Source organism: Misgurnus anguillicaudatus, chromosome 10 (genome assembly GCF_027580225.2).
Source record: "Misgurnus anguillicaudatus chromosome 10, ASM2758022v2, whole genome shotgun sequence".
NCBI classification, from domain to species: Eukaryota; Metazoa; Chordata; class Actinopteri; order Cypriniformes; family Cobitidae; genus Misgurnus; species Misgurnus anguillicaudatus.
In genome coordinates, this window is record NC_073346.2 from 13,885,388 (window position 1) to 14,007,283 (window position 121,896).

The 121,896-nt window shown below is 36.8% G+C and overlaps 6 protein-coding genes and 1 long non-coding RNA gene across 12 annotated transcripts; 3 read left to right on the forward strand and 4 right to left on the reverse strand.

Annotated features, from left to right (window-relative positions):
* Positions 1-10,929: 10,929 nt before the first annotated feature.
* Positions 10,930-64,390, forward strand: ncalda (neurocalcin delta a). 3 transcript variants are annotated; one of them, XM_073871911.1, is made up of 5 exons: positions 10,932-11,111; positions 12,597-12,684; positions 58,175-58,574; positions 61,558-61,662; positions 62,268-64,390. In XM_073871911.1, the coding sequence occupies exons 3-5, from the start codon at positions 58,197-58,199 to the stop codon at positions 62,364-62,366; spliced, it is 582 nt and encodes a 193-aa protein (XP_073728012.1). In that variant the 5' UTR covers positions 10,932-11,111; positions 12,597-12,684; positions 58,175-58,196; the 3' UTR covers positions 62,367-64,390. The 3 variants fall into 3 exon arrangements, with proteins under 3 accessions (XP_073728014.1, XP_073728012.1, XP_073728013.1); XM_073871913.1 differs by lacking the exon at positions 12,597-12,684 and having other exon boundaries at positions 10,930-11,111; XM_073871912.1 differs by lacking the exons at positions 10,932-11,111; positions 12,597-12,684 and adding an exon at positions 39,021-39,196.
* Positions 34,021-35,721, reverse strand: LOC129423560 (uncharacterized). The gene is made up of 2 exons (XR_008637780.2): positions 34,740-35,721; positions 34,021-34,237 (listed from the first exon to the last, which is right to left on the reverse strand). It is a non-coding gene; the product is annotated as an uncharacterized lncRNA (long non-coding RNA).
* A 696-nt stretch (positions 64,391-65,086) lies between the features above and the next one.
* On the forward strand, positions 65,087-80,640 carry grhl2a (grainyhead-like transcription factor 2a). Of its 2 annotated transcripts, none has more exons than XM_073871914.1 (16): positions 65,087-65,136; positions 70,111-70,297; positions 70,382-70,440; positions 70,526-70,865; positions 70,997-71,055; positions 72,317-72,473; positions 72,590-72,701; positions 73,500-73,594; positions 76,684-76,842; positions 77,058-77,139; positions 77,375-77,511; positions 78,466-78,518; positions 78,852-78,934; positions 79,469-79,554; positions 79,684-79,748; positions 79,933-80,640. In XM_073871914.1, the coding sequence occupies exons 1-16, from the start codon at positions 65,132-65,134 to the stop codon at positions 80,045-80,047; spliced, it is 1,794 nt and encodes a 597-aa protein (XP_073728015.1). In that variant the 5' UTR covers positions 65,087-65,131; the 3' UTR covers positions 80,048-80,640. The 2 variants fall into 2 exon arrangements, with proteins under 2 accessions (XP_073728015.1, XP_055067694.2); XM_055211719.2 differs by lacking the exon at positions 65,087-65,136 and adding an exon at positions 68,506-68,745.
* Positions 80,641-83,119: 2,479 nt separating this feature from the next.
* Positions 83,120-88,450, forward strand: tapbpl (TAP binding protein like). 2 transcript variants are annotated; one of them, XM_055211803.2, is made up of 9 exons: positions 83,120-83,352; positions 83,731-83,943; positions 84,021-84,290; positions 84,521-84,721; positions 84,821-84,988; positions 87,333-87,436; positions 87,541-87,769; positions 88,001-88,069; positions 88,186-88,450. In XM_055211803.2, exons 1-9 carry the CDS (start codon positions 83,304-83,306, stop codon positions 88,191-88,193), a joined length of 1,311 nt encoding a protein of 436 aa, XP_055067778.2. In that variant the 5' UTR covers positions 83,120-83,303; the 3' UTR covers positions 88,194-88,450. The 2 variants fall into 2 exon arrangements, with proteins under 2 accessions (XP_055067778.2, XP_055067776.2); XM_055211801.2 differs by having other exon boundaries at positions 83,121-83,352; positions 88,001-88,075.
* On the reverse strand, positions 88,448-95,088 carry vamp1b (vesicle associated membrane protein 1b). Its single transcript, XM_073871915.1, has 5 exons — positions 94,882-95,088; positions 94,134-94,263; positions 93,195-93,362; positions 92,629-92,671; positions 88,448-90,884 (listed from the first exon to the last, which is right to left on the reverse strand). Coding segments are annotated over exons 1-5 (360 nt in total). The 5' UTR covers positions 94,884-95,088; the 3' UTR covers positions 88,448-90,867.
* A 566-nt stretch (positions 95,089-95,654) lies between these two features.
* psmd4b (proteasome 26S subunit ubiquitin receptor, non-ATPase 4b) lies at positions 95,655-103,017 on the reverse strand. The gene is made up of 10 exons (XM_055209586.2): positions 102,899-103,017; positions 102,203-102,343; positions 102,000-102,114; positions 99,862-99,948; positions 99,611-99,679; positions 99,293-99,508; positions 99,103-99,211; positions 98,846-98,959; positions 98,452-98,516; positions 95,655-96,286 (listed from the first exon to the last, which is right to left on the reverse strand). Exons 1-10 carry the CDS (start codon positions 102,922-102,924, stop codon positions 96,116-96,118), a joined length of 1,113 nt encoding a protein of 370 aa, XP_055065561.2. The 5' UTR covers positions 102,925-103,017; the 3' UTR covers positions 95,655-96,115.
* A 120-nt stretch (positions 103,018-103,137) lies between these two features.
* Positions 103,138-120,126, reverse strand: pip5k1ab (phosphatidylinositol-4-phosphate 5-kinase, type I, alpha, b). 2 transcript variants are annotated; one of them, XM_055209584.2, is made up of 17 exons: positions 120,003-120,078; positions 117,149-117,190; positions 115,398-115,432; positions 112,509-112,589; positions 112,269-112,399; positions 111,827-111,944; positions 110,854-111,006; positions 110,400-110,699; positions 110,083-110,306; positions 109,249-109,332; positions 109,117-109,165; positions 108,228-108,309; positions 107,978-108,139; positions 107,622-107,754; positions 107,413-107,475; positions 107,238-107,322; positions 103,138-107,152 (listed from the first exon to the last, which is right to left on the reverse strand). In XM_055209584.2, the coding sequence occupies exons 1-17, from the start codon at positions 120,046-120,048 to the stop codon at positions 107,150-107,152; spliced, it is 1,791 nt and encodes a 596-aa protein (XP_055065559.1). In that variant the 5' UTR covers positions 120,049-120,078; the 3' UTR covers positions 103,138-107,149. The 2 variants fall into 2 exon arrangements, with proteins under 2 accessions (XP_055065559.1, XP_055065560.1); XM_055209585.2 differs by lacking the exon at positions 117,149-117,190 and having other exon boundaries at positions 120,003-120,126.
* Between the last annotated feature and the right edge of the window lie 1,770 nt (positions 120,127-121,896).

Below are 121,896 nucleotides of genomic sequence, written 5' to 3' on the forward strand. Positions count from 1 at the left end.
TGCAGGTACAGTATAGACATATTGCATTTGCTGATCATTTACTTGCACTTTTATGCCTTGCAAGGTTTTTATTTGATTTTAGTTTAGAGATTAGGATTTTTGGGTCATATTAAAAAGATGTTGTTGGATAACAAGAAAATTATCAGGTGCCAAAATTGCACAGATTATGTTAGTTGTGATCCATCAGGGTTAAAGGGATAGTTCCCCCATTAATGAAAATTCTGTCATTATTTACTCATCCTTATGTTGTTACGAACCTTTATAAATTTCTTTTTTTTAAAGATATTTTAAGAAATGTTTGTAACCAAACCATTCGTGGACCCCATATACATCCATAGATTTCTTTTTTCCTACTATGGAAGTGAATGGGGTTCACAATGTTTGTTTTTGGTAACACAAAATATCTTGCTTCATGTTCGTTAAAAACAAAGAAATTTATGCGGGTTTGCAACAACACGAGAGTGAGCAAATGATGACAGGACCTCCTCTTTTGGGTGAACTATCCCTTTAAATATGACTACATTAGCTTACTGCTGTGTTTCTAAGCAAAGGTGTGTTGAATTTATATTATATTACGAATTTAGCATTCAAGCTTATCAATTATGTGCAAATTATGTTTTTATTTTTTTAGGGGAAAAATGTTCCCGAAGGTGAAATTCATTATACTTTATGGTGGGGCCAGTCAAAATGTTAAAGGAATATTCAATTTTCTCAAAAGAAAAATACAGATAATTTACTCACCACCATGTCATCCAAAATGTTGATGTCTTTCTTTGTTCAGTCCAGAAGAAATTATGTTTTTTTGAGGAAAACATTGCAGGATTTTTCTAATTTTAATGGACTTTAATGGACACCAACACTTAACACTTAACTCAACAGATAGGGCTCTATCTTACACCCGGCGCAATGCAGCGCAATGCGCGACGCAAGTGTCTTTTGCTAGTTTCCACCCTAATTTTCACGTTTAGCGCCGCGTTGTTTAAATAGCAAATGCATTTGCGCCCCCTTTGCGCCCATGGGCGTTCTGGTCTGAAAAACGAGGTGTGTTCAGGCGCATTGTTGGCGCGTTGCTATTTTGAGGCAACTAAAATAGACTACGCCATTGACCAACAAAAACCTGGTCTTAAGTCTAAAGTCAATGGCGCAATATGTTTTATGTTATTTTAAGAGCGCATTAGTAATATGCGCCTATAAACGGGAGGACAACGCGGGTTTGCTTATCACAAAGTACATAAATGCGCAGCAGCACAAAAATGCTTTTAAATATGAAAGACTAAAGGATTGAATTTAAGAGATTATTATTGAGTCTCTTGGACATATTTATAAATGAGGACTGATTATGAGACGTTAGAAGGCGCAAAGAGCTGCTTTACCTGCAGCCTGATAAATAAATGCTTTGCTTTAAACAAATGCGTCTGTTTTTAAATGTTTTTTTAATGCTACCTCACGGATTTATTGTATATGATGACTCTGTACCTGTGGATATGGCGAGATGAGAAACATTTGTAAGTAATGCTTAAAAAAACTCTTTGCTAAAAAAACCGCTGTCCAAAGTGCTGAAACGTGAGGAGAGCCGTTTGTAATTTCTTTATCTCCTGTTTGTTACAAATAAAGTATTTTTAGAGTACAAACCTTATCTTACATACTTGTAAATTATTTTTTGATGATATTGGATAGCCATACATTTAAAGCAATTGCAAGCCTGCTTTTTACTTCCATGACTAAAAGAAAACAGGTTTTAAAGGTTTTAATAAAAAAATAACAATTTCAATATAAGGGAAAAACAACACAATTATTTAACATTAATCTTAAACTGGAGATCTTCTACCTCCGCTTAGTTTTTCAGTTTACAAAGTCCGTCATCTAAATAGGGATTAGACATAGCGCCAGCGCAACTTGCTTTTAAAGGGAATGAGAGCTGTGACTCTCATTGGTTTACTGCACGTTACGCCCAAAATACTCCCATTACAATAGGACCAACCCTTTTCGACCATGCGCTCGGCGCAAAAACACGCCCATTTAGACGTTGCGCTGTGCGCTTTAGACAATGCGCTTAGATCGTTAAAATAGGGCCCATAAGAGTTTACTGTTAAAGGAATATTCCATCTTCTTAAAAGAAAAATCCAGATAATTTACTCACCACATGTCATCCAAAATGTTGATGTCTTTCTTTGTTCAGTCCAGAAGAAAATGTGTTTTTTTGAGGAAAACATTGCAGGATTTTTCTCATTTTAATGGATTTTAATGGACACCAACACTTAACACTTAACTCAACACATAACAGAGTTTCAAAGGACTCTAAACGATCCCAAACGAGGCATAAGGGTCTTGTCTGGCGAAGCGATTGTCATTTTTGACGGGAAAAGTAAAAATATGCTCTTTTGGACCACAGCTTCTCGTCTAGATCCGGTCCAGCGCGACCTAAAGTAAATGCGTAGTGACGTAGGGAGGTCACGTGTTACATATATAAAACGCACATTTGCGGACCATTGTTACCAATAAACAGACACAAAGACATTAATTAGTATCATTCCACATACAACAACGTCGGAACGGTCCTCTTTCAACACACTTGTAAACACTGGGGCGGAGTTTCGCGTTCGTCTTCTGTGACCTCTTGACGTATTGCGTGGGGTCACGCTGACGCATCACGACCAGATCTAGACAAGAAGTTGTCCTTTAGAGGTGTATATTTGTTATTTTTATTGTCAAAAATAACAATCGTTTCGCTATATAAGACCCTTATGCCTTGTTTGGGATCATTTAGAGTCCTTTGAAACTCCGTTGAAAAAAACTGTTATGTGCTGAGTTAAGTGTTAAGTGTTGGTGTCCATTAGAGTCCCTTAAAATTAGAAAAATCCTGCAATGAAAAGACATCAACATTTTGGATGACATGGTGGTGAGTAAATTATCTGGATTTTTCTTTTAAGAAAATTGACTATTCCTTTAAGACAAGTAAACATTCAGACCAGCGGACAAAATCCTTACTATTCATATATAAGGTATAAGGTTTTATAAAAATATATGTGACCCTGGAAGACGAAAGCAGTCATAAGGGTTAATTTTGAAATCTGAAAGCTGAATAAATAAGCTTACCATTGATGTATGGTTTGTTAGGATAAGATAATATTTGGGATACTAATGTATTTTAAAATGTGGAATCTAAATGGTGCAAAAATATAAAAATAAAGTCCTTAGTAACTGTATGCACTCACAAAAATACATTTTTATATATATTTAGGGTAAGAAATTTACAAAATATCTTTATAAAACATAATCCTTACATAATATACAAATGATTTTTGGCATAAAAGAAAAATCTATCATTTTGACCCATACGATATATTATGGCTATTGCTACAAATAGTTTTGTGGTCCAGGGTCACATATCTATTTTTAAATAAAATTTAAATCTACTCAAAGTGCTCTCAGTTTGCGTCTTTGCCAGCAATCTTTGTATTCCTCTTTCTCTCTGTGTATCAACTCCTTGTAGTGTTTGCGTTTCTCTTTATTCACGTAACTGTTGCAGAGAAAATGAAAAAATAAAAGAATCACTGATCCTCATATCCTGATTTCCTGTAGCATATTTACCCAGGCTCTCCGCTGCGTGTTTAGAGCAGATGGTGTGGGACTAAAGCTCCATGGTGGAGGCAAGGCGTCTAATTGCTTTAAGTAAATCGATACGGGACTGCAGCAAGCAGCAATCCCTCACTTTCCATCAACCTCTCACTGCAATTACCACATTGATTGGCTACTGCTAATTGAAGGCCTCATTATTTCAGCTCTATGCGGATGTGGAGACACAAGGTCCAGACCTTTGTTGAAATTAGTTTTTTTTTTGTTTAGAGATTTCATGTTATGACTATTATTAAATTGTAATATTTGGTGTCAAAGATAAGGCTGTATTCACATAATGTATTAATATTAATGTATTTTTATTTTCTGCGTATTCAAGTCTTAATATTTGCAGGTTATTATATACACAATGCCTCTAGACAGAAACCAACACTTTTAATAGGTGCTAATAAGGCTACAAATGACAGAATTAACATATTTTACTATAAATATGTTATTTGTATGCCTACAATAGGTCAATTTAATATGTATGCCTGTCTGTGAAAATCTAGGTAACGTCATTTTGTGGATATACTGTTTTTATAAAATCATCCTACATAATGTAAAGAACATTCAGTTAAAATATAACTTTGATATCTTTAATATTGACTGAGTAAACTCATGTCAAAGATTAAAATCTGTGATTAAAATCATACTTTGATGCTCCAAATCTCATAGATTATGAGACTATAGAGATTTTACAGGCAGGGTCAGATATTCTGCTATAATTATTTTGATTTTACTTTAACTATTTTATGCATGATCATATTTTTTCATTAGAATGACAAATGTCAATACATATTTGTGACCTTGGACCACAAATCCAGGCATATGGGTCAATTCTTTTAATAGAATAAATAAAATAAATAAACACGCTTTTCATTGACATATGGTTTGTTATAGGTACACTGTCAGACAAAATGGTCAGAATATGTACCCCAGCTGTCACTGGGGCTGTACCCTTTCAAAAAGTAAAGCTTTGCACCTAAGGATTCATTTTAGTGTCTATATGAGGTAAATATTGGTACCAAAGAGAGCTTACACTGTAAAAATCATCATCAACCTTTTTCTGTTTTTACTTCAGATTTTGTTTTCCAGAATGTTTTTATTGATGCTGTTTTAGTTGTACTATGTAAAGACAAAGACTTGTAAATGTTTAATGTTCATTTAACTTTGAAAAAATTTTGCCAGTAAAAAAACATAAATTTAAATCTACGGTAAGTTACCGGCAACCCAGCTGCAATTTCTACTGAATTTTTTACAGTGTATCTCAAAGGTCCATAAATGTTTACATATCTGTACCTAATGGTCCATATTAGGACCTTTTTAATGGGTTCTGCCCCAGTGACAGCTAGGGTACATATTTTGACCATTTTTTCTAACAATGTAGGTCCTTAAGGTACCGTAATCTACCCAAAAATTTATTCTGTTTTGCATTCTGGTAAAGGTACAAAACGTAAACTTAGAGTACAACCCCCGTGATAGAAAAGGTACAGTTACAAACCTTTTTTTCTAACAGTGTAGGACAATTTTTGGCAGAGATACAACTATGTGAAAATCTGGAATCTGATGGTGCAAAATATCTAAGTATTGAGAAAATCGCCTTTGAAGTCCTTAGCAACTGCACCCACTCACAAAAATAAAGTTTTGATATATTTATGGTTGGAAATGTACAAAATATCTTCATCGAACATGATCTTTAATATCCTAATGATTTTTGTCATAAACAAAAAATTTATAATTTTGACCCATACAATGTATTTTTTTAGACTATTGCTACAAAAACACCCGTGCTGACATGGGTCTCATATTTTAATGACAAGCACAAGTCTCTCATGAACATGTTTTGAAGATTCATCGAGTCCCTTCACAGCGGTTGTCTATTTTCAACAGGTTAGGAGAGAAGATCCAGTGGCCCACCACCCGATGACCCATCTCTTACGGTTCTCTTCATTTCCCATGAGTCCTGGTTAAAAATGACCTTCCATGTCTCTCCTCTCTCTGCTTCAAACCCCCTGAAAGAATAATAAGGGTGCCAGACACATTAATTAGACGCTCTATTTAGATAAATGTCTGCGAGCGAACGTGAGGTAGTTATTAATATTTCATATTAAAATAATTAAATTCAATTTTTCATTTGGGCAAAGTAGAAAGTCTACATTAGTGTGCATTGCTTTTTGCTTACCTCCTTCCCTGTACGTGCGTTTTTACTGCAGGCTTTTTTTTCACTTACACACGTTTTCTCGCTCTTGTACTCGCAATGTTCTCTGAGCCCCACCGATTGGGTCAAAGTGCCACATGGAGTGAAGATACAGGAAATGACTGTTAATTAAAGAGCTGACAGCTCGCATGGTGCAAGTTGTGTGTGTGTGAGCATGTACGTGTGTGTAAGACTTTATGCATGCGTGCTTCTGAACTGAATACACGGACCGTCCTTGATCAACTATGTGATGTCAAAAGACATTGGCCATGGTAAAATTCTAATTTAGCCTATAATATTTCCTTCGACTCCAGTTTATGCCCCCTTTTCCCATTCTGACGTTCCTCGCCCTTTCCCATCTCATCTCATCTACGCCGCCATCGGTCTGTAGAGCACTTTTGTGCCCCGATCTCTTCGAGGTTCAAATCCATCAGCAAAAATCTTAAATGCTTCCATTGTCTCTTGTATGGGAGGTCAGTTCTCTGTTACACCTGACCAGAAAAGGGCTAAATGGTTGCCAGGGAGACTGGCGATCATTTGTGCGTATGTGTGTGTGTATATGTGTGCATGCGTGTGCACTTGTGTCTGTGCTCCTTGTTCCTTGTGTGTAGTGCTTCTATCAGCCTTTAGTCATGTTGGTGATATTTATATCCAGCCCGACAGTCTGTTTCTCCTCTGTCCAATACTCAATAACATAAAGGCACCTCTGACCTTTAAAGAAAGCGCTAATAGATGAATGAAAGCGAAGGCGGAAAGTACGAATAGCAACGGCAACCTCCTGTGAAGCTATTCCGATACAGAAAGTACAGTGTATTCAGAGATGCCGCACATATATGTTTATTATTGATTGAATAGCTACTATAAAATATTAATTTAAGAACATTTACAAAAGATACGCCTATATCCATATATGGTTACATTTATATGGCTAAAGTCATGGGGGTCAAGAAGCCAGAGATCAATAGAGAAATGCTCCTGTTTTGCATTCTTCTAACTGAATACCTTTTTTCTCATTAAAGATATTATTAGCATATCATCTTATGTATTCATATTTGGTTTGCACTCATTTTTCTTTAATAAAAGCATGCATTGGGCCATTTGTGCAAAAGCATGCATCTTGTGCGCTTCGATGGAGGACATCTATTGTACAATAAAGTTAAAGGAATAGTCAATTTTCCCAAAAGAAAAATCCAGATAATTTACTCACCACCATGTCATCCAAAATGCCGATGTCTTTCTTTGTTCAGTTGAGAAGAAATTATGTTTTTTGAGAAAAACGTTGCAGGATTTTTCTCATTTTAATGGACTTTAATGGACACCAACACTTAACACTTAACTAAACACGTAACAGTTTTTATCAACGGAGGTTCAAAGGACTATAAAAGATCTCAAGCGAGGCATAAGGGTCTCATGTAGCGAAACGATTGTCATTTTTGACAATAAAAATAACAAATATGCACTTTTAAACCACAACTTTTCGTCTAGGTCCAGTCCAGCGCGACCTAACGTAAATGCGTAGTGAATAGTGATGTAGGGAGGTCACGTGTTACATATATAAAACGCACATTTGCGGACCATTTTACAAACAAAGACATTAATTAGTATCATTCAACACAACAACGGTCCTCTTTCTCCACACTTGTAAACACTGGGGCGGAGTTTCGTGTTCGTCCTCTGTGACCTCTTGACATCATGACGTATTGCGTGAGGTCACGCTGACGCTTTCAGGTCAGGACCTAGACGAGAATTTGTGTTTTAAAAGTGTATATTTGTTATTTTTATTGTCAAAAATGGCAATCGTTTCGCTAGATAAGACCCTTACTGTATGCCTCGTTTGGGATCGTTTATAGTCCTTTGAAACTCCGTTGAAAAAAACTGTTAAGTGTTGAGTTAAGTGTTAATTGTTGGTGTCCATTAAAGTCCATTAAAATGAGAAAAATCCTGCAATGTTTTCCTCAAAAAACATAATTTCTTCTGGACTGAACAAAAAAAGACATCAACTTTTTGGATGACATGGTGGTGAGTAAATTATCTGGATTTTTCTTTTAAGAAAATGGACTATTCCTTTAACATGATAAACATTGCTTATTTGATTAGTCAACCCCCTCAAAAAAAAACATAAGTGCATATCAATGTTTATTTCATATTTTTCAAAATCACAATAACCCAGATTGGTGGTCTTAGATTTTTGTCCCCTCTTTATAATTGAATAAAAGAAAGACGAACAAATTCATTCAATTTATATTTATACAGCGATCCATTTTATTCGTCTACAGCAAACACCTGCTTATGCAAAGACAGACACACGATAGTACACCTACAGTTCTTCACAAAAGAGCTCTATCAACAACTAAAACAGCATTTAAACATTTTGGCCTGTCAGTCTAGCATCCTCTCAACGTGATAAATAATGTGTGTTTGTTCATGAGTTTGCAGTTTCTCTACCCTAAAAAGCCAGCTGATGATTAGGCAGATATGGGGAGTATTTAGCATGTTATTCTCTATCCCCCTGCTCTCTTTTGGACTCTTCCTTGGCTCTGTGCCTAGTGAGTGTAATTTGGATGAGTACTGCTCGCTTGCCTTTGGGCTCATTAACAACAATATAAACAGTAATTACAGTGATCGCCTAATTAATTCATTGAAAAAACGGGCGAAAAAAGGAAAACGCTGAATGGATAAGAAGTAAGCGCAAATCTTTTGCCAAGATAACAATTTTATGGCAACATTGTTGACATAATTAGCAATTTCACATGCCACAATACAACTTTAATTATTACGAGGCTTTCATTTTTCTGGAATTCATTTATGTGCATTCTTTTATCGTCCAAGATATCTGCAAAGCCCATCATTTGCACAATTGTTCCTTCTCTAATATGCTTTTGCAACAGGGCTCCTTTGATGAAGCGATAAATTAATCAATCTACTTCTTTTGTTCCAGACTCATAATTGCCTTGTTCAGTCTTGGCAACTGTGATGGCTCTCTGCGGCTAGACTGGGAAGAGGAAAAATGTTCACGTGACTCTCAACTATTCATTATTGGTCTTAATTAGTTTAATTACTTAATTGCAGTTAGTTCAAAAATGATAAATACCTATGGTAAAAGATGAATCACTTGTAAGAGAAAATTAATGATCTTAAATTATATTAAGTAAATATGACTAATGTTTCTTCTTAAAAACTTAACTCATCTTTTTTTTATGTGTTGGTTTTCATCAGCATGCATCAAAAATAAGTTTTCTCCTGATTTCGGGATAAAAGTTGATAATTTTAACAGTCCACCACTTGCAAATGCATAATATAATGTTAAAATTGGCAGATTCCTTCTTTAATCCATTAAAAGGACATCACACTCCAGTTAATGTGACTGGGCATTTAACGGCTTTGCATTGGCAGCATAACAACAGGTTTCTCAGCTGTTGATCTAAGGGCCGTTTTAAGCCGTGTTTAAGGCCCTGTCATTGATAAGCGGTGAAAGCAGGCAGGCAGAAACCATGAATGAGCTACTGGGATACACAGAGACCGAGCTGTAGTGGTGCCAGCTGACTGGGCGCCAGCAATGGAAACTTCCCACAATTAACACAAATTACTGACAGTCTGCCAGCTATCAGCGCCTGGCATCAGCCTCAGGCCTGGCAGTCATGCTGAAAGAGGAGGTGGGGTCATACAACAATGATAATGTGTGTGTTTCTGTGTCTGTTTATGAATTCCTTTAACACCAGTGTCACTGCCATGTGTGTAAACTATGTCGTTTCTGAGTGGCACACGGGTGTGTATGTGCATGTTTACAAAATAAATGTTTGTAGGTGTTAATCATTTTGTAATTTACGTTTTTAAGTATATGGCCAATTTTATGAATAGCCTACATTTACATATTTTCTGCAATCCAGCTATTTTAAAAAAGTATGGGAGTGGTGATTTATCCTTTTTAGGCTTCTTTGTTTTTAATTTCTTCATTTTCATTTTATTATTTTGTGATTTCATCCATATTCTCCTATTAAAACTGGTATTTTTATGGTTAATTCAACGTGGAAATGTACAAAGCAGGCACAACTAAAGTCAACTAGAGCTGCTGCAGAAGTCAACTAGTTTAATAGTGTTATAGCCCCATCTACTGTTTGAAAACAGTACAACATGAGCTCTATGTACGTATACAGACCGCAACATTTGGAATAAAATGTTTTATGGAAAATTTCGGGTGTTTCTTACATGCAATAGTCATTCAAACATTATACAATATAGCTTAAATGTGAAATTAGATGATCATTCCATTGTTCTTTAATTCCACACTAAACAAAAGTAGCAAATATGCAAAACAAATAGATAAATACATTTCATTCGATTAAGCAAATTATAATACACGACCAAGTCATTGGTGTCAATTTGTTACATTTTTAATGTATTTTTAATACAAAAGCCAAAATAAACCGCACACAACAAGATGTTTATAAAACATTGACGTTTCTCAATGCCAAACAAGTTTGTTATTATTTATATTGCACTACGTTAATTAAGCTAATTTGTTTCATAATAGATTTATAAAATGCATTTATAAAATGTATAGGTTTGTTTGTATTTATGTTAGGTACAGTTATGTATTGTTACATTACCATTAGGAACCACTAGATGTCAGTACGCTCATATTTCAGACATGTTGCCCGTCCACTAAATATTAATTTTAACTACATATTTAATGGTTGCTATGTAACAAGCGAAATGTAACATGGAGCACTAAATTTCAATATTAATATGTGTTATAAAATTAAAACATTTATTTGAAATGAAGACAATGCAGATATATGACGTTATATACAAGCAAAACAACGATATTAACAATTGACCAAAATAATGTTCCAGTTTGGTTCCAAAATTATTATTCTAGTTAAATTAAAATCTAGGTTTTTTGATTGTGCATTTCAGTTAATATCAATGAAACTGCAGTTGGGTTGTTTTGATTTAAGCCTTCATAAGATTAAAAAAATTACAGCTAAGTAGCACAATAAAACAATAAAAATTGACAAAAAAAAATAAAAACGCCGTTATCTCGTTTTGTAACCAAACTCTTCATATATTTATCCCAAGTGAGCTGCCGCAATGGAAGGCGTGCCGCGTGCGGCGCTTGGGTGACGTCATCAAACCTTTCTCGAATCGTGCCACAATCTCCAAACGGCGCGAGAAGTCACATTTGTCTTATCTTTAATTTTGTGAGACTTATCACTTTATTCTTCGTTGTTGAGCTGGAGACACCGCCTTTCCTGTCCCTCGGCTTCCTCCAGCCGTCTGCAGAAAGTTTGGCACCGTGAGTTTGTTTATCCTCCTTTTCTAAACTTTCTCGTAAAGTTTGCGTTGTTTGCGTCATCCAGTTTCTGAACTTCGTGTGTTTGGTTTTGTTGACTAACGTGTTTCCCTCCAGTGAAACGACTTCCAGAGTCTGACGAACGAAAAACACAAGTTTCTTGTCATTATTAACCAATAACATCGTGTCGTATCTTCACTCAACTCGTCCTGTGTTGCCCTGTCAGCGTGTTTTTAGCCAGTTAGCTTAATAGCAGGAAGTTATTCAGTCTATCAACTGTTCTGTTTAGTGAACACGAAACTGACAAATCTAATCATATAAACTCGCTATTTTCAACGCTTTGTTCTTGTAACATCGATGTGTGGATGTGAAGGGACGAATGATTGCTCCAATTAAGTTACCGTTAGTTAGCAATTTCATCTGACGTCAGTCTTGTCTAACGTACTACAACGTCGCAGTTTCACGCAACATCAACTCTGAGACGCAAGAAGAAATGCACTGTGTCTTGTTATGAGACTTTTTTGTTTCATTTTACTCCAGTATTTTCATAGTAGACATACATATTTATGACCCTGTCTGTGAAACTCTTTGGTAAAGTCTCATAATCAAAGTTTGATTTTATTCATCGATTTCAGTCTTTGACATGGCCTTACTCAGTCAATATTAATCAAGGTTAAGTTTTTTACAGTATGTTCTTTACATTATGTAGGAAGATTTACAAAGAAAACAGAAATCCAGTCATGACTGTCTGTGGTGAAGGACCCTTTCGCTGCCTCCTCCCTCATTCTCCCTCTAATGCAGACCAGATGGAAATTAGAGCCACTGATGCAAGCCCAGTGATAACACTCACAACCGTGTGTTCCCATGCCAAATACCCTCTCCCAAACGCGCACACACACGTCTGTGCTATCTGTTGGCCAATTTTACTAATGCATATAATTTGCTGTGAAAGAGGCATTTGGCAGAGAAGCTGAGCTGGACGATCATCTTACCGTCACTTTATGTGAGGAATAGCCACTTATAACATGTATAGCATCTTGGCATCCTCCTAGATTAACTTCTGTTTTTGATAGCTATGGGTCATGGCCCTATCCAGCCAGACAGTTTGTATGATTGCAGAGGACGTGCGTGCATGTGGTATCAATGCATGTCAGCGATATCCCTATTTTAATATGAAATCAGCTGTGATTGTAGTTGTGGTTCATAGCCTGTGATTCAAGAGTTTATTAAACTAGGTTCAGTAAACATGAACGGCTGATGAGGCACTGATGGCAGATAAGTGCAGTCTAGAGCCGTAGGTTCGGTTTTATTATTTTGTAGCTGTTGAACAACACACGATCAATGATGGGTTGAATCAAGGTTTTAGTTGCTTGGAAACAAGAGCATCCACCCAGACATTTCCTGTTTTCTGTCTTTATTAGTTTGTCTCTTTATGATTTCCAGTATAAATGATATGTATTCATTAGGAATTCTTCTATTGCCTTCCAGTTCAAGGGTTCACCAACATTATTTTGTGGACGACAGCTAGAGAAAGCGGTCTGTTCACCCGTAGCGTGTGGATTTCTTCGGCCACCAGGTAAGGATCTTTCTGCTGTTTCTTTAAGGGGTATATTTACATCTGTAAATCTATTACAAGACATTTCATGGATTTTCAACCAGCAACGGCCATCATACATTCACTTAGTAGTTGTGGTGATTGTTAAAAGGGAAGGAAATGACCTTGAGGTTTATGTTGTTGAATTTCCTAATCGATTGCAGTCGTTTTAAAACTCTTTGACGCTGTCATGAATATAACTTATAACTTTATATAAGCTGCTGTTGCCTAGTAACAGAGAAGAAATAAAAGCCCACCTGTCTCGCCTAAATCAGTACAAGTTCAAGTCATTTAAAGCATAGCAGGCAGCTGTATATAGACTGCATTTGAATGGTAGATTTAAGTCCTGACAAACCTGTAAATGTGTAGTAGTCTGGATTGAGTTCAACTAGGTCTCAACACAAAGAATTTCTCTATGCCAAACAGATTTTGGATTAAAAACACTTACTGTACTAATCTATATGCAAATGAATTAGGAAGCGTCTCATTGCTTGCCCTCAAAACCAGGGTGGATCAGCTGACATTCACAGAATTTTTTTTTTACTGAAAACCACTGTAGTGTCACCTGCGGTGAAATTCTGACGCTATGCCTGAATGATCACCACCTACTAGCTCTCATATCCGTAATTATAAACGCCTAGAGAGCTTTAAGTCTCACGTCTACTGTATTTTCCCTGGGTGAATGACTATACACAGTTCTGCATACTGTATAGGCAGGTCTGTCTGTTCTTTTTCCCACTACTCGGCATTAGATTCTTTGTATGACCTTTTATAGTCCTGGCTATTATTGTAAAAGCAGTTTTCTGTGCCTGTGTGGCATGAATAAAGAAGCTTTAATAACCGGTTTTGCAGAGTCATCCAAATGTGAAAAGTGCACAATTATTACATCTAAACAGATTCATGGGTCTCTCACCATTTTACACAAATTTACGTTTATGCATTTGCTTTTATCCAAACGGCTTAAAGTGCATTACAAGCATGCATGTTCCCTTGGATTGAACCAACAACTTCTTGCACTGCTTATGCAATGCTCTACCACTGGGCTTTAGGGACACACATATTACTTTAAGACAGACTTATACAAAACATGACTTGACTGACATAGCCCACACAACACAATCTCCACTTAATGGGCCAGCTTTTTTGTTGTTGGAAGACTTGGCTCGTTTGGCATGCCTCAGGTTATTTCAAATTTAGACGGATAAAGCAACACCTTTTGTAATGTGGGTACATAGTTTTCTTTAATCTGCTGTTGGCCAGCTCCCATCATAGTGCTAATGACCATGCTGCTAGGGCTAGATTGGTCTTTAATGCATTGGTTGTATGGTCGGTGGTTAAAAGCAAATGGAGCCTCTCTTGATTGCATGTTTATTGATGGGTGTACTTAGAATATTAACATCCATTATGCAATTATTACTTTGGGATAAAGGCTTTTATAATTCTTTATTTATTTATTATTTTAATTGTGCTTTACTTTTAAGTCTCATTTATTGTTATTCCCAATACCAAGAAATGAGGCAGCAAAAAAGTTTTTCATTGAAAATAACAATTATAATGCAGGAATATTAAAATGTATACAAATAATATCATACAAAACTACTCATATCTGGCAAAATGTTTGTAGGTTAGACATGACATGGTAATAATCTGTGGTTACCTTGTTTAGCTTGGAATAATTCCCAGGTGTATTTGCATAATGAAGATGTTGTTCTGTGTCTGTTTTTCAGGTTTTACATTTTGACTTTCATAATTTGCAGTATTTCTAATTGCATCTTTGCAACTGCACTTAAGAGATTCATTCAGCAAAAGATTCATTAAATACCAATGAAATAACGACTTAAATGACATTTATGACTGTGTCTGAGCACCTTTCATGGATTTCCACTTTTTAACTCTAGTTTGAGCATACAAGGGATGTGCAGAGTTACAAAGCTCTGAGTCCAATTTAAAGGAAGATATTCCCTTTAACCGAATGCATTTTTAATGTACTACAGTAAATGCCTGAGATGTTGTTCTACAGTTATTTCCATGAACTGATTATGTGGACGTGTTGATTTGAATAATGCCTGCCCACTAGCTGCTTATACCCGCACACTTGCTGTTGCCAAGGAGACCTAATTTGTTAACTAGCCCAAGTCTGTTTGCTAACGATATTGCAGAGTTAAGGGCTCGTTATAGTTGTGCGTAGGTCTTACGGTGTAGCCGCGATGTCGTAGGTTCCGCGTTGGCAAGTTAACTCACAAACGAAGACGAAACAGCAACTTGTTGTGTAAGATTTGAGAAGACCAGCAATGATGGAAGTAAATAAACAGCAACTTTTGTTGCAGCTTGAGTTAAATCACTCTTCAACTTGTCTCATTTTTGTTTTCATGGTCGCACACGGAAATACCTGATGAAGCAGTCTTTTTTTACCTGACGGGAGGGGTTCTGGTGGACCAATCACCGTGCTATCAGTCCGCGTAGAATTGACGTGTTGTTAAAAATTTTGCGAGGCTACACACAGGCTACGGATAACCTACGGCGTAGCTACGCCGTACAGTTTACGCACGACTATAAATTGGGGTTTAAGAGCCGTTTACATATCACGTCTCTTGCACGTTCAAGTTCGTTATTTCAAATGTAGGTGTGCGGTATGCACGCTCATAATGAAAGCGATGCACACGTGGTGCTCGGTTTTTTCAAGCGTCCGCACCGCATAGTTAAAACACATAAACTTTTTAGAATGCCGCAAAGCACCGCAGGTCATGTGACAAGAACCTATGCAGCTAGCATTTCCAACGCGTTTTTAGGCGCAACATCTGAACAGCCCCATATTGATGTCTAGAAAAAGCAGGGGGGTTTTTTTAGATGTGAGGGTAAAATAATATTGTACAGCAGGGCTCCAGACTGCCACCAAATGGTGGCATTTTGCCACCAAAATTTTAGAGTGTGCCACTGAATTTTACATGCAGTCGCACATGTGCGACCTGTAAATTTGACCTTTTATATTTTGTGATGTGACACTGAATTTGAAACAGCACATTGTACTTTCTGCATCTATCATCAAAGTATTTATTAGTAATACAGTGGAAATTAGTAGAAATGTGAATATTTGGTTAACATGTTGATTTACGGTGCATGCCCCTAATTTTTCTGGTTGTGCCCCTAAAATTTTCAGTTGGGGGCCACTGTGCTCCTAGTAAAAAAAGGTAGTCTGGAGCCCAGTACAGTATGTAGAGGAAGTGAAAAATAGTGGTTAATGTATATGCCATAAACGGTTGCAGTGAAATTCCCTCTGCACTGTAACCAAAAACTATATGTCTGCTCTCATCATTTTTGTGATGACTCCTTCCTTAAGGGCGCACTCACATTATCCAAACCAAACCATGCCCCAGCGCGATTGTCACCACTCCCTACTCCCCCAGGTGCACGCACTCACACTGTACTTTTTATCGATCCGAGTCCGGGCACGCTTTCGTCATTAAAATGCGATTGTTTTGAAAAAAGCAGGAAGTAAAGCTCTCTCTTAACACTGGAACCCACCGTAATGATAAGTCTGTGTTTTTTATTCGTTTAGTCGTTTGGTGCGCGTTACAGACATACATACAACATTCACGTAACCCTGCTGCGCGCATCAAAAGGTTTTTACGGCGGCAGATGAAGGTGAGTGGTCGCGCAGCTGACGTCTTCACCTTTTGAATCGCGCTCAGGCGAGAATGCGCTCACACCACAGCCTTCCGCGCCTGAGCCCAAGTGAACCAATCCGCGCCCGGGTGCAGAACAGAACGATCACACTTGTCAAACAAACCAGGCTTTGGGGGTCAAACGCGCCCGAGCGCGGTTTGGTTTGGATAGTGTGAGTGCGCCCTAAAGCATGCATTGAGAGGTCAAGGCTGGATGTTCCTAATTTGTTGAAACCTAGCGCTTTCACGATCAATAGATTCCTAGAGTTCTGTACGATCGTGATGCTTTGGATAACATAAAAAATGAATGTAATGGTTTAAATCATGCAGTATAGTGTTACATTGTAAACTTTTCAAAGGACTGTAAAATAGTCTCTCGCTCTTGCAGTTCGTGCGCACGTGTTAAATTAAGCCTGTTCACGTATGTCTCAACTGAACCACTGTTTAAAACCTGTGTAGCTCCAATTTGACCAGCAAATGTCAGCATAAACAACGACAATGCTATTGTTTGTGTGTAAATCTAATGCAGTTCTCGCTTAAACAAACAAATTTGACAGAAGCTGCCGCAACAGTAAAAGTGCAATTCTAAGTGGTAAGTGGAGAGAGAGAGACAGGAGAGACGTCCCCAACGTGTCACTGCAGTGCACAAGCTCCCTCGAAAGGGAACTGTAACAATGTATCTTAAAAGGTAACCTTGCTCTCACTTGAAATGTGTCCCCAAATTTAGTCCTTAAATTTGAGGGTATTGGACCTGGAAAGTCTTTGAAAGGTCCTTGAATTTGAAGTTAACTAAGGTGTGGGAGCCCTGACAAACTAACTAGTTAGGACTTATCAGTCTTACTTTCCAGCTTCAAATTAGACCAATCTACCTTTTTATAACTGACTTTAAAATTTTATGACCAGTCTTGTAGAAAAGATTTGATGACTTCCTTTGTAAGACTAAGCAGTTTATGCAACCGGACACAAAGCACTATTCACCAAAACCAACCAATCACAGCCATTTGCTTTTGGTTATAATGTGGGTGAAAAAGTACTTACGTTTATGTGATGAAATAACTAATATGGACATATGAATGTTGGCATCTGTGAAAATTTTCATTATTTGTTAGTTTAGTTTACAGAATGGCTACTCGAGTGAGATGCTGCTTTGGGTCAAATTATTCTCAAGTTTTATTGGTTTTAGTAATTCTTGACGAAACCGAAATAGGGCTGATTTTATATGATCTGTGAAAAGAAATGTGAATGCTCTTTGTGATGCTCTTTAAGTGTTTAAGTACATTTATTTTTGAACAGTTACTTCGTCAAGCACATTTAGGGTTCTGCTTTTTTATAGGAAGTAATTTATCAGTTGCATTATTGTTGTTGTTATATGCTACATTTTTGTTGGGTTTATATTATCTTATGTCCTTTTATATCGTTGTAACTATATGTATCACAGGTTTTTATGTTATTAAAATCTTTAATCTCTTAGTTTACAAAAACTTATACAAACATAAAAAAAACGCAAGCTCACTAAAGATAAACAGTCAGTGATAAAATAAGGATGATAAATAATTATGTATATAGATATCTTATTAAAGGTAGGAAAGTGATTTAGTCAAGAGCAGTGAGAGATTTTCTCTCAATGTGTATTTAAGGCCAGTAAAGCAGCAAAAATGCTTATGGGATCAATGAGCAGCGGGTTCGCAGCTTGTGCGCTCCTCTCACACAGAAACGGTGTGACTGAGCACAGCACTGTTGTTTTGTGTTTCAAACCGATTGACCGTTATGGTTATATGTTGGTTTTTCTCTGGCCATATTCGATATTTAGCAATGAGAGCAGCTGATGAAACGGATTTTCTTGGACGATATGGTTGGATGGTTTTCTGTTTGTACATAAACATAATAATTAAAATGTCCAATGCATTTAAAAAGGCACCTCATGAGCGCACCACTGCTTGACACGTGTAGTCTACTGCAACAGCACTAAACCAATGCATTGAATTGTTGTATGTGCGCGCACGTGTGTGTGCGTGCGCAGATGCATGTTATTACAGTTATTAAGTAATCATGATAGGGTTTTAATGACGCGCTCGCATTAATGGCATCAGGTTTAAGAAGGTTGCGGTCATGACGGTGTTGCTCTTGTTTTTTTTGTCCACCCATCAATTGACTTGTTATAATGAGTAAAAAAATTAACAAATAAAAAAATGACTAAATTACTGCCCCGCCCCCGATAATATCGTGTATCGCCGATCTCACAGGCTGACGATAGGACGATCTGAAAATAGGGCCTATCGCCCAACACTAGTTTGTAGTGATAGATTAAAATTTACATCAACAATATTAACGCAAACTTAGGTGTCCCGTATTCGGGACGGCGACGCTAAACAGTTTAAATGTAAAAATTTTACTATTTAAGCCAATGTATTTAAAACAAAACAAAAATGATGACTGGTCTTCATGATGACTGAAAAATGATGACTGGTCTACAGCCTTTCCATACCATGCATTTATCAGACACAGATGTTACCTGACACTCTCTGGTTGTCATTTCTTGCTCTTTGCTCTTTTTTTATGACTTTAATTGCTTTGTAGGATAAAATCCTTCTTTGGTAGACATCATTTTTTTGTTTACACTGTTATTTAGGGCAAATCTTTCTAAACCCTCTCAAAGCACTTATACAATGTCATTTCTGAAGTGCTGTGTGAGTGATGTGTTGTGCTGACAGTGACATCTTGTGAGTTAAGATCTGTTGTTTCAACTGTTCATTCAAACAAATCAGTTTAAAGGAGTCAGTTTGCGAATTGGACGCATTGTATGCTAATCCTGGCTGGACATCGCAAAACTGTAACAAAGTGATACTGTAACAACACGCTGGATATGATTTGGTCTTCCGAATTTTTGCCAACATGTCAGTTTTGTTTTGAGGAATATGCGCGAGGGAGAGTGTGTGCGGCTCTCTGCTCATTTTCTGTCCCGCAAACATCAAGATCATCACTCATTGATTACATTAAATAAACCCAATCGCAAGGAAAGATCTGCTTGCAGCAAGAGGCAGCGTCACTTGTTTTACAACAACACTTAGGTGCCCGCAGATACGCCGGCCTATTAATCGTCCTAATTCGCAGCACAAAGCCAAGCTTTTTAAATATGCCAAATTATCGGCCTGGCCGATCAGTCGGTCTACTTCTACATAGAATCACTTGTTTTAAAGCAGCGGTGCTTAAATACGTGTACAAATGTTACTTTTTCGTGCCTTTCGCGCTTGGCAACGTGATTTGGCCCTGTAACCGTAAAAGAGACCAAAGTTCAAAATCTCTACCGGTTTATCATAACTACCAGTTTATCATACTTACTAGTTTATTGTCATTTTCACTATTAATTTGGATAGTGGGATAAACAAGATTTTGGTGACTGTGAGTGGCGACGGTGCTGAAAAGTGTCACTACTGTAAATGGCACTGGCTTCACACTCCTTATCTAACAGGTTTTTGCTTCACACTCCTAAACTGTCAAATGGACCCTGTCTGAGAACAGAAGCATGTTGTTGGCAAAGGAAAAGCTACATTTTCTAACCTACAGTAGTTACCTCAGCTTAACTCCACTGAAGTTTTAAAATTCTTGCTTTGCTTGTACACCACAGGCTTTTGTCCAAACTGCTTGCAGTACAAGCCAATGCCAGAAAACATAAAAGCTCTATATATCAGATTACTGTGTTAAATGAACCTGTTAAACCAGTTAGGTTAGTTGGCATCAAAGATCTGGAAAAAAGGGCTTTGCGTTTTTTTATTTTTTTTTATTTAGGAGGGGATCTGAATCTATAAAGCTGTTATACAAGATGTATCAGACAAAGACGCTACCTACAGCATATAAGCACTGACCAGAAAAACCATAAACCTTGTATGTATGGCAAAACACTGTGAATTTCTTTTCCCCCACACTTACTGGATGATTTTCCTCTGATCGAGCCAAACATATTAGTGTTATATAAATAGCCAACTATTACACACATTCCTAATTCTTACATCATAAATTCCTTCATGTTGAGTTTAGTCAATCTAATCATCTTTTAAATGTAGAGAAAAAAAACTGTATAAACAAGCAATTGCCAAGAGAGGTTAAGAAAATATTTCATTTACAGCATAGGCCTATGTCAAACTGTGATTAAAATCGGGTTGTGCTTCACTTTTAGCTTGTTTTATTTATAAAGTGTGTAGTTGGAGACACTACCATTGGTCGCCAGTTTTTCTGGTTAATGTGTTTTCTTGTGGGTGTGGGGGGAAACTGGTTTCATTTTGTATTTCTTAGGAATCTTATAGACATATTTTTTAATAAGAACTGTACTACTATCATGTGCAGGATTCACAAACCACCTTGAGGCTCAAATGAAGGAGCCAACCAGCAGTGTTTAACAAGCATGTTTATCCAAACCGAACAGTAAGAGCCATTACCGAACTGAACCACTGCATGGAGATGAATTACTCATTCTCGTATTGCTTCGTGACCAGCTGTGCTCTGTGTAAGGTATGGTGATGCTTGGGGAGGGGTGGTTGGTTAAACAGATGGTTAACAGTGATGGTGTAATCAATACATCCATTGCTCCTCTCTCTCCCTCTCTGCCTGTCAATATGACATGGGAGGTTTCGCTGTGTGAGTGGGCTTCGAGTCGTGACAGTCGTCTCTGCCATGAGGAAGAAAACTAAAACAGTCGTAGGAGTGCTGCTGCCCACATGCATTCATATAAACCTGCATGCATCCACGACTGCGCTACCTGCGCACCAATGTCTTCTACATCATATTAATATTTTTACTTGTACATTGAAGGTACATTCACATCTTGTTTCACACCTTTTTCAGTTTTGCTCATTGTTTGGAACAAAAGATGTATTTATGACAAGAAACACAATATTTTTTTGTGTTTACATGGGTGGCCACAACGGCACACTGATAGAACTTGAACAGACATGAAGTGATAATAGACATGACTTGAAAGATCCAAGTTGGTACATATGGGAATATGAATTAAGCAAAATATAACATTGTAATTTTTGTTGTTGTAGCCTGTTTGTGTGGTGCATCCTAGTAATGATTGCAAATACTTGCAGTTCTCTGTGACAGGGCATGGTCAAGTGTTCATTATAGTTGTGCATAGGTCCTATGGCATAGCTTCTACGGTGTAGGCAAAGCAATGGTTTTCATTCATACTTTATTTGCTGAGTGCATTAATGCTGGAGCTGATGCATTAGATCATGTCTAAAGGGTTATTTACACAACAGCATTTTCAACCAAAAATGGGGAAAAGTAAAAACTCTGTGTTGGTTTAACCCTGTTAACTGGCGCTGTCCCGTAAGGGGGACACTTAAGTTTACTTCAATATTTTTTATGTAAATGTTAATCTATCACAACAAACTATATATTCTTGAAAGAATGTAGTTTTCATATTTCAAAAACCTTTTAGCAGTAATATTAATGCAGTAACTGTAATTTATTCATTTGTGACAAGAGTATGCAGCAAACCTCACAGCCCACCAACACAAACCTCAGTTTTTCCTGCTATAACTGCTATAAAAAAAATTATATTTTCACCTCCAGGAACTTTCCTAAAATTTTTAAAGTGTCTTCTTTAAAACAAGACCAAATTGGGCTTCTAGACCCAAAAATGTCAAAAAATGTATTAATTTGAAGGTGTACATCATCTTTTCACCCCCTACTCAAAAATGGCTGCGCCGGTTAAAGGGTTAAGGTGTTTAAATAGAGCCAAGGTAAAGTTTGAGTAAGACATGAATGATAAACCAGTTCTCTACTGTTTTTTTATGAAAATGATTTTTCCTTTAGCCACCATCTTTCTTGTATTATATAACACAGGGCTTTATCTCACCGGAGTGTGTGTGGCGTGCAGCAGTAGTTCTGTTGTTTTTTATTCAGTAAGTGCTCCTGTATCTTTGTGGCTGCCTTATCTAATGTGCTGCCTTGACATTAGAGCTAAAATTCAGACAGACATTCTTGGATTATCTTGACGGGCAAATGTAGAGAGCCTGTGTTTTGCCGCACAGAAATTCATTCATGGTTGTACAGTCAGAAGAGTAAGCCATTGACATTACTTTATAAAAAGGTTTTGTATAATTGTACTTGATTGATTCCAAAACTGTAGATTGGATGCAAAAGCCTCTAAACACTAGTGCTGTGTTCAAAAAATTGTCGTGGATGCCTGACGATGCGCGCATCGATACAGCACCTTCCGTATCGATTCGGATACACTTTTGAAAGTAACATGACGAATCGCTGTTGATCCGTGATCCATATGGAGGCTACGTAGAGTTAAAGGTAGCGGGGTATACTTTCACTTTGTGTGTCTGTCTCGCTGGCGCACGTGTTTGCATAGCGAGCCGCGTACCTGCGCTCTCTCGCGCGCACGCGCATATTTAAAATCATTGGCCCTCATTTATCAAAAGTGCGTACACCAAATTTCCAGCGTACACCTGGCGTACACCCAAAACCACGGTGACTTTGAGATTTATCAATATGGACGTTGGCGTACGGCACGCTCAAATCCTACGCCTGCTCAGGAGGTGGTGTACGCACATTTTGAGTTAGTGCAGAAATGCGCAAACACTTCCTAACACCACAAAACGCACTGACAAACTAAAATATATGATATATTATGACCCACTGTAAAAAACTGAAACATGGTAATTATAAACTTCAGTGTTTATTTTTATGCAACATGAACTTCAATGTTTAATTTGTGTGACTTTACCAAAGCATTTGATTTGTATGCATATGTATTCCTTAAGTTGCGAGCCGTTTCAGGACAGAGCACGTGAGCGGATCGGAGCGTTAAGCGGTGCGGTATACTATCAGAGCGCCTTTTTCCGAAAATTCCGCGCTCAGCACAGCTCGTTGAACCCAGAACGCCCTTTGATAATTTGCTAGTTCGAGAATCTGTAGAAACGTCTAGCAATAAGTTATGGAATTCAAGCCTTATACATAGGGTGAAGTCAGGTAAAGTGGGACACTTTTTGGTAAATTGCATTTTAAACAACCTAAATCAGTTAGAATGTATTAAAAGTGTATTTGTTTTGTTTAAATAGATTGTAATGAAGGCCACTATGGTGAAATTTTTCCTATTTATGAATTTATTAACAAACTGTTAATCTTTAAACTCATCTGACACCCTCTACAGCAAACTGGAAGCAATCAGGTTGAGTGGGACACTTTGTTAGGGAAAGTGGGACACTATTTTTTGGCCCTGGCTAAAAACCTTAATTTTGGTTTGTGTCCTTCAGTCACCCTCTGCTCATATTCTTCAATTGCCCCTTCCCTTCTCTCTTCACTCCACTGGTTTAATTTTCTTCCTTTCCTATTTTACTGTCTTTTTCTTTTCTGTATTGCCCTGTCACTTTTTCCTCCCTGCTAAAAAACAGCATACCAGCAAGACCAGAATATGTTGTGTTTTGGTGCTGGTTTGCTAGTGAACACCAGCTAAACCAGCATCAGCACCAGCATTAGCACTAGCTAAACCAGCACCAAACCAGCATTAGCACCAGCTAAACCAGCACCAAACCAGCATTAGCACCAGCATCACATGCTGGTCATACCAGCAAGACCAGCATATGTTTTGTTTTGGTGCTGGTATGCTGGTGACCACCGGCTAAACCAGCATCAAACCAGCAACCCAGCATAGACCAGCATAATTCCCATGCTGGTCCGATGCAGTTTTTTTCAGCAGGGGTTCTCTCTCTCTCTCTCTCTCTCTCTCTCTCTCTCTCTCTCTCTCTCTCTCTCTCTTTCCCTCTCCTCTCTGTAAGGTTGCCATCTTGTGTATATTGAAAAATATACATTTTATAAAAATGTTACACATTATTATTACTTATAACTTAAAAATTGTATTTTCTTGTTCATGAAATGGCTGCACTGTGTTTGCTAGCATTACCTCTAAAACTGTCCCACTCAACCTGAAATGCACTGTCCCACTCAACCTAACACTGTCAGGTTGAGTGGGACAGTGCTGTGAATCTAATTTTCACAAATATTTTATACAGTTAGATTCTCATTGTTATTAATCTTTAATGCACAGACAGTATAAATGTAAGTGTAAGCAAAAGTTTTTTTGTTATATCATAAGTGACAGAATTATCAACCTTATTATTCTACAATAGATTTCCACTTGCCGGATGGCTTACGGTGAGGTCCCAGGGGTGAAGCAATTTGACAAATAACAACCAGCCCACATCTGTGATGTCACACCAATCACAACCTTTATTTCATATTCAATAGACATTCAGCCACAACATAGTAACAATTATTGTGATTGGCTTACAAAATTAACCCCTTACAGTACCCAAAAGCTTAAGTGTCCCACTCAACCTGATGTCCCACTCTACCTGAATTCACCCTAAATGTAAAGTAAAAATCAAAGTTAATATTGGACAGGAAGAAAACATTAACAGGGAGTGCGGAAAGACTGTAAAAGTTAGCAAATATTCATCCTGGAATCTGAAGCGGCTTATTACAAGAAAGCACAAGGATCTGCTACGAAAACATGGTAATAATGCATCAAAAGGTAAGCTAGTTACATACCATTCCATGATAAATAAATAGCTACACATGAATAGGTAAGGTAAAATGCTTGTGTTGAATGGAGCCATAAATCCGATCATGATGACATGCGGACAAAATCATGGCCACGAATTATCTTTTATGCTACATTAGGGACACTTCCTTTTCTTATTTAGTCTAAAGTATGGCCATAAATATAAAATTCGTTCCCAATATTCAACAGTTTGTTCCTTGTAATTAATTACTATAATATTTTGTAAATACTATTACAAGTATTATTAATTCAAATTATGAATTAGCCTAGTAAAACATGTGGATGTCGTGGAAACAAATTGTTAATTTGAATTATATCCGGAGCTCCGTATCAAACTGGATCTTAGCTAACAAACAACTGTATGTAAATACAGAAAAACACACTACAAAAGTTACTACATAATTTAAAAATATTATTTAAAAAAAAAGTTAACCGAACCATTAAGCAGACATATAATTTAGATGTAGGCAACAGAAAATAATAATGATAATAACAATAATAATAATAATAATAATACATAATTATTCTTCTAAATATCAATTAAGCCTCATTAATAATAAAAATAATAATTCAAATATTACAAAATGTCATGCAATTATTAATGTGTCTTTAATCCCGCTCTTTAAACTCCCAAATAAAACAATTTTGTTTCTTTCCACTTCCCCGGTTTGTCTTCTTGCCGTCTTCCATGTGTCAATGTCGTAAAATGAGGGCGTGGGGGAGGTGGAGACTTGAATTTATATGGGTGTGTTATTCTAATGACGATCGTTTTCAGCCGCGGCATTTATGAAGGGCAGATATTGCGTACACCTGAATATCAACGGTACGCACAGTTTCATAAATCAGGCGGTGAGAGGAGTGTAAGCATAATCTTACGCCAACATATACGCCCGTTTCTACGCAAGAATGATAAATGAGGGCCAATGAGTTCAGTATGAAAGCGCTGATATCTTAGCCTATACTTCTGCAAAGGGCTTTATTAGCCACTCTCTTACCAAACAGTACTAACGCATTTGAGAAGAAACACAACAAAGATTTGCATGTGAAAAGTGTATGTCTAGAAAAGAGATACAGAGCTACTTTAAACTATAACTGTCACATTAATAATCTGATTTCTATTAAATAGTATTAAGTCTGATTGCATGTTTATAGATATACACATAGATATAGAATAATGAGAGACAAATATAATGCCTAGAGTAAGACACTATCTTTGTAAAACTGCTTTTAAAAAAACATAAGTTAAGTACTAACTCTCTTAAGTATTTCTACGAGTTACCCCAGAAGCTAATAAATGAATGGCTAAAACACAACTGTAACAACACTGCTTATTCAATGTACAATAAACATATGATAATAATAATAATAATGTTACTAAATTCTGAACAAAAATGTAATTCAAAATAGTCTTGTATCGTGATGCGTATCGTATCGGGACCATTGTATCGGGATATGTATCGTATCGGGAAATTGTTGGCGATACACAGCCCTACTAAACACCACCTCAATCAAAAATTAGATAACGGCATGAATTATACATCAAAACTTTTCTCTTCAAATCCACTTATGACCCAGCCTCAGGTTATTCAGAAATACTGGTTTGTTGGAAGAATCCATTAAAGGGGATCGCACACCGGCCGCGCAGCCCAGCGTCGAGTCGCGTCTAGGACAACTCGGAGGTATTGTAAACCGGAAGTGCACATTAAATAGCGCGAGCTTCGTCAGATAGCGTCTACTTTAAAATGCAAAATATACGTTAGCAGCCAATGTTAATCGTTAATGATTTGGGACAAATATGATGTTGTTTAATGTTAAACTGTGTGAGTGGCGCTGTGTGGTGCGACAGGGATTTGAGCAACTTCCTGAGTCACAGCTGGCAGCGCCAGTGTGCGTATACTCATAGAAAACAATGTGTTCAGGTTTTTTTAATTATTATTTTTTAGAACGGCGCGGCGCTGAGCTGCACAGCCGGTGTATGATCCCCTTTAGAGTCCGAATAAAAAAATGCTAATTTGCAAGAAAACATATCAGATGCACTTAGAAGGTTTTGCATTTGAGCTCTTCAATTGTATATTATTAATAAAGCCTTTTGCTATACACTTTGTTCAAGGCAGTTTTGTGCTTGGCATTTCAGTCTATTTCACTCTGCTAATGCGATCTCTCTGATGTCATCAAATAGGTCACTTCCGCCCTACTTTTGTTTCTGTTCTGTGTGATTCATTTTAAAATTGAACACATGGTTTATAAAGAGAATGTCACCGTCTGTTGATTAAACCATGATTTAGTATGACACCGGATGGAGCACAAAGGATTCATCAGCTATTTTTAGGTACTTTCCAGGACTTCTTCCTACTGTCCCATTTTTTTTTCTATGTAGCACAGTTTGTGATATTTTACCTTTTTTTGTAAATCTGTGCAGAATTCATTATTGTCTATAGTTGATCATTGAATATGACCTTTTATTTAGGAGGGTTGAACTACACAGCTGGAACAAAGATTGTTTTTGTAACATAAATTAAGTTTGCTCATTCCTTTACAAGCACTTATCTGATGTTACAGTTAAATAAATGTATGAACTTAAGAACTTAATTTTATACTTTAATTTGAGAGAACACTGTTGTGTTTTTATCATTCATTCTTTACAATGCGCAGTTTCATTTCTTTGACAGTGTAAATAATTTACACACTCACTTACTGTATGACAGTCCACCCCACCCAAAACAAGTTCTTCAGTTTGCTTACCACAAGCATTTGAGTGCATGTTTTCATTTTTCTGGCAAATTATTTGTTCTTGTTTGGACTTAAATATCCGTCTTTCTCACAAGCGTCCTCTCCCCCTACTCTACCCATCATCAACCCTTTTGGGGGGATGCTTCCCCTTTCTCCCTCTGTGCCAGAGCTTCCCCGTGGTGCTCTTATTTCCTGACCTTGCCCTTCTTCTGTTGTATTCAATTCTTTGCCTCATTTTAGAGGCTTGGATACCTCTATTCAACTAGCCACCAGATGGTATTCAAATTAGACCCCTTGCATGGAAGCAGATAATTTTTCCACGCTCATGGGCTGAAGAGTGGGAGGGTTCACTCTGAAACATTGACCCAGAGACCTAAGTGCTTCTCTTTCCGTTGTCTGTAAAGGAATTCAGAGACCAGTGCTTGCCCCGTGGGTCGCCTGCGCACTGCTGAACCAAACAGACGAATGTTATGCATTTTAAAAGGAGCTAGTGTTGAAAGGGTAACCTAACAACTTGCAATGCTGAAAATCAGTTGGGTATTTTTAGAAATTTCATGGTTTCATCAATCTTGAAAAGCAATTTTTTTGGTTGTCTCAAAGCTTATATTCTCCTAAAGCATTCCCTGGCATTGGCTCAACCACTGAGTTTGTTCATACAGTGAAAGAAATGGTCATTTTTAGGAAACTTGTTTGAAGAGTGTATCAGATTTGTCGCGATTCAATTATTTAAAAAAAAAAATGGGGACAGTGGGGCACAACCTAACGCTTTTTGGTTTTGGCTCAATCAAAAAATATTTGAGTTTGATTTAATTATATTTTTACACAAGCAACACGCATATCTCTGCTACAAATGAACATTTGAAGTTTGTTTCTTGTACCTACCATAATTGGACAATTACACCAAACGTGACAGAAGTGCAAACGTTACAACTTACCCCATAGGTGGGGTTAATTATAACAGGCAGGGGGTTAGTTGTAACACTTGCTAAAAATTAAGTTTGCAGGCAAATATTTCAATACTATTTTGTCTATATACTTGAAGTGGATATTGTTTATATTAGGGTTGGGCGATGTCCCCATAAATTGGCAGTTGACGATGGTTACGTAAACCATCGCGATGGACGAGGATATCGTTAGGTGGGGGGGTATTTTAATTTTTCTTTATTATTCTTTATTATATAATTATTATTCGTTATTTTACTTTATTACTTCCACTTAAGAAGAGTTGTGCACTTTTTATTTTAATATATATTTTACATAAATACTATTCTGTACTTAAAATCTATAATTTTGTTATTTTACTATCCCAACTAATGTCTCTTTCCTATAGGTTGCACATAAGGGGAAAAGGTAGCTTTAATCCACTGAAGAAGAGTTGTGCACTTTTAAGCACTTTTTAATCTCTTTACATAAATATTTTTTTCTATTTAAAAGCTATAATTTCGTTATTTTACTAACCCAACGACTCCTCCGCGCTAGGGCTGCAACGATGTCGACAAAAATCGATAATAGAAATAGTCGACAATGAATTTTATTGTCGACGTTGTCGCCAGACATGTTTTTTTTTTCGACCGAGTGAGGCATCTCTCTTCAGTACAATCTCTGCCGAGAGTCGCACATGCGCATTAGCTTCTCTGCTCAGCGATAACACACAGAAATGGCAGCGTCCAACGTAGCAGCTGCGCGTACCAAAACATCTGAGGTTTGGGAGCATTTTAGCCTGGATACGGCGAATAAAAAGATTACCTGCATGGTTTTCAGAGCAGTCTTTGCATTTCACGGCAGCACCTCGGTCATGCACGAACATTTAAAGAGAAAGCACGTCGGACAGTTGAATGAAACAGAGTTTGACTCGCCTCTGTAAGATTTAAATAACATGGAAGCCAATACGTTTTGTTTTGGATGTACATTGTACATTTTATATGCATATTTTCGCTTTAAAATAAATAAATAAAGGATTTAACGTTATGCCCGACTGTGCCTGACAAAATTTTAAATTAAATGCATGCAGTCTGAAGAAGAGAGCCACGGACACCTTTCTTGCAAAAGAAGCAGACGTGCACCCCACAACAGGCGAATGCCCTCACTGAGTATATATATATAAATCTCGTTTTTTGGTTGTACATTCAAATTAATATCAATTCAACTGCAGTTGGTTTGTTTTGATTTAAACCTTCAAAACTTAAAAAATACAGCATATATATATATATATATATATATATATATATATATATATATATATATATATATATATATATATATATATATATATATATATATATATATATATATATATATATATATATATATATATATATATATATAAATATTAGGGCTGTCAAAATAAACGCGTTAATGCAAATTCATTTTAACGGCACTAATTTTATTAACGGGCGATTAACGCAACACGCAATTTCTGTTTGACCCACAGCTGGATGAATTGAGAAGCAGCAAGTAACCGGCGCTGTCTAGAGTCGGAGCTTTTCATAAAAATAAGAACATTAAGCTCTCGTCTAGCGAATCCAATGCTCTAAATGGTCATTAAACATCTAAAATTATCTTTATCTGCACGTTTCCTGAGAGGTGTACCATCCCAAATCAACCCATCCTCACCCCATTGACCATTCGTCAATATGTGACGGGGAGGGTATACCTTTCGCGTCATTTTTTGACGAACTGGGGACTTCGGTGCTGTTGCGTCCGTTGCGTTCTCTTTCCTGTTTTCTTGCCATTTTCGCGTCGGTTTAGGGTTGGATTTACATAATGACATCCCTACCCAAACCTAACTCTAACCCCAACGCCAGGTGACAACTGTTTAATTTCGCGTACACCGTTTAATTTTGCGTAATCTAACCCTAAACCGACGCGAAAATGGTAAGAAAATAGGAAAGAGAATGCAACGGACGTAATAGTATTGAAGTCCCCAGTTCGTCAAAAAATGACGCGAAAGGTATACCCTCCCCGTCACATATTGACGAATGGTCAAGTGTCGTCAAATATTGACGACATGGGGTGAGGATGTGTTGCCCAAATCCATATAAAGCAAAGATGCGTCTTCTTTCACTTTTTAGTTTCGTTTTTAAAGCATGCAGAAATGATAGAAAATAGACTGCAGGACTTGCTTGATGTTAAAATAATTATTAAGAGAGATAAAGTTCAGGACCTGATTGATGTTAAAAGAGTTATTAAGAGTGACAAGGCTCAAAAGCGATGTCTGACGCAGACGTCTGAAGCGCATGCACACAAACATGCGAGTGCGCGACCCAGACATATATAGACATCTTACACAAAATTACAGTTTTAAAAATATCTGTTTTGACAAGAATTCACGCAGGTATGACCTATAATCTGTTATATCTGAAGTGAATGTTTGGTTAACTGTTAAGGAAAAGTATCTGTTGATTCATTATATTAAACCCTTGCATTAGCCTACAGGATCTTAAAGCGGTCTGTCTCAATGTCAAAATTACACAATAAAAGAAAAACATATATGTAACATATATTGATATTGTTTTTGCTCTGCGTAAACAGGTGTAGTTATGTCATGCTTTATCAGATTCCAACAATTGTTCCAATGGTTTTGAAGTTTTTAAATAGAGAATGTTAAAATATAAATGACAAATTTTTGAAAAACAGGCTGTTGTAGACATACATTTTCATATAGCATATATATTGACCAAATCCATGCTGATTAGAGCATTAAAAACTTGAAAAGTGTTACATTTAGGTAAATTTAGAACAGGTAAAAATAATTTATTGACAGCCCCAATAAATATATATTAAAATAGCTGAAATACATAACTTCGTTTTGGTAAAATCATAGTAGCTGCAATTATTAAAAATGTAAAACTTGTTTTCATTAAATGTAAAAAAATGTTCATTGAACTACCCCCCTTCTTTCTTGTTTACTATCATTTTCCACAGAATTAAAGCAATCTCATGCTAAATTTTAGAAAAAAATAATTATTATACGATTAGTCGACTAATCGTTTCAATAGTCGGTGACTAGTCGACTATTAAAATAGTCGTTAGTTGCAGCCCTACTCCGCGCTTTCCAAATTTTGCACGTAAATATCTGTGCATATGTGCCACCAGTACTCCGTCAGAGAGCGGGTCTTCAGCACCGCGGGGAGCAGCCAGCACTTCAATCCGCAGCTTATTAAAACTAGACAAAGTGAACAGGGCCAGACACATCGAAATTTAAACATGGTCTGTGTATGTAAATCCCGCGTTTCGGTCGGAGTGTTGTTCCCGTTTTCTTGTTCTTGACGTTCGCTGAATTCTGGGTTTATATCCTAATCTGCCGCTTCAGTGCAGTATAGCCTCAATGTAACAATGAGCACGATCTCCCGAGACACTACAATAGGCTACTAATAAATGATTAATATGGGCTGTTTTCTTGTACAAAATTAATTATTTTAAGATAAATGTACAACATGTAAAAAGACAAGATTCTAGCAATGTCAAGATGAGGGATGGGCATTTTCCAGTAACTTACTATTACCAGTAATTTACTATTACTTTTAATATTTAATTTTTCGAATATTTAAGCTCTTAAAGAACGAATATTCGTTTATTTAAATTATGTTAATTAAGACATGCGTGTTTTGTATTTTTCATTTTGTCATAATTTCACAGAAGGCTTATAATTAGGAAATATCCACAACAAGCTATACTTATATTCTGTATGTATATATTTATGTATGTATTTTTAAGTTGAAAACATTGTAAAAAATATATATATATATATATATATATATATTTTTTTTTTTTAATTCTTCTTAAAAAATATCCTACAGAAAAAAATGCGTTAAAACTTAATTCGGAGCGAAGTCTAGTCAAATCCTTACACTGTAAAAAATAAATTGTTGGCTCAATGAATTATTTTTTATTTTAAAACGGCCAGTTCTGGTTCTTCATTCTGATTGGTTGAAACGCGTTCTCAGCTGTGATAAAACTCACCGGTAAACCCACGGCTCAAACCGTATTACATAGCTTGTATCACTGCGCCACTGTTGTTGTGTACTGTAGAAAATAACTGTCAAAATGTTGGATTTTGTTGTCAATTTTGATTTATTGGGTGGGCTAATTATATTATATTGTATTAATTATAATCCTCAACAATTGAACAATTAATGGCGATATCCAGATAAGTGTCAATAAATATTGTTGAGTTTTCTTGTTGATTATGCTTCCGTGAGGAGTAGTTGTACCGTATATTATCCACTGGGTGGCGATCTTACACAAACACTGATGCTTTCACTCAACACTTTAAAACTCAAGTGTATTTTTTGATCAGCGATCTGAATCGGATCTCTAACAAAAGTCATTCACAGAAATGGAATTATCCCAACATTTTGCTCGAAATTTGAGAGGATAAAAGAACAATTGAAGGTAGGGTGAAACGTTTTTATTTTGTTGTTTGAAAGCAGAGGGTCTGTTCTTTCATTTGATATATTGTATGTTTATATATCTAAAGAAGAACATTTTTCTGGAAGGCATTCATGTTTAACTAAAGCTGGGTGGCAACTCTTTTAAAAAACGCTGGCAGGGAAAGTGTTAAGCATGCTTCCAAGCATATTTGATCCACACGTCAACAGTTGCACGGTATAAATGTTAATGTATAAATTAGATGAATGTTAATTTATGAAAATAAACACCACAGTCTTAATGAATCATATTTTCATTGTGTCTTTGCTCCGTCTGTTTTGCTTGGGAACCGCTCTGTTGCAGACACACTTGAGTCTGAGGAACTACTTTGTTTGGCGGAAGACTAATATCTGTACTAATATAATTACAACTTATTTGCTGTGTTTTATTATATGAAATCCTGCTATACATAATTTGAAGCAACCGTTTTATAAACGCAATAAGCCCCGCGAAGCAGTGGGTTACCAGTGCATTTTATAACGGCTAAGGGGGTTTTAGGCACTCCGCTTCTCGTCGTGCCTAACAACGCCCCTTGGCCGTTTTAGAGTGCACTGGTTACCCGCTGCTTCTTGGGTCTTATTGCTTTAGTAACTAGTTCCACAGAAATTTTACGTTCACTCAATTTCTGTCTCCATAGTGTTACCTGGATTGATGTTTTTTAGTTGGCCCAAATTTGACTCAAATATAAAAAAGTATGTTGGCTCAATTAGCTTTATAGTTCATTCAACTAAAATGTTTTAATCAGTTGAATCTTTAAAAACTTACAGCAAAGACTCTGTCAATTAAAATTTAAGTATTCACTCAATGCTTTATGTGTTACTTCAATTAATATTTATTATTTGGGATTTTTTTTTAATAACATTTTTAAATTATTTATCAAATAATTTATGCTGGTGTTGTAAACAAAATAATTAACTTCAGTCACATAAAAACAAAAGCTTTTTATTCACTTATTCACTTATCATACAGACTGAACATACAGAATTAAGTCTTCTTTAAATAGAGGGCATAAAACAGTCCAAAAAGCCTCCAAAGTCAGTCAGAACATCTCCAGGGCCATTTAGGAGACTTTCCTCAGCCAGTCCAAGCGGAGACTGTCTCGCTATGTCTCGGGTCTGCCTCTCACATCATCTCCGCTCTGGTTTGATAAACAGAGGAATATAAACACACACACATACATAAATAACATGTTTAATATAATAAAGTTTGACGGTGAAAGACTTTATTCCCTAAATAACGTTAATATTAGGCCAAACTTCCCTCAGACATCACACATAATTAAACACTATTGGGCGGTTTTCTCGGACAGGGCTTTTCACTGACTAAAATAACTTACTGACATCTCTTAACATATGAGTGCTATTGTTTTGTCTCAAAATGCACGCCAGTATTGTATTATATAAGGTTTGTTTGTAAAAATGTCCCAATAATAATAAAGACCAAGTTCTAAACTCTGTCCGGTAAACCAACCCTATATCCAGGCTTTTTATCTTAACTAAAATAGCTCCACTTTACTTCGGTCACATAACATAACACACTTCTAATATATCTTTACAAAAATATAATTACAAAAACGTCGAGTATTTGCGTCTTTGCCAATTAATATATTCTAAAATTAACATTTAACTACAAACACTTACCTGACGTGAACTTGAGGAAACGGCTGACTTGTGTCCTTCCTTGTGTGAATCAGTAAGTGATTCCAGCTGTTGCGTGCGGATTGATCTCAAATGAAATGACCTGTGATCCAGATCCTTCCGAGTTAAAACATTTTAAATTAAAAATACACAGACGCACGCGCATACATACATACATGCACACGCGTGAGCGCGCGCGCGCACACACGCACGCACACGGGTACACACACGGGTATATTTAGAAGTTTTAAGATTGTTATGATATTGGGACTATTTCTCCACTCGCACCTTCAGCTCTGAAGTTCAAATTCGCAGGCAGTACGCAGCCCAGTTATAACAAATGTGAAAGATATGAAATATCATTCAACAGCGATATCATTTAAGTGCAAACCTAAAATATGATTTAAAACATACCGGTAAACCTTTTATTATTAAGTATAAGAAATTAAAATGAATTAAATCGCATGTTTAAACGCCACAGAGATATCAGAGCCAGCAGTCGATTTCTTATGGGCTTGCCGAGGCGAGGCTGCGCTGGGCGGGGTGTGAGCGCTTAAGTGTCTGTGATTTTCTGGAGCTCATCTGGAGCTCTTCTCCGTCCGAAAGTGTCTGAGCACATTTTTAAATAGACGCTATCTATATTAACCGACCGCATATTTAAACTTAAAGCTCATACATTCACGCCTGAACAACTCCTAAAATTACATTTTGTTACCAAATAACAGTAATATTATGAGCATTTTGTTGTCAGGAAACATAGCTGTCATAAGTCCACATATTGACCAGATTTGTCTTAATTAGTTCAGTCAACACTAGCCATTCTGAATGTTGACTGAATTTGGAAATAACCATTCACTTAATGTTTTAAACACAGATTTATCTAGACTTAAAATAATATATCTACTCAACTAAGCCCCAACAAGAAAATTGGTTTAACTTATATATTTTTGCCCTTCCAACATTTCATTAATTGGATTTTTTACAGTGTAGTTTCAAGTCGGTCGTTAGTATTAATTCATTACTGTTTGATCTTACATACGTTATATTATACCAAATATTATACACTAACCCCAAATCTAAGCGAAGTTTGAGGACTTGCGAAGTTTAAAGTTTGAGGACTTGACAAAGTAGGCTATCATCATTTAAACAGACTCAAAACACCAAGAGCCCGGAGCAAATGAAAAAACACATCTACATAACCGACTGCTCAGTCGCCATATAAATATCTTCTCAGTTTAGTTTGACATGTATTTGTGAATAAAGAAAACCGTATTTATCCTACCTGCTTCGGTGAAAGCCCGTTCTTCATAATGCCGGTGCTGCGGAGAAAACTCTTCCTGATGATGGTTATCCGAAATAAACAACAGACGGATTGAACAAGATTGAATATCTGTATTTAACATTATTTTACAAATAACGTAAGCTTGCTCGATACCTTATTGTTGACTGTGCAAAGTTACTAACGTTAGCTTAATTTAACAACATTTCACAAAGACGGTGCTTTGCTTTAAACTGCCATGTGCAGTTATCCGGTTCATTTTCAAAAGAGCACCGCATATAATAAATGTTCTCCGTTTCATTTCGTTCTCCGTGTCTGTCTCCTTATTAACAAAATAAAGTAGACTTTATAACCGAAAGCTTACAAATCTCTCATGATGTGTTGAGTCGGGCGGCGGAGAAGCACGTTTAATAACACGTGAGCCCTCACTGAGCCAGTGGCCAAATACGGCGCGGCGCGGACAAACCCGGAGATAATAGGAACAACTTAAATTCGTCTGCAATCTGCATTGCCAAACAATCAGAAATACATACAAATTAATGTTCATGTATATTTTACATTTAAGTCTGTAAAAGACAGTATAGATGAAGTGAAAAGCATTAAATAAGTTGTTACCCTTTGGTGGCACATTAAAAACAAACAAACATTCGAATAGCATTTTTTAAATTCGAATTATTATTGCCATTCGAATATTCGAATATCCGTGCCCATCCCTAGTCAAGATCAAATGCCTGACAGGATATTTTCACAGACTAACACACGTCACGTCTCAGGCATAGACTACAGTATTTAAAATAGCATATATGCATTAGTTATATTTTCTATTTAATTTATAGAGCAATTCACGCACAGATATTAGGTTAACTATAGTCTATATAGAAGAGAGTAAGTGTAGGTCGACTCGCAGCGGAGTGGGGAGGGGGCGTGGCATCACGATGGTGTCTCTCCATCGTGATGTCAGTCAACCATCACGATGGACGATGATATCGTCTATCGGCACAACCCTAGTTTATATATCTGTCTATAATAGGCAGGTATCCACACTGTATTCATTCATCCAGCCCTTTTCTAACAATAGTTCAATTATAAATGGATACAAATGTCTAAATATGTGAGAAAAAGCAGCATAATTGACAAAAAATTTTTTTTATATGTGACCCAGTCTGTAACAACCATACTACAGTTTCAAAATCAAATTCTGAGATAATGAGTCTGATTTTAGCCATTCATTTCATTATGATTTCAATCTTTGACGTGACCTTATTCAATCAATATTAAAGATATGAACAAAAATACATTTGACACACAAATTTTTGATAAAGGTCGGCACATTTATTTTGTTGGCACAATCATTCGTGTGTAGCTTATTTAATACAACGACAAGAATTATGCTAATGTTGGCAGTTTTCATATCGTAAGTGCTAAAGGGTTAGTTGTAACACAGCGTTACAATTAACACCACTGGGTCAAAATATTTTCTGTCCCACCAAATAAGTTGCTAAGAGCTGCAGACATATTTCAAAACGATGCTATCTTTTCGTCAACAAGACACTGATTAATATGACACAGCATTGGGTTTGGTATCTACACACCCAACTTAGAAACTGAAAAAAAACATATGATGAAAAAAATTACTTGCATGCCACCAAAACACTCGTTCATCAATATCTCTATGGAAAAACATTATACATTTCCAATAATTTGCAGGTGATCGTCTTTTGGCAGTGTGAAAAAATACCACCGGAAAACCAAAACGCTCAACCTTGTGCAACAATGTAAACAGTCTGTGTTACAACTAACCCCGCATTAATTTTTGCCCAGCGCACCCCTATGAATTTAATTTAAAAATGTTTATTTTCTTTTTTTGCAGGCATAAAATATCTTTGGTGTGCTTCATGTAATCCACCGCTTCAAAATACTGTTAGACATGCATTTTTCTTTCACATTTACACAACTATGTTTAAGCTAGAAGTATAGTTCCGTTTTTACCCATACACGAGGGTCCGTGCACCGCAGTTTTTAGGTAACCGTTGTAGGTTATGTATGTGGGTCCAGGAGAATGTTGTATGTAGGAGATGCATTGCATTTTGTCGCAATGCACATGCATTGAATGTCTGTGTACACGTACTAGTCAAATAAACGATGCTTCGTGTATGCGACATTCCTGTACACATAAAAAAAACAATCTATACCATGGCATTTTGACATAATTTTGTGTAAATATGTCTGTTCAAGCCAAAAAAGTGAACCCATTATTTGCACGCTGTCTTAAGCTTTTAGATGCTTCAGAGGTGCGCTCACACAAAACTTCTTATATGGCATGCGAGTAGTGCATTGAGATCTGATGCACTGAATATTTTCCTATTTCCTCTTTATTTGAGCTAAATGGCTCCCTGTTTTAATGTACTCAATGACATTGCATGACATTCTACAGCCATTTGTTTTAGTCCAATTAAGCAATTGGATAACCCACTGTTTCTTTTCAGAGTAATGTTGACATCGTAAATCTGAGGTCTGTTTATTTTCTGCCTTCCTCTGTGGTTCTAATTGCCAAGGAATGTTTATAATCTGGGTCCGTAGTCTCTTGGGAACCATTGACTCAGCACCCGACTGCCTCTTATCCTGTTATTATTGAGGGAGTACTGTCTGATAAAACTAAAAACTCAATGCAACACTGCTGTTCGAATAGATGCTTCTTTGTGCGTTGCATTATGCCGATAGTCACACAAATTGTTTTGCATTCATATGTTGCCTGTTGCTGCCGGTCACTTCATCCGATTTCCTTTCACTGCCGACCACAACACTGAAGCTTTTCTTCTGACACTCTCTCTCTTGCTCGTTCGTCTGAAGATTAGACTGTGGTTTTGTGAGGGTCTCATTCAGCGCAGCTTCTGACAGATGACCTATTGAAATCACTACAGAACTGTCTGCCTGTTGCCAGGGCAACACTAGCTCGCTTCTGCTTTTTATGCGGTCACATGACCGGCCGTTGACGTCACTGGAGGCGGGACGTTGCTTGAGTTTGCTTCATTCTTGGCTGCACAGGGCTTCGAAGAATCTTAAAGACTTGTTGATCTCTACACGCTGTCTGTTATCGCCATCATTATCCTCGGGTGAAAAGAGGAGGGTTATGGGCTGTTGAAGGCAGAGGTTCGTGGGGGGTTAAATAAAACGAAAAGAGGTGAGTCTTGCAGCGTGTTTTTTGTTTGAATCAATATCCAATTGGTTTTTGATGGTGCATCAGGCCCCTTAGCCGTTTCTGAGCGTGCATGATGGATGAAGAGTGAAGATCTGTTCGGTTGCGAGAGAAATGTCTGTGTGATTATTCTTGCACAGCTGTTGCATGCTCTCACTCTCTGAAAGTCCAAGGAGGGTCTATGAATGGGGAAGAGGATGTAGATATGGCTTTTCCTTTGGATCCTTCTATTGATAATCTCCTCTACATGAAGAAGTGTATTTATTCATATTTTTTGTCTGTGAATTTGTTAAATATGAATGAATGTGTCCAGTCTAGTATCACTTCTGCACCAGCTCAAATGTTGTCAGGCTGTCATAGCGGAAAAATGGTCTTGCAGAGAGTCATAGGAAAGATAAAGGAGGGAGCTGGTTTAATCTTTTCAAATGTATCCTCTCCTCATTTCCTAACTTTTCATTTTCACCTTCCCCCACGCTTTCATTCCTCACTTAACTCATGCATGTGGGTGAGCGTGTGTGTGTTGTCTAAAGAGATGCATTGGCGCTGAATACCAGAATAGCCCCATCCCCCTGTCGCATTAAATGTGGGTGGAGGGTGATCATGTCAGGAAGAAAACATTTAGTGCTAATTGCCATAGTTTTTACAGCTCAAAGCTGCACTTAAAATAGTTGTATAATCTGGTTGTATAATCTTAAATTAAAATCAGTATTCACTTTCGTGTGGCATCCTTGTGACATTTTTCTGTGGAAACTTTGATTTGACTAAAAATCCTGGATTATATTTTGCATTCAATAAAAGTGAATGAAGACCATGACTGTCAAATTAACATAAAAGTAATCTAACTTGATCTGTACTTTTGTTATCTTGTACAACCTTACAGTAGCTTTGTGTGTGCAACAAAATTTGTTGTTGTCTTTTTTCTTATTTTTCACTAGCTCTTCCTAGATGCATTTTTAAATGAATGATTAATCGAAGGGCTCAGATGCAAAACCCTCCAAGTGCGTCTGCCTTTTTTTGTAAGTAGCATTTTATACCAGACTCTTAATGGATTTCCCAAAAAAAATCTGCATTTCTGAATGGCCTAAGGGCCGAGATAAGTGAATTTAAAGCGAAGGTATTTGATGAGGTATAATGCGTGCTGAGAACATTTGGTTAATATCATTCTTTTATTTTTGATGTAGGTGATGTTTTTAGTGGCTTTTACATCTGAGCGCCTCAATTTTTGTTAGAATTTTTTCAATTAATTGGTTGATGTACTTCTTAATTTAATAATTATTCACAACATTATCGACTTGATTCGGTCACAGGCCACTGGAGGGAAAATTATGTAAGGAAGAATCTATATTTAAACTAGTTTTTAAAAAATTCAGCCCAGGGTGATTTGTAATCTGATGAAGTGCAAACTCTGTGGTTAGGAGTGGTTCACATTTCACGTCTTTTGTGCACACTAATACGTTATTTTGAATGTAGACACGTGGCAAGTGGGCTCAAGTAGAGGGCGATGTGGTTGCGACGCGCACGTGGTGCAACATGGTTTTTTTTGGCAGCGAAAAAAGTTGCCAGTTGAAAATGCTTCAACTTTTCAGAATGCCGCTTCGAAAATGCATTGGAAAAGGAGGAAAGCGATGTGGTCGCGTTTTCCTTGCGTTTTTCGATGCAAAATGTGAACCACTCTTTAACTCATTCCCTGCCTGCCTTTTTTTAAATGCCTATCAGCATTTTTTTGTCATTTTCACAAGTTTGAAAAAATGCCTTCCAGGAAAATGTTCTTCTATAAATATATGAACATACAAATATATCAAATGAAAGAACAGGCCCTCTGCTCTCAAACAAACAAAACTCTTTTTATATCATTTTAAATATGGGTAGGTTTCTTCAAAATTACAACATTTTGAGCAAAAAGCTGAAATTTTATATTCATAAAGGAATTTTGTTAGAGATCAGAATCAAAGCGATTATCATGTTTTTGTCGTTTTAACTGTTGTAAAATTGTTTTTTGTTTCAGTCTTTTATAAATTGGGTAAGAGCACCATCTAGTGGATAATGCCGGAATTACAGATTGCCATAAAAACTCATTAGGAGAGTGTCGAGATAACTCATCAATGGCGGGGAAAGAGTTAATGTGGTGAATTAGCCTAGAGGATCGGTCCAATATAACCTAATTCTCAAATGTGCTGTAATTTGCTTTCAAATCTTAAGATTTGCTTTTTCCATCTTTACTAACGCGGGAGATAAGACTTGCATAGTGTTGTTATATTTGTGCTGCCTACTGCTGTGACATCATACAAGTGAGAGTATTATTGGAATGCTATGCATTCCCATACATTCATTTATTTCTCTAAAATTGACCACCACAAATAGGTGTTTGCACATCGTGTTTATCACCTCTGTCTCACATGACAGTTTCTGTACAAAGACCGGTGGCATCAGTCGATGCGCTCCAATAAGCGTCATTTAAGTTGCATTTAAGCATATATGCGGACGTGCGTGTCGCAAATGTGCTGCAACAAACTGCAAATCTGGAAAAAACTGGTATGGTGTTCCTGATTCTTAACCTGTGGATGTTTTTGTTGCGAAAATGACAACAGATTTACTCGAGACAGCGCAAGCTAGCACGAAGGTAAAGCTAATCTTTTACATTATAGTGATGAGAGAATTGTCACTACCATCGTCAGACCAATCAGTAATCTACAGTTTTTTCATATCACGTTTTGGTATCAGCTCGGGTCATTTGAAAACCCAACCGAGGTGGTACTAAAAACAATTATCGGGTTCTATGTACTGCAGTGGAAAAGCCCCCAAAAGTAAGCTATGCAATGGAAAAGCGCCATTTGTGTCCATATACAGTACTCATCAGCATGTTGAAGCTCTTTGCAAATACATCCATCATAAAAGTAATCCAGACAACTCTAGTGGGTCTTCAGAACCAAACTGAAAGATGTCTGTAAAAAAATTAATTTTTTTGACTTTAGCAAAGTTGAAACCAAAACAAACACACTGTGCTAAAATCAGGATTGTGTTACTACAGTCTGATTCTTGCATGTCTGGTGGCTAGTATTGAGATGCACCGGTAAGATTTGAATTAATTGGGTGAGGGTAAACAAATTGAGAGTTCATGTTTGGGTAAACCATGTCTTTAAGCTAATTTTACCCAAGGATGATCCTCGGACTAATCTAAAATGGCTTAATGTTGGGCTTGACTCCTAGAGTGAGACATATTACTTAGACTATTAAATGTTATCGCGTTCCTGTAGAGCCATGGCAGTATTCCCTATACACGCGTATGCACGCAGGGTCTACTGGTAGTTCAGAAACACATGGCACCAAAGACAAACACACTTCTGCGTTGGAGGCCTGCTGGCAACAGGGATGAGAGACACTGCTGGCAGCTTGTTCGGCACAACCCACGTGTGTAGGAGGAGATTATCCTCACCGAAACCACTGCTATTGTGTGTTATCAGCCCTGTCTGTTATTACAGAGTCTGTCTGCTTGTATGTATGGGTATATGGGCATTGTGTAGGAGGCGCTTGTGTGTTGTGTATCTATTAAACAGCTTAAATGCACGGAGTGCTAAATGAACATGATTTTTTTCCTATAATCAAACTCTTCTGAGTCTTGTTTTAATAGCAGCTATCATCACAAGACTGATAAACTGTATTAGTTTTTGCCAAAGCAGTCTTTTCTTACTCTTTATTACTCTTTACATTGTTTTACGGATTAAAGCTGTTGAGACATTTTACAATCTTTCTCAAAATCTGTTTATTTCCTCTTGCTTAAATTCCCACAGCTCTTACTTAAAGATGGCATTTATGTGCTCAATACTGGTAAAAAAGAAAAACTCCTTGCAAACCCATGTTATACATGAAAACTGATCTAAACCCAACATTTAATTGCAAGGGCTTAAAAAAAGTTTCTTAAAAAAAAAAACGGGTCATTGCGACAGGCTCGAAACGTACTTGAATTTACAAGGAAGTTTTGGCTAAGTTTAGATCGTTCACAGGCTTTTAAAGGGACTGATTACATAACAGCTTGTAGTTTAATCTTACAGCGTTCTCACGGACAGTTGTTAAATCCTGACAGGTTGCTGTGTTAGGAGGTATTCTCACTGCAATGCAATATCAGGTGATGTTACAGTCTCAAGGCAGTTGTGAATTATTTTTTACTTATATATAACATATTTTATTTACTTTACATGTTTTACTCATTTGGTAGCTTTTAACCGAAGTGACTTATTCAGTCTATACGGTCAGTCTATAAATAGGATATTCAATGAGGTATTTTTTACGAGAATTTGTGTTTCCTGGGAATCAAACTCTTGACCTCTACAACACTGGCAACTGCAACTACATAAACGGAAGGACTGATGTGGTAAACCTTGTGAGAATATTGTATATTTATTATCGGTTTGCTCCCATTATGACATTCTTACAAAATAATTGTGTTATATTGTGCCCTGACAGGGCTTTACTAGTACATTATTAGGATTACAATTATTTTTAGGTTATACATGTGGCTATGCTTTTGCTTGTCTTTAAAGTCATAATGAAATAGAAATTTTGGAATATTGTGGTATTCTTTACAAATGACTTCATTGAACGAAAGTTCATGAACTCGTTCATATTTTGGGCGAACGTGAACTGAATGTACTATATTACTGCCTGATGAACGTTACTGTGAACTCCTTCATTCTGCTGTTTGTGAATGGCAGGCTCTCTCAGTTTAACGTCGTTCAATAGGGTGCCAGATTTCTATAGAGTCTTCCAGGTGAAAACCCGGCTAAAGCACACTCCGCCTTAATGTGTTGCGGAAAAAACACCCAATCTGGCAACACCAGCCACCAGTGTTTCGTCACTGCATGCGTCATCAAAACAAAATGCAGCATGTATGCGACAAAGCAATTGTTTAACATTTAAATAACATCATATTTCTCCCAAATCGTTAACGATAAACATAGGCTGCTAACGCATGTTTTGGATCTTGAAATTGACTCTGACTAAGCTCACGCTATTTAACGTGCACGTTTGGTGTGCGATATGCGAGTTGTCTTACATGTGACACCGTGCAGCACTTTTCGCCCAGTGTGCGACCCCCTTGAAGCACCCGGCTAGCCTTTCAAGCAAATACAAAAATTTAAAGACAGTCAATAGTAATGTAAATACTGGTTGGATAAGGATTTTAGGTTGGATATAAAGATTAAATCTGTCACATTTAGCTTCAGTAAACTGAAATAATTGCTGTCTGTGGTTCTATATGGGCTATAATATAATGACTTTTTAAATAATATGGCAAAAAATAACTATAAATTAGTTCATTTTTGGAACTGTGAACTAGTTCAAAATTTTGAAGTATGAACTGAACTAGTTCACTTTAAAATTTGTGAACTGAACTTTGAACTAGTTCATGTAGAAAGTGAACTTTCCCAACACTGGTATGTGCCCTCATGATCTTTAATCAAAAATACAAAACTCTTCCTTTTCTCGAAACAGTAGTAGTAGTAGTAGTAGTAGTAGTAGTAGCCCTTTATTGTCACAATCTTTCTTTACTTCCAGTCACAGGCCCAGGTAAAGGTTGCAGCGTTTAGCAAATAGCAATGTGACCAAACTCCCAACGATCCAAACAATTCTCGATGGAAAATTTCAATTTTGGGAAATTTTAAAATTATCTCATTTTCCAGCTCCCCTAGAGTTAAATATTTGATTTTTAGTTTTGGAATCCATTCAGACCATCTCCGAGTCTGGTGCTACTACTTTTAGCATAGCTTAGCACAATCCATTGAATCTGATTAGACCATTAGCATCGCACTCAAAAATAACCTGAGTTTTGATATTTGTTACGCCATGTTACGGCGCAAAGTCCAATACCAGAATGTAGAGATGCTCCGATCAGCATTTTTGGGGCCGATCACCGATTACCGATCACTAGGACATGATCTGCCGATCGCCGATCACAGAATGGCAGTGGAATGGGAATCTTTTATCTATAATCTAGCAGAGTTTGCACCATGTGTAGAAATGAAACTAACTATAAATTAGGTATATTATTGTTTTAATAGAGAATCAAATAAATAAGCACAACAAATATTTCTTTTTGCAAAGGGAAATGTAATATGCCTTTTAAAAAGGTTTATGTCTGTTAAAAGTAATTAAAATAAAACAATTCACAACCTTTACTGTATGAATTAAATATACACACATTCGTATGAAGTACAACAGTTCTTCAAAGATGAGCAGAGAGTAATTTTATTGAGTGATGAATTAGGTTACTGCAGCTTTAAGACGTGGGATAGATCATTCTCTTCACGTGCACTGATGACAGGCTGCTGTGTATGCGTGCGGCGGGTGTCCGCAAACAAGAGCAGCTGTGAGGAAAATGGAAGTTTAAACCTTCATAACTTTAAAAACAAATGCAAGTAATAAACTTTCGTCATGAGGATGCAATAGATATGTGTTGTATACGCTGTTTGATAGGGATGTGAAGACGCATCGCGCTGAGGACCGGCGCTCGTCCTCATAGAAAATACGCATATCTCTGTAAAGGCAGAGAGAGAGATCCAAATCTGCACGTCACACATGAGCAACGGGTTACAAAATGCTCGCACTGTTTAAAATGGTCTCTAATTGCAGCCGCATCAGGAACGCTATGATGACAAAAGTAAACAGAAAGATCGGCTCTTGAGATCGGCAAATTTAGCGAGTGCCGATCGCGTCATTTAATGCCGTTATCGGCCGATCACGATCGGCGGCCTATCGATCGGAGCATCCCTACCAGAATGAGAGTATAGTTCTTAGCCATATCTGCCTAGAAAATTGCAACTTTTAATTTTTCATCGGTCTATGTAACTACAGAAGAGTCAAGTTTTAAATAGAAAAAAATCGAAACTCTTTGGTTATTTTTGAGCGCGATGCTAAATGGTCTAATCAGATTCAATGGATTATGCTAAGCTATACTAAAAGTGGTAACGCCAGACCTGGAGATCGGCTGAATGGATTCCAAAATGGTAAAAATCAAATGTTTAACTCTAGGGGAGCTGGAAAATGAATCTATTTTCAAAAATATTGGAGTGTCCCTTTTAACCCAATCTGTTTAGCTTTTCAATTGTCCATTAATCAGTTCGAACATACATGCATTTGGTCGTCATGCAGGCAGTTTTATTGGAAAACCAACCTAATTTGATGCTGAAGTGCACACTAGAGCTTGCATGATGCGTGCATTCTATGTTGCCTTTATAAACATCCACCCTTGGCTTGCTTGAAAAACTAATGTACTCTTGCCATTTTATCAAGCAGTTTCTTAAGGTCTTACCCCTGAGATGATTTTAAAACCGTATTGAACGAGTTTCCCCATACTTGATTTAAGTCCTTGTAAAAACATTTATTTTAAAGTTTTTGTTTTGTACTTCAGTCAAACATATGACTCCAGATTAAAATGTTTTTAAGATCATAAAAAACGTTTGTCAAGTGACCTTAAACTTCTTAATGGTATTGTACATCATATGTTGTTGCACCCATTGCTGCTATGTGTGACTAGTCTACATTTGACTAAATTTTAATCGTGTGATAATATTTATGAACAATTGCATCTCTAAACAGGACGTTTTCAGTATGGATTCTGTACTAAAAGCTGGACACAGTGAATCAGACTTGAATTTGGTCTCAGTTTGAAACAAATAAGAGTCCGTTTTTGCCCTGTTTATGTCAGGCTCATTCTCCACAGGGCACCTCATGCCAGAAAATATTCTCTCCCATGCTGTGAGCTGAACACAGCTGTTGTTCTTTTGTTATGCTCTGAAGCTTTGCACACTGCTTATTCTCATTTCATATGTTTCCTACAGAGATGCTAAAACACATAGAATTCTGCCTATAGGATTTAGGCACATAAAAATCAACTTCAGCCAATTCAATAGGACTTTATTTTTTACACAAAAACTATTTGTTGAAAAAATCTTGGTCATCTTATTTATATAATGAAAGTGAATGAGAACGAGTTGTCGTTTTACAAAATTACATGAAAAACAACAGTATGGTCATCAAAATGTGTGTAGACATTGCCATTAATTACTGATAATGTTGGGATCCCCCTAGCTCTTTTTGGCAGGTTCATGAGAGCAATAGTATTTTCCAGAATGATCAGACTGATCTGAGTTTGATCTAAACTCATTGGGTTAGATTGATCACAGTGGTTCATTAGTAGATAATGACTTAAACTTCATTCTGTTCCTATCATATTACTTGAAAAAAATTCAGAATGTGGTGTGACTTTAATGTGATTAGCATTTTTTTTCTTTAAGACTGTATAACTACATAAAATTGAATTTAAAGAGCTCTGATTCAAGACTCTTAATTGATTCTGCCAACAAACCAATATTTCTAAATGGCCTGAGGCCGGGATTAAGCAAAAGTATTTAATAAACGTTTAATACATTTTGCATCTCATTTTTGATGGAGTTGGTGGTTAGCTGCTTTTGCTTTAGAACTCTATTATTATCTAGTATTTCTCACATCAAACACGTATACTAAAAATACTGTTCTAAAGGCTTGGAAATGGATACGGTTTCTGTTCCTACTTGGTTTGCTCTATTTATGAAGTGTTACATGGAAGTGTTAATAGTCATTCTGTTTGTTTTCTTGGCTCGTCTCGCTTTTTTCTCATGTGCTGTTGTTAGTTTGTTGGCACTGCAACACAAAATGTGTGTTATATTTTTCATACTTGTGTTCTTTTGTTTCACTTCCCTCTTTTATTTATTTCTATTTTATATAAGTTTTTCCTCCTCAACTCTGGAAAACAAAAGTCACGTTACCTTCACCGATTGTATAAATAGGAATGAAAGGAAATACAGCCAGGCACCTGTACAATGGGCAAAGCCTGCAGTGTTTAGGACAGCACTGACAGAGTAGTACATGGTTCTTCCTTCATTTGATTTGATTGATATGATTTTGTAGATGCCTCTGTTTCCACTAAGCTGAGGTGATGGCATATTTTGCCATAAAATGCATTTGCATTGAAGCACTTGAAGGTAGATAGATGGTAGTTTGCTTTAAGTTTTATGAATGACTATTTTTCCTTTGTATGACTTGATCATTCATCTACAACATATGACTTATTGTAGTTTCATTTTGGGTGTGAATAAACGTTAAGTGGGTGTACTCTTATGAAAAACCGTAAGATGCACTGAACAAAAACATTTTTGTGTTATCCATTCAGGGTTATTTTTTTTTCAGGGTAGACTGGTGTTCGACCAGAGCACTTAATCTGGACACTCAGTCCAACCACATGCATTTTGCTCTAATCACAGTACTCAGTTCCCATTTTCTATGTTTGAAATGAGGATTTCTTCCCTCTCTCTCTTTCTCCATCTCTCTCTGCCTTTATGAAGAATGAACACAGTAAAACATTTGAAAGGTTAGGAAAGGAATAATGACAACAACAGCAAGGTAATCGCAGCAAACCATCACTCGTCCTGGGTCGTGTCACCCAAACCGTTTGGGAGGAAATCAAAATATAACATAATCAGGAGGACATCTTTGCTGTCATGCCAGAATAGGTTACGATATGCTGTGGAACAAGTTATTGTTTCCTTTTAGGACATGATGGTTTTCTTCACTATAACCCCTCAAGAATTAAACATTTTACTGATTACATATCAGACTGCATTGTTTTAGGGTAGCCCTTCTATTCATAACATCAACAGTTTGGAAAAATTTGCAAGCTCTTAAGGTCAACCTGAAAAATGTTTAAACAACAATTTAAACCGTGCTGTTTATGCGCTTTGGCAGTTTGTTGGGTAGTACGACGACACCAGCGTTTTGGGCCTTGAAAAAGCAAACTTAAAACAAAGACGTGTTTCAAAGTGCATGTTTTTATAACAATGCCTCGTTGTATGTAAACGTAAATCTGTTATAATGATGTCGTCATGCGCATGTGTTCATTTAGTGATACACTGTAAAAAATATTGTTTTACTTTTATTTAATCAATTTTCTTGACTAGTAAGGAGTTGCTATAAATGTAAAAAATAAGTTGCATTGGCTTAAAGGGGTCATATTATGCGGGGTGGGGGGTAGGGCTGGCGATAAATCGATTTTATCGATTAACTCGAATGTGTAGTTTAACATCGTTTTGTTTGAATTAAATCGGTTTCCTCTTTAACATCCGCCAATGCTCTCCTCTGGGCTCTCGCAGTTCCTCCCCCCGCGCATTTGCCATAGAGATACACAAACAACATGGCAGCAAGCAGGGAAGTACGCGTTCCCAAGAAAGGAACAGTGTCGTCTGTAATTTGGAATTGATTTGGTTTTGCGGCGTCAGACACATCACAAACAACACCCCGCTGCAAAGTGTGTTAGAAGTCTGTTGCTAGCAAAGGTACGAACAATTTACTGCAGCACCTTAAACAGAGGCATGCTGTTGAGTGGAAGAGATGTTGCACCCTGCGAAATGAAAAAGACAGCGGGAGCACAAGCACACACCCCAAATAACAGTTTACTAGAAACATTTACAACCCCTATCGAGTAACATTAGTGATGCGGGTTGTCTCGTAACTCACTTTATTGCGGAGCGGGTCATTAAAAACAAAATTAAAAAAGTGTATGTTGCTTGCAATACCCCATAGTCTTTATTAAATATTTGGGAATGTTTATTTTCATATTTTATTAGGTTCGTTGATAAGATTAAATTACGTAGGCCTACGTAGCAACGTAACTGTCACAAAAGCGCCAAGTTGCTCCCGCTGTCAGCCACAAAAATAAAATAAACGTGAAGATTAAAGATTTATTTTAGGTCTGAATTGTGGATAGATAATACAAACTTTGCAACTGTAATTATATGACATTTCTGGTTTCTATGGTTCATAACTTAAGCATATTGTTGCAGTTTACTGAGGGCGTTGTAATGTAATGGCTGTTTCCAAGCACTTTTAGGCTGAAATATAGCGTTAACATAACAAATGCCTAGTATGTCTATTTTAATAGTCGCATGGCGGGTTGTAAAAATAGATACAGTGGTGCGTGGCGGGCCAAATTTTTCATAAAAGTGGGACCTGCGGCTTGAAAAAAAAGCCTGACCCGCACATCACCAGTATCCAGTATGATAAGAAGGGGGCAGTTGGAAAATGATCACGGATGCAGTCGCAATGTACAATGCTAAAGAATATGTATATTGTGGAAATAAAGTTAAAACTTGTTTTGAACAATTTCTTTGCAATCTGCAGATTGATTTTTCAGTAAGGGGAAAAAATCGATTTAAATCGTAAATCTGTTTTTTTTGTGTGAAAAAATCTTGGAATTTTATTTTGGGCCAAATCGCCCAGCCCTAGTGAGGGGGGGGGGGTGTTCCCAGAGTGTGTATGTTATCATTTATTATAGCAAATTAAAATTACCACTTTGTAGGCCTAAGCAAAAATGTGTCATTTTTGTGCCAATTTTTGGGTGTGTCCTTAAAAATGCAAATGCAAATACTGATCGCAATGATGGTGGTTTGTTGAAATTGAAACTCAATTGTGCTGTAAATAATTTTTTTTCTCTCTCTGCACTAAATGCCAGTGCCGTGGTTGGATGGTGCAGATTAAGGGGTGGCATTATAGTGATTGGCTGGGTTGTTGTTTTTCGGATTACTTTATACAAAGTCTGATGGAATATCAATATTTCTCATATGTAATACGTTTGTGGACACAAACTGCAAATTGATGTTATATTGTAAACGCTTGGCATGGAGATTGCCTTAATTGCGTAACGTTATGCCTTCTCTATAGTAGATTTCCGCTGCGTGCACAATTATTGAAAAACAATATGAATTGAGGATTATTTTATGAGAAATATTGATATTACATCGGATTTTGTATATGTAATATGTTTGTGGACAAAAACCGCAAGTGGATGTTATATTGTGAACGTTTGGCATGGAGGATCGAACATGGAGTTACTATGGACGTGCTGTTTTATAATAAAGGTATGATAAAATGAATGATTTTATGAATGAACAATTCAGATATGACCTTGTTGCATTAAATGTATTGTTAATTTTGCTAGAGCATTTATTTTATGAAACAGCACTCGAAATGACATCTAAACCCTTTGGCATGACAATAATACCCTTCTTCATCAATATGATACATTGTAAACTTAATAGTTTGTAAACAAAGACTTGTCGGGCCCCCCCAGCGTGGCCAGGTCAGCTTAAAAGGTCTAAAAGAAAAAAAACTGAATGTGTAGGACCGTCAATTGCCATTGGAAGCTTCTTGTAGCAACCAGTACGTTCCTGTTCGATCCTGCAGCCTATCCTATATGGCAACCTCGAGTTAGGGGGAGGGGAATGGGATATACCGCTCTACAGTAATTTGAAAGTGATTGCAGTACCATTTTTGGCCACCATCGTACATACGGTTCCTTTAAAAATTGAAATGCAGCAAGGGTTTTTTACAGTGTAGCAATGCGCGGGTACAACCGAGACAGCCTGTAGGAATGTGTTTGTAAACTCTGTATCTTGGGAAGCACAGTTTACAAAATTTTATCGCTTTATAGTCTAGGGTCACTTGCAGTAATAAACCTACCTTATTGTCAGTCTTAACAAAACTGCTTGATGCTTTGCGGATGTGATTGAATGCATTTATCGCTCTGTATATGAATGTGAGTGTGTGCAGGTGTGTAGTGTTTCTTTGCAAGGCAACAGTTTAATTTCTATGTGATTGATTAAATGTGTACATTTGCTACTTTAAAAATTCATATTAAACTTGTAAACCATTCGTTTAGTTTTTTTTTCTTTTTAGATTTAAGGGGCTGTTTACACTTTGTATTGTGTTTTCATCGATCAGATCACAAGTGGACGAGAGAGACACATTATGTTTACACCTGGTATTTAAATCCGTCTCTTTTGTCCACTTTTGACCGCTTCTGTCCTGAATACTGTGAGGGGACGGTCCGTGAGACGGTGGGCGAGTCTCCCTGCTGTTATTCAAACGCGAGCGGGAGTAATTATGAGTTTATATGGACGTAAACTAATATTATGTCGGAGTCCACTGCTTGTTTAGCAAGTAAACATGCTGCACAGTGTTTTGTATGTGTGTATGTATTGAGCTTTCTCTGAATTTTCAGCGCAATTGATGAAATAGGATCGTGCAACTTTCACACGCTTTCAAAACAAAACTACGGAGATCAGCCGCTTCAGTTTTATCAATGAAAACCTAAAAATAGCGCTGTTCACCGTATGTTCACGCCAGAAGTCAGAAAAGACATAAAACTTGTGTTTAATACCTCAGATTAGATAAATGGGCGGATGGAAGGCGGTTGCGTGTGGCTGTTCGAACACATTCAACCACATGTGCGTTCCGCAACTCCAAAGCGATCCGATCGAAACTGGTTTCGACTAGCTCTGGATGTGGTTGAAAGTGGTCGAAAGTGGACAAGCTCAAAACGTTTTGAACACCGTTTACACCTGGCATTAACGTCGTCCACTTGTGATTCGATCGACGAAAACGCATGTTAATGCCAAGTGTAAACAGCCTCTAAGAGTATTCCTGGTCTGAAAATAAAACAAGTTATTTAAAAATGTCCTCTGTGACCCTGTAGCCATCACACTTAGGTATTATGAACAGCTACTTCATGTAACGTTACTACGGCTTTTGATCAGTAAGTCCTTATCAATCTGAAATCACTGTTGGTTTGAGTTGTTTAAAACATGCATTTGAAAAAGCAACACTCGTCAAACATAATCATTAAACATTTAATATCATGAAAATACCTGAAAAGGTTTAAAGAACAGCAATATAAATATATCCTTAAGCCATTTCCTGGAGCTGCATGTGTAAATGGTTCGATCGTCTGCAGCGCATATTGAGTTTCTGCACGAGAGCATCTGGCTTTTGGATGTAGCTGCATTTCATCGTAATTCATTGAGAAGCATAGCAAGCATCTTCAGACAATTTATAGGTGCTCCCCTAATTTAGGTCAGTGTCTCCATCTACCAACTGCACCTATTTTGTCACGTTTTATGCATCTGATGGAAAACAAACTGTGCCATTTCTCTAATTCTGTTGCTCTGTATTTTGCACCTGGTTACTTTTGTCATACTACTTGTGTTTCATGTTTACATTTTTTTTCTTTAAATGCAAAAATACACTTGAATGTACTTTAATAGAAAATACTTTTTTTCCAAACTATTTGTGTTGATTTGTTATATAAACAAATGATTTACATAATTTTTATTACAAAAATTGTCAAGCATGGTAATAACTTTATGATAATTCAGATTTGGACCTTTAAATGTTAACTTTGAGAACCCCTGTTCTACAGTTTATTAGTTTTTGTTAAAGGGCCAAATATTATGCCCATTTTTACAAGATGTAATAAGTATTCGGTGTGCCTAGAATGTGTTTGTAAAGTTTAAGAGCAAAATACCCAGCCGATCATTTGTTATTGCATGTCCAAAATGCCCTAATGTGGGAGGGAGCAAAAAGTGCTGTTCATGTGTGTACCTTTAAATGCAAATGAGCTACTGCTTTCGGTAGTAAATAAATCTGATTCCTGTGATCACAGTCTGGGACAGTAGTATCTTTAGCAGCTTTAATGCTACAATGTTCTAGACACATTTAGAAAAGCTTTTAGGTAAAACTAACCACTCAGTCAGTGGCTGTGGCCAGGGTTTTGTTAGTGTGACATCACATTAACAAGAGAACAAAACAGCATGTCTAATGAGACGGTGAAGGAGTGGATGGATTTTTTTTCATTGTAGGGTGGTTGTGTTTACACACTGCCAACACACATTTATGTCCAAACACAAAAAAGGTGGATTTTGCATAATAATATAAGCCCTTTAATCTTTGTTCAGTAACCAAAATTGATTGATTACAAGAATCTCTGATAGTTTGTTATTGGTATAGGCTGTGTGATACGAGGCTGAGAGCAGCAGTGTGTGGACATCAAAGATCAGCCTGATACGTGTTGTTCTGCAGGAGCTTAATCAGATTCATTTCTACACCATTAGCAAATTACCACAGAAATTAAGGGCCTTATTTTTTATGTTTTGCTTTCAAGTTGCCGATATGAATGGGTATGGCAGTGGTACACTGCTTCAAGGATGTTAACAGGATGTTTTTCACTTCTCTGCTTGATATTCTTGCCTGCTCTTGTCTAATCAACCTTCTTAAATCTTAACACGCTTATCTTTTGCAAACCCAGTGAAACTGATTTAGCAGCCTCAGTTTGTAGAACTGTAATGAATTACCTTTGCAACACTATCTATGTACATTACTGACATCTCTTTGCATGGCTGCAATCCAGTTTGGATAGGGTAATCTTGTTTAGTGCACCAGTGTGCCATCTAGAGATGCAAACATCTGTAGTCTCATTGATTTTATTGTTTTCTTTCCACTGCATGGATTGTCTGTTTCCATAGCAACATGGCGAGAGGTCACAATGATTCATTATTGTATACGAGGACAGCATTGCTGACTGCATTGTAATTAAGTCTCATTCTGTCCTCTGCGTTTTAATTGAGGTTCAATTTAATCAGGAGGGTTAATGCTGGATACTTACATCCCTGTCAGCCATGACACCTTTTAGCTTAAAACCATTTCTCAACACGTGGTAGCCAATACAAGAAGTACTTACATGTAGCTAACAGCTAATGCAATGTAACTTTAAAACTTCACCATCTGCTGTCATCATGTCAATTTGCAGTTAAGATATTGTTAATATATTAAATGACTATAAAAATGTATTTTCAGAAAAACGTCAATCTTCATCCACAATCCGCTGGTAGAGTCCAAACCCAAAGCTCTTGAGTTGTTCTCATGTTAAAGGATTATTCCACTTTCATAAAAAAAATCCAGATAATTTACTCACCCCCATGTCATCCAAGATGTTTGTCTTTTTTTGTTCAGTCGAGAAGAAATGAAGTTTTTTGACGAAAACATTCAAAGATTTTGCTTAATTTAATAGACTTTATTGGACCTCAACAGTTTACATTTTCAATGCAGTTTAAAATTGCAGTTTCATTGCAGCTTCAAATGACTCTAAACGATCCCAACAGGATGCATGAGGGCTTTATTTAGCAAATGTACTTTTTAACCACAATACTCGTCTTGCATTAGCTTTGTGATGCACCAGTGTAACCTTGCGTATTACGTAATCACGTCGAAAGGTCATGCATGATGTATGCAAAACTACCGCTCCAGTGTTTACAAGTGTGGAAAAAGAGGACTGTTTCGACGTTGTTGTATGTGAAATAATACTGATTAATGACTTAGTGTCCATTTATTGATTAAAATGGTCCGCAAATGTGCGTTTCACATATGTAACTTGTGACATTTCGATGATGATTTATGATTACGCAAAACGTAAAGTAGCGCTGGCTCGTCACACAGCTAGTGCAAGATGAGAAGTTGTGGTTTAAATGTGCTTTTCTTGCAAAAATGACGATTGTTCAGTTATGGGTTGGGATCATTTAGAGCCCTTTAAAACTGCAATTTTAAAATGCATTGAATCTTTAGACTGTTGAATTAATGTCAACTATGGAAAAAAGTCCTGGAATGTTTTCCTCAAAAGTAATTTCTTTTCGACTAAAGAAAGAAAGACATAAACATCTTGGATGACATGGAGGGGTGAATAAATTATCTGAATTGTTTTTAAGAAAGTGGAATATTTCTTTTAAGCACAAAGAGCCTCTATCATTAGATCGAATGGCCAAGATCTTGGACAGATATGCAGTGGTTCAGTAGTGAATCTGGGTCTTGTCTGGTGTTAGATGTGATTAAAAAAAACACATTAATTGTCTTTCTCTGATTTCAGTTCTCTCTGTCTTTACGTGTGTGTTAAATGTTTAATATGATGTGAACTTCATGAGTTTCACAAAAATGAGCTCTAGAGTGCAACCAATTTTGTCGCACATGCAACCTAATTTCTCAATGGTGCGACTTAAAAAAATCTCAGGTGGCATCGGTACGACCAGCCGTTTGTAAACACTGTAAAAAGCATAATTTCTTTAATACTATGTGTCATTATTAAAAACAAAATTTAATCTCTCTATTGTTAAAACTACTCTAAAATACAAAAAAAGCATTATCCACAACAGGTCATGTGTTACTAAAATTTCCCATAAGGTTAGGCATTAGGTTTTATAGGCACAACACAAAGCAGATATTTGAATGGCTGGATTTCTCATACTGTAGTTCATAGTCTAAATGTGCAATTCACAGACCATATTCTACACAAGTCTTTCATTCAGTGTGTGTGAACTGTCTGTGACAGCATCGAGGTGCTTCCTCCTCACACTTTCAGTAGATTCTCTGTACTGTAATTCAAGTGACTCATTCCCACAGAGAGTTTTTCTGCTTTTGGGATGGTCATAAAAATCATATGAAGCAAACTAGACTATAATGGATTTTAAAAAAATGCCTTGAATGACCACACTTATAATCTTTATAAAAAATCAAGTTTAAGTGTTGATTCATTTCTTCAACGATCAAAAGGATCTGATGTTTGATCACATTTTATAATCCTGTTTACTGTATGTTGCATGTCACTTTTTCTATTCTGAAATTGCTGCATCATTAAGCTCTTTTTTGTCTGTTTTGTGTGTTTTGGTTTTATGAAAGCATTTTTTAGTTGTCACATGAAACCAAGCAGTTAGGACTGCATGTAGTGTACTTATGGGAGTAATTCAGAAAAGCAGTTGAAGAACCAAACATTCTTATCAAACAAGGTGCGCTGTATCTTATTTCTGCCCTAACTGTCACCTCAAAACTAGTAAACACATGATGCATTTGGCATTGCACTAAATTGTGCATTGTTTATTGTGTGTTGTCTGGTTAGACCGACAAAAGGCTGTGTTTACACCTGGTATTAAGATGCGCTTCGGTCAATCAGTGGCCGGTTGCATAAAACTTTAAGACTAGCTTTAAAAGTTAGTCATGATTTTTTTTCTTCAAGACTGATCATAACTGTTTTAAGTATGTTACATAGAAAGGTAGATTGGTCTAATTTAAATCCAAATAATAAGACTGATTAGCCCTAACTAATTGCTAGTTAGTCAGAATCATACTTAAGACGCAGTCTTAACTTCACGGCTATGTTTATGCAACCGGCCGCTGTGATCACAAGTGCACAATGCTAAATGCAGGTGTGTGAAACGTTTCGACCTCGTCCACTTTTGACCAAATTCAGAGGTAGTCGAAAATGCACTCGACCGGATTGCGGATTGCTCGTGGTCAAATGTCGACAAAAGACCCTCCGCTCTTGATCAGTTGATCTAATGTGTGATGTCCAAAGCACAATGTTTTTACTTCTGCCCTGACTTCTAGCTCGAACCCACAGTCTTTAGCGTGATCTTTAGGCTTTCATTGATAAAACTAAAACTAACTTCTCTACATCTTGTGTTTGAAAGTTGCATAAGCTTATTTCATCAATTTCTCTGAAATATAAGAGAAAGCACTTACATATACATGCACAAACATGCAGCATGTTTACTAACAATGCAAGCAATGGATTTCTGACATAATATTAGTCCTTGTTAATTTAAACCCATAATTTTTCTCGATTGTGTTTTAACAACCCCCCATAGACCAGCGGGACAGAACAGCAGTCGAAATTGGACAAAAGAGACGGATTAAGGTGAGAATGGGAATTCGTCTCTCTTGTCCACTTGTGATCTGATCGACCAAAGCATATCTTAATACCATGTGTAAATAAGCTCCAAGAGTTACTTCCTGCATAAAAACGCATCACGTATCCGCTAAAGCTGAATGGTGGGTCTGCAGATGGGGAGTGTGAATGACATTTGCTGAATGTACTGTATTTATCGATAAATATAATTGCTTTGTAAGATTGTTTTTGGTTGGTTTGGTTTTCGCATATCTAGCATGTTTATTCCTATTCTGAGGCACTTTGCTCCTTCACAACAGCACTCATTGTTAAAGATTGAGTTTCCACCGTAGATCCGTCCATACTCAATATTTCTCTTGTTTTTGTTTTACCAGTGCTGTCTTGTGAAACTAAACCATGGGGAAGCAGAACAGTAAGCTCCGCCCTGAGGTGATGCAGGACCTGCTGGAAAGCACGGACTTCACAGAGCACGAGATCCAGGAATGGTACAAGGGCTTTCTTAGGGACTGTCCCAGCGGCAACCTATCCATGGAGGAGTTTAAGAAAATCTACGGAAACTTCTTCCCCTACGGAGACGCCTCTAAGTTCGCAGAGCACGTGTTTCGCACTTTCGATGCGAACGGCGACGGCACGATAGACTTTCGGGAGTTCATCATTGCGCTGAGCGTCACGTCACGAGGAAAGCTGGAACAAAAGCTCAAGTGGGCGTTCAGCATGTATGATTTGGATGGTAACGGTTACATCAGCAAGTCGGAGATGCTTGAGATTGTGCAGGTATGTCAGGCCACTTCCTAAACCTTATGACCAGCGATGTGGTCAGTACTCTTATAATCCTTATCAATGTCTTACAGATACAGTCTAATCTTAGCAACCAGCATAACTTAAAGCAAAGAAACAATAGAGAACGCAGTCCCGCCACCCAATGTTCACGTTACATATGTTGTTTTTTCTCACTTGCTGTTTCTCACTTGTTCAATGTTGTGTTTTAGCTGCAAGAATAGCCGAGGTGTTAGACTTTGAGGAAGCTCCCCGCTATAAAGAGGGAGCCTAAGGCTTATTTCTGTGTCTGATAAACAGGCTTTCATCAATTGTAGTTTTTTACATGGTTATTTATATTTGCTGTCTGTGCAGTTGGCCTGCTTTCACATTACACCTTTCTTGCCTCAGTTTAAGAATAATTTTAGCAACAAGTGACTATTCACAAATTAATTAATAGTTATATACTCAATATTTACAATTCACTTTTCTTTATGGAGTCGGTAAATCATTTTAAATTTCTTCAATGGCATACATAGATAACTGATAAATATTGCTTTTGTATCCATATTGTCACATACTGTCAGTAAAAGATGATATGAGATAGCAAATGATGACTTTATTTACCATAATCATTACATCCAACACAAAAGAAACTCATTACGGCCATCATGGAAACAGCCATTAGGCTTTTATGGTACTGTTTTACGATGATGTAACCTCTTTTAGGTAAATCTAATCGATTTACTGAATGTGTTTTCATCTTTCAGTGATGTACAGCCCCAAGTAGTGCATTAAAGATGGCAATGTCTGTGGTCACTAATGGAGCCCATCTATATCGTGTCTACATTAAATAATGCTACACATAAAAGCGCACTTTCCAGCACAGATTTGTTTCATTACATGCGTGTGAGACGTTATGACGATTTTAACTCTGTCTATGGTAGCCAGTAACACTACAATACATTCATGAACACTAAATTTTATATTAAACTGTGTTTCATAATCACAGTGACATTATACGGCTCAGGAGCCACTGTTAGAAAATTCAGGGTCATGTAACTCACTGTAATTTTCTTGTTAAGGTAATTGTAGTGTTTTCTTTTAGCTGTTATATCAAGACATACACACTTTGAGGTGTGTCACTACGCTCCAATCAGTGATACAGATTCTTGCACGTCTTTTGGAGCATAAAAAAGGAAATTGGTTGCCAAATAAATGCAATTTAAATGCACTTTAATGCTGGTCAAGCTAGTTACTTTAATCCCGGTCAAGCTAGTTTACCATAAAAGTGAAGTCGGATGTACTTGCAGTATAGGCAGCTTCATTTGTTATGAAGGATGCATTTACATTTGTCTAGTTGCGTAGACATAAAATCGACGACTAAGGTAGCTTGCACACCAAGGCGTTAACACCGGCGTTGTTTTCAATTGTTTCCAATGGGAAGCACAGCGCATTTCAAAAACATCAGTAGCTGTCAAGTTTTGTCCATGCTGAGGGCAGGCACAAGTAAATTACAGAGTTACATGACCCTACATTTTCTAACAGTGGCTCCTGAGCCATAAAATGTCTCTGTGCCAAGAGTTGAATTTTTTTTTAAGTTTGGATGAAATGCTTAGCTCGTCAATGTCACTTTTCACTTTGCCGTCCAATCACAGTGGAGGGGGGCGGGGCAAATATCACAACAACCAACCGGTGCATCATTCAATGACTGATAAACAAAGCAGAAGCATCATAGCAACCAATGCGCTCCGCTGAAAAGCGCTTACAGTCGGCGTCCCTCTGACGTTTTAGAGGTGTTTAAACGCTTTGATGTACACGCCCCCTTAATTATCAAAATATTTCTGCTTTGGTGGATTTGCTTTGATTACGAAGACTATATTTATATAATGCAGTAGGCTTTAGGGCTGCATATTTAATCGCAACTAATCGTTTGCATAATAAAACTTTTTGTTTACATCATATATGTGTGTATTGTGTATTACAATTATGTAAATATAAAAAAACACACATCCATGTATATGAAAAAAAAAGAAAAAGTGTATATTTTAAGTATCATATATTTATATGCAGTGTTGAGGAAAGTTACTTTTAAAAGTAATGCATTACAATATTAAGTTACTCCCCAAAAAAGTAACTAATTGCATTACTGCGTTACTTTTCATGGAAAGTAATGCTTACATTACATTACTTTTAGGTTACTTTTTGTGTTACTTTTTCTTACTTGGCTGAGGCTTGATATCTTTCAGGCCTTGCAGGGGGTTTTTATGATCGCAAAAATGACAAGCTCTGGCCTGCCATCTCCGTTTCTGACTTTTCCTGCTCGGGCGCACAGAGCGTATGTTAACATGTTCAGTTTAATTCAATACAAAATATTTTATTTTTAAATTAAATTAATGAAACTGAAAAGTAACTTGCATTACTTTTTTAAAAAGTAACTCAAATATTAATGTGTACATTTAAAAAGTAATGCATTACTTTACTCGTTACTTCAGAAAAGTAATCTTATTACATAATGCGCATTACTTGTAATGCGTTACCCCCAACACGGTTTATATATAATATAAATTATATATAAATATAAAATGTATATACACATGTTAATATTTCTTAAATAAACACATGCATGTTTGTGTATGTATATATACAGCTAGTTATTATACACAATACACACATATATGATGTAAACAAAAACTCTTATTCTGCGATTAGTTGTTATGCCAGTTGCCTTTCTGCCTGTTTTTGGGTCTTTTTTATGCATGTGTCACAGGTTTTGTGTGGATGTTTTCAGTATGCCATGTATGTGCTGGGACTTTAGCACTGGGTCTTAATTTGCTATTCACACTGTTATAGTTAAACGGTAGGCATCTGAGACACTAAGGGTTAACACCTCACGATAATGCCCTTTATTCATTGTGCTGTCTGCTTAAGGGCAAGTTATTGAAAGGTTTTGTAAGTTTCTCTGTTTTGATTTAGCCTATCATATGATCTATCTCTCCAGGCGATTTATAAGATGGTATCGTCTGTGATGAAGATGCCAGACGATGAGTCTACGCCTGAAAAGAGAACAGAGAAGATCTTCAGACAGATGGACACAAACCGGGATGGGAAACTTTTTTAATTAGTGCACTACTTTGACAATGGTGTGGGTCAAAATGATTATGCGAAATTCAACTTAAGGTTCATATTTATATTGGTGATGCTCAACTGAATGAAACAGGTCTCAGATCTTAGTGAAGCATGGGTTCATGAACGACTGTCAGCAACAGGAGGGAGGGGCGTGATGATTAAAAACTTAACAGATGGACAGTGTATAGATAACAGAATGAGTGATACCACAGTCATCTGTTGCTTTTTCTGTTCCCTTATGATCACAGTCACACTGTATGTATGCTTGTCAATTGTCTGCATAAAGGTACACAAATTAAACATTACAGGACTTAATATAATGCTGGGGCATTGATAGCAACACTATCCTCGTAGACTATCATCACTAGGTTAACGGTCTGCAGGTGTATTAAATATCAAATGTCCTTTTTAAAGCGTCTTGGCCTCTGGACTGCCAGGCGACTAAAGAGACTGCAGTGCCACCTGCTGACTGATATTGTTCATTGCAGTACATGTTTATTTCTCCGAGTCTTATAAATATTTTCATAATTTACATATAGATGTCATATTGTAACTAATATAATGTTCTTTTGTTTTATCGCAGGGAAACTGTCTCTTGAGGAGTTCATCAAAGGGGCAAAAAGCGACCCATCCATCGTGCGTCTGCTACAGTGTGACCCCAGCAGTGCAGGACAGTTCTGAGATCCGTGACACGTGTCGACCTTTTATTTATTTATGGGTTTTAATTTACTTTTAATATAGTCACTCCTCCCACTCGCAGGGAAATGATGGAGGGTCAGTTTTTCCAGAGTAGGGCATCTGGGTCCCATCAGACTGAGCTTGGCCAGATGTACACACACACACACACACACACACAGAGAGAGAAAGAGAGAGTTATTGGCTGTGTTATCCCTTTAGGGAGATACACCAGGTCAACAGGAACCCTGTGATGGAGTGAATTATGGTAACTAAAGCATCTATCTGAGCTTAGATCACTTCCTGATTAGAAAACAGACTTTGTGTCATGTTAAGTACACGGTCAGTAATCATTTATGATTTAAAAAAAAGTGTTTTTATTTTTAAAAGCTTGTAGACGGGCCAGTTTAAGAGTCAGGAAGGAATAACTGATGCTTCAGTAAAGGAGTGATTTCTCCTTTCCTTTTTTTTCTTTTTGAATCCTGTAAAAAAGAAAAATGGTCTGTTTGTCTATTGACACCTCAGCCTTAGTAATTTGTATATTTGGGTACTTAATACAGTCACTGCAGACTCATTCCAATTTTTAGATTGATCTAGATGATGTTTTAATAGTTTATTGACGTCCTAGTCTTGGCCAACTTTGTTATTGGCAGATCACAGTATTATTATTATTGTTATCCCATGGGACCAATAAATCAGGCATTCAAATCGTTCTTATTGTGCACAAATGGTTCCCAACATTTTACTTGCGGTCCAAAGAGCCTTATTAACAAGTGCTGTAAACGCACATCCGGTTTTATGTCGAGTAGTTTTAGTTTAACAAAGTCTACTGTTTGAAAGACTTAAACAAGTTCTGTTTCTTTTCCAAGTTTTCTAATGTTTGTACTCTTGTAACGGTTAGGCTTGTATATAAATCTAAAATGTCAGACGCGCATGCAAAACTGTACTCCAACTTTGACCGCAGCGATCAGTTTTAATCGATGTTTTTAGTGAAAAGCATGTAACACCTATTTTATCTGCATTTGTGTACAGGAGAGTATTTGTGTAATTGGTATGCATGTCGTGTGTGGTTGAGATCAGTTACAACCCTGGTTATAGATGTTGTGATGCATTGTTTGCATTATTGCAGAAAGTGGGCTAATTACTTTTTGTTGTCGAAGAACTAAAGCTTTGATTTAAAGCTTGTATGAGAGTTTTCTGCTATATAGCCAGTCTTTAACTCTGGGTTGTACACATGAGCATCATCAAGTTACTGAATTGCCTTATACACACTGAAGTAATGCTGTTAGGCTTTTAGTTTTTCTTTTTAATTAAGCTTGCTTACATCTGAAATGAACATCTGCTGAGAGTTTAACCCTATGGCTTTCCCATTCACCTAATTTATAAAATAACAAAGCAGTAGTGGTTTATTTTGATCCTTCTACCTTTAAAAAAATAATGCTTCTGACTTAAAGAAGAGCATCATCGGACTCATTCCTTTTTTTAATAGCTCATGTGTTGTCCATTCATTTATAACACTGCCCTGAACATTAACAATATGTTGTTTCAAAGTACTATTATCATATTGTATCACCTTCTGTCATGATTTTATTGAGCAAGCTGAAGTCACAGAGCTCCTCTATGTCTCTGTAAACATCAACGCCTCACCACAGTGCATTCAATTCTGCTATATGGTTAACTAAACATATTTGAATGTTTGTTGTTGGGTTTTTATTCATTAACTGCTGGTTTTGTAAAAATTGAAAAGGCAGATCAAACCTGCATTTTTTGTTAAAAATGCATATTTTATGTTTTTTGTTTCGTTTTAAACCTCTGACACAACATTTCTGTATCACAAATATATATCATGTGGTCAGGTGCCAAAAATATGGAAGCAGTATTGTATAAATTTATACTGTACAATTGTTATTTGTTTGTAATTGTTGCATTTTGTAGATTTTGTATGGTAATCTGTATTTTGTGACTGTAGATTTGAGGCATAGACATTTGTTTTGGTTATAAGCAGAAATTAAATCTGAAGAGAACAGAAAGTGTGTGTTACTGTGCAGTATTTAATTTATTAATCCAAGTTTGATAAAATTATTAACTAAGATTAAAGTGTTACTCCAGCCAAATATCAAGATTACCCCATGATGTACTCATCCTCAAGCATTCCAAGAAACATGTGCATCATCTTTCAGACGAACACATTTGGAGTTATTTAAGTAAATTCTTTTCCAAGCTTATAATGGAAGAAAACGGGGATCAGGAAACAACTTTTGACTTTAAACTAAGGTGAACAGACGTCCTCGTTTTCCAGGGACGGACTCGTTTTTTGGTGTACTGTCCCCATTTTACAGCACGTCCAAAACAACCAGCAAATACACTGAAAAACCTGATCATCAGCATGTAGTCTTTGTAGTACCAAACCAGAGCAATCATGTAATGATTATTTCCACCTGCAGAGGGGGCCGCGAGCTACACGGATTTCTTGGTTGCGCGCCACTGATTTAGCGAAGAAGAATTTAATACGACACACATAAGAAAGCGTCATCAAGTTATCATAAATCAAGTTATCATAAGATATGAAAAGAGTCAAAGTTATCGGGGGTTAAGGGAACTACTCATGTTAAATTAAAGTAATAAACCAATGTAGAGAACTGAACACAGCATGGTACTGAGCATTAGTTTTGTGTAGGCTAAATATGTTTACATTTTGCATTATTCCTTCTGTTCTTCACGTTTACAGTGCTATGAAATCAGCTGAGGTAGAACCTTAGAAGTAAGTTTTGATGAGGTATGTCATATTTGTGCACTGAATAAAAAAAAGAAAAAATAGGTCTACAGAAATTGTTCAATTAATTGAATTAGAAACACTAAAAAATGACTTTCTTTTTTTTCGTGTTTTCAGTACAAATATTAAAAAATTCTTAAAACAGGATTCATTTCGACCTAAGAAAATAAGTCTTGTTTTTAGACCAAAAATATCAAATTCGTGGCTAAAACAAGCAAAAATCTTAGCCCTTTTTTTTTTTAAGCACAAATTCACTTCAGTTTAATATTTTTTGTCTTAGGGGATTTTGCTTATGAAGAAAATGCATCTTGATTTAAGAATTTTTAGATATTTGTAGGCCCCTACTGAAAACAAGATACTAAGTAAGAAAGTCGTTTTTGCAGAAAATGTTTTGTCCCCATTTTTTATTCATAACAACAACAAATGAGATTTTAATGATATTTTGACCATTGAACTAGGAAATCATTTAAAAATATCTGGTCACCTTACTTTAAACCCTTAAAAGAAGTTAATTCATCCTTCACCGAGATAATCCAAACGGCTCCAATCGGTTAATAAAGGTCTTCTGCAGATAATCAATGTGATTGTATAATGAAAATAACCATATTTCAAACTTTATAAACACTAATAACTCCGGAAACTACACAATATTTGACGCAATTCACACAAGCGTTTTAGCGTAGTGAGCGTTTGTTGTCATGGGAACGTTGCGCAGTGACTCTCGTGAATCGCAGTCAAAATGGCGTCGATACCACAGTGGTCGATACCAAATTTAGTTATTATATCAAGTTTAAAATCTCAATATTTTTCAAATATTTTCGCATCTATTACCCGCAAGAGACCTTAAGTTTATTAACCCCTTCGAAGGATAATTTTTTTTTTAATTCAGAAGTTGTTCCCTGATCACTGTTTTCTCCCATTATAAAGCTTGGGCGTGCAAGGACATTTACTAAAATAACTCCAAATGTGTTTGTCTGAAAGATGATGGACATGTATCACGGATTGCTTGAGAGTGAGTAAATCATGGCGTAATTTTGATATTTGTATTCCTTTATACGTTAAGACAAATGCAGATACGTACAGAAACTTGCTTTCAAAATTCAAATTGGGTAAAATACCAATTGTAGTACAAACTTTAGCCACAAGATGACAGCATATTCATAGTAATTTGTAGAAAAAGGCTTGCTTTAACAAACAGGTTGTGAGAAACTCCTAAAGCTTAACATAAACATAACATTACAATGTTTATTGTAAAAAAAAAAAGTGAGACCAAACCAAGTGTTTTAGACAAAAGACGAAGTCTAAAAAAAATCTTTGTTAAAAAAAATCACTGCAAAGGAGCAAACATTTTTTAAAATGATTTAAAATGTGAGTTTAATATCCAGCGACTACCTGCACACACATTTAGGACTCCCAAACAGTGTTTTGTTTTGGAGGTCCAGCCCAGCCCAGGGGCTTCAGAGAGGAAATCTTACACATGTCTAACACTCTCAGGGGTACACTGGGGCAACTCTATATTCCCTGTCATTGTGGCTGTGAAAGATTAGATGATAAGTTGAGGGGGGGAATGAAATTTCCACCTCGACCCACCACAAAAGCAGCATTTCTCAAGTGTGTACCAAAACTATTGTGAAAGTACAGAGAATGCCATGCTGGCTGGCACACCTTTAAAACATATAGAGGGTGCTTGCTGTCGCTCTTCTCGTTTTATAGGTTTCAGTAGACTGGGGCTGGTCTTGTTCTCATGCTCGGGATAAAGATGACATCATGTGAATCATGTGAGTCAGCACAATTAGTTGCCTGAAATGTTCCCATCAAATTAAAAGCAATGGATTATATATGAAAGGAACGGTGAGCATTCAATACCAGTAAACGTCTCAACAAAGGTGGTGCATGAGAAAGAAGTAGGCTACCTAATAATTAACAGAAATAAACCATGTGAAATTATCAAAGGGCAACTTTCTACAGATGTCTTAAGTGACTTGTACAACAGGTAAAATGTGTCGATTCAGTGTGTGTGTGTGTGTGTGTGTGTGTGTGTGTATAAATTACTATCACATTTTGATAACAAAGCAGAATCGTTACCTGTCAGACAGGTAAAAGCTGAAGCTCTTCTCCAGGTCTAAACGGGTAATTTGTCTTTTGAGGACGTTTTTTTAATGTGTGACACGCCTCTTGTGAAATGTCCCATGAAGTGCGATAAGGATGCAGATATTATTCTTCATAAGAAAACAAAACCAGCATTTCACAACCGAAATTTGTTACAATCTAAATCATTTCAGATTGATAACCTGTAGTATTTGATCCTGCGTCTCATTTTTTATGTATACCCTAAAGAAACTCAAGTTTGCTGCTCAGCTTGCGAACCCACTGATCTGAATGAGTTATATGTTACTGGAGCAAATGATGAAATGTTATTTTTTATCACTCAGGTGTGAGTTTCTGTTCCCATGACTGATAACTGCAGGTCATTATAGTATGATTTCACCTGACCGCTCGATAGGCTTGTTGTGACATGCACACATTAGCATGACAGATCGTGACAATATAAGTTAAAAGCAGTGTATTTAGGTGATGTTACACAAGTCTGCTCATAAAAAGCATAAAAGTTGATCTGAGACCATCCAAATGCCAGATCCAAGCAAAAAGAAGAGCACATCTGAAGCTTTTAAAATGGTGCCACACCTGTTAGTCTAACAGAGGCTTTTATTTGCAGCTCTCACAAACAAATAGTAGTCTCCTGGTTAACAATAGCTGTATTTGGATAAGCATAGACAGGCGGCTAAAAGTGAACAAACATCTCTTTCCCAAACAAGTAAAGCATAATCTTTAAAATTCAATGGAAACAATTGAGAAGTCGTGGTTGGTTATTCTCCTGGTCATGAACAGGACACAGTAGATAGATTAAACCTTTCTGCCAGCTGCTAGTGTGTGTAACAAACCTAAAAAAAATATCTTTATAGTATATTAAAGCTGTACATTTATATCTGTATCTGTGTTTCCTAGGAGCACAATTCATTAGTGAGGGCACGTATTTAATATTGGCTTTCATTGCTGTTTAAATGTAGTAAACTTGTCAAATAATCTGATCAACAAAAAGTCACACCTCGTTGCACAATCAGTAAACGTCCACGATTCACTGCCTATGTGTTTTTCTTTTTAATTATTTTAATAGGTGTGTTCGGCTGCGCAGACCGCTCCGCCTCTGATGTCACACGTCGATTTGTCTGCGCAGCGCCGCATCAAGCCGAACACGCCTAATAACAGCAAGCATGCCTGTAGCGTTCACGCCCACCATTTGCTCTGCAACCAATCAGCACGTTCGTATCCAAACGACCGCGCTGCGATTGGCTGCCTCGTCCCCTCCTTCAGGTAATGAGAGCTCACCTTTACCTGCTTACAATAACAGTCGCCGTGCCGACTTTGCAGACCGAGCAGAGTTTTCCGCTTCATCTTGAAGTTTTGGCGGAGGATGCGGTAATGAGAGTCGGATGCCAGAAGTTGTTTGACCTGTAGTCCGAGTTTTCCTCCAACTGCTCCTCACAACCACACCGACCTGAAAGTCCAGTTGGGCTGCGACAGGCCAGTGCTGCACATGGCTCAGGAGGAGAATAAGTGAGAATGAAAACATTAACGCTGTTTTGAGGAAAAAAATTAATGTGTAACTTAATAACACTGCACTGAGGTATCAAACTTATACGTTTTATAATCTGACGTCATATTTTCAATTTATCGGTAAAAATATTGATTATTGTGAGTAAATGTTTCAGCATGAATTGACTATGGTTTTACCACAGTACCTATAGTTTAATTATTGTATTTTTTTAGTAAGAACCGTAGTTAGCACAAATGTACAGTTGTCTTACCATAGTAACCATATAGTTTAACCATTATAGGCTATTTGTAGTAAACAAAATATAACAAATGCCATAAACGATTATTATTATATTATACATTTCTCAGTTATTTTGCTACATTATAACATAAACAATTATAAAGGAAAAAATTTGTTTAATTTTTTTAATACACCTCTTAAAACCATGATTTTATTACAGTAACCATAGTTTAACCATAGTTGGTATTGGTAGTAAAACCATAAAATCACTACAGTAAACACAGGTAATGCATTACCTATCAGTCATCCAAAATAGTTACTGCACTTTTACTATAATAAAACCATGGTTATCTATTTCTATGTGAACTGAATATATATTGCAATTTGAGAGAATGACTGATAGATCACCTGTGCGCGCGCGTGTGTGTGTGTTCGTGCGCGCGCGTGTGTGTTTGTTTGCTGTGTATATATAAGTGAATATAACGGTGGGTTTGGGCAGGTGGCTTATATTAGCCAACATCCTTGTACAGCCCCTCCCATGCAGTCCTTCCTCACTGTAGTATCCATATCCAGCAGGATATAGGCCATTGTCCGAGAGCTAAAGCAATTGTGTGGAAAATGTAAAAGGATAGTGCTGGGAATTTCAGGTGTATGCTGCAACTCTTTGTAAAACTTTATGAACCCCGAGGTATAAAGAGAGGTGCTATTATTGGGCCGAGAGATGTTGTTTACATTGTGGTATTTTTTTGCCTGTACTTCAAATTGTCTGATGCGTTTTTACTAATTATTGTTATACATGTGTAGACATTTCTACCTAATTTAGAAGCAATTTATGTTTTTTAACTAAATTAGTTTGAATTAATAATTTCTTAAGGTTTTCTTGTAGATAACTCCTGTTATTTACATTATACTGTATGCTTTTACTGAATGTGACCCAGTCGTAATTTTTACTGTTGTTTACAGTACACAAAATCACCCTATATAAAGAACATCCTGTAAAAATATAACCTTGATATATTTAATATTAACTGAGTAAGGTGAGGTCAAAGATTGTAATCAAACTTATACACACATTAAACCTGTGGGTTCCTCATTATTTAGCCCAATTTTTAAACAGCCATATCTTTTGTCACCTTTAACAGTAAGCGCCTGGTGGTGGTGGTCCCTAATGAGATGTCTATTCCATCACGCCGTGCCTTCACCAGTGAAGATGAGGCCTGGAAGTCTTACCTGGAGAACCCACTAACCGCTGCCACTAAAGCCATGATGAGCATCAATGGAGATGAGGACAGTGTTGCTGCCCTGGGACTCCTCTATGACTACTATAAGGTTAGGAATAGAAATGCATCATAATTATTGCCTAGTGGCTGTTATAGGGCTTACATCTTTAAGTTCATTTAACCCATCTCTTAGGTGCCTAAAGAGAAAAGGCTCCTACCAGTTCCCAAACTTCCAGAAGATCACGATAAGAGGTCAGTTCAACATACAGTACATTCTCATTATTTAAAACTTATTTTTTTAGCTTGAACTTGAATAGAAATATCTTTAATTTAAGAGGATTGGTCAGGATGACCTTGAGGCCCCAGACTGTCGTACACAAATCCTGAAATCGCTTCCGGTCAACCTGTCTCTAAACACTGACTCTCACGGTGCAGAAAGTAAACAAGACCTGTTCGGTTCAGCGGTCGAGGGAGGTGTTGTGGCCACAGTCAAAGCTGAGGTTTATGCTCAGGCATTCACCGGCCATCACCAACAGCATGGGCTTCAATATCAACGCATGTCCTACCACCAGACTTTGCAGGAGGCGGCGAGTGTCAGCCATGATGGCTACATGAAGGATGACCAGTGCAGTACACCAGATAGCACCTTTGAGGACTCCTATCCTGAGGAGACTATGGTGAGCTGTATGACAAAAATTAAGCATTTTCTGGAAGTTGTAGCTATGGGTTAATGTATAGTGTGAAGATGTTATGGAGTTTAGTTTGTTTTACACTTCTATATCTAAAACTGTTTTTTTTTTTTTTTTAGAAATATAGGGTGCCCACCACACTAGGGGCCCAAGATTACAGCCAGGAGCATTCAGGCTTGTAAGTACACCACATAAACTACATATCTCCAGTTTTGAACGCATGTCAAACTGAAGCTGCGTCTCATTTTGATGGCTGCAACCTCCAGAGGTCAAATTTGTCGGCTGCATACGTCATCAAGGTCAATTTTTCCGGTCTTCAAAGTAAAAATTTAACTTTAACAGTGATTATGTCTTCCAAGGAATAGGTGTTTTTCTTAAAATAAGAGAAGCCCAATGACTTATGCGGCCAACAAATGGAACTTCAGAAGGATGTAGCAGACACAGCTAAACTGAGTCTATGCGGCGGTTTCCCGGACTGGGCCTTTTATTAGGCCATTTAGTTGGTTTTTACAAACAAACCTTTCAAAAAACAATACTGGTGTGCATCTTGAGACAAAACAATGACCCTGATATATGTTAAGATATGTTAGTGCAAGGTGTTTTGAAATTAAAGCAGCTCAAACATGCAATTTAGTCTGGGACTAGTGTAAGCCCTGTCCGAGAAACCGTCCCAGCGTTGGGTGAAAAATAGACAATTTGTTGTTTAACCTATACTGGGTTTTTGACCCCAACGCTGGGTTAAAAATAACCCAGCAATATTTAAAGGGTATCAAATCCCAATCATTTTGAACAGAATTGTAGACCTACCTGCCACAATTATAGGATCTGTGAATAGCAGCGACCTGGAAAACATTAAAAAATTATTCAAATGAATTTAAATGAAACCTGAGGCATTACTGCAGAGAATATATTGCGTGACTTAATAAAAATGCATTTACACATTCAAAATGAAAAGTACTTAATTTAATTGAATGAATTCTTCTAATATTTGATTTTCACCTACAGTAAGGTCATTCAATGTTAAAACATAACAACCATACAATTCATATTCATCCAAATATGAAGCATAAGTAAGAAATTATTGACAGTGGGCCATTGAATTATAAGAAAATAATGCACACGTCGTGCCGTTACACCGCGGGTGTGCATTATTTTCAAATTATTCCGCTTGTACCGCGGTTACCACAAACATTGCTCTGGTGCCTATTTTAAGACATTTGAAAAGTGTTTATCGGTTATCAAAAAATAATGCATACCCATGGAACATTTCTGAACCAATCAGAATACAGAATTCAACACACCCGTGGTATAACATTAAACAAAATCAGTTTTGTACAAGAAATGCACGCTGTTGAAACTTACTATGCTGCACTCATGACAAAGTCCGTTTCTTTCTATTTTGATATTTATTTGCACAACCGTGTTTCTTCCTCCTTCAGAGAGATGTTCCAGTACACAATCGAAGCCAGTCGCTCGGTCCGTGAGAAGGCCGGCGAGGGGCCGATGATCTATCTGAACAAGGGCCAGTTTTATGGCATCACTCTCAGCGAGACCGGGGCGAATAAGGGCCTCCGTCATCCCATCAGTAAAGTGCGGGTGAGTACTGCTGTTGCCGTGACAACCACTCAGCGCTTTCTCTTGCGTGTTTGATATTAAGGATCAGTATCAAGCACATCATCGTAACTCTCTCTCTCTCTCTTTCTTTGGCTCAGAGCGTAGTGATGGTGGTGTTTGGACAGGATAAGTGTCGAGATGAACAGTTGAAGCACTGGAACTATTGGCATAACCGCCAGCACACGGCCAAGCAAAGAGTCCTTGACATAGGTGAGATGCTTCACCCAAAACCAAACTGCTCATGGATATCATGATCGGACGAATATCCAAAATAGATAAAATAGAGTTATTATTTTTCATAGTTTTGGTGTGCTATTATTATGTTTCACTCCAATATCTTTCTGGATACCTCATTTGCTTTATTCGAGGTTTGTCCCAGGAAAGGGGTCTGCAACTTTAGCACAACGCTCAGGGCAAATGACTCCATCATAACTCCCTGTCAGGAACAATGGGGGTCAGGTTAAAGACAGGGGCGTTTTGACACCTGGGGACCACTGTGATGGTCTTCTCCATGGCAGCTGGCAGACTGGAATGGTCTGGGCATGATTTTGGAGCATAGAAACATAATCTGCTGATCCCGATGTTATCCTGATTTGAATAACAGTATCCAGGGATTTTTCGTAGCGCCTGAGGCTGAAGATCAGGATTTGAATAGAAGCGTTAACCGTTGGGGGGAGCATGCGGGCTTGGGAAAGGGTCTTGCTCTTTTGTAAACGAAGGCTTGAATAACATCTGCCATACATTTAAGTGGTGTTGTATTTACACAGCAGGCAGGTACCATGTCATAGACATAAATGCCTGGGAATTTGAGGTGTAAACACATCTCGCTGTTTGTTTAAATGTCTCTTAATATAACCTGAAGAGCATTCTTTGCATATAATATACATATTTATTACTCTGATTGAAGACTATTTCCCACATTGCCCTTACATTCTTTACTATTTCTCTTTTGGGAGATTATGATCAGAAAATAATTATACTGATATTATTTCCCCCCCTCCCATCTAGCCGACTATAAAGAGAGCTTCAACACCATCGGGAACATTGAAGAAATCGCTTACAATGCTGTTTCTTTCACCTGGGATGTCAATGAGGAGGCAAAGGTAAGACTTTTTGAGTTGTTGTTTTTTTGCACACTAACCAGTGACAGCCGTGGATGTGGTGTGCGGGTCAGACGGAGGATTATTATTCTTCCCTGCAGCATCCTATTCACTGTCAAGAGGATTTTGCATCTTGGGTTTAGTGCTTAACAGACTTTCTTTAAGTGCGCACTTAAGGGAGGAGATCCACCCATTCTTTACGGTCAATATTTGTCTTTCAAATTGATGCCCTCAAAGAGTTTAAGCTTTTGAAGTCGTCTGATGTGTTGTTTTATAGCAAGAAGAAAACGCATCAACTGGTTGCTTTATGGTGACTGTATAATATTTGCATTTAGCCTGATCAATTCAATTAGTACTAGTTTGGATATTTATTAATGACACATGCTTTGCCCAATCTTTTTGAGGTGTAGAAGTCTCTTTTTTGTTTTGATATTTGTTTGTTTTCTACTTAATCGTCCTACATAATGAAAATACCAATATGACCTTGAATATATCAAGTACGATGATGTCAAAGATCGAAAACTATGTAAAAAATCAAACTTTAATGCTCCTAATCTCATCTTTACATTTTAAGACTTTAGCCTGGATTTCACATGTGATTGATGGTACGGTAGGACATTGCAATATTTCAGCGTCGATTGCTTTTTGTTTGAATAGACATTTGCGCAGACGCGCCCACATGCATGCGCATACGGACGAACCCACGCTAGAAAGTTTTGTTTTGAATGAGCATGTCGTTGCTAACTGAATTCTGTCAAAAATGATCATGTGATCCTGAGAAAGCAAGCGGTTCTCATAACATTTAACACAACAAGCTGCTGTATGAAACAACAGCTACAGGCACAGACATGAAGGCAGGGGAGACCGTCAGTGGGAAACTATTTTCACCTCGGGCTGAAAGATTTGCCACCTTTCATCTTTCAACAGTCGATTTTCCAGTGTCTCTTGATATTTTGGCATGAGACAGGTTTCAGTTGGGAATATTTCAAATCAATTCAGTTTTGCTTACTATTTGAATAAACCACACACGAGTGGATACTGAAATAGAGGTTATGTGGTTTGGTTCAGTAGATTGACTACTCAAATGTCAAAATTAATGCGTGTAACTTTTTGTAGGCATAGAAGCTGCATGGGCGCTTTAAAATGTGAGTTTAAGAAATTAAGTGTGGCATAATATAATTGTGACTCTGGACCACAAAACCAGTCATAAGTTGCACAGGTATATTTGTCGCAATAGCCAACAATACATTGTATGGGTCAATTATTGATTATTTTTAATGCCAAAAATCATTAGGAAGTTCATCTTCCATGAAGATATTTTGTATATTTTTTTCTGTAAATATATAAAAAAATTATTTATCATTAATAATGTGTTGCTAAGGACTTCATTTGGACTTTAAAGGTGTTTTTCTCAATAGTTAGATTTTTTGCACCCTCAGATTTTCAAATATCTCTTTTCTCGAGGGCGCACGATGTGAAGTTCGTCACAACATGTATGTAACCCGTCATGTGTGGTTCATAATTTCAAAATATGTGTTCTGCACGTTATCCTATGTGCATCACGTGTCTTGTCAAGATGAGTGCCTGCTGCAGATGCATCTAAAGGGTTTATGATACAGAGACGGTCGCATTTGCCAGTTCCTCACATAATCTCATGCGTAATCAAAGTTTAGTGTTAAGGGAGTGTCTTGCGTGTATTTTGTGAATGTGAGCGTCTCTTTTATCATGAACGGTTTTGGCGCGTGTGCAGCGGGCACTTATTTTGACAAGACATGTGATGCACATGGTTCACATGACGCAACAAACATATTTTGAAAACACCAGCAACACACATGACACTTCGAACACACATATTTTGAATTTGCGCCCCTCGGAAGAGCATCCGCCACTGCTAACAAATCATACGTCATTGGAAAGCTTATTTAATTTAAAAAATTGGCCCTTATAGTTTTGTGGTCCAGGGTCGCAATTATAGTTTTATATGTTTATGTAAGTCGACTTTTAGAGCATTACATTAGGAACGCAAAGATCATGGGTTTGATCCACAGGGAAAACCCATATTGATAAAAAAAACTATAGATTGAATAATTTTGCACTATAATTCACTTTGGATAAGATCTTCTGAAATGCCAAAGTCAAGCTATCGACTACACTGCAAAAAATGATTTTCAAGAAAAAAATTCGTAGTATTTTTGTCTTGTTTTCAGTACAAATAACTAAAAATTCTTAAATTAAGATGCTTTTTCTCGATGAGCAAAACGACCCAAGAAAATAAGAATTTTTTAGACAAAAAATATCAAATTTAAGTGATTTTGTGCATAAAATAAGCAAAAAATATGCCAATGGGGTAAGCTAATTTTTCTTTAATTTTTCTTGAATTTAGTGTTTAAGAAAAATGTTCAACATGTTTTTGCTTACCCCATTGGCAGATTTTTTTGCTTGTTTTCTGCACAAAATCACTTAAATTTGATATTTGTGGTCTAAAAACTAGACTTATTTTCTTGGGTCGTTTTGCTCATCAAGAAAAAGCATCTTAATTTAAGATTTTTTTTATATTTTTACTGAAAACGGGACAGAAGTACTAAGATATTTTTTTCTTGAAAATAATTTTTTTGCAGTGTAAGAAAAATGTTTTTAAAGCTTTTATACACTACTAATGGTTTATAGTCTGCATAACAAATTGGGTAAGAGGAAGTTTTTTAACTAAAAAAAAACTCTGCTTTATTAGAAAAATGATAGGATGTCATGCCAGCAAGCAATAATCCTGCTATTTGCTTTGAAAAAACGTACTGTCCAGTTTTTTCTTTATTTTTTCCGTGTTCAAAAAGACTAAAATAAATCAATGCAACAGGTATTGTATGTTTCGTTGATCTTTTCATAGTTGTGCATCCATGTTGTATGTATAGGATGACCTGCAGCTATGTAAAATCATTCGTATACAGGTATTAGAGCAGCTTAAAGGAAAAATGGCTCCTGGCTGTCCTGTCAGGAGATGATAATAAATGACTGTCTGACCATACTTGACCTTTCAGGGTTAGGGTTAGGAAATGCACGTTTTGACAAGCAGATTTATGTGTGTTTCCTTTTTACAGGTTTTCATTACGGCAAACTGTCTGAGCACAGATTTCTCCTCGCAGAAGGGGGTCAAAGGTCTTCCGCTTATGATCCAGATCGACACCTACAGTTATAATAACCGAAGTAACAGACCCATCCATAGAGCCTGCGCCCAAATCAAAGTCTTCTGTGACAAGGTATGTGCACTGTTTATGTGTATGTGGGTTATAGAGTGACATCTGCATTATTTAATCTGTTTTTTTTTAAAGCACCTTTTATAATAAGCAATTTCTTGTGTGGATGGATTTGATACCTCTCACTGTTTATGGTTACTGTTCTGATCCATTTTTGTTCTGAATCCAAAAAGGTGTTCACACATGTTAACATGGCCTCTGTTTTACCATTTGACAAGGGGGCTGAGCGAAAAATACGTGATGAGGAGAAAAAGCAGCTCCGTAAGAAGGTCAAAGGTCAAACTGTTGGTGGTCATGATGGTGAGTGCTTTGCCAGCCAACCATACAAATTTGAATGTGCAGGTGCTATTATGCTTGTGTGATAAATTGTTCGTGAAGAAAATATATGAAGTCACTCAGGCTATAAATCATCTTCTTATTGCATTACAAGTTGTACAATCATGATGACATGTTTTGGCACAAGCATCCAATGAAAATGTGTTATTCGCTGTGAATCACTTTGGTGAGTTTGAGTCTTCGTTGATCTTTCTTTTAGGTAAGAGAGGAAGTTTCACAGCGTTACCTCAGAAGAAGTCAGATATTACGTTTTTCAAAACCATGTCGGACCTGGAGTCTCAGCCGGTCCTCTTCATCCCTGATGTTCATTTGAACAACCTCCAGAGATCCGGTCAGGTGAGAAGACATGCAGAGTTGGATCAGTTTTGGCATTGATGTGTAATGCTCAGATTAGGAGTGGCACCTTAGTAATAGTTAAGATCAGAGGTGTCAATGTAATGTGTTAAAGCTCACAGAATACACCCAGTTTCTGCTTATCTCATGTTAATCTTGAGTACCTATAGAGTTGTATTAAATACTTTATAAATCCATTTAGTTTGATCAGATTTATAAAAGAAAGATCAGCTGTACCGGTTCTTTCCGAATAAACCCGAGCTCCTGGGGGCGTACCGCGGGGCGGAGCAAGTCACGAGCCAGATTGCCAACAAAACACAGACATTTGATGCAGTTTTACTTACCGCCTGTGACTCATGACCCAGTTGGGACCACCACAATCTTATCAACACACTTCTTCGGTGACATTGATTGCGTGTCATCTCTTGGTTGGTGTGTGTGTGCGCTATTCCAGTTAAAATGCCCATATAAGGACTTCCACTGTACTTTCTGCACTAAAATTGCCCATAAAAGAAATAAAGCAAGATTGTTACGTATGAATCTTTTATGTTTGAAAAAAAACATTCCCTGGCGAAGTGCATTCGGTATCGAAATACTCTGTCCAACTGCTTTTTTGCCTATATATAGCATGAGGAATCCAATCTTAAACTGTGTTAATAAGTCAGAGAAATACCTTTACACCTCACCTTTAAAGGGATAGTTTACTTCAAATGAACTGCATTGTCTGTAGTAAGTTGCTGCATCGGGGGTTGTCACAGACATGCAAAACAGGAATGTCACCATATAAACTTCCTTATAAAAAGCAATGCCATTTTGAGGTCACTGATGTTTGTGCACATACCGCAGATGCACCTGGTATGCACAACCTATGGCCAACATCAAGCAGGAAGAGTCTTAGTACAGCATCTGTGTGATTTTAAGCCTTTTGAAATGTTTTCATGCTCTCTCCGTGTGCAGGTGTTCAGTTTTGGTGTTGAAGAAATGGAGGGTGACGGGTCAGCGTGTCTGCCGTAAGTTTAATAAACTTTATGCCCAGCTGCACCACTTCCCGAACCCCAGCCAGCTCCTTGTTACCTGTCTGCCATCATTGGACAAACTGATCAATCCAGGTGTGCCCGACCTCAGCAGTCACAACAACAATAATCAGACACACCTGGACCAATCAGTCCGTCCAACAATGGCAGACAGGAAACGAGGAGCTGGCTGAATAAACTCGTAGATTAAATATAGTATTTCATTAATCAACAAATCAATGTTGTTTCAATCTAGTGTATTGCTTATGATGTTGGCACCACATTTTTTATTAAAACGCAACCCTTATTTTTCGGCTTGTTTCTTGTTAGGGTGGGAATGAAAAGGTCGTATAGATCTTCAGAGGATGATAATTGTTCTCCACCTGCCAAATTTGCCAGAGATGAAAAGAGAGGTATGCATCTCATGCATGGACATTTTATTTAAGGTCCAATCAGACTCAAGAGCTTTAATGCCTTGATAAAAATCACTGCATATTAAAATATTAAAGACACGGATGTTTCTTTAATAAAAAAATTTAGTTCACCCAAAAATGAAAATTCTGTCATCATTTACTCACCCTCATGCTGTTTTAAACCTGTATGAGTTTTTTTATTCTGTTAAACACAAAAAATTGATAAATTATGATAAGCACACATTTGACGGTACGCATTGACTTCCATTTGCATTTCTTATATCATAATAAACAAACTCATACAGGTTTACAACAACATGCGGGTGAGTAAATGATGACAGAATTGTCTGTTGACAATTCAACTGAAATAATAAGGAGCATACAAATAACAGCTCAGTGAAAAGGCCTTGCTGTGCTTTATAATGGTTTAATCATAGCTGTTGTGTTTATTCATATTGAATATTACTAATGGACACAGAATCCGTCCTATTCTTGTGTATTAATGCTTTTTTGTGATGCGTTATGCATTTGCAGTCCTGCTGTATGTGAGGAGGGAGGCTGATGAGGTTTTCGATGCACTAATGCTTAAGTCTCCAACACTGAAGAGTTTGCTTGAGGCAGTAAGTACACCGTGAAATAAATAAGCTGATAATCAGAGATGCTTGTCAAATAGCTTCTCATTAAACCACCGTTTAAATGTACGGTCGGTCTGATGCAGTAGGTAACACCAATTGTTTTTTGTTATCAAGATATCGGGTAAATATTCGGTTCCTGTGGAAAAGATGACTAAAATCTACAAGAAAAGCCGAAAAGGGTAAGTTCTCAAAATGGATTGTTTTGTTTATTTTATACATTTGATAACATAGATGTAGGCTGGCTACGATTGTATGTATATAATTTTGCCTACTGATTGGGCACAGGGGAAGGCATTCAATGTTTCACCATGCATACTAATGGAGGTTTCCTCTCTCTGTTTCTCTTTTATTCACTATTACTAGGATCCTAGTCAACATGGATGACAACATAATTGCGCACTATTGCAACGAGGACACGTTTATCCTGGCCATCGAAAACCACGCTGAGTGTTTCCGGGTCACTCTCACCGAAATATAAATGTCATTGCTCTTCACGTTGTTTTATTGGGATGAAATGGGACCCTTAAGCATCACATCACTCATTCTGCATATCAGTGACTCTGCGTATGATCTCTGTATTCATGGAAAGAAAAAATGCCTTTGGAATATATTTACTTGGGATATGCACTTCGATGGACATGTTGGTACAATCTGAACTATATATAAAACAAAGCACTATAACATGCCAGTCAATTTTCAATTTTATGCTTATCGTATGCTGTCTCCCCCTTGTGGCCAACAAGATGAAGATTATACAGGGAATCCAGTGTAAATTACTTTAACATTGCTCAGTTGCCCAAAGATCGTAAGATCACACTCTTATATTGTCAATTATAACCCGATGTAATAGTTTACATTTAAAACTGTCCCAAATGTAGCTGAAAGTTCATGACACAGGCATACCCATTTTTACCTGACGTGTTATAAGAAATGCATGTATAGTTTACATTCAGTATGTTTTTTTTATTGTGTTGTGTGTTAATGTTTTGATGTCTTTTTAAAAACATCATTTGTAAATATTTTGTATGCCTTTATTTTATCTGCTGAATAAACTCGCAAGTATCATCACTATTTGGCATTTAATTTAATTAATTAATATTACGATGTAGACTGTTCAGGTAGATTCTAGATTAAAAAGTTGTAAAGACACAAATTGCATAATTTTTGCAGCAAGAGAGAACCAAAAAGTTTAGATGTCCTTCGCTGAAGTGAAGTTTTGGTTATTCATTACATCACTGTTCATAATAAGTGGATTAACATGTGACAATTAAGATAATGTAATAATTTCGTCCCACATGAAAAAATACTGTGGTATACTTTATTTGAAGTTTATTTAACCAAGTTCAGGAGGAGCATGGTCATGTAATCCAACCAATCAGCGTGAAGAGGTGTCTATATATAGCCGTCCCGCACCTCTGTCCCGTGACAGTTTTGCGGCATTCCCTCCTCCACCCCATCGCCTCACTCTCAAATTTCGAGTTCGGTGCCCTACCCTCGGACAGCACGCCAAATATGCTTTATCTCATTATTGATTACATGTTAATGTGAACTTGTGAATTCAGGGTTCAGAAAGATTCAAATACATATTATCTAGAAATGTTTTACAGTTTACTAGTAAATATAAAAAGTATACTATATTAAAGTATATTTACTAGTTTTTAGTTAATACTACAGAATACTATATATTAACAGCATCTACTATAATTATAATTGTAGTAATAATTGAGTGTGGTTATAATTGACTAAGATACTGCATAATACCACAGTTTAGGTAAGGCCCTCAACAATTGCACGAAATTTGGGATTATTCGACTCTTTAAGTTATGCTTTGAATCACATATCGGTCAGATACATTTGGCCTCTTCCAACAGCGTTATATTGTTTATTTACGTCTCTCGCTTAATGTTAATATGAAGAAACCATTATTCATGGATTCATAACCTCCAAAATGAACTACTGTAACTTACCTGCCAAAGTTATTAATCACCTCCAAATGGTACAAAATTCTGGTGCTAGCCTTACATATAACAATAAAATCTGCAAGCCAGCACAATTTTTCGCCAACTTTAAAGAGGACATATCATGAAAATATGACCTTTTCCATGTTAAAGTGTTATAATTGGTTCCCCAGTACTTCTATTAACCTAGAAAATGTGAAAAAGATCAACTCAGTTACTTAGTTTTGGTAAACCATTCTCTGCAAGCATGTGAAAAAAATAGGTCATTGAAATTTGGCTCCACTTGTGATGTCAGAAGGGGATAATACCGCCCCTGAATATGCACTACCCAATTACAGCGCTGCCATTTATTGCAGAGATCAGCTCATTTACATTTTAAAGGACACACCCAAAAACTGCACATATTTTGTTCACACTTACAAAGTGTAAATTTTAACATGTTACAATAAATTATCTGTGGGGTATCTGTGTGAAATGGCCCCTTAAATGGATTGGTGTTTTCCTACTGAATTCAGTTAAAACTCCTAGTACTGGTTTATAAGACCTGTTATGGCATTGTACCTCCATATTTAGCTGAGTTACGAGCTTTAACAATGAAATAAGCTCCCCAAGATCTTCATGCTTCCTTCTCTCTACAGTGGCCAGTTGCTGCAACTAGTCTTACAAGTTAGTCAACTATTTGTTTTCTTTAAGATCGATCATAGCTTTATAAGTCAGTTACATATAAATGTAGACTGGTCATATTTGAAACAGAAAAGTAAGACTGATTAGATCTAATTGCTAGTTCAACAGACAATCTTAACTTAGCAAGTATGTATATGCAACTGACCAAAGTTAAGTCTCAACTTAAAAATTAACCTATTCACCTTGTTTTAAAATTACATCTGTCCCTTTCTGCTCCTCTGCTTTAAAATACTTGTTTGTTGGTTGTATGAGCATTTTTTTTAATGATTGATGTTAGTTATCTGATTGTATGTTATTTGTCAATTATCTGTGTGGCATTCTTGTTTTATATAAAGAAAACATTTATATTATTATATTATATAGTTATTCGTATTATTATTATTATTATTATTATTATTATTATAATTAAATAAATAAAGTAAAGTATACTGCTGTGTTCATATATGTAGGACACGATGATGCAGAATATACTGTAAGGTGCCCTGCTGAAAAAAACAATAAAACCATTACAGAAAATTCTATTGGTTTTATTGGGAAGTTTATTGGTTCTAATGAAATATGGCCCAAAACACACTACAGTGTACTGGTTTTTGTTGGTCTCTAATGGTATGTATTGGTTCTATGTATTGGTTCTAATGGAATATGGCCCAAAACACACTACAGTGTAGTGGTTTTAATGGTAAAAGCTAATGATTCCTATTGGTATTTTAATGGAAACCATTAGAATTTTTTTTAATGGTTTTATTGTTTTTTTTCAGCAGGGGTGGTCTAACGTAAAGAGATGGATGGGTTTGTTCAATGTTCATTTTCAATAAGAAAAAATATTATCAAATACCAGAATAACGAAACATTTGTTAAAATATTTATATACAAGAGTAAAAATCTTACTCTTATTTTGAATCTTCCAATGAGGAAGAATTATTTTAATCAAAAGTGAAAGTATTTCGCTTTGCGAATGAAAGACGGCGCTGGTTTTGGCTGGTTTAGAGCTGTTTCATGGCTTTGAGTAAAATATGCTCGCATTAATCTAAACATAGAAACATTATAAGTGACAATAAGCCAATTGATTTGTTGTTTAGGAACAGCTCGGTGATGTTTAAAATCCTCGTTACCTCCACCTACATCCTGTCGTTGATATATGGTGAGTTATGGATGTTAATTCGTGCCGTGTATGTTGATTTCAGTCGAGATGCTTGCATATTTTTGCACATATGTTTTATGAATTTATTTTGCAGTACAATATCTACATATTGTTTATTTATTTTTAACGTGTAAATGGACGTTTTGGTTTCGGTTTGTCTTTCGGTTTGTTTGCTGCGATCGCGCGCCCTCTGCTGTCAAGTCATGTCAAATGTATGTATATAGCGTTATATTTAAATTGATTCAAAGCAGCTTTACATAAAAGAAGAAGAAAATTAAGCACATAAAAATATAAATGAAATACACAGTATATACAGTATAACATAGGCTATTATGTTACATTTGCTGTTAAAATGAATGTATTGTCGTGTGTTCACAGGGCTGCACGGGGCTGATGTAGTTTTGTCCTGCTCTCTGATCGAGGAGGGGGGCGGGATGGGAGGCATGATGGGCGGGGCGATGTTTCAGCGCACTCCATCCACTCTCGTCTTCAGAGATCTTGTTGGAAACGATGGTTTGTCACCAGAGCTCGTGACCCCATATAACCCCCCTGAAACACCCAGTGCTGATGATCTCATCTTTGAGTTGATGTGTAAGTGCTATCTCTTTAGTGTATAGTGAGTGACATAGCATGCATACTATAACATCTCTACTGATTCTCATCCACAGTGCCATCTATTCAGATTCCTGATGCAGATTCTCTTCTTCACAGCGATTGTAATGAACAGAATATAGCGTGTGAGATCAGCCGGTATGTTCCTCGTGGTGCTGATCCAGATTCTCTACCTGCTCATTTCATTGGCTCAGTTCAGCTGGAAGGGGCGGGTCTCAGCCTCACTCTGGTGCTACAAACCTCAAGCAGCGAGACAGCAGATCCTCCACTAATGCAGAGTAAACTCAACCTGGCCCTCAGCACAACAGGAACGTTGCTGACGGAGGGTATATATGTTTATAACAATATTGCGTTTGACCATATACAGTAGTGGACAAAAATTATGTCAGGATTTGTACTGTATTTGCTTTTCATGACCCCTGAGAAATAAATTATACCATCAAAATATGAGCATTATGTGGACACCCCATTTATCTGATTTTACAATGATTTGCTCTTTATCTTTTTAAAATCTGTTTCTCTCTTTCCCACTCGATTTCTTAACTACTCTGCCCAGTTGTATTTGTGGTGTTCTCGCGCGTACCATCCATCGTGGCTCCTATAGGAGGAGATGCATTGTTAGACTGTGGCTTTAGACAGAAAGACTCAACACTCGGGCAGGATGTGGCACTCGAGTGGCGTCTACAGCACAGAGGAAATGGGCGTAAAGTCCTTGATATGAAAGCGAGAGAGATGGAGGCAGAAGTGGGATCAGATGGTAAGTGAAAAGTATAATAATTAACATGATGGGTTCAGTAAATATACCCTTAATTATTTCTGTGAATATTAAACGTCAGATTATTTTTGTACATTGTAGTGTTGGTGGAGAGAGAAGATACGAGCGCAGAAGCAGATCTGCTGGTAAGGGACGGTAATGCATCTCTGTCTCTTAGGAGGTTAAAGGTCTCGGATGAAGGCACATACATTTGCACTGTTGGTTCTGGGGAGTTTCAGACGCAGCAGGTCGTCCAACTGCACATTACACGTGAGTCTCTTCTGCAAAATACACAGCAAAATATTTTCTTTGTACTTTTGTCTTGCTTTCAAGTAAAAATATTTCTCTTTCTCCGCCATTGACGAGTAAACTCATCCTTTAAAAGAAAACGCTTCCTTGCCAATTACAAGTTTTTACGGCAATCCATATTTCTGCTATTTTTCACTAGGTGGCAAGCTTACCCATCTTATAAAACATGGAAGAATCCACTTAGGCCAAAAACATTGTTTGTGTATGTTTTGATCATTGCTCTGAATCTGATCTCTAACAAAAGTCATTTGCAAAAATGCAATTATTATCTCAGCTTTTTGCTCAAAATGTTGTAATTTTTAAGAAACCTACCTGTATTTGAGCGGTGATAAAAAGAGATCAAATGATAGGATGAAACTTTTTTGTTTGAAAGCATAGGGTCTGTTTTTTTCATTTGATATATTGTATGTTTATATATTTAAAGACAAACATTTTCTGAAAGGCATTAAACTTTTGTGAAAATCATAAAAAAAATGCTGGCACTGGCTGAAGAAAATGAGAGTTAAAATAGGAAAGGGTTAAATTGGTGGGAAATGAATAAAAAAAAATCATAGGATGCTCTGCAGTAAAATTAAAATTTTTGCAGAATTGGGCATGCTTCTATTTTACGGATAACTTTGTGGACAACTTATAAAAGAAGATAATGCGGTTTTGGATCTGCAGGAAAGGGTTAAAATTGGTGGGAAAAGAGCTAAAAAATGTAAAAAAAAAATCATGGGATCCTCTGCAGTAAAATTTTAATTTTGCAGAATTGGGCATGCCTCTATTTTACGGATAACTTTGTGGACAACTTATAAAAGAAGATATTGCGGTTTTGAATCCGCAGGAAAGGGTTAAAATTGGTGGGAAAGTTTTTTTTAAAAAAATCATGCAATGCTTTGCAGTAAAATTAGAATTTTTGCAGAATTGGGCATGCCTCTATTTTACGGATAACTTTGTGGACAAATTATAAAAGAAGATATTGAGGTTTGATCCACAGGAAAGGGTTAAAATAGGTGGGAAAAGAGTTAAAAAAAATCATGCTATGCTCTGCAGTAAAATTAGAATTTTTGCAGAATTGGGCATGCCTCTATTTTACGGATAACTTTGTGGAAAACTTATAAAAGAAGATAATGCGGTTTTGGATCCGCAGGGAATGGTTAAAATTGGTGGGAAAAGAGTTAAAAAATAAAAAAATCATGGGATGCTCTGCAGTAAAATTAGAATTTTTGCAGAATTGGGCATCCCTCTATTTTACGGATAACTTTGTGGACAACTTATAAAAGAAAATATTGCGTTTTTGGATCCGCAGGAAAGGGTTAAAATTGGTGGGAAAAGAGTTTTTAAAAAAAATATGGGATGCTCTGCAGTAAAATTAGAATTTTTGCAGAATTGGGCATGCCTCTATTTTACGGATAACTTTGTGGAAAACTCATAAAAGAAGATAATGCGGTTTTGGATCCGCAGGAAAGGGTTAAAATTGGTGGGAAAAGAGTTAAAAAATAAAAAAATCATGGGATGCTCTGCAGTAAAATTAGAATTTTTGCAGAATTGGGCATTCCTCTATTTTACGGATAACTTTGTGGAAAACTTATAAAAGAAGATAATGCGGTTTTGGATCCGCAGGAAAGGGTTAAAATTGGTGGGAAAAGAGTTTTTTTAAAAATCATGTGATGCTCTGCAGTAAAATTAGAATTTTTGCAGAATTGGGCATGGATCTATTTTACGGATAACTTTGTAGACAAATTATAAAAGAAGATATTGCTGTTTTGGATCCGCAGGAAAGTAAAAAACATATAAAAGAACACTATAAAAATGTCAGGGTTGTTTTTTACCCATAATGGGTAAATATTGGACAGAACACGTGCTGGGTTAAAAATGACCCCATGCTGGGTTATTTTAACCCAAGTGCTGGGTTATTATACCCCATGGTTCCACAACAACAACCAAACATTGGGTCGTTTTTGACCCAGCATGGGGTGGTTTTTGGCCCGGCATGACTTCTGTCCAATATTTGCCCATTATGGGTCAAAAATAACCCAGACATTTTAGAGTGAAGATAATGCGGTTTTGGATCCGCAGAGTTTACCGGGTTATTAGTAAAACGAGACAAAAAGTGGGTTAAGAAAAATGTACTTGAATCAATTTTTTGAATAAGGTTGAAAATTGAATTGAAGTAAATTTTTCTTACCCCACTAAAACTTATTATCTTAGGTCATTTTACTTATGTAAACGACAAAAATACTAAGAATGCATGAAGATGCATGTTTAAAACCAAGGAGCATAGCTCACATAGCAATGTTTGTCTTTCTTTTCTCACACTCAGAGCCCCCTCACGTTACTCTCTCTGAAGAGAAACTAACATTTCAAGACAACTCACCCAAAAAACTCGGCTGTGAATGTCAGCGTTATTATCCTCTGGATGTGACGGTCAGCATACCTCCATAACAACACTACAGGATTACTTTAGGTCATCTTAAATTGTGAACAACTTATCATCAAACAGTTTTAATTTGAATGACGTGCTCCTGTAGGTGGAGTGGTTATCCCAGCGTCCCTCTGATGAAGAGCCCGTCTCTTTCTCAAAAGAATCCTCTCTCTCCAGCCATCGACAGCATAGCGATGGGACATATTCACTCTCATCTTATCTCACCCTACGACCTGATGAACACCCACCAGACACTGTTGTCACCTGCAGGGTCTTTCACTCCACCTCAGACATACCCACTGAAGTCACACTGACTGTGGGGAAACCCGAACCAGGTGAGAGACACTTTTAAGATCGTGTTATCTGTGATGATGTCTATGCATTAATGAAAACTATGCAGTTATGTGGTAGAATAATATGCATTAAAATAATAAACCTGCATTTATATACTTCTAAACATGCTTTTAATATGTGACATTTATTAGCATAACTGTGAAAAAAATATTTTCTTCTATAAGATATTTATAATATATATATTTTTTAAATCCACTACTTCCATTCAACAGAAATGGCGTTTTGGACGATTGCATTAATGTTAGTGATATCTGTGGTGTTTTTGTATCAAGCTTTCAAAGGTACAGGTAAGTGTTTTTAAATTATTAATATATTTGAACTAGCAGACATACAAGAGTATATGGAGTTAAATGTTCATGACATCTGTTTTGTATTTCAAATTGTTTTGTCTTTTCAGAGAGCTGAGCGTCAATTTTGGAAGAAGTTTGGAAATGGGTCATATTTGGTTTACTTTTCTCATCAGCAGTCTTCAAATGGATGTAAATTTAATTGTATTTAATTCTATTCAGACACTGGAAGTTTGTTCAAAGGATCAATGTCAAGAAAAGATTTATTACGTAACTTATTCTATACATTTAAAATACATTCCCATTTTTGTTGTATTTGATTTTTTAATTGGTTAAGTGTTCCTTTTTTAATAAAAACACAAACAGATAAAAATACGTTGATGGTTTTATTGGCATTAGTTTAAGTGTCAGAGGCATGCTTTTTAAAATCTGATATCTTCAAAGATCTTGTGTCAGATCTTTAAAAGACAGAATTACTTTGTCATGGTATATGCATCATTCATATATAGACTTTCACATTATGTCTCATTTGAGTTTACAAGAGAAAAAAAATAGACATCTATAGTCAAAATATGAAATAATATATAAAAACAAAATATAATAAAGTGTACAGAAACAGGAATGTAAAACCAATAGTTGTCTATTACATGGCAGTATAAATTATTATTATAATCACACACTGCACTGATTATAAATTTCTGAGTAGATTCGGTACATTTCAGTACATCACGGCAGGCTGACAGCATTTATTTCTTGTGCCCAGATGAATATTTTCCACAAAACAGGAAAATGAGGTTTGTGTTGTAAATCAGGCAGTTACACAGAAGTTTTAACAATACAAAATAAATCAAGTCTAATAGTGGGAATAATCTGCTATGCAAGTCAAAAAACAGCAGTTTCCCTCTTAAAGTCTCCCTGTAGTTGAGTATTTATTACTTAAAATTCATCCTTGAGCATCATAATAGCTTATGTTAAAGTTTTTCCTGTCACAGTAATTTCTTTATGCTTTAAAACAGCTCAAATGTAACTCTATACTCTTCGCCACAACATCTTTTGCAGCTCTGACCATAGATATACATGTAAATAGATGCTACATTCTGCAATTTCAGACACATAACTGCTAAGTCCGGTTTCACACAAGCATACATGAACTCATTTTTAGTGGTGATGTTAACAGGTGTGAGAATCACAGAAGCAGAGGTGATCGTTCAAGAGTCTATGCGGCATCCATCCATAATATCTATGGCTCAAACTACTGATCTACGCTTTTAACTGTCTTGATGTGATTGGTTACATTTTTGTGACGTAGGAAATCAAAGTGATTTCAAAGCTCAAATTTTATGGAGAAATACTAAGCAATGGGACTGAATGATAAATTTGCACATGCTTTGTCTTAAAGCATGTTAAAACACCACATAGACATATAACCAACAAAAAAACGTGATTTTCACAACAGGGGCACTCTGTTGGTGCTTAAAGGGGACATTTCACAAGACTTTTTAAGATGTAAAATAAATCTTTGCTGTCCCCAGAGTACATACGTGAAGTTTTAGCTTAAAATATCATATAGATAATTTATCATAGCATGTTAATTGCCACTTTGTAGGAGTAAGCAAAAATGTCGGTGTGTCCTTTGAAATGAAATTGTGCTGTCAATTATGTTTTCTTTCTCCTCACTAAATGGCAGTGCCGTGATTGGATAGTGCAGATTAAGGGGCGATATTATCTCTTTTTAACATCACAAGGGGAGACAAATTTCAATGACTTATTTTTTCACATGCTTGCAGAGAATGGTTTACCAAAACTAAGTTACAGGGTTGATCTTTTTCACATTTTTTAGGTTGATAAAAGCACGGGGGACCCAATTATAGCACTGAAAAAGTCAGATTTTCATGATATGTCCCCTTTAAAAGGTTTTTTACAGCGATGCCATTAAAGAAACATTTTCCTCAAAGAACCATTCAGTCAAAACAATTTCTTTCATACATTTTAAAAATCTGAAAAAAAAATCTGATTTTGTGCAACAGAAGGTTCTGAAGGTTCTTCAGATTGAAAGGTTCCTTAGAAACCATTTAGACAAAAATGGTTCTTCTACGGCATCGTGAAACGCATTTATTGTAAAAGTGTAACCTCCAACACCTTGTAGGGTTTAATGTATTTTCCTGCCAATACTGAATAAATAAAAATTAAAATTATTTTCACTTATAACTTTCTCCGCTTGATAAAAATTCTAAAAAATATATTATTACATCTTAATACTTTTTGTGCTATGCAGTTATTTCTGGAAAAAGCTATCAACCTAATCTGTATCATCAGTACACATAAAGGTTCTGAACAAAATGGATGACTGATAGCTCATGGTACAGGTTAATGGCAATAGCAATAGGCTTATATCTGCAAGGAGAGATAATGTATGTATCAATTTACAAATTCTCTGACTTAGCCTGAGTTAATCTCTCTCTCTCTCTCTCTCTCTCTCTCTCTCTCTCTCTCTCTCTCTCTCTCTCTCTCTCTCTCTCTCTCTCTCGTCTGCCTGTATGAGTGCAGTCATGTATGAATGTCTATGTGTCTGCATAAGTTTTGAATAATGCAGTATATTCATTGGAAAGAGTAGAGATTGGAGAGAGAGAGAGAGAGAGAGAGAGGAAGAGAGAGATTGTAAAAGAATTGATGCATGTGCTATGTACAGGTAAAAGGAGTCACACCAAAGTGTGAGACGACTGAGATCTTGAGTAGAGAAGGATCAGGAGAAGGGGTGGAGCTCATTTCCCATACTCATCCTGTGGATCAGCTCAGGAGAAGAAATACACTGGAAATGAAATGATTTGGTTTTAGTAGTGATTATAATTTCATACACAACAGATTATATTAGGTGCAGGGTTCCCACTCTAAGCTCAATCTCAAATTCCATCACTTCCACTGACTAAAAAGCTTAATTTTCATAACCAATGTGTGAGATGCCGTAAGCCTAATAATGTAGTGGACACTGTGAGTTTATAAAACATGTAGCTTAAAGGTGCCGTAGAAGTAAAACTGTATTTACATAGGCACAGATGAATAATAAGAGCTCTGTACAGGCAAAAATATAAGGTCTGTTTACACACACACAGAGAGCTACTGAAACGAGCTGCTCTGTGAAACAGCCAATCAGAGCAGAGCTCAACATTATTATTCATGACCCTTTAGAATAAGGTAATAATAGACCTTTTCATTCTAAGGGCAAATCCTAGGGTTGTATATGGACATGTAAAACCATCTCTAGATCATTTTTGCCCTTAATAAAGCCACATACCTTCTATGTAAATATCAGAGAATAATTAAACAGATTAATTCAATGTATTCTTTGGCACCTTTAAATGCATGAAATGAATAAACGTTGCCGATAAACTGTTGTTAAAACTGTAGTTTCACTTGAAATCAGTGAAGGCTTGGACCCGAAAAACGGCTTTGCTTATGTCACAACTTAACATCTGGATTACATTTTGATAAATGCAAACAAAAATGTATAGCAACAAACAAAAATCCCTGATAGAAATGATAAAATCCTGACTTTTAATGTCTGGAATAGACCTTTTATTTTAAAATGTCATTATATTTCAGAAATTGCATTACCCGTGGGAACCCTGTAGGTGTAAGTTAAGTGGAAATATATCCCATAATGCACTGCTATGCAAAACTACTTCACAGTAAGTGTAATGAATTATTGAGCTTATGTTACATCGCTCCAGTCTTTTAGTACTAAACGCACAAAGCCTTTAGTATGTTACAGCAACAGCACTGAAATGTGCTGAAGATAACATAAGTTGTCCCTTGTTTACAGGATGAACACATCACATATATGTATCGGTTCCAATAAAAGTGCTTGTACAGTTTACACTACAGAAGTGAAATAAACAGAAGTTTATAAATCATTGAAAACATCTTATATAGTTTATATAATATAAAATAAAAATATTAATAGAAATTCTACTATTGATTAATTTGTTCTATTTTTAATTGTGTTGATTTATAATACATTGACTAATTATTCAAGAGCTTTCCAGCCTACTTGCATATTGCCTTCCTAACCAAAAAGTGACTTTGAAATTGTAAATCAATATATTGTTTTATGTGAATGAGTAGGCGGAATGATTTTCACATCATTTTAAAGAAAAAACTCTAGACTACTAGATCCTGTTTTGAAAAGATGAAAACATGTTACGAATGAGTTTTGTGGACTTATATCAGTCACTTAAAAATTTAGCTTGCATAAATATTTCTTAAAAATACAAACATGTACATACATGTAGCTCATATAATATTGTAGCCCAGTTTGCTGAACACAGTGTTATGAGACTTTTGCCATTTATATGTTTTTGGGCAACTGAAAAGAGCACAAATGTCAGTTCAGGTCAAAACTTCTCCACGGCCCTAAAACCCCTTAGACCCCAGAGGGTTTACAATAATACCCTACTAACACTTACTAACCTAAACAGAAGGTGTCTGAAAATAATGTGCTGTGTATAAAACTCCACATGCTTCATGTGAGCTCTTTAAAATAGTCAAAAACTCACAGAAAATGATTCCAATGAAGAGGACTCCAATGACACCCATTATAATCATCATCTGAAAGAGAGAAAACAAACATTTATACATTAATGCCCTCATATCACACAATCAAATTCATGAATATTCAAAAGTTTGACAGATAATCACTTAATAAGATATAATAATAGCTCCATGGTAAAACACATATCTCATATTTCCATCCAGGATACAACATTCAATGTTTCCCTGCATCCTTTCATTTGTTCATTACTAAGACCCGCAAGCTAAAATTTACACAAATGAACACCAGCAGCAGCTCCAGAACTTAACCGCCGAGCGTATCATTGAGTATGAGGAAGCACTGACCTATTTCCTCACGCATGTTATGTCATTTTCCTTTGTGTCATTTATAGATAGCACTTATCATTTCATTTTATTTGATGTGTGTTAATCCTACTGTATCTCACTTTCGCCTAATCCCAGGCTGTGATTTACTGTAAACATCTCCTGACTGTCCTTTACTGCAGTAAATACCTATTAATTATTAATTGTGTATATTATGTATGACGCCTTTCATCTTCCGCTTTCAGAAAATCATCATCTTGCAGTTTTTCCACCAGTATTTGTTCTTCAGTTTAGCAGCACAGCTTTCGAACTGAGAAGCCCCGGCCTGCAGAGCATCCGCCCGGTCGTCCAGTTCAGAAAGCTTTTGATCCCTCTCAAGAACTTTATCCACATTTACACGCATGATGTCCACCACCTAAAAGAGAGATAAATAGGCATGTGATCCAAAGAAATGTTTCAAATGGCTGAACGGAGAATGAAGATGCATATTTGAGGTATAGGTATTTATATTGTTTATTATTAATTTATTAATGAAGTATTGACTTAATTATAGTCTTATTGTTAGAGTATTGGTCCACACCTCAAAAACCTTTAAATTGGATGTTTCACAAGACTTTTTTAAGCTGTCAAATAAATCTTTAGTGTCCCCAGAGTACATATAGCTCAATATACCATATAGATAATTTATTGTAGCATGTTAAAATTGCCACTAAATGTAAATGTGAGCAAAAATGTGCCATTTTTGGGTTTGTCTTTTTAAATGCAAATGAGCTGATCTCTGCACTAAATGGCAATGCCGTGGTTGGATAGTGTAGATTAAAGGGCGGTATTATCCCCTTCTGACATCACAAGGGGAGCCATTTTTACTGGGTTGATCTTATTTACATTTTTTCAGGTTGATAGAAGCACTGGGTACCCAATTACAGCACTTAAACATGGAAAAAGTCAAATTTTTATGATATGTCCCCTTTAAAATGACAAATTTAAGCTTTATTTAATGACTTATCAAACAGAAAGTTTTGAGTTGTAGTCATTTATCCATTTTGCAGACGTCTTCATTCAAAGTCGCAATACAATAACATTTTTGGAATCAAACCCATGACCTTCGTAATGCTAAAACAATGCTTCCCTGAGCTATATGAACTTCTGCATATTGCTTTTATCTCACATTCAAACACACTCTCACCTCATCCACTTGTGCTTGTGTCTGCTGTAGTCGGCGGTTGCTGGTGGTGTTTGGAGGGGGAGCAGGAGGACCCGCTGGTGCCCCATCTCCTCCAGGGCCACCGGCTGGATTAGCATTATTAGCAGCAGACCTGAACATCCAAAGAGATCCATGACACCATAGAGGATTTATAAAAGCATTCTCTCATAAGATTGAAAGTAATTTACAGACACAGAGGCACCAAATCTAAATTTGCTCAATGGTGCACAAGTCCTGTATGCCTTCCTAAAAGATTTGAGGGAGTCCAGTACATAATGTTGAAAAATAACCTGACCCATTTTTTGCATTTAAACAAATGATGCTTAGGTCTTACATGGTGGTTAATTGAATTTTTAATAGATGATACATGAAATGATAAGAAAACATTTTTATGCATTTATTCAAAATTGACAAAGATAACAAAATTTTATAATCTATTGACAAAAATGGAATCTAACACTGGACTTTATATAGGCCAAGCACAGAGCATGCAGACAACCTCAATACAACCCATATATATTTTACAAATCATTTAATCGTGACAAGCTATGATGCTACTGTAAGAGACCCCACAATATGTTTTTGAAGAACCAGTTTCAGATCATCTAAAACACATCCATACAAATATAAGACACGGCTGGCAAAGTTATTATTATATTATTATAAGTGTGTAAACAACCCCGAGTTTAAATTATGAATTGTAGCGAATAGTGATGATGACAATACTCACATTCTCTATGCAGCTGTTTCAGGAAGCCTCGCTGAAGGAATGAAATCGATAGCCAAAAAAGAGGATTGAAAATATCGACGAGTATAATCAACAAAAGACTGAGACTGAAGGTTGAAGAGGAGAATCAACCGACTGGTGATGATGCTGATGATGCAGAATTTCCAGAGCGCGTGCCGCAGATGCGCGCGTTGGAGAGAGAGAGAGAGCGAGAGAGGCGTGATCGGTACGAGCGCATATATTCCGTTTAAAACACTGAGAGAACTGCAGTCTGCAGTCACGGATTTATTTACGCTTACATATACATATAGTTATGTTTCCCTCGGTCACGCTGTTTTTCATAAATCAGTTTATGTAAATGTACGCGTGCTTCGCCCGTGCCCGACCCCTTCCCACAGCTCAGAGCTTTCTGCGGTACACTCTGCTCTGACAAATAAGGGGAGTATTTCGAAATTAAGCTTTTTAACTGTACATCCCATATGAAAAGAAATCACTGTAGTATATTTTAGTACATATACTAGTGTATACTATATGGTAATTACTACACTATGCTCTGATGATGTCAGTTTGACGTTTTGGGCGTATTATCTCGTAACCCCGCCCATTCAACTGTCAGTCAGCTGCCAAATGTCTTTCTGAATGAAATGTCTAAATCAATACAACACCTTTTAATTTTCTCATTTAGTTTCTCTCAAAATAAGTAAGAATACTGAAGTTAGATGCAACTTCTGGTTTACGTTGACTTTAAATAATCACCACACACACATACTCAATAATTCCTTAACCATTACAAAGCCTTTTATTAAAAAGGAACTTAACAGTTATACAAAATTGACAAAGAAACATTTACAAAGAGTTATTGAAAGACCAGACAGAAAATATAGCTGGGTGACAAAACAATCTATCAAGCAAACAAACAACACTGAAGTGAATACTATACTACTATGTGAAGTAATGTTGTTTGGCATTTTTCTGCTCCATTCAAATGTTACAGATTAAATGTTAATGTCATAATGATACTTTAAGGAAAAAAAATAACAGTTTCATTCATTATTACAGGCAAGACATCTTTTTCATTTTTTTATTTAGAAAAGTTAGTCTGTCACTTCGACATTATTGTTTATTGACTTTCATTTTATGAGTAATGTGATTTTATCATCCCGTGATTGTTTCTTATGCACTTTTAAACCCTTCACCCATGTTATTCGCTCTTGATATTCACTTGATATATCTCGTCTTATTTCTTCTCATCATCTTTCTTTCCCTCAGGCGGTTTGGATTTACTCTGGGATGCGAGGGAGCCCATGGCATTCCGGATGGCCTCGTTGCTGGGGTCGACTCCTGGAAGATTCTCCAGCACACTCTGCAAAAACTCTGGATCCTGCATCACGTCATAATCCTCCTCCTCCTACAGAATACGCACATAGAGAGAAAGAAACTTTTATTTTCTTGCTTTAAATGGAATATGGATAATTAATCCAACCAGCAGTTAAAGGTAGTACATAATTATCATGTAATTAATTACAGTCGACAATATTCTTCTTGGCATGCATCACACTTCTCCCAGACGTTCCGGGAGTCTACCGCATATTGATAGCGGCTACCTGCATGCCAATGATGTAAAATATCCTAGAAACCAATTATTTGGGAATGTAGATGAATTCTGAACCTCTATCTAAAACCACAGCAGATCAGATCTTTTGTGGACACTAGAGGCCTTCTCGAGTCCAAAGAAATGTACCCGACCCAAATCAGTTTTTACCTGAACCCAACGTGCATACATATTATTTTTTAAAGAAAGACCGCAGAAAAACCCAAGAAAATTAGACCCGAGTTAGCCTGACGTTGTCATACTCAATTCTAGTCAGAATTTGAGTATGATACCGCTCCATTGAGCTATAATTATGAGGTGTGTCTCAACCAAAAAATGCCTCTGCACTCAATTGGATAGACCTACGACCAATCAGAGCAACGGAGTGTGTGACTTATGTTGACATTACGTCTTTTGCAGCCTAACCGAACTGCTAGTTATTTCGCTACAATGACACTAACATTGTGATTATACTAAGTCTGAGTTAGCGAACGTACATCAACACCTACTATGTTTACAACATTTAGTATTTACTAAGTCATACAGTAAGACTATCTCTTACCATTTGTACGTTAGGTGAACTTCATCCACGACGATATCCATTACGTTGGCTTGAAAATATTGGAGCCTAGTACGTCCCTCCACTTATTCAGCAACCACGATTCCGGGCTTCCGAAAAAAAGCTGCCAACAACCACTAATTAACTTTATATCCATCTCGTCATGCACGCCGAGTTGCATCGCCATGATACCCATTTCAGTTGCGACCAACTTTTGCCAAATCCCGTAGGAAGGACACCAAAAACATCAACAAATGCCTTGCTCGCGTCTCTCTGTTCCTCTTTTAAAATCAATGCTCTGTCGATATCTTTTAGAACAGACTCAATGTCAGAATCCTCACATCTGAATTCTACAGCGGCAGCCATTTCGTTGTCAACAGATTCAAAACATGCGCTCATTGGTGACATGGTTCATTACGTTACTGTTGATTATTTGTCCATCATCATATAAAGCCCGCCCTGAAAATTTGATTGGTTCGACCAGCTTTGGGTCTAGCATAGTAGCTCCTCAACGGAGAAACCCCAGACCGATCTTCCTGTTCTCAAAATGTTGTTGGCGGGGCTAAGATCGGCTGGCACCCAGGCTAGACCCGAGTCCAACCCAGTGGGAATATTTTTAACCTAACTGGACCTGAATGTAAACAGCATCCCTGCACGCACCAGTCAGACAGAGAGATAGAAACCATGTTGGCCTCGCATCAAATTTCGCCCGCTGCTCTATTTACTTTTCTTTGTTTTCTGACTAAATTAATTGACACTCGATGCACACACGATGCAAGATATAGTTCGGGTCCTTTCTGCAAAAAAACATACATTTTAAATTACCCGAGAACTAGGGGTTGAACCAACTAGTCGACCTTAATGCAATGTCGTGACGCTTTAAGCCTGACGTCGACTAGTCGTGTTGATCACTATAATTTTTTGATTTATTGTTGCATTGTTAACATTAAGTTGCAACATTGGAGCTGTATAATTTTAGCATTGTTATGCCGACATGCAACGGTAAAAAATGCTCTAAAACGGGAGTTATTGTTGCATTGTTAAGTTAAGTTTCAACATAGGAGCTTTATAATTTTTTTAATTTAAGTTGCAACATAAGCTGTATAATCAGCATCTGTATTAATGTTCTGCTAATAAATTGTGGCATGTTGCAAAGCAGTCCCATCTCTCTTGTTTTGTATGATTGACATCAATGCCTAGTCGACGTCAACTAGACTTTGATGTCATAACAGTCGACTTTAAATAATTTGAAGTCGTTCAACCCCTACCGAGAACCGATGCCGCTATTATTATACCCGACCCATGTCCGAAGCACATGTGAAACTTTTAGACCCGAACCTCCTTGGGTCTCAGGTCGGACCTCGGGTTTTCGGATCTAATTGGACCCGTGAAGAAGACACAAATGACATACAGTAAAACACACCTTAGCAGTCTCAGTGTCTGCTGCTGCACCTGCGTCCACATCCATGACCTCTGAAGATCCAAACTCTGCACACAAAAAGACAAACATTTGTGTTAATATAAAAAAAAAAATGGGTGAAAAAATTAAAGCGGAGTGCACAATGTTTGAAAGCCAATGTTAACATTTGAAGTCACCTAAACAAACACGCCCTTACCCCAATAGAATCTGGACCTTCTTTTGAAAGACCTGCCCTACACATACGCAACCCCAGCAAGGATGTCGGTTAGTAGACACGCCCCTTACTGCTGATTGGCTACAAGTGTGTTTTGGTAGTCGGCCCGACTCCCTTTTCCAAAGCGTTTTTCAAACATTGTGCACTCCACTCCGCCTTTAAGTAAAAATATAAGAGACCGACCTCCTCCTTGCATGGACATCTGTAGAGCATATGCAATCTGCTCATCCTCCGTCATGCGGCTGAAATCAGGAAGGGCAGGAGCTGTAGACATCTTCAGCAGAGCACTTTCAGACTCTGACAAAAGTACAGAAGATATTATTAATACACGTGTAGACGTCTCAAATTACTCTACCAACAAGTCAAGTGACCCCCTTGACACACCATTAACAAGATTTTACCATTGGACAATACTTATCTACAGTTAAACCATCTCTCACCATCTGCAGTAGGTGATGAGACTCCTGCCTCCGCAGCAGAGGCCACGGCTACCCTGCGTGCCTCCTCCTCCTGCCGCTGTCTCTGTTCCTCCATCGAGACGCGGAGAGCCTGCACAAGAAATGTTTTTAATGAAAGAAATACGCCTAGGTGTTGTAGATGTTCGTCTTATAAAAGCTGTGTGATACCCACCAGCGCAAGCTCAGGGTCAGCACTGGGATCCACTCCAAACTCAAAGTCACTGGGACCCAAGCCTATAATGGCACCGCCCTCACCAGCCATGATGGGAGAAGACATGAGAGCGTCTGCCAGGCTCGGGCCCGGTGGCACCGTTACCAGGTGAGAGCCTGTCCCTTCCTTTCCATTTAGGGTGTTTACAAACAAAGTCAGCTTATCCGTGTTCACCTCCTGCACAGTAAGTGACGGAGACAAAACTAAATTTTAGAACATTTGAATAAATAAAAAATGCACTAAATGTGATGAACTATATTCATGCAGAATTACACTTACCTCCTCCCCAAAGTTAATGATGTCTACGTTTACTTTCTCTTTCTTCAGACGCTTTGCCATCTTCACCAACTGATGCGAGACAGAAAACAGACACAGATGAGCAAATGTATAGGCCATTCACACATGATGAATTTTTGCATCGTTTTGTAAACATGCATGGACAACTTGGCCTGTTGCAATGCATCTCATACCATGCTTTGCATTTATAAGATTTGTTTAACTATCTATAATAAAATAAAAAATGTATTCACGTCTTTATCCTGGTCTTCAACAGGGCTTCCAACAAAGGCAATGATCCTCATCTTATGGTTCTTTCCTTGTCTGTGTTTTAATGCCAGATGTGATGGGAACAAGAAGAAGGAATAAAGAGAGGGAAGAGTTGCAATTTTAGTAACTTAATTAGCAATGAAGTTTCTTTTATAAATGTCTGTAATAATTTTAACAGTTCACATTAACTGTGTTGAGGCCCTGCTGTTATGTTATGCATCCATTTATGCATTTTTAATCTTAAGACCCACTTAAGTTTGTTTGCCACATTGATTTAATTTCCATTGGAACAGGAATTTAGGGTGGGAGATATTAAGTGTCTTTTCCCCCATATGAAACAGCATTTACCTCACAGCCTGGAACCTGATCAGTAGCTGAAGTGCAAAATGATGTCATAAAAATCATTGATCCATATTGGCGGACATTAGAGACCGCATGTTTATCTTTTTAATTAGAATTTTGTCAATGTTTTGGAGCATCTTGGTATTTAGATATTGTTAAAGAGAACCTATTTCATTGCTTAAAAAAACAATGTTATTTTGTGGTATAATAAAATGTGTATTATAAAACTGGCAGCCACGTTTGCTACGTACTGATTTATGAAAATAAACATCACAGTCTTTAATCATATTTTAATTTTTCTACATTTGCACAATTAATGGCGATATCCAGATAAATGTCAATAAATATTGTTGAGTTATCTCGTCAATAAAGAAAAAACGTTCTCTGAGGAGTTTCTACTGCAAATCCACATACCCACTATAATCCACTAGGTGGCGATCTTACCCAACTTAAACACTGACGCATTCACTCAACACAAAAAAACACTAAGTTTTGATCATGGCTCTGAATCTGATATCTTACAAAAGTTCTTCACAAAAATGGAATAATCTCCGCTTTTAGCTGAAAATTTGAGACGTTTTTGTTGTGTTGTTTGAAAGCGGAGGGTCTGTTCTTTCATTTGATATATTTTATGTTTATTTAAAGAAGATAATTTTTCTGGAAGGCATTAAACTAAAACTGGGTGGCAACTTAAAAAAACGCTGACGGGGAAAGAGTTAAGCATGCTTCCAAGCATATTTGATCATCACAACAGTTGCACGATATAAATGTTAATGTATAAATTAGATGAATGTTGATTTATGAAAATAAACACTGCAGTCTTTAATAATTTTTTCATTATATTGTCTTTGCTGCGTCTGTGTTGGTTGTGAATTGCGCCCTGTTTCAGCCACACTTGATTCTGAGAAACTACTTTGTTTGGCGGTGGGGGTTGTTAGGCACGATGCGGAGCGGAGAAATGCACAGGTAACCCACTGCTTCTTGGGGCTTATTGCTTTATTATTTTACACATACCATACATTTTTAGCTTCAGATTTTACTCTCTTCCTGAAAGCACAGATTTGAAAAGTTCTGTATCCCTGATTGGCCAGCTAATGTGTGCATTGTGAATACCTCTGACGTCAGCCAGAAATGTGACACTCCTTACCATGTTTAAAAGATTTGGTCACATTGCAATGCTAACAGGAGTTAACTTACAGGCTGTGAGTCCGAAGCAGAAGGAATTATGATAATGTCGGTCATGTCTACATCACCAACCAATCCCAGGAAGTAAACTGTTGCCTTCAATCCGTGTGTTTATTGTAGTACAAGAAAGAGATTTAAGTTGGAGATGATAACTGACGTCATCGTTTAGTTTGGGATTTATACCTTTTGCATAGCGTTAACATTTACTAATACACACTTGCACACCAAAGGAAATGTAAAATTGTGAATCGGACCATTGGTGTTCTTTAAGGTTAACATATTCTTTGATTTCATGGTAACTTAAAGATTTTTTCTTGTGTTTGTGTGTGTGTGTGTGTGTACTGGTATATGTGGTTTACATGTGTTATACAGAAATGTGTTTAATAACATGTGTCTTCGAAAAACCAAATGGCTAAAAAAAACATACTACATAGTTTTTTTTTATAAATAAAAAAATGTCAAAGATTTTCTACGAGGGTAGGTTACTGTGTTGGGTTAGGGGATAGAATATACAGTATTAAAACCATAATGTCTACATAAACCACATATGTGTGTGTGTGTGTGTGTGTGTGTGTGTGTGTGTGTGTATACTCACATGTGCAACTCTGATGCCAGTACAGAAGCAAATAACTCCTTTGGGCTGAACAGCATGAAGTTTTGACAGAATCCTCCCAGTGTCAGGGGTCAGGGTGGTCAAGACCTCACAGTTACTAAAACACACATACATACACAATACATCTATTTTTTTGTTTTATTTTACAATATATCCCAAACAGAATCAAATAATCTTCAGCCTACTTGGCCATAGTGATGAGTCCCACGTTGTTTTCTGGGTTACTGCGAGTTTTTGAGTGGCAGATAATGTTAACAGCATCTTGTTGGGCCTGAAGTCTGGTGGGTAAGAAGTCTCCATTGCGCATGTATTCACTGTTGTCCACACTAAAATAATAAAAAAACAAGGGGAGAAGCTCATTTTTAAGCCATAAACAGCTTTTACGCGGTCTGTCTGATGGTGCTTACTAAAACATTTCTTGACAAATACCAATGATGTTAAGAAAATGTAATGTTGTAACGTTACTGTAAGTTCAGGTTTTATTTATTAGTTCAAATACAGATATTGTCAATTAATCCAGCTAAAGCATTTATTATAGTAATTTTTCGCGAGACAAAACACTTTGAATCCGAGTTTCTAACAATTAAACCAAATCAAAGATCAAAACCGAAATTAACGATACAAATAATACCATATATTTGATGTATGACGTTTTATCTTACGTTTACATAACATTAAATGACAACAAAAGGAAACTGAACAGGCTGAATGTTTATCATGACTAAGGAAAATAACATCTATGTCCTTCTGTGTTCATCACAACGTCTCTCTCAATACACGAAATACAAAATTTGACTACGCGTTTGCGTGATACTTCATATATAACATGCTTATCAAGTTATTGATGATGTTTAAAAGAGATATAAAGTCATTTCTCTTACCAGACCATAGTACTTTCAAGCACCATCTTGAAAATCTTCTGTCGCTCTAGACGACGTCATCACGTAAGTGAGATATAATTGGTTAATGTAACGCTAAACGATAGGAATTATGGGAAATGGAGTTTATAATGTTGGCGTTTATTTTTACCCTGCTCTATTATTATCATCATGTGTAGCACTCACATTTCATTAAGAAGTGTTTATTTTTATTTCCAGCAGTTTTGAGAGAGAAAAATATGCAAAGTTTAAAAAATATTTTTATTCTTTTTTAAATCAGAAAGACAATGTGAAAAACACCGTCACCACATCACTGAAAGATGGCATGAGAAACAGGCTGCAAACACCACGCAAGAGAAAAGGCATTCTCGTGACTTGCTTACTGTAGTATATACACATTATATACACATTTTATACAGGCCCAGTAAAAATATAGCATTAAAGCACTTGCCAGTTGTTGTTTCTGACACCGCCAGACATTCACATGTTGAAAAGAAACTTCCACACATTTATAAGCAACAGGAATCTTTATCATAAACACAACCTAAACATATAATACAAAAAATGATTTATATTGTCAAGAAGCTCCATCCCACACAAAATAAAGTACATAGCCTTCTACTACTTCAATTGGAGAAATAAACTTTCTGTCAGATTACACGATACATACTATCATCTAAAGTACAAAAAGAATTTAAAAATCATACAGGCCTACAAGATTAAAAAAAAGACAAGTTTCATAATAAATACAATAAAAGACATTAGCAGAAATGTTCATATTGCAGTAGGTTGTGTTTAGTGTCCGGTTTGCCAGCATTTGAGATCTGATGTGTCATGTTGTACATTTGTTCATTATTGAAATCAACACAAAATTGTTTATTAATATTTATGAAAATTAATAAAAAATAGACTTAAAGACCAAAGCATATGCTCACACACACACAAAAATTGAGTTAACTTGTAGTTAGTGTTACTTTGTATCATTGTCAAGCCAACAGAATCACGTTTGGGGCCTTTAAGTTATATAATATAAAAGTGCTGGGTTGTTTTTAACTCAGGGTTGGGTCACCATCGAACAGAACACACTGCTGGGTTAAAATGAACCAACTGCTGGGTTATTGTCAATTAACCATGAGTTGAAACAACCCAGCATTCAGGTTTAAAACAACCTGTGTTCTGTCCAATAGAGACCCAAACCTGGGTAAAAGCAACCCAGCATTTTTTTAGTGTGTGTGTTTTAGTGTTTCTAGAATCAACCTATAATGCAAACATATAACCTAAAATAACAGTTTAACAGGCCAATTTATTGGTCTGAGTATTATGGTGAGAGGGCACTGAATTTTGTCATTTTGAGATGGGTTAAGTTTTACCCTGTTGAATATAACAAAAATCAGATAATAGAAATAGGTAATGAAAGTAAGTCCTGAATTGTGAAAAGTAAAATTAGGTAAAAACTAACACAGGTGTGCGATTTTAACTTTGTCAGAATTACATGCCAACTGTATCAAACTAAAGTTAAAGAAATAAAAAAATTGGTAGTTGGCACCCCTGGTAAATATGAGCAAAAAAAATCTGTTTTTGTAAATTTTTTTAATTGAAGCTCAAAAGGAGAAACTTTGTAAATTTATTTTCACAGCTTTCTTTGCTCATATTTACCAAAGGTGCACATATTTGTATCCACAACTGTAGGTGTTAACAGAGCAAATGTTATTAGGCCAGTTGTATAATGTAACTTTAATCCATCACAATGTTATAAAGGGGAACTCTATTGTAAACATGCAATTTTAAAGAGTAGAAAAACTATTTAGGTAGATATCTGACAATGCAGAATCTTCACACAATGGTCGATGGAGGTAAATCCACATCTCTGACAGTCATTAACAATCATCCATACATTGGATTTAATATCAACATAAAAATATACCTGCCTATATTTCTGCTTTTATATTCAGTTTTAAAATAAATATCGACGTGTATCTTTAAAAGTTTCCTTCGAGGGGCAAACTAGTAATTTGTAGTATGTAGTAAGTTTCCTGTGAAGTTGACAATTTATCACCAGTCATGTTAGGTTTTGTGACATTTGACAAAGACTTTAATTACAAAACAAACAAAAAATGCATTGAAATGATTCAAACCAAAAAAGCAAAGCAAAAAATAAATAAAAAGTTAAGTTAAACCTTCAACCTACAATGTGATATTAACACATTAACCATCAGAATGTGCATAAATACTGCAGCTTTAAAAAAGCAGTTCTGTGGTTTCTTCAAAAGCAGTCTAGGAAAAACTGTCAAAGTACTTGTGCATATTCTACGTGCATGAAAACGTTTCTTTAGGTAGTCCTTGGCAAAAATATGACTTTTAAGGGATGAATGCACTTCACTGTTTTCAGATGGAAGTGTACTAATAAAGTACTATATTCAGGAAAGGTTCAATACGGTTAGCCCTTCTTTAAATACTTCAAGACCTGCCTCCATTTAATAACACTTCAGACTATTGTTTAAATTACCGCCAATAAGAAATGCATAAGAGGGCACTTAAAAAAGTGGAAGTAACGTGTGTTAAAAATGACAAGCTTAGTTCAGTCTTATAATCTAAATGTATCAGACAGAAGCTGTATTGTTCAGATAATAGAAAAGTAGATTAATCAGGAACTATGCCTCCTTGGGTTACTTTCCAGCTCCTCTGTTAAATACAGTGTTCACATGTGCCCTGCTAAACTCATTTTAGTGTAAATATGTTTAAATTGAGCGAGTCAAACAGTACAGCTACGAAGTTTCTGAGGTTACGGAGTATGTGTGCTTGTGATCGACCGAGAACCAAACTCATCGGAATGTAATTTCAATTTACATTCCTTTTGTAAACTGTCATGTCTACACATTACATGATTGTATAAACCTCTAGAAAACAATTCAGGTTAGTGTGAAAAGGTCATTAAAAATACAAATGCGTTTTGGAGGAACGGTTTAGCATCTGTAGCAGGTACATGAAGCGAATGCATGCATATCCACATTGGTCCGTGTGTTTTGAGGCCTTGCGATTTCTGTATCCAGCAGAAATGAGTTTTCATACCAATGCATTGCTTTTTATAGCTGCATTAAGGCAGGTGATCGGAAGACGTCATGGCACATCGTTCAATCAGTCAATAGCTGATAAGAGCACATTAGTAACATTTTGTTGTAATACATACATAAACACAATGAATAATTATTTACAGAGAGCTATATACAATATGTAAATACAGTACATGAATATTACGGGGGCTCATGGCATGGCAACAAAATCTGCATTTATAGAAAAAAAAGACACACTGTCCGTTTTGCGAAACTTGATATTGGTCCAATTATGCAGAGACAACTTGCCATGAGTAGGGAGAAAAATGCATAGAAATACAAACACTTAAAACGCGCACACGCCAAACCGAACGAGAGGCACTGTAAATGCATAAAGAACAACATAGTAAAGGCAATAACGAAAGCAACACTGATGCCAACCATGAAATATAGGCGATACTCTAGGGTCATATATAACATTCTTAACATTTAAATGCATTCTGCTTTCTAACAACCGGGAATCATTTTTGGTCAGTTTACCATCTCTATAAGGGCACATGCTGTCTCAACACAGAAAGAGCTGGAAAAAGTCACCAAAGAGAAGCTCTCATCAGTTCACCATAAGCCTTCATATATGATTATGTACAGACATGCCTGAAGAAATGTAAGGTGTCTCTATTTATCGCTGACTTAATGCAGTGTGATGCATATATCTACACTGGAGCGCTAGCAGCTATTCATCTACATCACACCAGTTCAGAGAGAAGCTTCAGGTTTAAAGACCTAAATAAATAAAGATTTATGCAAAATAAACCAACAATAATATAAAGTGGTGCATATAACGTGCGTGAGTGTATCTACCTCCCATCACTACAAAAAAATAAAAAACAACTAAAATTAGTTTGTGCATCCTGCTTGTTCAGTTTTGAGTGTGTTTAGGGAACACAAAAACGTGTGACTAAAATATCTAATTTCACTTTCCCCATAAGTTTGTGGTTAACATCTGTGGTTTAGCAGCATCACCTGTGCAGGAGAGAGCCACTTAAACCTCTCTCATCCAGGGATTTCTCTTCATTTCCTGTCAATTTCACTCTGTTTTGAAATACATCTTTATGATGTCTTGTGCTGAAGACTCAAAGCTCCCATTCAGAGGCGCTCAGAGGCACTCGCCGTCTGCTCTTCTGTCACCGCTCATCGCTCTTTTTTACTACAAATAAACAAAAAATGTTTTTTTACTATTATTTTTTCAGTACATGGGTAAATAAACACCAGTACGTCTGGATGAGACTTACAAAGCAGATTTCAGTTTCTGGGATGTCTTGTAGTGAAACTCCGTCTTCGCTGCTTAATTGCTCATCTAAGTATTCTGCTCCCGTGCTGAAAAAGACAAAATAAGGGGATTGTTAAAGTATAATAGACAGTATTAATAAAGTACCATCATAACAGTCTGTGCCCGTTACATTTTACCTTTGGGGGGCGCCATTGTCAGCCTCTGTGACTGCAGATTTGTGCACCTCCACCCCTACTGACCTGTAAATAAGCAGCTGTATTAAAACAAGGTGTGCCACAGGCAAATTTAAATCAAGAGATGACAGGAAATACAAATAAAAAAGGAGACTACAGTGCATGAAATATGTGAAAAAGTTTCATTGTAAAAGAGAGAGTAAAGGAGGTACCTTTGAGGAGGTGAAGATGATATCATTCCTGTGCTACCTAATGATGAGTTTGACAGATTTGTCTCAGCAAACTCACTGCTTCCAGCCAAAGGATAGCCGTGCGGAAGCAGGTCCGGTCTGTCCGACTGCATGCCTGAAGACAATAATCAACCTGCCATTTAATTTGACTGTAAACAACTTCAGTATTGAAAAGAGTTCGAGTTTAGCTCCTGAACCAGTAAATCAAGCTTCTCGAGATTATTTAAAAATAACACCGTTGGCGCCTACAGAGTATGTTAAAAATAAATGTCTACATTTCATAATTAAAATATATGTTGAAACTGGAGTTAATGACTAAACCATAAAGTTTTTCTCACCACTTTCTCCCTCCACATCAGATTGGTTAAGGTGAGTACGATACAGGAGTCTGGCATCCATGACCGGCTGTCCGCTGAGGGCGGGAGCAGCACTTCCCATAGGAAGCCGTCTGACGACGCTTGAACAGCCTCCTCGACTCTTCTTTGATGGGGATGATTTTACTGGAGATAAAAGAGGCACAAGACAATGTCATCATAAAGAGGGCAGTGAACAAGATGTGACTGAAGACTTCTAGATACGCAAACTTACATGCTTTTCTAAAAACAGTGTTGCACATGAAACGCTGAAATCGCTCGGCGTAGAATCCTGGTCGATGTACGGAGACCGTGTCCTACAACAAAAACATTTACAATGATTAGTATCTCACTTTTCATGTGAAAACCCTGGTTCCCACACCTTAGTTAACTTCAAATACAAGGACCTTTCAAGGACTTTTCAGGTCCAATACCCTCAAATTCAAGAACTAAATGTGGGGACACATTTCAAGTGAGAGCAAGGTTATCACCGTGTTACCTTTTAAGATACATTGTTACAGTTCCCTTTCGAGGGAACTCGCACTGCATCACTGCGATGACACTTTGGGGACGCCTTCAACGGTAAATGCATCTGAATGTGTATATCAAATTTAACCAATTGTAAGGCTTAACGACAAATACAGGGTGACGCGGGGGCCAGGAAGTATATTGCAATCTGAAGTATTGTCAAAGACGGTGTTACAGGGACGCAGGAAGTATGGAAAGGGAGACGCAGCGTCTCGGTCCCTTCTTAAGGAACAACAGTTACATACGTAACCCAAGACATTTTCATGTGTCAAACACAACTGTGCAACAAAGCATTTTGGTATGAATCAACATTCGCATACAGAAGATATAAGCATTTAAAGTGAACAGCTTAGCACGAGTGCTTAAAAAGTCTAGAATTTTTATGATAATATCCTACACTACACAGGGAATAATATGGATTTTTTTTTGCATAAAATAGATCTCAGCACTTTTAATGACCTGTATCTATGTATATATTTTCAAAAACTTCCCAGGGCCTTGAATTCTTCCCCCCAGATTCATAAACTTTCAAGGATTTCAAGGACCTGTGGGAACCTTGAACCCAATTATGTAGGCAGTGAGAAATAATCACTTACCCCATCATGAACCAAGGCCTTCCAGGAATGCTCTATTTTTTTTATAAACCTAAAGAAGAGACAGGGGAGGTTAAGTAATGATGTTCGTATAGTTGTTAACATGCACACAAATATGATGTGTTGATGGGTCACCTGTATGACTGCAGGATATCAATAATTCCAATATAAACCAGTATTCTCTCTCCTCTGCTGTTGCGTGCTGGGATGCCTCCCCATCTAGGACATTAAAAAAACAAGACATTGTGTCACATAACTATCGTTACATTGCAAGCAAAGTATGTTATAAGAAACCATAGAGGTGGGAGACCAACCAACCAATTAAAAAAATCAGAAACATTTATTTAATAAGAGCACAGAAAATGTATATTTTGTTTAAGTAAGGAAAACTATAGTTTTATTTTGCAGCGTATTATGGCCATGAACTGCCCATTAAAAATTAAAGAGGCCATTTGACCAACAAGTAACCATCTAAAGTTTGACTTAATCTGAAATTTGTGTAGATTTGCGAACAAAGTAGATTAAAGGTGCAATGTGGGAATTTTAGTGGCATCTAGAGGTGAAACTGTGAATTGCAACCAACGGCTCAGTGCACAGCTCACCCCTCCCTATCGAAACGCGTAGCCGCTAGAGGACAAACACGTCATCATCTGAGACAACGTAGTGACAAAATGCACTCTATTTAAAAGTTTGTCCATTTCGAGCTACTGTAGAAATACGGCAGCGACTTCCACGTAAGGATGTAAATTAAAACGTCTCATTGTAGGGTAATAAAAACAATACAGTTTATTGGTCTTTATACACCACTGATAATATAATTATCTATAATATATTGCATTTCTGTCAAGAGATCCTTCTAAAACTTACACAATGCACCTTTAAAACAAAAAGCAAAAATCTTGTGTTCAAGTTGTTCGATGGATAGATGGTCAAACAAAAAGAGAGTGGATTAATGTAATGATGACTAACTGGTCCTCTGTTTCCATTGATCCTTTTCCTTTGGCCTCTCCCTGTATGGACTCCATCGCAGTGCTGTACAGAGCTTTTTGAACCTGTGGCCTCCTGTGGTCCGGCGTCACTGCCCCTTCAGACACCCCACCCTCCACTGCCCCAGTCCGCTCACGAGTTGCCTGATTGGCGTTATGGATCCCCACCAACAAACTGTAGTCCATAATCTTGAAACTTTGCAACAGCTGATAAACACACAGACGAATCAACATTAGCATAACGCTGGAGATAAGATCGAACATGATGTACCACAAGCGCGAGCGAGCATGCATGCCTACCAGGCAGTCCCGCTGGATTGTTTTGCAGAGGGCGTTGTAGTTGTCTGGTTCAAGCTGGATGCCCTCGGGCATGTCCTGGATGAAGTCCAGGTCTTTGTAAGTGGGGACGCTCTTTTCGATCTCTTTAGGTGAGGCGCGCCGCTTGTACGTGGAGCCCTTCAGGTCGTATTTGAGATGCATAGGCACGCTCCTTGGCAAGAGGTTATTCATCACGACCATACGGATGTTCTTCCCACCCGCTTGCACGCAGTACAAGCCGTAAAATTTTGGGAGCAGCGTTCTCTTGTTCTGATTCAGATTCTGAGAGGAGGATGAGAGGAAGATAAAATGTTGTGACATCATAACTTCAGCATCTCTAAATGAGCTAAATTGTGCATTTGACAGATGCATTCATCTAAAGCCACTTATGGTCTTTCTAGTCATTCCAGACAAGAAGCGTATGAATGCTGCGTACCATAAAGTAGCCAGGCAGTAGTTTCTGCAGAAACTCAGCTTCCTTATGCTGCACTGTTTTAATGATGAACTCATCATCGCTGGTGACATAAAATATCGACCCGCTTGCTCCAGGGTTAGACAGCTCGATCAATGGATCATTACACAGAGAGTACTGCAAAGAGATGATGCATGACACATCAAGTCAATTCACTTCTACTTCTATATTATGGAAAAAAAATTATATTTTCAACCTGTAACGTTAAAGCGATACTCCAGTTAAATATCAAAATTACCCCATGATTTATTTACCCTAAAGCAATTCAAGTTACAATGTTCATGATCTTTCAAACAACCACATTTTGAGTTATTTTAGTAAATGTCCTGGCTTTCCAAGCCTATAATGGAAGAAAACTGGGATCTGGGAACAACTTCTGACCCCCAAATAAGTGCATTCATCCAGACGGCATCAATGGGTTAAAGGGATAGTTCACCAAAAAATGAAAGTTATGTCATTAATGACTCACCATCATGTCATTCTCGATTTAGTCCGAGAGCTTTCTGACCCTCCATTAAAAATCTATGTATGGTATACAGACATGAAAGAGAAGACAATGCTAAATAAAGTCGTAATTTGTATCTTTGATGCCTCAACAAATTCTAACTGACCCACTGATGTCACATAGACTACTTTGATGATGTTTTTACTACCTTTCTGGACATGGACAGTATACCGTACATAGGTTTTTAATGGAGGGTCAGAAACTGTAAATATCTTAAACTGTGTTTGAAAGATGAACGGAGGTCTGTATACCTTTAAGGCCCCCTGTTGTCAAACATTTTTTTTTGTTGAATTATTTAATGTTACATTTTATCTTGCAGCCCCCTGTGGAGGTTAACTGAAACCCCTGGTTCAGAACTACTGGTCTAAGTGCCAAGCCACCAGTTTAGAAGCTGACTATATATGGAGCCCGTGTAAGTGTGGTTCAGCTAACCAGATAGTCATCAGGTCTGATGCCAAAGAGCTCTCTGAAGTAGCGGAAGGCAATGGGGGCATAGGTCTTAAACCTGAAGTCGCCATTGTGGTGAGCTGGAGTCAGATTACTTCCTTCACTGTTGGTGGAAGAGAAACAGAGATGTGCTTTTATTTAATTAGAGATATACAAAAAAATATGATTTATTAATAAAGAAGCACAAAGATGCTATCTAGGTAGGCAGCTCACTAGGTTTTGAGACACAGCTGAAGGAAAGTATGTAATCTGTGCTGATGTTATAATCTCAATACCGATTTGATGTGCAAAGATAACTAAAGGCCATTCGTAGGCCGTTTGCTCAAAAAGTGAGTTATGTAACAACACGCACCCATTCAAATGTATCTGAATAGCCACAGCTATTCAAATACTAGATCTGTAACAACCTATTTACTTATATACGCACCTGGGAAAGAAAATGCTCTCGACTACGTAAAAGTCCTGCATTAGGACGTCCCTCTCGGCTTTCTGACTCAGGCTGCCCACTGTGTGTGCGATCCCAAGCTGGATGGCACCTTTCAAGGCAGACGAGGTTGTCTATAGAGCATGTGAGAGCAAGTACAAAGAGTGAGAAAATGAGAACATGTTTTATGATAACCCTTTACTTTGTGACATCTATGCCTAACTCATCTGAACGCACGCTCACCTTTTTGTAAGTTGTTTCTCCTGTGGGGTCAACTCCCCGGTGACCGATGGTCTTCTTCATACTTTGAGATGATCCAGGACCCTAGTTGATAGACAAGGAAAGAGATAAACAGAAAAATCTGTCATTCTTCTGGTTTTATGTCAATAAAGGTCTCCAGGCTTTCCAGGTTTGACTTCCTGTTTGAAAGGTGCTTCCTCCAGTCCAACACCAACACACACATTGCTATCTGTCTGTTCATTTTGTCATTGACCTGATGCATGTGAATCTTTCATTGAATGAATGCACTGTGTGCGAGTGCCTAACTGTGTCAATATTTGTCTTTTTTCGAGATCCTTCTCACATGACTGTTTGACCAACACACATTAGCAGTAAGTCAACAAGGTTCAATCTACAGGGCTCATGGTTTCTCATACCTCTATCCATGTCCAGCAACTAAAATAACACTCAAGTTAAACTGAGCACGAAAGAAACTGGCTGACAGGCAGGAAACTGAGATCCGAAAACATGATTTGCAAAAAACCACCGAAGCGTTGAAGAGCAAAAACCATGGAGCCAGTATAAGACATCTACATAAGCAAAAAAGTGGCATGCTATGTAAGAGATCATGCACAGTCAGATCTCATTAGAACCACAAAAATGAGAAAATGGTCTTGCATACACATGGTTTATTCTGTGAGACTGAATGTCTGACTTTACATTATCCCTCTTAAAGCAGAAATAAATGAATAGTAAACATTTAATATCGACTTGAGCTGAAATATTTTTCCAATATGTGATGAGAAAGAAAAAACTTTGACGTGATAAAGGTCAAGCATACACAGCAATCACTATAAGTTTTATTTTCAAAATGCCATGACTGATTGTTAATAAAAAAGGCATGTTAAGAATTGGAAAAACAATAGGTTGTGGTCCAAGCCTAAAATAGTGCATCCATTCTTTTACAGAAGTAATCCAGATGGATCCAGGGGGTTAATAAAGGCCTGTTGAGGGTAATCGATGCAATTTTATTAGAATAAATATCCTAGCGTCTCGTTAGCGCCAATGCGCATTATGCGTAGTAGATCCGGTGTTGTGAGTTGTTTTAGTTACAGATAGGGTTAACTTAAAGGTCACTTTCATCCTGATCCCATTTTTAAACCCTAGTTAATGTGTAATGGTGCTATAATAGCATAAATAATACCTGTAAAATGATAAAGCTCAAAGTTCACTGCCAAATGATACATTTTCTTAAACAGAATTCGCATTTCAAAGCCTACAGCGAATGGCCGGTTTGGACTACAGTACTTCCTCCTTTAATGACGTCAGTAGAACAGTTTTTTGACTATACCCTGCCCACAGGAATATGTCAGTCGCCAGCTTAGCTAATGGCAAGCTAAGCTGTTATCGAATCATAACACACTAAACAAACTACACAATCAGAACTCGATACGTATTTCTGAAGGAGGTTTAGACTTCTTATTCGTGACTGGTGTAGACTGGTCTCTCCCCATTCGCCATTACACATCATACGCTAGGTCTACAGCACAACTTTCTGGTGAATGCGTATTGCCACCAAAGGAAGCTAGTTATTATAGTATATAAAGTTTTAAATATGGACATTTTTCTTCCTAATCAAATTAATAACCCTGCGAAGTACCCACTGGGACCATGTGAATTATTTCTATAAAGGATGGACGCACTTTTTTGGGCTTGAAAGTCATGTACCCTGTTTTATACCATTATAAAGCTTGGAAAAGCTAGGACATTTAGGGGCGGTTTCTAGGGCTGGGTATCGATTCAGATGTTCCAGATCGATTCGATTTCGATTCACATGCTATCGAATCGGTTCAATTTCGATTCTCGGTTCGATTTATGATTCCGATTCTCGGATCAATTTTTATACTCAATTCTCAATTCGACTTAACGAATATAGATTTAATACAAATACTATATTTATAAAAAAGAACAGTGAACATAAGTTTACAAGTGGGTATTTAATAAAAAGAAATTAATAGCAACAAACCTGTATATTAAACTCTTTTATTTTAGGTACACTTGGGTACATTAAAACAGAACCCATCTCTAATTTTCAAATGCATACAATTATGTTAAATACAATAAACTTTTGATGCAAGATGAAAAATGTATGGTGAAAAAAGTGAGAACAGTCGCATTCCTTGATCAAACAGGATCAGGTTATTTCATAAAAAAAAATCGATTTGTGGCCTTTGAGAATCAATTTTGAATCGTCCATGTTTAAAAAAAAAAGATTAAATCGAAAAATCTATTTTTTTTGCCCAGCTAGTTATTTTAGTTATATTTCCTAATTAAACTAAGGCCTAGTCCTGGCCTAAGCTAATCTCTGCCGGGAAACCACCCCTTAATAAAATAACTCAAATTATGTTCGTCTCAAAGATGATTGACATATGTAAATATAGTAAATCATGAGGTAATTTTATTTTTTGCTGAACTATAGCTTTAAGGGTTATGACTCCTTGTTTTTTCTAAACATCTATACCAGGGGTCTCCAACCTTTTTGTGAGCAAGGGTTACCACAGTGGATAAAACAATCTGGAGGGCTAATTTTTTTTATATAGTCTACTTACAACTTTTTTGTTTTACTTGTTGATTTTATTTAATTTTTACTTGTTGATATGTTTTATCATTGTTTAAAATGTTAACATACATAAAAGAAACCAAGATAATATAAAAAATATGTAATAAATAAATATAAAAATTAGGTTATAAATAGTGTGCTTTGTCGGGCAACCCACACAGACTCAGTGCGGGCAACCTGGTGCCCGAAGGCTGGAGACCGTGTCTAATGATACAGTCGGAATAGAATTAAACTATATGTCAGTCATTTTATCATTGAAACAAAAGCAGTGCCAATGTAAACAAATCTCTTACCTCTGTTGCAGTCATCTTTCGAACCCCGCTGGACCCTATCATATTAAAGAAAGAGAGATAGAAGTGAGAAAAGAAAATGTATAAATGATTACTTTTAACACCAGCAATATTGGCTAAATTGATATCAAAGTACTATTGTTTTTATTTTTTAACATCATTGATATTGGGGATCAGTGTCCCCCACTAATATAACAAAATCGTGTTGGAAACACAGCAGGAAAAACCAGCCACAGGTCCAGAAAAAAAATTCAGCACCCGGTGGGCACAGGGCACAAAATCTGTCGTTACACCAGGGGTGCCAGACAACCAGCAGAACGTCATAGCAGATGCTTTTAGGACAATTCACACAAAATGCAACACAGGACAAAAACACAACCTGGGCACATCTTAGCTTTATAACTGTGCAGCATTAGATAGGTCATATTTATTTACATTGTTTTAGAAAGATCTTATGTCTTCATACCAGACAGAAGGTATGTGGTAGAAAGATTATCTGCCTGTCGTCAAAACAAACAGATTTAAATGCACCAGTGAAGCAAATATAACTCTGCCAAGAGCTTGATATTATTACACATAACCAAGATTAGAGTCCAAACTACAGAAATAGATTTGTATTCTCTGTGCTTTGAAAAACACACCAAAGTATGCCATTTTATATAAATGAAGAATATGCTAGTAGTTATTAAGGTTGCAAGATTCCAGGAATTTTGGAAACTTTAACTTTCCATAAAAATTACAGTGGAATATATGGGAATTGTATTCACACGAATGAGTCAAATGTCAAGGAAGCTAATGTTTGTGTGTGATACTGTTTTTACAAATAATTTCCTATAATTCCTGAAGTTTCCAACTTGGAAAATTTCCTGAGCTTGAAAACCCTTTTAGTCACCAGAATAAAATAAAACATGACTTATCGTTTTTTTTCTTCCATGGTGAAAAAACGATGCTATGGTGAAATATATTGAGATCATCTTTTTGGAATAAATGACACACTGGAATTGCTAAAAAAAAAAAACAATGTGCCCGCATACAGAACGCCCTAAAGCTCACATGCTTTCCCAGATACTCATTGCAAATTCTCACTGTAACCAACAGCAACAAACTACTTTGAGTTTAAGAGGATGGATAATGGATATCTCAATGGCCAGCAGATGTAGCAGTGTGAAAGGATGCATGGGGTCGTAACAGTTAGTCTGAGGACAAACATAATGACATCACAAATACATGATCAGGGTGGGTTTAAACAGCATGAGATATGTTTGAAAAGGGCAGCATGTCAGTATCCAACCGTTTACACTGTTATCTCACCATGACACTGATCCATATGTGCACACACACACACACATAATTGAAAGTAGTGGAAACCTCTCGCACAACAAAGGTTATGTTGTATTCACTTTAACAAACAGCACACACATGCATGCAAAATTAGCTAGAATATATGTCAAGCCTGATCGATGGATCATGTGTGATACATGTTTACATCCTGCCAACCAAAGAGACGCTAGTCACATTCTCACAAATTACCAGACACTTTCATCATCGGTCTGAAATATCAATTCATTTTGCCATCTGCCTGAATCACACAAACAGATGAGTCAAATAACAGCCTTTATTTTCATTACATTACTCCTTACGCCCCAATCATCAAGCTTTACTTGCCACTTGCAGAAAAAGATCATGCAAAAGACAACCGATCTGGTTACATGGTAATCTCTGTATCACACAAGAAAACAGAGCCATGCATGTACCTCTCTGAGAGGCCAACAGCCTCCAAAACGGAGTCCTCAGATCTGTGGGAGTAAAATAGTCATTTTCAATGATGACAGGAGCATTCTGGCAAAACCAGTGTGTGCGGTCAGTTTCTTAAAGAGATAGTTCATCAAAAATGTATTTACTCACCCTCATGTTGTTACAAACCTATATTGGTTTAGGCAATTTGGCACGATTTCGCAATTTGACCACGATTCTTTTCTCATTTTGGTTTTTAAAGACTATTTTGCCATTACTGAGCCTAAATACATCCATACAAATGCCCCCATTTAAAAATGCAGTCCTACAAGGTAACAAATGCACAAACAGTATGCGTACAACAGCGCATGAACGAGAAAATATTGAGACAGGACACTCAACTACAAACAGTTACACAAAGGAAATAGACAGCATTTGCACACAAACAATCGTTTTCTTTTCTTTTATTTTCAATTCTTCTAAGAACAGAATGATGTGGAGCATATTCGTCACCATAATGTTTGATTCCTGTTCTTTGTTTTCTTGATGTTTGTACTAAACTTTGTTTGCAATGGTGGATCGGCTACTTTTCTTCACTTATCCTAAATTTTTTAATGTACTGTAAATGTTGCAAATTAGTGCTGCCCTGACGGCCTGGTAGAGTAATAATCTGAATAAGAATCATTTGTATTGCATATGTGTCGAACATGCGTATCCGCACGTAGCCACGGTGAGTATACTTTGAAAGCTCTGAGGACGCATATACACGCGGGCCAAAAACGGACAATAGATATGCCCAGCGCTTACCTCGCCTTAATGTAGCGTGCGCCTTGTCGCGTACTTGATGTAGGCATGAATCACAATACAATGATGTTTCCGAAAAAGTGGATTGTGGAGAAATTTTAATTGTTCACAATCAAATACCGTCATATCGACAAATTGACAAATGTTTTTTGTAACCAAGCAGATCTGTGGCACCATTGACTTCAGTGGGAAAGATATTACTATGGAAGTGAATGGTGCCCCAAATCTTTTATTTACATTTTTCAAAATATCTTCATTTGTGTTGAGCAAATCAAAGACATTTAGACAAATTTGGAACAACTTGAGGGTGAGTAAATGATAACAGAAATATTTTTTTTCCGGTTAACTATCCCTTTAAGTCTGAAACTGGATAAATGCATTGAGGGGTGGATAGATGGATGCGTTTAGAGGGTGGATAGATGGACTAATTCATGGGTGCATTAAAAGATGGATGCATAGACTGATGAATAGATATATGTTTATCAATTTCAATGTTTTATGCCATTTCAGGTAATTTTTGGAAATGGCATTCCCAATTAACAAGAAAACTTGCACATGGTTAAACATCACAAATCAAATCAACATAAAAACGAAAAATATTAATCTTAGGCTTTTTGAAAACCCTTTATATCCACTAAAGGAAGTCAACGCCTATATTAGGGGCAAGATTAAAAAAATCCACACTGTCTGAAGTGCAAGGAAACGAATCTTTACACATTCACACAAACACATTTAGTACTGAATCACAGCCCAACTTTAGATGAGTCTGAAGGTTTAGAAGTTTAACCGTCTACAACATTTCATCTGTGTGAAATTGTGCTGGTTTTTGTCCTATTTTTACATTTATATATAGAACAAGAGAAGAGCCTACTGTCATCACCAAGCACTAAAAATATGTGTGTGCTAACTATGACCGTATGTGGATAACCAACACATACTGTAGATCCATGATATCCCAAACTAACCTAAACAAACAGATCAACAATCTCAGACTTCTGAGGTAACCGATTCAACTCTTCATTTCCCAAGGGATGCTATCGTACTGTATAGTAGTCAATCATGTAATGGAAAGGAAAGGTAGTCAATAGAAACCACTACTCTCTAGACAAGCAAAGTTAATGCGGTTTACATCCCAACAACCAATTAACTAATGAATAAATGAAAAACTGTTTAAGATGGAGTTGAACGGATGCAGAAGAAAAAACAACATTTTTGAAACTAAGACAGTGAGTTCATACAGTAAGTGTAACCAATGTGGGATGTAATAATCACAGGGATGTTATTTTTATTGTTTAATTCGCAAAAAAAGAAAATTAACAAAATTTGACACAACGGATTAAAAAGGTGCCACTTTAAATGATATGGCAACAAATCATGTCAGATTATGTGAGCCATGTGTGAATTATTATGCAGTTAAATAAGAAAACACCTTTGAATGGGGACTGTACTGGTTACTACCACACTATTTAATTTTGCCACACAAGTATACAATTGATCTGGAAGAAATTAATAACATTTACAAAACTAGCTATCGGTAGTTTTAAAACGAGCATTTTCTCTGTGAAAACTTAAACAAGGCAGCAAAAACCAACCAAGCGTGTTGTGTTGTTGTTAAAGCTCGATAAAAATGCACTGGTGGCTGGTACATAACACCACAAACCCACAACAATCGACTTTAATAAATAATAAATAACCAAAAAAGATTATCCTATCTAGTCTTTATTCTCTCGTTTAAATTATTAATGTTAATAGTATCTCTATTAATCGTTTGCTGGGCTACTTAGCATGTAGCATGTTAGCGGATCCACATAATCGCGGTTCGGGATAATTTTAGGAAAAACATTCAGATTACAAACATAAATGTCTAGTTACGGATATTATATGTTGTTTCACTAGCGACTATAAACGAATCAAATTCATTGTTGTTGTTGTTGTTGAACAAAGGTTTGACTGGAACCAATAAACACACAGTAAACCAAGTGCTGCTAAAAACAATAGATCCATAGCAACATACAACCGTAAAAACACACACGAATAAATATCATTTAAAAATAATAAGATTGTATTTACCTGGAGGGGCAGACAAGCCCATGTCGGGTGGACCGGCGGACGCCATTTTGTTTCGGGTTTACTGGACCCGAGATCTGACCGGAACCAGACAGACTGAGAGAGAGAGTGTGTGTGCGCGTGCGTGCGTGCGTGCGTGCGTGCGCGTGCGTGCGTGTGTGTGTCCGTCTGCACAACTTTACTGTCACTGACCTATCCTAGTTAGTTACCACTCATACAAGCAAATACAAACACTGTCTAATAATAGATAATCTAATAAATAAAATATTTATAGTACGTTTTTTTTAATAGTAATACAAATAATTATAGTAGGCCTAAGTCAATTATCTTAATATGCTAATTACTATTTATATAATGTTTATGATATAGCCCAGTGGTTGTCAAACTGGGGGCCGTGGCCCCCTGGGGGACCCTGAGATGGTGACAGGGGGGCCCAGTTTAATGACATTTTATCAAATATGTTAATTTATTATAAATTCTGTGTAATTAAAACTCAGAAAAATAAGACTAGCCTACTAACAAATAGCACTACACTGTATTTAATGTATTGTTTAATTTAAATTAAGTTTTGAAATGTTTTATGTCATACATTTTCTTTGAGGGGGCATGAGGGGATGCACCGTATACAAGGGGGACTACTGCATGCCAAAAAAGTTTTAGAACCACTGATATAATAGCCCAGTGGTTCCCAAACTTTTTCAGCATGCGGCCCCCCTTGCGTACAGTGCATTTTTTCGTGGCCCCCGAAATAAAATTTATGTCAAAATGTAATATTTTAATTAAACAAAACATATAAAATTATACCTAGTAGTGCTGTTGGTTAGTTGGCTTATAATTTTTTAGGTTTAACTACACATAATTCATGATAAATTAATGTATTTTATAAAATGTCATAAAACTGGGGCCCCCTGGCACCATCTCGCGGCCCCAGTATGAAAACCACTGTAATAGCCTACCAATAAATGCATTGCTTTGTTAATGTTTCGTGTGTGTGTGTGTGTGTGTGTGTGGGTGTGTGTGTGCGTGCGTGCGTGAAACTAAAACAGGTGCCTAGCCTTTATGCATAATGCTAAAAATAACAACACAGAACAGATAGCATCTTGGGATAGGCACACTGAGCATGCATACTTGTTAAAGAGTCATTGCAACTCATCTGTAAATGCACCTGGATAAATTTGTGAGTGAGTAATATGTTGTCTTTTTCCAGGCTCTTCTAAACTAAAACATCAAAGATTGATTTCATTCATAAATTTAACTTTAATTTAAATTTTTGACATGACCTTACTCAGTATTAAAATTATGTAGGATGAATTTATGCAGAAAATGGTAAATCACAAGAATGACTTTAGCTGAATGAGTCACATGTGTATTCATAACAAACTATTTAATATAGAAATAAAACAAAAACAGAGGTGTGATTTATATTGTATTGTTTTATTTACTCATAGTCATCTTGTTGAAAATATAATGTCCAGCAAAATGAATGAATGTAACTCATAGGCTATAATTTAATAGCAGTGCATTCTCTGCAAAACAGTGTAAACATAAAACCAGAACTGTCCATGCAGCTCATTTTTTATTTAATATAGAGATTGAGAATATATCTTTGAAAAAATAAAAATGTAATAATTTTGTTTAAAAAAATTGAAATGTATGTGCTCTTTTTAACCACTTCAGAATCAGTATTAAATGTAATGCAAATAATCAGCAGGCATTTCTTCCACTATTTTTGACTTTATTTGCCTTGGCCATGTAGCGCAAAAGCAGTTTTGTGGCACATTTGGCACGTTTTTTTTATGTTAGGTTCACAAAAGTGAGGCGTCACCAGGCCTGTCACTTCATCCATATGCTCCAGACAACTATTAAGCTGCAAAAGAAGAATATCTGTGTCAATTAT

Bases quoted from the DNA above. Each gene is read 5' to 3' on its own strand.
- vamp1b (XM_073871915.1), bottom strand. The intron at 93,363-94,133 runs GTGAGAGTGTGT...TCTCTCTTTTAG, and splicing joins CACAAGCACAAGTGGATGAG to GTGGTGGACATCATGCGTGT. The intron at 92,672-93,194 runs TTCTGAAAGCGG...CAGATGATGATT, and splicing joins AAAACTGCAAGATGATGATT to ATAATGGGTGTCATTGGAGT.
- tapbpl (XM_055211801.2), top strand. From the start codon at position 83,304: ATGTTTAAAATCCTCGTTACCTCCACCTACATCCTGTCGTTGATATAT. The intron at 84,722-84,820 runs GTAAGTGAAAAG...TGTACATTGTAG, and splicing joins GGCAGAAGTGGGATCAGATG to TGTTGGTGGAGAGAGAAGAT. The intron at 87,770-88,000 runs GTGAGAGACACT...TCCATTCAACAG, and splicing joins TGTGGGGAAACCCGAACCAG to AAATGGCGTTTTGGACGATT.
- grhl2a (XM_055211719.2), top strand. The intron at 71,056-72,316 runs GTAAGTACACCA...TTCCTCCTTCAG, and splicing joins AGCCAGGAGCATTCAGGCTT to AGAGATGTTCCAGTACACAA. The intron at 73,595-76,683 runs GTAAGACTTTTT...TCCTTTTTACAG, and splicing joins ATGTCAATGAGGAGGCAAAG to GTTTTCATTACGGCAAACTG.
- ncalda (XM_073871913.1), top strand. From the start codon at position 58,197: ATGGGGAAGCAGAACAGTAAGCTCCGCCCTGAGGTGATGCAGGACCTG. The intron at 58,575-61,557 runs GTATGTCAGGCC...CTATCTCTCCAG, and splicing joins AGATGCTTGAGATTGTGCAG to GCGATTTATAAGATGGTATC. The intron at 61,663-62,267 runs GGGAAACTTTTT...TGTTTTATCGCA, and splicing joins AGATGGACACAAACCGGGAT to GGGAAACTGTCTCTTGAGGA.
- psmd4b (XM_055209586.2), bottom strand. From the start codon at position 102,924: ATGGTGCTTGAAAGTACTATGGTCTG. The intron at 99,949-101,999 runs GTGAGTATACAC...TTCCCATCACAT, and splicing joins CTGGCATCAGAGTTGCACAT to CTGGCATTAAAACACAGACA. The intron at 98,517-98,845 runs GTCGGTCTCTTA...TTTTGTGTGCAG, and splicing joins GATGTCCATGCAAGGAGGAG to AGTTTGGATCTTCAGAGGTC.
- pip5k1ab (XM_055209584.2), bottom strand. From the start codon at position 120,048: ATGGCGTCCGCCGGTCCACCCGACATGGGCTTGTCTGCCCCTCCAG. The intron at 111,007-111,826 runs GTTAGCTGAACC...ATCTCTTTGCAG, and splicing joins TCAGACCTGATGACTATCTG to TACTCTCTGTGTAATGATCC. The intron at 108,140-108,227 runs GTAAGTTTGCGT...TTTTATCTCCAG, and splicing joins CACTGTTTTTAGAAAAGCAT to TAAAATCATCCCCATCAAAG.